The sequence below is a fragment of the Microtus oregoni genome, unplaced genomic scaffold (assembly GCF_018167655.1).
Source record: "Microtus oregoni isolate MIOR12 unplaced genomic scaffold, Mior012 000012F_ref0000307, whole genome shotgun sequence".
NCBI lineage: Eukaryota > Metazoa > Chordata > Mammalia > Rodentia > Cricetidae > Microtus > Microtus oregoni.
Genome location: NW_024543071.1, coordinates 51,718,435 through 51,833,319, shown reverse-complemented (window position 1 = coordinate 51,833,319; position 114,885 = coordinate 51,718,435). Strand labels below are relative to the sequence as shown.

The 114,885-nt window shown below is 53.6% G+C and overlaps 8 protein-coding genes across 24 annotated transcripts; 3 read left to right on the top strand and 5 right to left on the bottom strand.

Annotated features, from left to right (window-relative positions):
• The first annotated feature begins 6,330 nt into the window (after positions 1 to 6,330).
• Rela (RELA proto-oncogene, NF-kB subunit) lies at positions 6,331 to 17,215 on the top strand. Of its 3 annotated transcripts, none has more exons than XM_041662124.1 (11): positions 6,331 to 6,347; positions 7,320 to 7,346; positions 7,438 to 7,589; positions 7,742 to 7,890; positions 8,735 to 8,826; positions 9,016 to 9,147; positions 9,846 to 9,950; positions 10,061 to 10,273; positions 14,339 to 14,419; positions 14,526 to 14,597; positions 15,897 to 17,215. In XM_041662124.1, exons 3-11 carry the CDS (start codon positions 7,497 to 7,499, stop codon positions 16,508 to 16,510), a joined length of 1,551 nt encoding a protein of 516 aa, XP_041518058.1. In that variant the 5' UTR covers positions 6,331 to 6,347; positions 7,320 to 7,346; positions 7,438 to 7,496; the 3' UTR covers positions 16,511 to 17,215. The 3 variants fall into 3 exon arrangements, with proteins under 3 accessions (XP_041518058.1, XP_041518057.1, XP_041518059.1); XM_041662123.1 differs by lacking the exon at positions 6,331 to 6,347 and adding an exon at positions 6,363 to 6,720; XM_041662125.1 differs by lacking the exons at positions 6,331 to 6,347; positions 7,320 to 7,346; positions 8,735 to 8,826 and having other exon boundaries at positions 7,462 to 7,589.
• Positions 17,216 to 20,394: 3,179 nt separating this feature from the next.
• On the bottom strand, positions 20,395 to 32,364 carry Sipa1 (signal-induced proliferation-associated 1). The gene is made up of 16 exons (XM_041662023.1): positions 32,290 to 32,364; positions 29,152 to 29,955; positions 28,489 to 28,616; positions 28,228 to 28,404; positions 25,760 to 25,934; positions 25,240 to 25,343; positions 24,826 to 24,983; positions 24,124 to 24,733; positions 23,528 to 23,802; positions 21,913 to 22,131; positions 21,699 to 21,810; positions 21,501 to 21,609; positions 21,319 to 21,420; positions 21,177 to 21,231; positions 20,860 to 20,938; positions 20,395 to 20,780 (listed from the first exon to the last, which is right to left on the bottom strand). The coding sequence occupies exons 2-16, from the start codon at positions 29,828 to 29,830 to the stop codon at positions 20,634 to 20,636; spliced, it is 3,129 nt and encodes a 1,042-aa protein (XP_041517957.1). The 5' UTR covers positions 29,831 to 29,955; positions 32,290 to 32,364; the 3' UTR covers positions 20,395 to 20,633.
• Positions 32,365 to 33,544: 1,180 nt separating this feature from the next.
• Positions 33,545 to 57,283, bottom strand: Pcnx3 (pecanex 3). Of its 8 annotated transcripts, none has more exons than XM_041661218.1 (36): positions 56,570 to 57,283; positions 56,034 to 56,221; positions 55,742 to 55,841; positions 55,589 to 55,628; positions 55,393 to 55,488; positions 54,065 to 55,192; positions 53,510 to 53,633; positions 53,251 to 53,429; positions 52,997 to 53,101; positions 52,732 to 52,822; positions 52,213 to 52,348; positions 50,453 to 50,613; positions 49,058 to 49,211; positions 48,770 to 48,802; positions 48,372 to 48,543; positions 48,161 to 48,271; positions 47,731 to 47,822; positions 47,463 to 47,572; positions 47,195 to 47,300; positions 47,014 to 47,106; positions 46,751 to 46,901; positions 44,563 to 44,707; positions 43,903 to 44,080; positions 42,652 to 42,760; positions 42,403 to 42,532; positions 41,939 to 41,997; positions 41,636 to 41,851; positions 40,737 to 40,990; positions 36,712 to 36,942; positions 36,448 to 36,551; positions 36,085 to 36,232; positions 35,770 to 36,000; positions 35,412 to 35,686; positions 34,630 to 34,763; positions 34,251 to 34,549; positions 33,545 to 34,174 (listed from the first exon to the last, which is right to left on the bottom strand). In XM_041661218.1, exons 1-36 carry the CDS (start codon positions 56,720 to 56,722, stop codon positions 33,980 to 33,982), a joined length of 6,231 nt encoding a protein of 2,076 aa, XP_041517152.1. In that variant the 5' UTR covers positions 56,723 to 57,283; the 3' UTR covers positions 33,545 to 33,979. The 8 variants fall into 8 exon arrangements, with proteins under 8 accessions (XP_041517152.1, XP_041517154.1, XP_041517156.1 ...); XM_041661220.1 differs by having other exon boundaries at positions 50,453 to 50,595; XM_041661222.1 differs by having other exon boundaries at positions 50,453 to 50,574.
• Positions 57,284 to 58,380: 1,097 nt separating this feature from the next.
• Map3k11 (mitogen-activated protein kinase kinase kinase 11) lies at positions 58,381 to 74,848 on the top strand. Of its 2 annotated transcripts, none has more exons than XM_041661263.1 (10): positions 58,381 to 59,621; positions 64,040 to 64,220; positions 64,392 to 64,540; positions 64,626 to 64,801; positions 64,900 to 65,143; positions 65,644 to 65,757; positions 66,424 to 66,559; positions 66,657 to 66,745; positions 72,633 to 73,013; positions 73,993 to 74,848. In XM_041661263.1, the coding sequence occupies exons 1-10, from the start codon at positions 58,880 to 58,882 to the stop codon at positions 74,328 to 74,330; spliced, it is 2,550 nt and encodes an 849-aa protein (XP_041517197.1). In that variant the 5' UTR covers positions 58,381 to 58,879; the 3' UTR covers positions 74,331 to 74,848. The 2 variants fall into 2 exon arrangements, with proteins under 2 accessions (XP_041517197.1, XP_041517196.1); XM_041661262.1 differs by having other exon boundaries at positions 58,382 to 59,621; positions 66,654 to 66,745.
• Positions 74,849 to 76,708: 1,860 nt separating this feature from the next.
• Positions 76,709 to 79,562, top strand: Kcnk7 (potassium two pore domain channel subfamily K member 7). Its single transcript, XM_041661264.1, has 3 exons — positions 76,709 to 77,027; positions 78,613 to 79,011; positions 79,221 to 79,562. Exons 1-3 carry the CDS (start codon positions 76,709 to 76,711, stop codon positions 79,451 to 79,453), a joined length of 951 nt encoding a protein of 316 aa, XP_041517198.1. The 3' UTR covers positions 79,454 to 79,562.
• A 611-nt stretch (positions 79,563 to 80,173) lies between these two features.
• Ehbp1l1 (EH domain binding protein 1 like 1) lies at positions 80,174 to 99,462 on the bottom strand. 7 transcript variants are annotated; one of them, XM_041661256.1, is made up of 21 exons: positions 99,094 to 99,462; positions 96,107 to 96,164; positions 95,812 to 95,907; positions 94,905 to 94,958; positions 94,636 to 94,814; positions 94,415 to 94,557; positions 93,927 to 93,962; positions 93,765 to 93,830; positions 93,519 to 93,681; positions 92,394 to 93,369; positions 90,615 to 90,797; positions 89,992 to 90,149; positions 89,855 to 89,903; positions 88,400 to 89,092; positions 82,518 to 82,587; positions 82,364 to 82,419; positions 82,144 to 82,267; positions 81,900 to 81,999; positions 81,321 to 81,394; positions 81,124 to 81,238; positions 80,174 to 80,988 (listed from the first exon to the last, which is right to left on the bottom strand). In XM_041661256.1, exons 1-21 carry the CDS (start codon positions 99,195 to 99,197, stop codon positions 80,889 to 80,891), a joined length of 3,597 nt encoding a protein of 1,198 aa, XP_041517190.1. In that variant the 5' UTR covers positions 99,198 to 99,462; the 3' UTR covers positions 80,174 to 80,888. The 7 variants fall into 7 exon arrangements, with proteins under 7 accessions (XP_041517190.1, XP_041517191.1, XP_041517192.1 ...); XM_041661257.1 differs by lacking the exon at positions 90,615 to 90,797; XM_041661258.1 differs by lacking the exon at positions 90,615 to 90,797 and having other exon boundaries at positions 92,979 to 93,369.
• A 1,760-nt stretch (positions 99,463 to 101,222) lies between these two features.
• Positions 101,223 to 103,411, bottom strand: Fam89b (family with sequence similarity 89 member B). The gene is made up of 2 exons (XM_041661266.1): positions 102,407 to 103,411; positions 101,223 to 102,014 (listed from the first exon to the last, which is right to left on the bottom strand). The coding sequence occupies exons 1-2, from the start codon at positions 102,692 to 102,694 to the stop codon at positions 101,736 to 101,738; spliced, it is 567 nt and encodes a 188-aa protein (XP_041517200.1). The 5' UTR covers positions 102,695 to 103,411; the 3' UTR covers positions 101,223 to 101,735.
• Positions 103,412 to 103,467: 56 nt separating this feature from the next.
• On the bottom strand, positions 103,468 to 104,833 carry Znrd2 (zinc ribbon domain containing 2). The gene is made up of 4 exons (XM_041661265.1): positions 104,764 to 104,833; positions 104,520 to 104,671; positions 104,317 to 104,401; positions 103,468 to 103,859 (listed from the first exon to the last, which is right to left on the bottom strand). Exons 1-4 carry the CDS (start codon positions 104,780 to 104,782, stop codon positions 103,516 to 103,518), a joined length of 600 nt encoding a protein of 199 aa, XP_041517199.1. The 5' UTR covers positions 104,783 to 104,833; the 3' UTR covers positions 103,468 to 103,515.
• Positions 104,834 to 114,885: the final 10,052 nt, after the last annotated feature.

Below are 114,885 nucleotides of genomic sequence, written 5' to 3'. Positions count from 1 at the left end.
TAAACTAATTCCCCTCTTTAAGAATTTCCAATTGGGGCTGGAGAGATGGCTCAGTGGTTAAGAGCACTGCCTGCTCTTCCAAAGGTCCTGAGTTCAATTCCCAGCAACCACATGGTGGCTCACAGCCATCTGTAATGGGGTCTGGTGCCCTCTTCTGGCCTGCAGGCATACAGACAGAACATTGTATTCATAATAAATAAATAAATAAATATTAAAACAGGAGGAGACAGTGGCTGGCTGTTAAAAAAAAAAAAAGAAACCCTGTCTCGAAAATTAAAAAAAAAAAAAAGAATTTCCAATTGAGGGGGCTGGAGAGATGGCTCAGTGGTTAAGAGCATTGCCTGCTCTTCCAAAGGTCCTGAGTTCAATTCCCAGCAACCACATGGTGGCTCACAACCATCTGTAATGAGGTCTGGTGCCCTCTTCTGGCCTGCAGACATACACACAGACAGAATATTGTATACATAATAAATAAATAAATATTTAAAAAAAAAAAAGAATTTCCAATTGAAGCCGGGTGGTGGTGGCGCACACCTTTAATCCCAGCACTCGGGAGGCAGAGGCAGGCGGATCTCTGTGAGTTCGAGACCAGCCTGGTCTACAAGAGCTAGTTCCAGGACAGGCTCCAAAACCACAGAGAAACCCTGTCTCGAAAAACCAAAAAAAAAAAAGAATTCCCAATTGAGGCTGGGTGGTGGTGGTGGCGCATGCCCTTAATCCCAGCCCTTGGGAAGCAGAGGCAGGCAGATCTCTGTGAGTTCGAGACCAGTCTGGTCTACAAGAAGAGCTAGTTCTAGGACAGGTTCTAAAGCTACAGAGAAACCCTGGAAACCCTGTCTCGAGAAACAAAAACAAAAAAAAAAAAAAAGAATTCAATTGGCACATGTCTTTAATCCCAGCACTCTGAAAGTGGGGGAGGCAGATTTATTTATTTTTTTTTGGGGGGGGGGGAGGCAGATTTTTTAGTTCAAGGCCAGCCTGGTCTTGAGTGAGTTCCAGGACAGCCAGGGTTGTTACACAGAGAAACCCTGTCTTAAAAAATAAATAAATAAAATAATAATAATAATAATAATACTGCTTAGGTTTCTATTGGGTTTGTTTGTTTGTTTTAGTTTGTCAGCATCCCAAAAAGGAGGTCCAGGGAAAGCCCAGAACCCAGCTGGGCAGTAACTCCGATCATGGGTAACTCTGGCTTGTGCCAGTGGCTGCAAAGCCACAAGCAAGCAGCATTTTTCATGAATTGCTGTTCTAAAGTTGGATGCCAGATATAAATACTACATTAAAATTTTTATTACGTGTGCGTGTGTGAATGTGTGCACATGAGCTCATTTTATAGCACATGTTTGGAGACCAGACGATAACTGTAGGAGTTGGCTCTCTCCTTCCAACCTGTGGGGCCCAGGCATCAGACTCATCCAGGCTTGGCTGCAAGTTCTGACTGACGTATTGAGCCATCGCATTGGTCCACACTCACCCTCACTCACCTTAAAGGATGAAGCAGGGGCTCAGCAGTTAAGGACAGGGATTGTTCTTGCAGAGGATCCCAGGTTGGGTCCTAGCACCCACATCTGACATCTCGCAGCTCACAACTGACTGTAATTGCAGCTCTGAGGGAATCTATCATCCTCTTCTGGACTCCACAGGTGCCTGCACGCTACCCACAATTTCACACAAACATGTACTCTGTCTCAGACTGGGCAGTGGTGGTCAGGTCTTTAATCCCAGCACTCAGGAGGCAAAGGCAAGTGGATCTCTGAGTTCGAGGCCAGCCCGGTCTCTACAGAGTGAGTTCCAGGACAGCCTGGGCTACACAGAAAAACCTGTCTCAAAAACATACAGAAAACAAAACAAAACACTCTGTCTCAAAAAGAACAACTAAAATAAAATAAAATAAACAATTCTCTGACTGAAGCTCTATGATTAACCAGTAGCAAAACAAAACAAAACAAAAACAAAAAACATAGCTCTCGGGTTCTTGTCTTTTATGTTTCCCATAAAAAGAATTACGGCCGGGCGGTGGTGGCGCACGCCTTTAATCCCAGCACTCGGGAGGCAGAGGCAGGCGGATCTCTGTGAGTTCGAGGCCAGCCTGGTCTACAAGAGCTAGTTCCAGGACAGGAACCAAAAGCTACGGAGAAACCCTGTCTCGAAAAATCAAAAAAAAAAAAAAAAAAAAAAGAATTAGGACTGGGAAAGTCATTCCAGATCTGGGCAGAAATCTTCAAATGAGTCTGGGAACATTATTTCACACCAGACTTCAGGAAGCTTTCAGGCTTCCGGAGTAATGCCAGCGGGGCTGAAGAACCAACCTGAAGAGGGCTTCGCTGGCCAACAGGAACAATTTCAACTTTATTATCAACTAAAGCAGAATAAATAGTTTGAACATGTGCATTCGTTAGATTTATTTCTTATTTATTTAGTGGTGGGGGAGGATGCCTGCCCAGGCATGTGGAGGTTCCGCCATGGGGTTTCTGGGGTTGAAATTTTAGCCCAAGAGAGATGAAGGGAGGAGGATCAGAAGTCCAAGGCAGTGCTCACCATGGATTTAGTGGCCATTGTTCTGCTTCATCTGAATGAATGTGGAGTGTACCTACATCTAGGGCCCACCCAGAAACAAAGACTGACTCCTATATCCCGAGTCCCGCACCGGAGTAGTCCTCAGCCCTTTGAGGGAACACCATAATCTTTGGGCTTCTGTGTTTAGCACATGGCGGTGACTTCTCTACTGTTTTCCAAGAGAAAACTACCCGAACAGCTAATGCTTCATTTTCTATTCCACGCTTCTCTGCCTTTGGGTTTTCCTTTCCCCTCGCTCTCAAACTCCATTCCTTTGAGAACCGCACGTGTGGCCTGTGAGATGGCTCAGCGGGTGAAGGCTTGCCGCACACACCCAGCGGCCTATCGTGCATCCCCAGAATCCACACAGCTATGGGAGGAGAAGCTGGCTCCACAGAGCTGGCCTCTGACCTATACGCACACATACGGCATAGGCACTCTGTAATAATCAGGTGTAAATAGGTAGATAAGTAAGTAAGTACTGTGTGCTGCTTGTGTGTGTGCTGCTTGTGTGTGTGCTGCTTGTGTGTGTGCTGCTTGTGTGTGTGCTGCTTGTGTGTGTGCTGCTTGTGTGTGTGCTGCTTGTGTGTGTGCTGCTTGTGTGTGTGCTGCTTGTGTGTGTGCTGCTTGTGTGTGTGCTGCTTGTGTGCTGGTGTGTGCTGCTTGTGTGTGTGCTGCTTGTGTGCTGGTGTGTGCTGCTTGTGTGTGTGCTGCTTGTGTGTGTGCTGCTTGTGTGTGTGCTGCTTGTGTGTGTGCTGCTTGTGGAGGTGTGTGTCTCTAATCCTGGTACTCGGGAGGCCGAGGCAGGTGGAGGCTGGCAGATGTTTGAGCTCAAGGCCAGCCTTGTGTCCACAGCAAATTCCAGGCTAGTCAAGGCTACATAGTCGAGACCCTGTCTCCAAAAGTACCCCCTTATGAGAACAGATAGTGAGTGAACTTTAAGACAGAGGAACTTTGGCAATGTGTGATGTGAAAGAAACAAAAAACGAAATAAGCAGTCTTGGTTGCGTTGGCCACGTCTGTAATCCCAGCCTGAGGTGAGAGAAATATCAGAAGTCTCAGGTCACCTTGAACCACACGTGAGTTCCCGGCCAGCCCGAGGTTCATTGCAAGACCCCATTTCACAAAACAAAACAGACTGAGATGGCTCAGAGGATTAGAAAGCCACTGAAAGCAGAGGTGGTAAAAGCTTTTTTTTTTTTTCGAGACAGGGTTTCTCTGTGGCTTTGGAGCCTGTCCTGGAACTAGCTCTTGTAGACCAGGTTGGCCTCAAACTCACAGAGATCCGCCTGCCTCTGCCTCCCAAGTGCTGGGATTAAAGGCGTGCGCCACCACCGCCCGGCTTGGTAAAAGCCTTTAATCCCAGCACTCAGCAGGCAGAAGTAAATCAACCTCTGTGAGTTCCAGGACAGCCAAGGCTACATGGAGAAACCTTGTCTTGAAACCAACCCCTCTCCCCCCCAAAAAAAAAGAAAAAAAGAAAAGCCTTCCACTGAACCTGATGGTCTTTTTGATCCCCAGCACCCACATGATGAAAAGAAAGAATTGAACTGACTCTGTCAGAATTGTCCTGTGGCCTCCACGTGGCTGTAGTATCCTCCTACACAGACGTGGATATGTGGATGGCCTCCACGTGGCTGGAGTATCCTCCTACACAGATGTGGATATGTGGATGGCCTCCACGTGGCTGGAGTATCCTCCTACGCAGATGTGGATATGTGGATGGCCTCCACGTGGCTGGAGTATCCTCCTACACAGATGTGGATATGTGGATGGCCTCCACGTGGCTGGAGTATCCTCCTACACAGACGTGGATATGTGGATGGCCTCCACGTGACTGTAGTATCCTCCTACACAGACGTGGATATGTGGATGGCCTCCACGTGGCTGGAGTATCCTCCTACACAGACGTGGATATGTGGATGGCCTCCACGTGGCTGGAGTATCCTCCTACACAGACGTGGATATGTGGATGGCCTCCACGTGGCTGGAGTATCCTCCTACACAGACGTGGATATGTGGATGGCCTCCACGTGGCTGGAGTATCCTCCTACACAGATGTGGATATGTGGATGGCCTCCACGTGGCTGTAGTATGCGCCTACATAGACATGGATATTAAAACTGAGAAATCTGCATGGGAGGAGCTTGAACTCAAAAGATTAAAAAAAGAAATAGACAATGAAGGCATAATTGTGGAAATGAGTGTCCTATATATTCCCTTCGTTTTCTTGACTTTTTCTGGAGTGTTGGATGGAAACCAGGGTCCCCTGCAGGCTAGGCAAGCAAGGTGCTGTAGCCCTGAACTGTACTCCTGGGCCTCTTCCCCTTTCAAGACATAGTTTCACTGTGTAGCCCTGGCTGGTCCAGAACTCCCTACGTAAACAAAGCTCCTTTCCTTTTCTTTCTTTTGTCTTGAGACAGGGTCTCTGCAGTCCTTGCTAAACTAGACTACACTGACCTAGAGCTCGGAGATCCTCCTACCTCTGCCTCCAGAGTGCTGGGATTAAAGGCCTGTGCTACCAAGCCCAATTTAGATTTCTTTTTAATTATGTATATATGTGCATCTGTGTGTGGGTGTGTGTACATGTGAATACAGTTTCTCTCGAGTACAGAAAAGGGTGTGGGGTCTCCCAAAGCTGGAGTTACAGTTGCGAGTTGCTCCAGGTGGATGCTGATTACTGAACTCCGGTCCTCTGTAAGAGCAGTATGGACTCTTAACTACTGGGCCATCTCTCTTGCTTGTAGGCATCTTTTTTCAGAGTGGTCAGGATGTGATGTAGCTCTTCTGTGGCTCTACTGAGTTGCCACCCCAGCCCTTACTTTTCTGTAACTACACTGTATCCGTTTTTTTACTTAAGCTATGTGTCAGTTTTTCAGAGCGATGCATGCAAGGATCAATGGTGACTGTGTGCCACTAATCAGAAGTCAGAATTCATCCTGTCGCCTTGAAGTCCACCCCCGCAAACAGTAAACTGCCTTTTCTAATCTTCGCCAAGTGAGAAACCGAAATGAGTGGGAGGGGCGGTAACTATTTTCACTTTTGTCTTCCTGTTTTTTTCAGAGCCTGGGAAAGCATCTCAGAATTTCCAATCTTTTCCAATTCCCACATGATTTCCTAATTTAGAATGAATTCAGAGAAAATAAGTCTTTCTCCATGTGCTGAAGCCTTCTCATTCTGGCACCGGGGGAGCAACCTGAGGTGCAGAGTACTCCAGCCCGGGTCCCCACACTCACCCAGCACACTGCAAATGCCTTCATCACCTGAGCCTGGGCCCAAGAGGGAAGCCTTCGGGCCATGCGCAAGAAAGGTGTGACCCTGGCTAGTTCTGGAGATCCCTAAGGGTCCAAACCTTATCCCCCGGCACCTATCTGCAGAGACAAGCCCTGTGGTTTGACCCCGGGCGTCTTCCAGCAGTCACTGTTTAGAGAGGCACAGGTGTCTGGCCCTCAGTGTGACTCCCACCCCACGGCCTCAGTCACTCCTTGGAGAAGTAGGCTCTGCGGAGCACGGGCTCCCCGGTTCCTGCGCGCAGATGGATCTAGGTTGGGGAGCATATGGCCTACAACGCGCCGTGGTCCCCAGAAGGCCTGGCACGGTTAGGAAAGCGTGTGGGATTCAGTCACCGGCCTCGGCTGGCGCAGCAGGCCTGGGCCTCTCCCTGCGCACGGCGAACGACCGCAGCCTGCCAGCAACCCTGGCTCTGCTCCAGACCCGGCCTGGGTGACATCACCAAACTCCTGCGATCAGAGCGGGGCGGGGAACAGAACCCGAAATCCCCTAAAAACAGAGTGAGTAATCGTGTGCCCGCCCTCCAGGCGGGGCCGGGACCCCGAGAGAGCAGCGCCGCGCAGCCCCGGGAGCGGCCTTGCAGCCGGGCGGGCCTCGGGACGAACAGCCTCGGCGCCCTCCGGTCGCGCCCCCGGTGTCCCCGCCTGAGCGCCGCACACCTTCCGTGCCCTGCGAAAGCGGCACACCTGCTCCGGGCCCCCACGCGCGTCGGTGGCGGCGGCGGCACAGCGCGCAGGCGCGGCCGGATTCCGGGCAGTGACGCGACGGCGGGCGCGCGCCGCGCATTTCCGCCTCTGGCGAATGGCTTCGCTTTAGCGCGCCGCGGGCTCAGCTGCGACCCCGGCCCCGCCCCCGGGACCCCGGCCATGGACGGTGAGGCGGCCCTCTGGCCCCGCGAGGTGGCTGCCCTCGAGCCCCGGGGCCCGCGGCGGGAGCCACCCCCCCCCCCCCCGCCCGCGCCGTCTTCCTCCCCTTTCTGCGCCGCGGGGTGCTGCGCAGGGAGCCGCAGGCCGGCTGGTGGCACGGGGCGGGGCGGGCTGCGAGGGGTCTGACTCAGTTGCCCCTCTCTGTGGAGGGCGCTTTGACTCAGTGTCCTTCCTGGGTGGGAGTGCGGGTGACCTTTGACTCAGTTTCCTCGGCGGCCCCCGTCCGTGTCGCTGCGATTGGTTCTGGCTTCCTTTCCTTGTAAGGGAGAAAGTATCCGACTCAGTTTCCCCTGTAGAAGAGAGGGGGGGTGATATCCTTCCTCAGTGTTCCTTGAAAGTAGGCACTGACTCAGTTTCCCCGGGTAGAGGAACGCCTCTATGCCCCCTTTCTCTAGTGGAGAGATGCTGCTGCCTTCTTTGCCCTGCCTCTTTCAGGGCAGGTTGTGGGATCTTGGCTCGGTTTCCTTGGGAGGGAGCTTGGCTGTCATGCCTTTCCTGGTGAGGATGGGCAACAGAGTTTCCTGACAATGTGTCTTAACTTTGCAGATTTGTTCCCCCTCATCTTCCCCTCGGGTAAGTGGACCGTCGTTCCTCAGTGGGTAGGGACTGTCCTGGAGTAGGGGTCACGGGGGCAGCACCCAGTGACTGGTTGTGTCACCCACAGAGCCAACCCAGGCTTCTGGGCCCTATGTGGAGATCATCGAGCAGCCCAAGCAGCGGGGCATGCGCTTTCGCTACAAGTGCGAGGGTCGCTCAGCAGGCAGTATCCCTGGTGAGAGAAGCACAGACACCACCAAGACGCACCCCACCATCAAGGTAGGCACCAGCCCCCAGGGCCCGGAGCTGAAGACTGATGTGGGGGAAGGCGTCGTGGAGCCCCAGCAGACTTGCCTCCTTGCCACTGTGCCCGGCGTCTAGGAGCCAGGTTTGGCATTGTTGGCTTCTAGAATACTCTGTACTTTGGACAGATCAATGGCTACACGGGACCAGGAACAGTTCGCATCTCCCTGGTCACCAAGGACCCACCTCATCGGCCGCATCCGCATGAACTTGTGGGGAAGGACTGCCGGGATGGCTTCTACGAGGCCGAGCTCTGTCCAGACCGCTGCATCCACAGGTGAGACCTGTACAGGTCAGGGCTGGGGTGAAGTCAGGATAGGAGGCTGGTGGGAGCAGGCTTGGGGCCAGGCAGCTGTTACAATGTTACCCCTTTCTAGACACAGGCAGAATTCTGAGCCCTTGCTCTGCCAGCAGGACCTCCTTTTTCTTAAATCCTTTAACAGACAGGAACTCCATGGGATAAGGACGAACTTATCACCTTGGAGCCACAGACCTTTGTGGCTGGACCAGCCAGTCCCTGAGTGTCTCTCATTATAAGAAAGATACCACAACAGACTCTCCTGGAGCTTAAATACCAGCTGGCAAAACCAGGCGATAAATAATTGTACGGATAGACACTGCTAGAGAAGAATAATTTCTATGAGGAAAAGAAAACACAGTAATAAATTGGAAGGAGGAGTCTGGCCTCGTTACTTGGAGTCAGAGTCTCATAGCCCAAGCTGGCCTTGAACTCGTTAGGTTTAACCTGCCTCTTCCTCTCAACCCCAAGGATAACAGGCATGTACCACCATGTCATGACTTTGGGTTGGAAGGTTACAAAAGGCCTCTCTGCTAAAATGGTGAGAAAACCAGACAAGTCCAAAAGAACATTCCATGCACAAGAAGGAATAGGTTTAGTGTTTTTAGGAATGGGGAAAGATGCCCCCTGTGGCTGAGGTAGGACAGTGGCTTGGCTCGCATGGGCCGGGTCCCACAGAAACTTGCGAGTGGGTACGAGTGGGTTTCACTGCAGCACAGTGGTAAGGCGATAGAGGCTGTGAGGCCTAGATCTGTGACCTGGGAGTGGGAAGGGAGAATGGGGCTTTGCTACAGACAGAAAACTGATGCCTGAGACACCATAGCTTCCAGAACCTGGGGATCCAGTGTGTGAAGAAGCGAGACCTGGAGCAAGCCATCAGCCAGCGCATCCAGACCAACAATAACCCCTTTCAAGGTAGGAGCAAAGCAACTCCATCACCTTCCCTGCACCTCCCTCGTCTCCCTCCATGGCCAGGCAGACAGGATGAGTGGAATCTTGCTGCCAGTTTGGTACACATCCATTTTACCATTGAGAATCAGGCCTAGAGAGGGCTTGTCTTCCCGGTACAGCAGAGTTAGTGACTCCCACCTGTTTTTCTGACAGTTCCCATGGAGGACCAGCGTGGGGACTATGACCTGAATGCCGTGCGCCTCTGCTTCCAGGTGACAGTGCGGGACCCATCAGGCAGGCCACTCCGCCTGACTCCTGTCCTCTCTCATCCTATCTTTGATAACCGTGAGTGGCCAGCTCCAGTAAAGGGAAGGGAGGGCCTGGGAAGAGAGAGCGCGGGCTGGGGTGGGTGTGGCCTGCGAGAAGAGCTCCACTTCCTTTAGTCCAGTTGTGCTGGCAGGGGACAGGGCAGAGCAGACCCAGAGCCTCCCTCAGTTGGAGCCTGCTGGGAAGTGACTGTGCTGAGATGCTGGCCTGCCAGGACTCTGCGCAGGAGTATAGGAAGCAAACTCCCAGGAACTGAGATAATGCAACAATAGCATCTCACAGGAAGCTCTCTGATTACCTGGGCTGACATTGATGGATTGCAGTCTTAATAGGCGTTAGGGTAATTGAAAATAAAAGGGCTTTAGAGTCCCCCAAGGACCGGAAACCAGTATAAACTGGAGTGAGGAGGGAAGGACTCCTTGCCAAGGTAGAGATGAAGCAAAAGCTGACAGTGTAAGGTCAGATTGTCTCTTGACTGTGAGGTCTGGGAAGGAAAGCACAGCTCCTCATCGCTTTCTTCCTCTGTCTCAAACTGCGGACGCAGCAGGAGGCAGTTTCTGAATTGGTTGAGGTGAAGAGCGGATGGGAACCGTCTGCAGAAGGGTGGTCAGCACACTGTGGGAGACGACATAGGATGGCTGGGCATGACTGTGACATCTGTGGGGTACCATGGAGACCTCTCAGGGTTCAGGGTTTTCTCCTTGTCACACCCTCAGGCGCCCCCAACACTGCTGAGCTCAAGATCTGCAGAGTAAACCGAAACTCTGGGAGCTGCCTTGGTGGCGATGAGATCTTCCTGCTGTGTGACAAGGTGCAGAAAGGTACATGCTGGGCTCTCCGCACCAGAGGGGAGGGGTGATGATGCCAGGGACCTCAGTGGCTTCAGGGGAAGCAGGGACATCCTAACCCACGCTGCTGCTGTCTCCTGCAGAAGACATTGAGGTGTATTTCACCGGACCAGGCTGGGAGGCCCGAGGCTCCTTTTCTCAAGCTGATGTGCACCGGCAAGTGGCCATTGTGTTCCGGACTCCTCCATACGCTGACCCCAGCCTGCAGGCTCCTGTGCGCGTCTCCATGCAGCTTCGGCGGCCTTCTGATCGGGAGCTCAGTGAGCCCATGGAGTTCCAGTACTTACCAGACACAGGTGTGAAGCTAGGGAGGGTAGTACTAAGGTTTCTGCACTCCGGCTGGGAAAAAGACCAGGACATCACTTAGGATTTTTTTTTCAGAGGGGGAGAGGGGGTGGAGCTTGAGATAAGGTCTCTCTGTGTGGCTCTGGCTGTCCTGGAACTCACTCTGTAGACCGGGCTGGCTTTGAACTCACGGGGATGTGTCTACCTCTGCCTCTCGAGCGCGCCACTACTGCCCAGCTAACACTAGGATTTATATATACTGTACTCATTGCACATAATATTTCTGTTAAAGACAGACCACATGTACCATGGTGATCACATAAGACCACATTATCTAGCCAGGCAGTAGTGGCTTACACCTTTAATTCCAGCTCTTGAAATGAATCTCTGTGAGTTTGAGGTCAGCCTAGTTTGTAAAGCTAGTTCCAAGACAGCCAAGGCTACACAAAGAAACCCTGTCTCAGGGGTGGGGGTGGGGAGGACTACACTGTCTAATGACATAGATGTCTTGGTTTGTGTAAGTATACTTTAAAATGCTCATACTGAGCTGGGGCCCCAGCACGCATGTGTAACCCTTGTGCGGTGGTGTGGAGACAGACGGTGTAGAGCCAGCCTTGCTGGATCAAGGTGCTCCAGAGGCAGCAGGATGTCCTGTCTCAAAAATAAAGTGGACTGGACATGGCAGCGCACACCTTTAATTCCAGCACTTGGTGGGCAAAGACAGGCAGATCTCTGTGAGTTCAAGGCCACCTGGTCTTCATAACAAGTTCCAGGCCAGCCAGGGCTATATAGTGAGATCTTGTCTCAAATAAATAAATAAGGTAGGTGGGGCTGAAGAGGTGGCTCAGTGGTTCAGAGCACATGCTGTTCTTCCCAAGAACCCAGGCTTCATTCCCAATAGCCATGGTGACTCATAGCCATCCCTGTCTAGTTCCAGGGGACCTGACACTCTTCTTTGCACGTGGTGCACACACATACAAGCAGTCAGACAGGCAATGCACATAAGTAAGTCTTAAAAAATATGGTGAAGAGTGGTAGAGGAAGACAGCCAGTATTGAGCCTTGGCCTTGACATGCTTATGCACACATCTGCACACACATGCACACACATACATGAACATGTACATGAACATGCACCACACACACACAAGTGGTAATAATAAAATAGAAGTTCATACAATGACAAATTTGCCAAACAACATGTCTTAAGATGTATTCCCATTCTTAAGCAACATATAATTATAGTCAGAATCCATTTCATATTTAACAGTGACACCCAACTTATTTAGCTCTGTCTGTTTTGTCTGCCCTCGCTGTGAGTATTTCCTTAAATGACTTGGCTTTAATCTCCCATTGCCTTCTGGGGGGAAATATGTAACTGAACTCACTAGCAGTAGAGGCACTAGGTGCCCCTGAACCAAGGTCACTTGGCTTTGTGGATTTTGTCACTGCCATATAACCCAGCTTCATTGTGCACAATCAGGGCCCATGCCATGTACTGTACATTAAAGAGAGAGAGAGAGAGAGAGAAAGGAGCTGGAGAGATGGCTCAGTGGTTAAGAGCACTGGCTACTCTTGCAGTGAACCCAGGTTTCTAATTTTGGCACATATATGGAAGCCCACAACCATGTAATCCAATCCCAGGGCTTCCAAGGGCACCAGGCATGCACACGGTGCACAGACATACATGCTGACAAGACACCATGCACATAAATAACTAAATTTTGGGGGGAAGACTTTTTTTGGGACAGGATTTCTCTGTATGGCTCTAGCTGTCCTGAACCTCGCTCTTAGAGACCAGGCTGGCCTCCAACTCACAGAGATCCACCTGCCTCTGCCTCCCGAGTGCTGGGATCAAAGGTGCGCGTGACCACCACCTGGCCCCACCTATCTCTTAAACCAGGTGTAGTGCTACTTGTGGCATTTGCGATGGGTCCCAGCACTGGGGCGGTGGAGGCAGGAGGAACAGAAGTTCAAGGTCATCTGTAAAGACTTGGTGAGTTTGAGGCCAGCCAAAGTTATGGAGCTCTTGTCTCAAAAAGAGAGAGAGAGAGAGCGGACAAGAGGCTCTGGGTAAAAACACCTGCCACCACGCCTGATGACCTGACTTTGATCCACATGATTCGAGGAGATAATTGACTTCACTCTTGCTGTGATCGCGTGTGAGTGCACATGCTAAATGTAATAAATTGTTTGTTTGTTTCAAGACAGGGTTTCTCTGTGTAGCCCTGGCTGTCCTAGAACTCACTCTGTAGATCAGGCTGGCCTCAAACTCACAGAGATCTACCTGCCTCTGCCTCTTAAGTGCTGGGATTAAAGACATTCACTGCCACCACCCAGCTAAATTTTTTTAACTTTTTTTTAAAGATTTATTTATGTATTTTATGTATGTGAATGCTCTATTTGTATGTATGACAGAAGAGGGCATTAGATCCCATTACAGATGGTTATGAGCCACCATGTGGTTGCTGGGAATTGAACTCAGGACCTCTGGAAGAGCAGCCAGTGCTCCTAACCATTGAGCCATTTCCCCAGTCTCCATAAATTAGTTTTTAAAAATCAGAGACTGATGGGCAGTGGTGATGCATGCATTTAATCCCAGAACTTGGGAGGCAGAGGCTGGCAGATCTCTTTAGTTTGAGGTTAACCTGGTCTTCAGAGCAAATTCCAGGGCAGCCAGGGATACACAAAGAAACCCTGTCTTGGATGAGGGAAAAAAAAGCTGAGGCTGGGAGGCCATTTTGGAAGGCAGTGCACTGGTTCAGGAAAGGTGATGGAGGGTGTCTTGCAGAGGTGGAAGAGCACATCCCCGTCCCTGTCTACCCAGGTCACGCTGCAACCCCTGGCCTTTGTGCCAATGGCACTCACCACGCAGCCTCACCTCAGGGTGTGTGTTGCTCTGGCCTCTGCTTGGAGTGCTTAGCTGTTGAGCACTCATGACTCTCACCACCTGTCTCCTGTGACCACCTCTAGTCAGATCTCCCGGTGTCACTGCCCCGGCAGGTCTGTACCCTGTTCATGTGTGCAGGTGTCCTTGGCATGTCCAGCTCTTTGTCTTGTTTTGAAGACAGTGCAGTCCTGTCTGCTTGGAACTTGCTGTGTAGACAAGGCTAGCCAGCCTCTGAATACATGTGCCCCACTCCTGGCAGCACTTCCTTTCTTCTGCAGTATTTCTTTGTGTGTGTATGCACATGCGTGCAGGTAGAGCTCAGAGAACAACTTGCCAGGGTCGGTTTTCAGTTTCCTCTTTCCACCATGGCTGTTCTGGAGACGGAACTCACCTTTATCTGTTGAGCCATCTTACTAGCCCAAAGATTGGACATGGAGTCCTGGCACTTTTTAAGGTCACGTTTTTGAGGATTAAACCGCTTGTGTTTACCCATCCCAGTGGCCAGGAGGAAAGGCAGAAGAGTGGGTGCTTGGCAAGTTGTGTTGTTAGTACTGGGGAACTGAACGAAGCCGTGATGTTCAGGGTAATTCCAGTTTCCAGTCTGGGTGCCAGGACAGACAGTGGGAGAGACAGAGATAAGACGTGGTGATGTTCCTTTTGAAGAAATGAGGCCAAGGTGCTCTATCTAGTCTGAGAGCGCCAAACCTGAGCCGAATGTGGCGTGTGAGATTCGCCTGCTGTGTTCGGTGCAGTGTTGCCCACTGAGCCTAGGCACATGCTCAGGGGACGGTTGAGCTACAGGTGCTTGTCCCTCTGAGCAGGGCTCCTTTCCTTAGCATCACCCAGGGGTCAAGATTCAGCCAACAAGGCTGGTTGTGGTGATGCAGGCCTCTAATCCAGCACTTTGGAGGTAAAGGCAGGTGAATATTGGTGAGCTTGCCGTCAGCCTGGTCTACAGAGTGAGTTCCAGGACAGCCAGGGCTACATGATGAGTCTGTCTCAACAAAGCAAAGAGAAGGGGAACGAGTCATTCAGACCCTTCTCAGAAAGTCAGCATCCCTTTTTAATTGTTGGGAGACTAGGTCTTAGGAAAATACGACCCCACTGCCTTCCTGAAGGGCTGGCTCCTGGGAGAAGTGGAGCCCAGCTAAGGAGAATAAACCATACCATCCATATTGCTTTCCCAGATGATCGCCACCGGATTGAAGAGAAACGCAAAAGGACCTATGAGACCTTCAAAAGCATCATGAAGAAGAGTCCCTTCAGTGGTAAGCTGGGGAGAACCCGAGTGGAAGGGGAGAACCTCTAGGCCAAGCTCTAGACATCAGTGAGGACACCCAGAGTCTTCAAGCTGAACTAGCTTTTGTTCTGTAGGGCCTACTGAACCCCGGCCTCCACCACGGCGTATTGCTGTGCCTTCTCGAAGCTCAGCTGTCCCCAAGCCAGGTAAAGAATCCCTTTGTCCTACTTAAATGAGGGTCACATTTGTTCAATCTGAAGTTGCAGTATTGTCTGGAAGGGGACTGAGCAGACATTGGTCTCATCTGCAGAGTTCTGAAGCCTACCCTCCCTGGGGCCCATGCTTCTCAGCTGTGTGGCATGGGACTCTGTCAGGGTCATCCAGGGAGCAGTGCAGGTGGGGATTCTTGGGCTCTGCACAGACTGATAAACTTGAGGCTTTGAAAGGGTGGCTCAGTAACCAGCAATCTCCTGAGGGTGTTAATGCCATACAAGTCTGCAGCCATAATCCAGCTAAACTCTGAGCTAGGCCCAGACCTCGTGCTGGCAGCCTGCAGTGCCAGCTACTCAGGAGAGGGTAGCAGGAGGGTCAGGGTCCAGGTCCAAGGCCATCCTGGACTACAGGGTTAAGTTCAAGGCCAGCTCCGAGAATCCTGTTTCCAGTTAGAAAGGAAGAGCAGGGGTAGGTAGAGCGCTGGCCTGGCAGGTGCGAGGCCCTGGGTCAGTGCCCGGTACCAAGGGGCTGAACAAACCCTGGCTTGGATACCTTGAGACACAGACATTGGAAATGGATAGCCCATGCCCTTGGCTCTTGATTGGATTTAGAAAGAAGGAATCACCTCAAAGTAGTAAGTTATGGGGTGGGAGAGATGGCTCAGTGCTTAAGAGAACTGGCTGCCCTTGTGGAGGACTTGGGTTCTGTTCTCAGCACCCATGTGGTAGCTCACAGCTGTCTGCCACTGCAGATCTAGGGCATCCACTGCCCCTTCTGGTCTGTGAGGCGCCACATTCATGGAGTGCACATAGGTAAAAGCAGGAAAAACACTCACTCGCACAGTCCCTCAGTTGGTTTTGCAACTGTAATGTGAGGAGAACTTTAAAAGGTCAGGGGTGAGAGCTTTGCGAACTCCAGTAGCCAGAGAACTCCTCAGTGTGGCCCTTGGAAGTGGACCCCACAGGCCAGGACAGCTTTTTTTTTATTTTTTTAAAATATTTATTTATTTTGTATACAATATTCTGTCTGTATGCCTGAAGGCCAGATGAGGGCGCCAGACGTCTTTACAGATGGTTGTTAGCCACCATGTGGTTGCTGGGAATTGAACTCAGGACCTTTGGAAGAGCAGGCAATGCTCTTAACCACTGAGCCATCTCTCCAGCCCCAGGACAGCTTTTGATTCCCTAGAAAGGAACTGAGTCTAAGCATTCAGGAGAGGGGCTGAGTGGTGGAGGATGGGTATGTATGTCTTCAGTGGTTTTTCTGACTTTTCCTCTGTCTTTCTCCTCCAGCCCCCCAGCCGTACCCCTTTCCAACATCCCTCAGCACCATCAACTTTGATGAGTTTTCCCCCATGGTGTTACCATCTGGGCAGATCTCCAATCAGGCCTTGGCACCATCCTCTGCCCCAGTCCTGACCCAGACCTTGGTCTCCTCCTCTGCCATGGTACCAGCTCTGGCTCAGCCCCCAGCCCCTGTCTCAGTTCTAGCCCCAGGTCCTTCCCAAGGCCTGGCCCCACCCATTCCAAAGAGCACCCAGGCCGGGGAAGGCACACTGTCCGAAGCCCTGCTACACCTGCAGTTCGATGCTGATGAGGACTTGGGGGCCTTGCTTGGCAACAGCACAGACCCGGGTGTTTTCTCAGACCTGGCATCTGTCGACAACTCAGAATTCCAGCAGCTCCTGAACCAGGGCGTGTCCATGTCTCACCCCACAGCTGAGCCCATGCTGATGGAGTACCCTGAAGCTATAACTCGGCTAGTGACAGGTTCCCAGAGGCCCCCTGACCCAGCTCCCACACCCCTGGGGACCTCAGGGCTTCCCAATGGCCTCTCGGGGGATGAAGACTTCTCCTCTATTGCGGACGTGGACTTCTCAGCTCTTCTGAGTCAGATCAGCTCCTAAGGGGCTGGCGTTGGCCCTGCTCAGAGCACCAGGTTTCAGGGTATTGAAGCCTTCCCAAAGCACTTACAGATTCTGGGGAGCGTGCTCCAACTGCCCCCGACTTCTTTGGGTAATATCTTCTAGGGGTGGCAACTTTATTCTTTTATTGGCAGTATCTCACTCTCTCTTTATGGAGGTGCTTAAGCAGAAGCATTAACTTCTCTGGATGGAGCTGGGGGACTGAGTCTTCTCCGCTCTTGGTAGGGAGCCCTGGAACCCCTCCCATCCTCCAGTTCTAGCACTCTCCCAGAGAGGGGCATGCTGGAGCTGTGGCCTTATTATCAAGTGTCTTCCTCAACATGGATTCCTGTGCACGTTGATCCAAAGCAAAGCTCCTAATAGCAGCCCCTGTGGGGTGCTGCCTGACACCAGCACATGAGGGGCCTTTTTTCTCTCCTGGGTGCTCCTGCCCCACTAGCTCTTTCCATGCTGAGCTGTGGCTGAGGGGAACAGGTGGGATAAAGCTGGCCACCTTCAGGATCCTGAGGGAGTTTGGTCTGAGACATCCCTGCTCCCCCTTTTCTCAAGTGCCTTAATAGCAGGGCAAATTGTGTGGAGTCAGGAGGGCCGGCTAGAGCTCAGCCACAAGACAGCCTTCACTGAGAAAGCTATTGGACTCTTGCTCTTTCTAGCTCTGAACTAATAAATGTGTTACCATGCTGGCAAGAGAGTCGCTGTCTTTCAGCAAACACTGAGCGCACTCTGCTGATCATTTCAGGGTGGGTGATGGGGAAATGATCAAGTGACTTTGGACTGTTATTTTGAGGCCTGGGACCTGAGGATGCCCCCTGAAAACCTTGGATCCCATCTGGTAGATGTAAGGGCAACTAGGGCAGGGCTCCCACTGCAAAAAGTCCCAGCAGGAGCCAGGAGCTGTGGATGGAGTTCCAGTGATGGAGATCCCTCGCATTCCAGGTCAGCAGAGATACAGCCTGGCAAAGGAGGTGTCCTGAGACTATCCTGGGAATGATGACGAACCCAGCACAAGGCCAGCCTGGTCTACGAGAGCTAGTTCCAGGACAGGTTCCAAAGCTACAGAGAAGCCCTGTCTCGAAAAACAAAAACACACACACAAAAAAGGACCCAGCACTTGGGAGGTTGAGGCAAGAGCTCTGCCTGAAACAAAACAGACACTTTGCACCCCGGTGAACCGTTCAAGGTTTTCGTGAGGACTTTGAGTTACCCGCCCGCGGGTAACTTGCTCGCTCCGCCCCTAACCCTCCCCATTCTCCACCCCCGCAGAAAGCCCGGCTTGTTTGTGGTGCGCGCCTTTGATCACATCTTGCCAGAGGCAAAGGCAGGAATGTATGTGAGTTCAAAACCAGCAATGGCTACACAGAGAGACCCTATTTCAAAATAACAAAAACCCAAAGCCTATACCAGTACTTTTGATACCGTGTCCCAGGAGGATCTCTAGAACCTTAGCCCACAGCCTTAGAAACCTAAACAAAGGCCAGGGGAAGGCTCACGTGCTAAAGCGGGATATACTTCCGGTTTCGTTTTGCGCACGCGTAGCAGCTATTGAATGGTACAGGCTTGAGGGCCAGTCTTTTGGACGCGCACGCGCTGTGGAAGCACTCAGCGCCGGGTGGTGTGGCAACGTACTCGTGGGGGAAATCCCGTCTTAGAGGTTTTTTTTTTTTTTAAGTGTGTGATGGGCGAGCTGCAAAAGTTAGACCCCCTGGGAACAACAGGCTGTTGTGAAGAGTCCATATATGGTCCCTGCGGGGGGGGGGGGGAGGAGGCAGCAAATGTTGGGGAGCAGGTCTGTGGTCTCCTAACATAAACGCTATGTGCACACCCTTAGGGGGCGGGCCTGAAGTAAGGGTGTACCACCCAAGGACCCGGCTTAGCACAGTGTCATCTGAGGCAGAGCCGATCTGGCGTTTGTCTAGGGATCAGAATCCAGTGAACTTTTTGCCCTGGAGAAGCCGAGAGGCGGGACTGGCATTAGCCACCGCGCTTGGGACAGCACCCTGCGAGTGAGAAGACTTGAAACCCAAGGGCATCCTGCTGCGGTGCTTAGTAAGGGTTCTCAGGCTGAGTTTGGGCAGTGCCTTGTTCTTGGCTTTCCCGGTGTCCTGAAATAGCCTCGGGTGACCCCCGGAAGCCCTCTTTTAGTCCTTCCCACACTCCCTGAATGACCTCACCATACTAATGGCTCATCCGCCCCAAATCTTTGTCTCTAGCCCCGACTCCTGTCCCCCTGGCGCTAGCCACTGAACAGTTCTACCCTAAGGTCTCTCAAACTTGCCTTGCTCCAAGTGGCCACAGTCATCTCCGGGTGTCAACTTCCTTCTTCCTCTGTCTCAAGTATCACCCTCCCATCCACTAGGGGCTCCAGCCAGAAACCACCTCTTCTCCCTTACCAACGGGCATCCAGTCTTTCACAAGGTCCAGGGAAATCTGTCCATTCTTCCCCATTGTCACTCCTGTTTTCCCTCCAGCTGCTCCAGCTTCCTTCCTTCCTAGCCAAATAGCTCACCCCCAGACCTTCCTTACCACCTTCCCTTTAAAGATCAACCACAAGGTCAGATCCCAGATCTCTGCAGACACACCCCCAGAGTGACCAGAGCCTTGCCGTTCCTTCCACGCTGCCCTGGAAGGCTGTCCCTGTGATGGCTAGTCTTCATTGTCACCCTGACTGAATTTCAGATCACTTAGAAGACACATCAGGCGTGTTTGTGTGGGAATTCCAAAGATTTTAGCTAATGGAAGATTACGAGTGGCACCATTCCATGGAGTCCCAGAGAATAAAAGGGAAAGGAAAAAGTAGCTAAGCAATCACGTTTGGTTTTTCTCTGCTTCCTGACTGGATACAATGTATCTACTCCCATCCCAACTTCTCCAACCATCAAGGACTGAATCCCCTCGCAGTAGAGCCAAAATAAACCCTCAGTAATTTTCCTCCCATATTTTATCATAGTAATTAGAAAATTGGTCGTCAATCAGGAAAGGCTAAGCCCTGTGCAGGAACTACTGATCCTGGATCCCTAGTGCGCCTTCTCATGGCCTTTCCTGACCCAGATCCAGTCTCTAACTCGCAATTCCTTCATATACCCTAATTCCAGTGGGCCCTGGACTGCTCCTACTGGAATACCTCTGACATCTGCAGGTGACCTCAATTTTCAAAAACACAATCCTCAAGTCATCTCCTCCAAGAGGCCTTTCTTATGCTCCTGTCCCCCACTTTGTTACTCATCCTAGCTTATCCTACCACAGTGTGAGTAGGCCAGCTCAGGGCCTGGGTTTCAGAGAACTCCCTGGGTAGGGGCTGATGAGTCATGTGCCTTGTCTGGCCCTCAGTAGAAGCAGGGTGTCAAGACCAAGTCCAAGTCTGGAAAGATGATGCTTCTAAGGAAAAGACCCAGCCTGGTGAGGAACAGTGGGTGTCATGGCCAACTGAGAGAGAAGGGGGTTGAGAGCCACTGTCCTTTGGGATACAGAGAGGAGCTACCACCTCTGGACCGCCTGCAAGAGGTGGTCAGGTGGCAGAATCAATGATGCTCTTTAGGCTCAATGGCTGAAGCAGCAGGGCCTGTCTGGGAGATGGGATTCCATAGGCATAGCACCTGCCAACCCTTCCCTGCCCTGTCCTGTAGGCTTGCTCTGTTCCCCTTCCTGCTCTAGATAAGACAGGTGTGGGGTGTGGCCACCTGCTTCCCAAGAGAACCCAATAAATGAAGAGGAGAAGGGGTGTCCTACCCTTGAAACCCCCACCCTTTGCTTGTTGCCAGGCAACCCTTAAGTCACTATTCCTGGGACCTGTCTTTCTTACTGGTCTTAGAAGCTTGGTGTGGCCTTGGAGGCAACTCCCTACCCACGTATCTTGAACATACAAACACAAATAGCTTTTATTTTGGTGTAAACTCGCTGATGTTCCTTTTTCTTTACAGAATATTTACAAACAGGGACAGGTAGGGGCAGCTTAGCCACCAAATGGGCTGGGAAGTGGGGGCAGTGCTAAGACGCGCCTCAGCGCAGGGAAGACGTCCTGAGGAAGGTCACTGGTCTGGCCCTGGTGCCCTGAAGGGCCAGGCAGTTCCAAGCAGGTCCAGAATCAGACTAGGACGTGAAGTGAGCTTCAGGCCAGGTCAGTAGTGGGCGAGCCCAGCTGCCTGGAGGCCAGGAGCAGGCGGGTGGCGGCACTCTCGGACTCTGCCAGCAGGCGCTGGTTGTTGTGCCTGAGGCTCCGCACCTCCTCCTCCAGGGCTGCCCTGTCTGCCTTCTCCTAGGGTGACAAACAGCAGTGAGAACCCCCTGCTGGGGCAGCCCTGTGTTTCAATGTCCAGCCCAGACCCTCTCCTCACCTTCTGTAGGTCCTCCTGGAGCTTCTTGAGCATGGACTCCAGGTGAGAGACCTTTTCAGACAGGCTCCCGGGTTCTGGCCTGAGGACATGGGGTCAGAGTTCAGCAGAAGCAGCTTGGAGCCAGCACCACAGGCTGCTTCCTAGACAACCCTGATGGACAACAAACCCAGCTATGCCTTCCGAGACTTAGGTATAACAATGGACTCCAGTGGACAGGCAGGGAAGGGGGACTCTCCCCGCCTCCACAGACACACACACACACACACACACACACACACACACACACACGGGTGCCGACGTGAGGGTAGAAGCCTTACTCAGAGTCACACTTTGGAACTCCTTTGGGGTCTCCGCTCTCTGGGACGGGTTGTCCTATGGGAGAGAGAGACTGCCTGTGGGCAGGTCTGAAAGGGAGAAAGAGCCCCCCTTGGGACCTCTCCCTGTGTCCTAGCGGCTCACCCTCGCGGGACAGTGACTCCAGAATTGTGTTGCAAGTGGAAGCGATCTCCGAGATGGACTGCCACTCATCCTCCAGGGTCTCACTGCCAGCTTCCGACATAACTGCCAGTCAAAGGAGCAAGTTCAGAGGGAGGCCTAGAACTGGCACCTTCTCCTGTCCTGTTCCCTGGCTCCAGACTCACTTTTGCTGATGGAGTTTCGCAGAGACAAGGTTCTTGGCAGGATGGAGGCCCTCAGTTCCGGGGTTGAGTCCCTGGGGTCCTCATGGCTACTGGGGCTGCCTGACTGATCCTGGGGTTAAAAGTGAATGGCAAGGCTCTAACACCCTACATCATCTCTACATCACTACAGTTAATCTTCAGAGCCTCGTTTCTGCTTACCTGGGAGAGGGGTGTCTCTCTGCCAGTACCAGGTGCTGAAGGGTTGGCAGTGGTGACAAGGAGGAGGTCTGGGGTGGTGTTGGGCAGGACTGGAGCCTCATCTGACAGGGAGCTAAGGAGGGAAAGGGTGGCTCAGAACTGAGAACCCCTTTCCTAGAGCTGTGACTCCAGGTGCTAAAAGGCTGGCCAGAGAGGGGGAGCCCAGAGGGTGTACCTGCGGGGTGACAGGGAGTTGTGGCTGTGTAGGAACTCCGTTCTCTCTTCAGTCAGGTCCCCAGGCCCCGGAGGGCCACTGCTGTCTTGCAGGCAAAAATGCAGCAGCTGCTTTGTGGGGGGCAGCAGGACCACCTTCACGGTCTCTTCCTGTACTGGCTCTGGGGCCCCACGGCGGCTGGGTTCCTTCAGGGACAGCGTGTACAGCTCCGAAAAGCTCCTGGAGGATGAATGGGAGCACCATGAGGGAGCAGCCCCACCCCAGCTACTGCCAGCGGCTTCCAAAAGGAAGAGAGCCCCATTGCATCCCTACCAGCGTTTGTCTGCAGTGGAGCACTGTCCAGACCTAGGTGAACATCACTGCTCTGCCCCATGTACCCTGGGCAGGTCACCCTACCAATTTACTGTCAAATGCACATAACAGTACTAATTTTTTTATAGGCTAAGAGTTTAGACAATGTAAGAGAAGCTGATTAGTATCCACAGTGCACTGTGGTGTTCCTCACATCCTCTTTGGGACATGAGCACACACACACATACACACACACACACACACACACACACAAAGCAGGTCTCCAACAGCACTGTCTGGAACCAAAACAAGTCCGTGTTTTTCTCTTCTCTCTCCTTTCTTTTATTAGCACGCACACCAGTTTTTGAAGCTCTTATCAGTTAAGAATAGTTTTTAGATGTCTTAATTTGCATTTGTGTGTATATATATGGGGGCAGGCACATGTGAACAGAGATTGGAAAGGGTATGGGACTCCTGAAGCTGGAGTTACAGGCTGTTGTGAACCACCATGCCACCAACTCGGGTCCCCTGCAAGAGCAGCCAGTGTTCTCATCAGCTGAGCCACCTCTCTAGACTTAGTGTTTCAGATGTTTAACTGAACAACATGACAATTTTGTGACCTGTAAAAATTACAGTCTGAAGCTGGGTGGGGGTTGGGGTATAGTGCACACCTTTAACCCCAGCACCTGGAGACAGAGGCAGGTGGATCTCTGTGAGTTTGAGGCCAGCCTGGTCTACATAGTGAGTTCAAGGACAGCCAGGACACAGAGAAACTGTTTCAAAAAAGCCAAAACCAAACCAAATGAATGTAAACAAAAAATTAGTTTGGACTTAATGTATTTCCACTTGGAATTTTTTAACCTTATCTTGGGTTTACCAGCAGTAAACTTTTTACAAGAAAAAGAGCATCTATACAAAGTCCCGAAATTTCAGTTTCCATGGCTTCAGTGAAGCTCAGCCACACATTCATTTTGCACAAGAGTTAGTAACTGTGGCAGAGACCAGGTAGCTCCAAAAGCCTAAAAATATTATCTGGGGCTTTATGGGAAAAGTTTGCCTATACTGGGTTTAGAATAGTAAGGGACAAATTAGTGTGCACATGCGGCGGGGGAGCTAATGTCTTGAAATGACAGAAGAAGCTATTTGATCTGCAGAGCAGGGAAAGCATGGGCTTAATCTGTTGCAGTCTAGATGAGTAAAGTATGATTCAGAGAGACCAAGAGTCGTGGAATCTTGAGAGCATGACCGATGATGCTGACACCGGAGACACAGAAGGGGTCAGCTGCCGAGTCCTCCCACCTCCCCACATCCCGGGTGCCCTGACCTTCGCGGCCGGCCGCTCTCGTCTGGGGGCAGGACGGTGACGCAGACCTTGGGCGCAGAGCGCAGCATCTGGGCAGCAGCTTCTGGACCCAGCTTGGGCAGCGTCTGGCCACACACTCGGAGCAGGCGTGCGCCAGGCCGAAGCCCCGTGGTCTCCGCGAACGTGAAGCGTTCCACGTGTGTGATAAAGCCCTCTGCATCCACTTCAAAGCCCAGGCGACCTTGGCCGTCTCTGGGGAGGGCCAGTTCTCTGGTCTCACAGCCGCGGCTCACCACCTGAGGGGAGGGGCTGGGTGAGAGCGACCCTTGGGGGCGTGGTTTCCCAGATCCTGTCCCCTTGGCCCCGCCCCTGGGTCATTTTATTTCTCACGGTGAGCCTGTGGCGCCTTAGCGACCCACGTGATAGCTGTTTCCCGGGCTCGGCGATTAGAAGACGCCTCTAGAATTCTCCCCTCCCCGCGCCCGTCTCAGACTGGGCGAACGCGGTTTTCAGTAAGCTACACCCCCGACGCGAATCCAGACCCCGGGGGGCTCGTGCCCTATTCCTGAAGTTTATGGACCCGGACCCAGCGGCCTCAGTTTCCCCCTAGAGCTCACCTGCAGACGTGCCACAACTTCGCCCACCGCTTGCCCCGGGGCCCCGTCGAGCCGCAGCGTGATCGCCTCCCCTCGCCCGTGGTACAGATCAAGTTGGTGCTCCGAGAAAGTCCAAGCCAACACGTCGCGACAGGCACAGTTGAAGACAACGCGACCGTCGCGAGGTGTCACCAGCACCAGCGTCTCTGCTGAGATGCCCAACAAGCAAGGCACCTCGGCGCCTTCTGGGCTGCCCGTTTCAGCTCCCGCCGAGACCCGCGCCCCAGGAGCAGCTCGCACGCCCCACATTAGGGCGCCCGCCGCCTGCAGTTCAGCGCCGGGGCCCCGAGGGGTTGCCCGGCGCCTGACGCCCAGAGAGGGCAGGCCGAACCGCGAAGCCGAGTCCAGCGATGTAGTGGTCACTTCATTGGTGGCCAGGTCCTGCAGGTACTGTTGGCGTGTGCGTGTAGCCATGGCATGGAACTGGCGTGCATGGCCGGCCGCTTGCTCACCATTGAGTGCCTTGGCCAACAGAAAGGCTCGGAAATCGGCGTTGGCTGCGAAGGGGCCTCCCCCGCGTGGCAGTGCTGGCCCAAAAGCAGGAGTGTCCTGGGTACGGCTCACAGCCACCCTGTATGGAGGAAAGCTGTCGTGAGGAAACGAGAGGCAAGGACACACAAGAATTGGTGCCCATGGGAGACCTGAGACCACCCTGGCACCCACCTGTACGAAGTGTGCGGGGTGCAGGGTGCATGCGCACGCACCACTAAGAAGATGTGCTGGAAGTGCGAGCGAATAGTTGTGGGACAGAAGGGTTTGCTACCCGGCTCCTGGAACACGATGGTCACAATGTCATTGCCGATATGACGCTTCCTCAGGAGCTGGAGGTTAAAGATAGGGAATGTGAGATGGGCTTTGTGTCCCCCAAACCCCTCATTTAGGCACGACAAAGCCTGGGCACCAGTAGTTCCTCACCTGCCCTTGGTAAAGGCCTGAGAAAGGTATTTGGGAAGGTGGTACAGCCAGAGGGGAGGGTTGTTGGGGGTCAGCAGAGCTCATGCCAAGGTTCTGATATTGCCAATCAAGTAGCACCCTCCATGGCTTCCAAAGGTTTGGGCCTGTCCCAACCCCTCACACCTGTTGCTGGTTATTAGGCGTGTAAGGCAGCATCGTGGACACATGGAACATGATCTCATGGTCTTGGTAGGTGGTGTAGAGCGAGTGTGTGCCCGTGGAATCCGCTGCAGCCAGACAATCGGGGACACAAAGAGAACATGGGGAGTGTGGGTGACTTCAACGGGTCAGGTCTTCCTTGCCTGAACTTATTTCTCTTTATGCGCCAGCAGCGTATGCCCAGGCAATGCGGTCCAAGGGCCTCATCCTTGGTGAATTCCCTCCCCTCTCCCATAGGCTACAGCTCCACACCAGGACACGGAGGGGGGGGGGTGTCAGGCTAGGGATGCTGAGACAGAACGAACCCAGAAGTGAGAAGTGGTCTTAGAGTGAGGGAAACCAAGCTAGTGTCCTGGGATTAACTCAGACAGCGGGGTTCCCAGCCCAATTCCCACCCTCAGCCCCAGTCCCTGGCAACACAGACTGAAGGATGCGGATAAAGCTCCGCCCCAGAATCTGCAGTCCCCTCCCCGGGGGGCCTCACTTTTGGTATCCAGCTGGGCCCGGTAGCTCTCAAATCCTTTGAGGCGCACCACGTCCCCCAGCAGGGTGAGGAACTGCGTGAAGGCGGGTCCTGCCTCCTCGTTGTTGTACATCTCTTCCTCAGAGCCCTGGCCGGCCCGGCAGTACAGGATGCCCACCTTGCGCTGGAAGCTCAGCTGGGGGGGGGGGGGCGGGGGACATGGACAACAGAAGACAAAGGCTTCAATATTCTGCCAGCCCCGCCCCTGCTATGCTGGAGAGAACAGTTCACAGCTGGACTGGGGGCTGGGCTGCCTTGGTCAGAACGCTGAGCCATTTGTGCGTCGTTGCCTATCAAACCTGTGCCTCTTCTTATGCCCAGGAGGGCAGGGGAGGTCACAGTTAGGGGAGGGAAAGGAGGATTACTTTTCCAGTGATAAAAGAGATGGCTCCCAGAAAGGACACATTGTCCTCCTCAACTAAAGGCTAACTCCAACACAGCCTTACCTCAGCCCTTTGAGGTTTTGAGTCATTTCTGTCCCCTTCCTGTATCTACTTATTTTTTCTTATCTTTTTGATATAGTATTGTACATAGCCCAGGCTGTACTTGAACTCATGATATAGCTAAGGTTGGCCTTGAACTCCTGAAACTCCTGTGTGCACCTCCTAAATTCTAGAATTATAGTCATGTGCCTGGGTTTTTTTGTTTGTTTGAAACAATCTTGCTATGTAGCCAGGCTGGCTTTGAATTCACTGCAATCCTCCTGCCTCAGCTGCCTAACACTGGGATTACAGGCACATACCACCACGACTGGTCTTTCTGCACCCTGTCTTCTCCCAGTGTCTTCCAGTTGTACACAGCTATGCCCTACCGACCCCACTGATGTAATCTCACCTCCCACTCCCTAGCTCTCGCCTCCCTCCTTCATAGCTACCCTCTCTGGTTGAGGGTTTCCCTAGCATGCCTGAGGTCAAGGCTTCTGTCCCCTAACAGAGGTGGGGGAGCAAACAGTAAAAGCCACCACACCCAAACTCCTCCTATAGGCCACAGACATGGCCTCATCCTGGCCCCCTCCTGGCACCGCTGGCCCTGGTGTTTTGAGGGGATGACAAGAACCTCACCTTGCTTGAAACTCTCCCCCTATGTTTCTCTTCATATTTTGTCCCCCCTCCCTGCTTCCAGCTCAGATCCTTGTCCCAAACCCCACACTGGCTCACTAGCTGCCAGGTGCCTTTCCAATATCTTTTTCTTTTTGAGACAGAGTTTCTCTACACAGCCCTGAGTGTCCTGGAACTCATTATGGAGACCAGGCTGTCCTTGTGCCTCGGCTACCTGAGTGCTAGGACTAAGGGCATGCACCACTATGCCTTGTGCTTTCCAGCATCTTAACCCCTCAACTGTGGCTCCTCTGTCCTCTGCCCTTTCATACTCCTCCAGGGTCCCTGGGCCCACAAACACAACTCCCAGGGCCCAAGAAGCGGGGGCTCTCAACCTTCCCCACTCTAGACTGTCACCTCCTTATCACCTGTACCACCATGACTATGTCTACCCTGAACAACTGGAGCTTTGGGCCTGTTCGCTCTCCAACTAGATCCTATGTTGCAGCCAGAGAGCCACTGAGCCACTGAGATCAGTTCTGAATCCCTCCGTGGCTCCCAATATCTACACGACCCAAAAGGAAAATAAATAAATAAAGCCTCCCCCACGCTGGTTCTGCAAGCCCTCCACCCACACGCGATATCCTGTGACACGCATCAGCCCTCTAAGACATCACCCTTAGACCCCTCTGCTCAGAAAGCTTTGCCAATCCTGCCTGCCCAGCAAACACAGGCTCATGCTGGCCTGAGAGCTTGTTTTTACAGTGTGAAACTCTGGCTACTGTCAGCCCCATCTGTGTGTCCCTGCCCTCTTGCCCATACTCAGGGACAGCACCCCATCTGGCCCTGTGTCTGCATCCGGTCTAGAGCCTGACACTGTCAAGGTGTGAAATGCATTTGTTCAGCGACCACTGGAAGAAACAGCAGAGAAGAGTCAGGGCCCCCGGGCAGCTTTCAGCACAGGGTAGAGGCTTTCCGAGCAGCCTCAGTGTCCTGAAGTGGAACAGGAAGTTCTGGGAAGGTGTGAGCCTCCCATATGGGGAGACCAAGCAGGGGCTACAAACTGGCCAGGAATGATGGGGGAACTGCAGAGTGGCGGGCTCAGTCCGCTGGGGGCCTTCTAGTACCTGAAAATCACCTTAGGTCTTAATGTAGAGGCTGAGTTAGGAGGCCAGGGTTGCAGCCCCAGGTTCTGCATTTCGAACAAGCTCTGGCTGCTTGACAAGCCCTTCTAGATCAAGTAAAGCTCAGATGACCTCTGACCCTTCTCTCTGAAATGCCGGAGGTGGATCACCCCTCATGAGGTCAGTGCCCAGGTCAGGGTTAGGGAGCAGGGAGCTTGTCAGGCTCAGACCCTGGGATGCTGAGCCCTTCTTCCTCCCCGGAACTCACCACTTGTTCATCTAGAGTAAGCAGCGTCCGGGGCACCTTGGGAGAAGCTGAGCTCAGTCGCAGGCAGGTAGGGCTCAGCCGGGGAGCCACATGTTCCAGAAGCTTCTTCGGGGATAGACCCCTCGGGGGACCGGGTGGCAGTGCGTCCTCTGAGATGGTGCCACGGAGGGTCCGGAGCTGAGGATGGGTTGTAGAGACATTCAGTTTCTGTGCAGGCTGTAGAGGAGGGACCCACCTCCTGAGCCTGTAACCCCAGCCCACCTGCGTGGTCCGCACGATGACCCGGTAGCTGTATAGGGTGCCCCCTCCGCTGCTCTCTTTCTCCTCCCGTCGCAGGCTCACTGCTACAGGACCCAGCGCCTCATCCAGCCCAAAGAAGTTCTGGTGTTCTAGGGTGGGGGTGATGGGTCAAATCCACAGCCCTCTCCCTTCTTGGCCACGCCCACCACAGAAGTACCACCCTGGGCGTCCTCTCACCAAGTGCAGAACCTGAGAGAACCCGCCCCCTTTTGCTGCGGCACCTTGTCCCAGGCCCTGGGAAGAAAGGCCTAAGTGCTCCCGGGTTTAAAGGCTGCACTAGCTCCACCATTGCTCAAATTCTTTCAGGACACTGATGCTTCTTTTCCCCATAATGGCGAGAACAAGGTTTCGTCTAATAGGTATGGGGTAGGAAATCGCTCGCTGGCCTGGAGGTTATGAAGATGAACTAGATGGAAGGGACACTACCTGACTTCAGGGGTGACACCAGAGCTCGGCCTTAAAGAGGTTGAGCCTTAAGAGCTCACTTCAGCGCCTGCTCCTTTGTACAGTCGGGGACTTTTCAGGGAAAGGACAGCCCGTGAGCCTCCTGCTGTATGCTCTGGAGACCACAGGGACCTCTGCCCCAGACCCTCTCCTGCTTCTCCCAGGCTCGCCTGCCCTTACCTTTGCCATAGAAGTACTTGCGGTAGTAGCCAGCACCCAGATCTGCATGCTCCAGGCTGTAAGCTGTGGTTCGGGTCTGTGGTTCCTCCAGGACCGACACAGCCGCATTAGGTAGAGCAGGGGGCACAGGTGGTGACACTGGTCCACCCAGTCCTAGCTCACCCTCACCGCCAAGCTCGCTCACAAAGCCAGGTGCCTCAAGCAGTAGATCTGAGGTGGCAGTCTGGTCTTCAGCTGAGGCCAGGGTCCCAGACCGGGCCTCTGTATGGCTTCCTGTCCCCCGAGGTCGTGGCGCCCAGTCAAAGAGCAAGCTCTGCACATCGTAGTGAGCAAACCACCGGGGCTCCAGCACAGGTGGGAAGGTGGGCTCTGGCTCCTCAGCTGGCAACCCCAGAAGTGCTAATGGGTCAGTGAAGAGCCGAGTAGGGGTTGCAGCAGGGCGGCTGGCATCCTCGTGGCTGTGGGCACGGGCACGGGGGCTAGTTGGTGTAGACGGCCGGACTTTGCCGGCATCACTGCCGCTGCGCAGGAGTGGGCCCCTAGTCGGCCTTGGCTCAAAGGTGTGTGGCGTCAGTGGAGGCCGGGAGGGTTGGCGCAGCTTACGGGCAAAGAGGTCATCTGTAGGTGCAGGGGCCATGCCCCGCCGAGGACTCCCCACTCCGCTGGCCCACATGGGCATGCTCTGTGGGCCTGACTCTCTGAGGGCCGGGCCACATTGGTGGGCACAGGTCCTTGGTGCCCAGCCAGAAGGCTGAGATTTCAGTGGTTCCTGCCCTGACGGAGGAGAGGGCTGCTCAGATGGGCCTGGGGAGAAAACAGGAACTCAGGCCCCCGGCCCAGTCGTCCACCACCCCAGTTGGCTTCCGGCCTCCTCCGGGACCATCAAAGCTGCTTCCGCTTTCCTGGCCACTTCCTTGTCTGCCTGAGGCGGAGGTTTCCAGCCCCCTCCCAGGCTTAGCAGTGGACAGGGTTTAGAACTGAGCTTTGCCGCTGTTGGTCTCAATGCCTGGGCAGCAGAGGGGGTGCCAGGGCCTCCCAGTTTCCACCTGTACACCTTAGGCCTAGGTCCACAGTCAAAGCCACCAAATTCTGGACAGTTTCCACAGGGACGGAAATCAGCACAGCCACTGGTGTCTGGGTCTTGCCCGCTTGACAAAGGGAGGACGTCCTGTCCCCAGAGACCTTCCTCCCTGGTGCCTCCCACTTCCTCCAGGGTCCCCAATGAGCGGAGCACCCAAAGGCTGGTCTCAATGCCCTGGTTCCCGTAGCCTCAATACCTCAAGGACATAGGGGCTCCTGGGGCAGCTGCATGTCAGAGGCAGTGGCAAGCTTCCTTCAACACAGGAAGTGGCCCCAACTCAGCCCAGCCCCCTGCTTGGCCCCTATATCCTGAGGAAGGTGCTATGGTCACAACAGTTCAGTCATGGGACCTAAGACACCCAGGTCTAAAGACAGGACTAGTACTAATCTCTTGCAGGTTCCTACGCCCATGCTGGGGCAAGAGAGGGACTAATGCCGGCAGAACCCCGTGGATGTCTGTCTACCTGGCCTCACAGGGACAGGGAGGTCTGAACCCAGTGGGGCAGAAGGTCAAAATGAGGCCTGGTTACGAAGAAGAGCTTGCCTTAATTAGTTCCTCGTTCAGAGTAGAATTTGAACCTGGTCTGCAAATCCCTAGCAGTGTTCTCAACCTTCCCAACACTGGGGCCCTTTAATATAGTCCCTCATGTTGTGGTGACCTCAACTATAAAATTTTCATTGCTACTTTGTAACTATAATTTTGCTACTGTTATGAATCATAAATATGATACGCAACCCCTGTTGAAAGAATCATTTGACCCTTGAAGGGATCGTGACCCACAGGTTGAGAACTACTACTCTCCGGCAGACTGGCACCTGCCTAGTCTCCCTGTAGGCGTAGGCGGAAGGCAGGTTTGTGAGGGGTGTTGAGGTCTCAGGTTCAAGGTCTCACAGGATGTACGGCTGGTGGCTGAGACACACAAGGCCCCAGAGACCTGTTAAGTGCGGAAATGTGGTGGAGGCAGACTAGGCAGGTGCAAAAGGTGTGAGAACAGAGAGGTGCTCTCCGGGTGACTAGGGATGGAGTCGACAGCTGGGGCAGGGGCATGAGAACTCTCACTGCGGGTGTGGGCAGTGTTGGTGAGTTTTCATACGTCATCCAGTGACATCAAGTGGGGTGAGTCCCAAGGGGATGGGGAGCCCCTCTAGGGTGGACCACTCAGCTGGGTCTCTAGACCTTCTCCTCCTCCTCAGGGGCTTCCTGACTTGGTTTCCCCTAGGACAAGCACTGCTGCTGTTTTCTGTGAAGACTGCTGGGGCACTGAGGGGGTGAAGTCAGGCAGCTACATCTGTGTGTCTATGCAGCCCCAGCTCCACTGGCCAAGCTGTGGGCACGTGCAGGCTTGGACTTGGGCTACAGCAGAGAGAGGGAACTCCAGGGAGGGTCTGTGAAGGCTCATCTCCATAAGGGCTGAGCTCTGAGACTGTGCAGCCCAGCCCATGAGCAGCCTCTTGTTCTGGCCCTGCCTTAAGGGGTGTACTTGGGCTCTGCCCCCCATCCCACATCTTCACACAAGGTCCATTGAGGCCAGGACATTCCTTGCAGCCTGTGTCACTGAGGGGGGAAAGGGGGCGCCCCGCCCCCACAGATCCGGAAGGCCTGGCTGCCCCAGGAGGCGGCGCTGGATGTTTCCCAGCACATCTGGAGGTCATGACCCCCTTTCTGTTGCCAGGGAGCGTTACAGATGTTTCCTCACAGGACAGACCCAGTATTGCAAGGCTGGGAAAGAGGTCACACTGGGAAAAGGGGAGCTCCAGAAGAGGGGGAGTCCCAGAATAGGGGGAACCCCAAACATACACAGCAGCAGGAGCAGTTGCCAGAGCTGTTGGGAGCCGTCCTGAGCCAATGAATCCACTCAGCAGCTCGGGAGTGGGAGCTGCCAGCAGGAGAGAACACAGACACTGAGCGTGCTGACTGGAGCAGGAGGTTGGGGGTGTCCGCAGTGAAAGCAAAAAGCAGTCCCGTCCCTCCCCACACTCCACGGGTCCACGTCCAAGTCACTTTGTTGGGTATCCAGTTCTAACCTGGTGCCTCCCGTTCCCTGATCCCGCCAGTACCTCTTTGGCTCCCGCTGGCTGCTGCAGCCTTCCGCACCAGGGTCCCACCGCCTGCTCTCTCACCGCTCCCTGCCGGCCGCGCCGCCGCTCCGCCTGGGGGCGGGGCCTGAATGGGGCGGTGCGTGGCGGGGGTTGGGGAGGAGGGCGGGACTACCCGGGAGATGTCCAAGGCGGGAAGCACAGCGGGTGGGGACCTCTGGCAGAGATCTAAGCGGCCCTGGAGGGTCTGCCGCCCAGAGCGTTGTCCCAGCCTCCCCAGATAACCTTCTAACTCTCCAGTCTGAGCCCAGTCCACATCCTCACCAAGAAACGAGAACAAATGTACCCTCTTTCCAGACCAATCAGAGAGCGAGAGGCCACCTAGTGTCCAGCTGTGGCCCAGCAGACAGCAGGTGTTCAGGCCCAGAAACTATTTCACTCTCTAAGGGCTGGGCCTAAGTAACTGTTCTACAAAGGCTGTTACTTGTTCTTAAAACTTCTCCTGGCCGGGCGATGGTGGCGCACGCCTTTAATCCAAGCACTCGGGAGGCAGAGGTAGGCGGATCTCTGTGAGTTGGAGACCAGCCTGGTCTACAGACCTAGTTCCAGGACAGGCTCCAAAGCCACAGAGAAACCCTGTCTCGAAAAAAAAAAAAAAAAACAAAAAACTTCTCCTGGCCGGGCGGTGGTGGCGCACGCCTTTAATCCCAGCACTCGGGAGGCAGAGGCAGGCGGATCTCTGGGAGTTCCAGGCCAGCCTGGTCTACAAGAGCTAGATCCGGGACAGGCACCAAAGCTACAGAGAAACCCTGTCTCGAAAAACCAAAAAAAAAAAACAAAAAAAAAAAAAACAAAAAAAACAAACTTCTCCTGTACGCCAGGTGTAGTGGGGGGCGCCGTTAACCCCAGAGCCCTGGAGGCAGAGGCAGGAGGATCTGAGTCCTGAGTCCAAGGCCAGCCTGATCCACATAGGGAGTACACAGTGAGACCCCTCTGTCAACAAACAAAAGACTTTCTGTGTAAGTGTAATCCTCCTTAAGCTTGGAAGAGCTGGGGTTCAGAGTAAGGCTTTGGTCAAGATCAAGCTGATGAATATGTGGGACACTAGGCCTGGAGTCTGTCCACATACAGGAGTGTCTGAAAAGCAGACAGGCTGGTGAGGAGGGCAACCCTCGGTACTTGATCCCCACTTTAGGCTAACCCCATATCCTTCACCCTTCCTACCTTAGTTACCTCTAGCAACCTCACCTAGTCCCACATAAAAGAAACTGCCAACCAAAATCAAAAATAGTGTTATTAATTTGGTGTCTCTGAAGCACAGAGAAAAAGAAAAATGACAAAAAGAAGGAACGAAACCACCCTTGCCACACGTCAGGTCCCAGGTCCACCCTTGCCAAATGTCAGGTTCCAGGTCCGGGCTAAAGAGACCAGCCTTGGAGGCAGTGCAGGCCCAGGGGCAAAGTCAGTCCTGGCCATGGGCTCAAAGAGGGACCAGCCCATGGGTTTGGTTCTTAGGACCTGGCTAGGAGGCTCCTGCCTCACTTTGGGGCTTCCAGGCCATGGATCAGGAAGAGAGTCTGTTCAACTCAGTTTTGACTCCGCCTGAATTAGCCAGAGATCTGGGTGCAGACGCCAGTCCGTCTATTTCTGTGGTCCAGCAGAGTCCGAGTTACTGAGTCCTGGGATGATACCCAGTAGAGGTCAGGGCTGCTCAGTACTGATGCTCCAGCAAGGGCTGGGCAGCTGGGCTCTCTCGTTCCTCAACAGTGACAGGCCAGTCACCTGGGGCGCCAGTGGGTGTGACACTTTCAGGGGCGCTGCTGTCCAAGCAAGGAATGTCCTGGGTTGTTCTGGCAGGTGAGGCTTCAGAGCTGACATCGGGGCTGAGGCTGAGGTCTAGGGGCGCCTGTGGAAAGGAGGGCAGATGAGCAGACAAGCAGACCCGAGCCTCCTGGGATCTCATCCTTCCACAGGTCCCTTACCTGAGATTTGGGGGTGCCTCCTTTGGGGCTCCCTGAGGCTGGCTCCCCATCAGATCCTCCCAGTCCCTTCCGACCCCCCAGACTCCACTTCCCACTGGGCCCCTCAGAATTGAGGAGACCAGGGCCAGGAGGTCTTGAGGGCCGGGGACCCTCAGTGGGAGCAGGTGAAGCAGGGGGTGGTCCAGAGAGCCGAGGGGGAGGCCACTGCAGCAGAGGAGGGGGCCGCCCATCACCAGAGCCACTGAGGGAAGGCCGAGGCCCCCAGCTAGGACCTGGTGGGAGGGGCTGCTCACTGCTGCCTGGAGGAGAGAGATAAGAGCCAAGATATCAACTGGGCTACAGCCTCACGCACAGGTCCAGCCCAGCTTTGCTTGCTTACCTGCTGTGTTTTCAGGTGTGGGGTGTGCCAAGGGGGGGTTATTGCTGAGGGAGGTCAGGCCGCCACCCCCAGCACAGTCCGAGTCATCCACATTCCCACCGCTATTGCAGCCAGCGCCACAGCCCTTATGCAGTCTGGGTGGAAAAGCGGGACAAGTGTGAAAGGGAGGCCAGGGCTGAGGAGAGTCTCCTGAGCCCTAGGGAGTCACCTCACATCTGAGCCTCAGGATTCTCAGGGTTTTTTGTTGTTGCTTTTTTAGTTGAGTTCTACGTTTTTCTCTGCTCCCCTCTCTCCCTCCCTCTCCCCTCCCTTTAACCCTCTCCCAAGGTCCCCATACTCCCAATTTACTCAGGAGATCTTGTCTTTTTCTACTTCCCAGGGATCCTCATTTCTTTTTTTGTTTTTGTTTTTTTCAAGACAAGGTTTCTCTGTGGCTTTGGAGCCTGTCCTGGAACTAGCTCTGTAGACCAGGCTGGTCTCGAACTCACAGAGATCCGCCTGCCTCTGCCTCCCGAGTGCTGGGATTAAAGGCGTGCGCCACCACCGCCCGGCTCCTCATCTCTTAAGAGATTTTGCTGCCTCGTTTTTAAAGTCTTTTGCTTAGGGAAAAGGGGACCTCTCTGGGTAAAGGGACATCTCTCAGGGTCTAAGTTCGTTGACTCCAGGACTTCCTTTCTGTGGCCTTGGAGGGCCACTCATCTCTCTGTGCCCCTGCTACCCTGGGATCTCAGAGCACCAGGCCCCCAATGAGCTTCAGAGCTGGGGTGGCAGCCAGGACTCACCTCTCCCAGCTGCGCAGGAGCCATCGGGCAATGGCACCCAGACTGACAGGGCCACCCCACAGCGCTCGCAGTTGGGGGTGGCTGCCGGCCAGAGATGTGGTAAGAGGTGATACGTAGATGGGGTAGCCCAGTGGCTGGTCACAGGAAGAGTTGATCATGTTGCGGAGTGCCTGCTTGGCATTCTGGATGCTGCCACGCTCAGGGTTGCGGTTGCGCAGGAACACCAGCTCCTGCTGCTGCCCAGCCCACAGCCCACGCACACACTCTCGGTTTACCTGCGGAGGACCACACCAAAGGTCAGGGCAGTGACATCAAGGAGGGCCTGAGCAGCAAGGAGGGTTAAGACCACCTGCCCCACCTTAATGACGCGGAAGCTGAGATGGCGCCGGTTGAGCATGATGATCTTGTACTCATCAGAAGCATCGTCCATGACATGGCGCAGTGCCAGCAGGGAGGGTGTGTTGCTGAGGATGGCACTGCGCCAGGCAGGGTCGCCCTCATGTGAGATGACCAGTCGTTCCTCATTGGCTGCAATGGCGTCATACAGGGCTGCTGGTTCCTCATACTCATCAGGAGATGTGAAGTGGTCCTGGTAGAGGAGAGGACAAGTCAGAGCTGCTGGCCTGGGAAATGGCTTCACCTGTCCACTCTGCCCAGGCACACTCCTCCCTACCTGGTGAAGCTTGAGGGCCATGCGAACCCCAGGTGCCACCACTCGGTGAAGCAGGTCCATATCAGCAAAGACCCACTCATCACGCGGGGAGGTGATGCGGAAGTCCCCCTTGAACAGGGCATGCAGACCATAGAGGAAGGGCTCCAGGCTGGATGGGGAGAAAACATTAGCAACAGGGAGAGAGCCAGAAGGGACTGTTCCCCATCTTGCCAAGGAAGTCAGTCTCTCTCTCAGAGCAGTGAAGAGTGGGCAAGACCAGGACTGGTAAGAGTCTTGTCCGTGTGAGACAAGAGTGCACCAAGAGGCACAGACGACAGGAATGTGGAGCTCTTCAGAGAAGGACAGAGGACTGTGGGCACTCACCTGGCAGACATGCTGTGTGAAGCTGTCCCCAGGGCCCGGCGACCCAGCACACACAGGCCAAAGCATAGTGTGACCAATGGTGAATTCCAATCCTGGTCCACGGGCTATGGCACAAAGACCCCAGTCTGAGCACAGTTCTGTGTGGGACTGAGAACTTGGGGTTGGGGCTTGAGTCTAGACTGTCACCAGGTGTGAAGGGAGTGACCAGGAAACCCAGGTCCTTAGTCTGGGGGAGGGGCAGATCTGAGCAAATGGTAGCCTGACCTGGCTGCGCCGAGAAGCACAGTACTGGATCCACTCAAGGTGAACAGCGCAGAAGGATGGCAGCGAGAGGCCAGACAGGCGAAGGTCATAGTCTTCATCAACACTCAGTGAGAAGGTAGGGTCTGAGTCAGCGTAGCCAAGGGCTCTCACAGGCCGTAGGGCAGCTGTGATGCCCTCATGGTTCAGCCAGGTCTCCAGCTTTGGAGAACGGCTCACATAGTAGATGATGCTCTGGGAGAGGGGGACAGGTGTCAGGGGTGCAACTCTATCCCAAACCCCTGCAATGGCGAGAAAGCACTCCAGCCTGAGCTACAATGCTTCCTACGATACGGTTTCCACAGCTCAGCCCAGCTCTCTGGAGCTAAGCAAGCAAGTGACTCCTCTCCTGGGCCAAAGTCAGAGCTAGCAGTGGGCACCACTTACAGAGGCTCCCACACTTGGTAGCAGATCTGCTTGCTGTCCTCTTCCTGCCATCCCTAGAAACCAGCCCATCTGGAAGAGGATGGAGGCTCATACAGGTGAGTCTCGCCCAATGCCACCTAAAAGGGCAAACGGAGCTGGGGTGTGAAGACACTGTGTAACATCTAGGTCTCAGGACCAGAAAGGTCAGAGGCTGAGACAGTATGCTGCCTACAGCCCAGGGAACCTACATGACCTGGGTCACGGGTCCTTTTAGGCAAATTACTATGACATAAGACCTTCTCTGAAAAAGCCAGAGGCATGCACTTCGTATCAAAGTTCAGAGTATCTGGCTATTCTTAAGACACCTTGCTGGCTAGGCAAGCGGGGAGCAGTTCTGGGGAAGAAGGCACTGGTAAAGCTGGGACAGCTAGCAAGCAGCAAGGTTATGGGACTCCATGTGCTGCCCTGAGCTGAAGCTGATGGAGCTGGCCATCTGCCTGGTGAGTGAGGCAGAACCTTTCCCAAGGTTCACTGAAGCCCAGGCTGAGGAGGGTGGTACAGCTGGCCAGGGACAGGTGTGCTCAGGAAGTAGGGAGCTCAGCAGGGTAACTGTGGTAGGACATTGGGAGGCTATCTTGGGCAAAATGGCCAGAGTATATGCTAGGAAGAACTACAGCTCAAGCAGCTCCCCAGGTAGAGCACACGGGGTGTGGGTATGTCCATTAGATCCCTACACAGATGTGGCCTTGGCACAAGTCGATGAGAAGAAAATCTGGTGCAGGCCCGCTGCTGACTTACACCTCACTAAAAGGAAGGAACAGGGTTGAATGAATAAGCTTTGGTCTCCAGACTGACCTTCCTGCCTACAGAGCATTGCTAAAGTCTAGGTACCACCGTAGCCCCTGAGAGAACCCCAAAAGCATTGCTTCTGGGTCAGAGAGGAGCTGGTCTGGGCATGTGTTAATGCAGTTAATTTTTAACACTGTCATTGTGTTCTATGACATGCCTTCGGAGTGATTCTCAAGATGACACTAAAGTCCAAGACTTTTTAGTAAGAGCACCTCTGTAATTGGTGGTACTCAAAATGCTGCACAGACCATGCATGGGCCTCAGGACCATGGTGCCTTCCTGCACTTGGCTGACTGCCTATATGAGGTCTGAAAGCTGATTCACATCACACAGGTTCCATCCTCCCAAGGTCCATTAAAGAATGCAACACAGTATGCAAAAACTAAGACCTTGAGTATGAGGCTTGGCGACGGTGGCTGGAAGCAGTGGCTCTGTGCCCAGAGACTGTATTTTATTTGTTACCCACTATTAAGCGATGCCCACAGGAAGAGCAAAATGTGAGCAGAAGCACCTTAGCATGGCCAAAGCTGCACAGGAAGGGCAGGGTGTGGTCTGGCCCTTCTAGAAGGTCCAAACACTGCTATGGCCTGGGCTCCTAGCACAGCTGCCACCTGAGCCCTGCCTTGTCCTTACAAGCTTTACTCCTACGCCTTCATCATGTCTCCAAGCTGCTGCTACCCAGCTTCTCAGGTACCCAGGCTAAGGCAAACTGGCAACTTCAGGGGACAGTAAAGCTGACAAGGCCAAGCACATTTCAGTGGCCAGCCTATGCCTGACCAGGACCTGGTGCACAGCAGTCCAGGGTACATTAGGTCTGATGTGACTCATGGGAAGCAGTGGGTACCATGACTAAAGCACTCCTCTTCACAGGTGCCAGGAAGGTAGACAGGACCTTGACAACTGAGTGATCTGGACTATTTCTGGTTTGTTTCTTAGTACAAGTGGATAGTGAGCATAACCTTACAAATTCTTCCCTAGGAGTGGTTGGGAGAACAAGAAGGAACAACAGGAAGTACAGTTTCTCGGTTTTTCCAACACATGACACTGGAAGATGCCCACAGGGAGGCCTGGGGCAAAGGGACAGTCTGCCTTAAAGGACACCTCAGTGAGGAAAGCTCACCTAACCCCAGCAGGTGAGCAGTTTCAGGGCAGGTCTTAAGAGCATGTAGGGTCTGGCCTGTGACCACCAAGCCATCACTCTCTGGTGGTCTGAACGAGAATGGCCTGAAGAGGCGCACAACTGTCTGGGAAAGATTAGAAGGTGTGACCTTACTGGAGATAGGTTACAGGGGGTAGACTTTGAGGTCTCTAAAGTCCTGACCATGTGGCTAAGACATAAGCTCTCAGCTGCTGCCCACTCCCTTGTTCCTGCAATAATGACGCTTGCCCTCTGAAACTCTATGCTGGCCCTGATTAAAGCTTTCCTAAGTTGCCTTGGTCATGGTGTCTCTTCACAGCAACACAACAGTGACTAAAAGATTTCCACAGTGCCCCTCTTATGAGTGCCACAAAACTTATTGTTCCTTTTATCCTGCAAGCCTGCAAGTCCCTGCTTCTCAAGGGTTAAACTGAGCTAGGACAGAGGAGGCAATGTTCTAGGTTACTTGAAAATCCTCTAAGTCCCTGCCCAGAGCTCCTATACCTCACTGTCCCAGCACTCTCAACAGGTCTCAAGACTGACTCAGAGCCTCCAGTCCAAGGGAAGCAAACCTAGCGACTGAGAAGCCAGGTCTGAGCCTAGAACCTGGCTGTCACATTCTAATGCCAAAGCCCCAATCAAGCATTTCACCTCTGCAAACCATTTATGTCTATGCATGCATGTGGAGAATCTGTGTCTATGTGTGCACGTGGAGACCAGAAACTGGCATCAATTGTCTTCCTCAATTGCTCCTACCTTATTTTTGAGTCAGGGTCTCTCACTGAACCTGGAGCTTACTAAACTAATTGGCCAGCAAGCCCCAGAGATCCTTCCATATCCACCTCCTTAGTGCTGGGATTACAGGTCATGTCATTACGTCCAGTTTTCACAGGATTTGAAATAAGGTCTTCATACTTGCATGGCAAACATCTAACTGGCTGTGTTTTTTCTTTGTTTTTGGAGAGCCTTTCATATAGTCCAGGCTGGCCTTGAATTCATAGTCTTCTAGCCGCCCTACCAAATGCTTGAATTACAGCAGAAGCCAATTTCTATGAAGGGATGCAGGAGGCTTCTCCAGGTTTGTGTAGAGTCTACGCAGCTCAGGTGGTGCCTAGCACAGAGCCCACCTTTAATACGCAGCATTGCTCGGCTCCTATGCATACCCCATGGCCACTGTCAGCAAGTACCATCATTGTTAACCTGGGTAAGGATGCTGGTTTTATTTTATTTTGGTTTTGGTACTATGAGTTGAATCTAGGGTCTCAGGCATGCTAGGCATGTATTCTACCACACTCCTAGCCCTGAGCTGGTGATACTGAAGACATACCCTAGCCAACTGCTACAGCTAGATCCACCAGCCTGGGAGGGGATCCAGACTGTGCTGCCCTCCATACTCAGGGCCTAAAGCAAGCCTTCTGGAAGGCGCACTGGGGAGCTCTTGCTCTGGACACTTGTTCACAAGGCCTCTGTGACCTGCTGTCTGATGGCAGCACTGTGAAGAATCTTAAACTGAGTCCTCTGTTTCTCTTGACCAAAACAGGCTCCCACCACACCAGATGACAGACAGCACTCAGCACACTCACAGCAGGTGAACATTCACTGTGGTCACCACCCAGCCTGCACCCACCCACCATACCTTGACATAGTAGGTGATGAGGATCTTGCGGAGATCGAACACCTGCAGCATGGAGGCCGCGTTGTTGTCACTGATACTATAGCCTTCCAGCACGTACTTGCTGGCTGTCACCTCCCAGGCCAGCCAGCGCTGTCCAAAGGCAGCATTGAAGGACAGGACCCGGGGCAGGTGGCCAGGCTCACAGCAGCAGCAGCCCTCATCCTCCTCCACACCTTCGGTGATGGCCTCCACCTCGCGCTGCTGGCAGTACGTGCCTGCAGACAGGACCACCAAGTCAGAGCCACGAGGATAATCCCCACTTGCCCAACGTGGCACTAGACCCACTGCTGCTGTCCCTCAGCTTCTACCCTAAGACACTGAGTAAAGGTTACTAACTGAGCCGATTAACCAAGACCCTTTCTCCTCATAATTTCAACTGTCGAGAGAAATGAGTTCAGTTGCTCCATTTCATGAGGCAAAGAACAAAATTTGTAATGTGACTTTCTCAAGGTCATGGTGCTCACATGCTGTGCTTGGAGTCTCTCTCATTGCCCTGAAGGGACCTGTCTCAAGTTGGCACAAAACACGTATGAGCTCCTGAGAGCAAGGAACCAGCTACCCACAATGCTGGCATGGTGCTTGTCAGGGACTCAGTTAAGACCCAGAGCAGGCCTAAAGCCGGCGTAGGGCTGAGGGCCTCAGCTTTCAGCAGTAATCCTTGGACTCCCTATGAGGTCAAAGGTGGTATGTGCAGGTGGTGGGGTGTCACTGGAAAGCAAGTGGCCAGGCTAGAAAAGCCAGGCTTAGGAAGAAAGGGAACCTTGCCTGAGATCACCCAGCAGCCTGAGAGCTTGCAATGGGTCCCAGCCCAGGCCCTGCTTACTCTGCTCCTCACCCACCAGCTCAGCTGTACGGCTCACCCCTGAACTCAAGGCCACGCAGCTGGAAGGTGACGAGGCCATTTCCAACCTCGATAAGGTGCACCAGCGCGTTGAGGTAGTCGGAGGCCAGGACAAAGCAGTCACCAGGGCCATAGTTGCCCCAGCGGCCCAGCACCAGGTCCCCACATAGGGTATGCTGCAGCGAGCGTGTCAAGTGCTCATAGAAGATGGAGTTGAGGTTGTTGTCATCAGCGCCTGGGACCCGAAACAAGCATAAATGGGCAAAGGTATCAAGTTAAAGAGGGCACCCTCCAAGGGACACCCTGCCAGTAAGCTACTGACCTGGGTTCCGATCCAGCTGTGTCACTAGGCGGGTGTTTGAATGGTCCACACGTTTAGTGCTGTTCAGAGAACAACAATGTATCAGGCAGGGCCAGGCAGCCCATCAGCTTGTCCTCTGCCCAGGGTCCCACCCTGGTCCTCTCTGAACCCACACACTGAGCTATGAGCAGATGCCACCTGTTACAGATCACTGCCATTGTCAGGTAAGGAGGTTAAGTCTCAAACAAATAAAGGGACTCACAAAGGACCTGGAGGGGAGTGGGTTCTAAGGCAGAGAGCCTCCACTGAGGCTTTGGCCTGGTATGTGTTTAGCCTTTACCAGACTCACCTCACGTGTCCCCACTGAGGTCCAGCACTCACACCCTTGCTGTGGGTTTCAGAGTCCCTTTCTGGGTGGTGCCTGGCCAGGACTCCAAGGCCTCACCTCCTTGTTAGCCACAAATCCTATCTCCCATGAGACTTACTTGTAGTCCCTCTCCCAGAACTTGAGGGGCCTCGCGTAGGACATGATGAAGACAGCACTGCCCAGCAGGGGGTTGAGTGGTGTAGAGAAGAGCCCTGAAAGCAGGGCCTGGAGGAACAGCATGGCCGAGTCTGGGCACAAGTCAAGGAGGTGACAGGCACCTTCTGCCTCCCTTTCCTCCCTCTGCAACCCAAGGCTGCTTCTCTCCACATACATCCCACCCACAAAGAAATAGCAAGAAGCTGGATACGTGGTACAGCGAACGGCTGGGCAAAGGCATGAAAGGCTGAGCCCCAGGTGATCTGCCAGGGTGCAATGTAGGTCAGCACAAAACGCAGCTTGTACAGCAGGTCCCACAGCTGTAGGTCATCAAGACAGAGGTGATAAAACACACAAAGTCACACAAAGTGGCAATATCTGCCAAGCCTCCAGACACCAGCCCAATGGGATGAACTTCAAGATAGTCCCAGCCCTTTCTTTCTGGACTTGGTTTGGAACACCTGAAGCCATGGGAATTTTTAACTGGTTCTAAAGAACATGCACTAGTTAATTCCCACAATGGCAGTGTGAGCGTCGTATTCCTTTCCCTGGTTCACAGATGGGGACGATCCAGTTCAGATAAAGGGAGAGAAGGTAAACGACTTTCTCAGGTCATGTCACTCAGTCACTAATGAGAATTTCAGGAGAAATTTCAAGAGAGCTGACCCTAGACCCTACCCTCACAGGGGTCTGAATCAAGCCTGGTGGTCCAGGTTTCTAATAATTCCACATATTTAAAAGGATCACAAGTTTGAAGGCAGCCTGGGCTATAGAGTGAGTTCAGGTAAGCCTATGTAACTCAGTAAGATTCTATCTCAAGAAGTCAAGAGGGCTGATGGAACAGCTCAGTAGTAGAACGCCTACCTAGCACAATCAAAGCTCTGAATTCAAATTTAAGCAAATAAATAAAAGCAGGAGGAGACCTAGTACGGAAGCTTGCCAGCAAACAAAAATCAAATATGAGAAAACTATCAGGAGCCAATTGTGAGTCCCAGTACCATGGTAGATGGTTGGCACTCGGGATGATGTGCAGAGTGATCCTTTGATCAATGTGACCCCCAAGCCTGAGTAGGGAACACATGGCCCAAGAGAATAACTATACACCCAGTCCCTAGAATATATACTCTCAGCTCTGAACTGGGCTCTGGTGGGGGCTGGTAGAGGGCAGACCTCAGAGGCTTTACAACATCCTGGTGACAAGGTCAGGTCTTGACATGCTGATCCTGAGGAAGCTTGCTGTAAACTCAACACTAGCCACCAATTCTCATGAGGGCCTAATGCAAGTTCCCCTCAAACCTCAACCTGCTTTCTGTAGGGAGAGGTGGAGGAATCCCTTCCTCAGGCCACTGCAAAGGCACACAACTGAAGTAATGCGTGACAGCAGACCAGGGCACACTCCCTCTCTCAACAGCTCTGCTCTGTATGTGTCAACCTGGAGTCCGAGTCAAAGCCATCAGCTTACCTTGCTGCAGAGCAGGGACATGAGGAAGTAGTCGAGCAGAAAGCCCTGCGAGAGCCGAGGGTAGTCAAAGTGGAAGAGCAGGACGGTGAAGGCCAAGGTCAGGTACTGCTGGGGTGGGCAACAGAAGGCTGAGCGGAGCAGCTTCAGCCCAGCCACAGTCATCAGCAATGCCCGGCAGCTGTGGGTGGGGCAGGCATTCAGACATGGCAGGGCCTTAGGGAGGAGTGGGCACAGACACATGTCTCTCACCAGTAGGTCTGAATACAACCCTAGGCACCTGCTGTTGACTAGAACAGCACCCCCCTTTTCTGTGCCAATGATTCTTAGGTTCAGTATCTTGGAATGATACGATAGGAGACACATTTGCTCCAAATGATAGCTCATTATCACCTAGGATCCTGCCAGGCGGTGGTGGTGCACATCTTTAATCCCAACACTCGGGAGGCAGAGGCAGGGGGATCTCTGTGAGTTCAAGGCTAGCCTGGTCTACAGAGCTAGTTCCAGGACAAGTTCCAAAGCTACAGAGAAACCCTGTCTCGAAAAACAAAAAAACAAGAGAGCTGGGATCCTACTTTGCCTTGCTTAGTTGTTACCCATTCCTCAGTGGGAATCGATGAAGAAGGAGACAGAGAATGAGAGAGGGGAGTGAGTGGTCCTCACTAGAGGCAGAATTTGTCTGGATGGCTGACAACCGTGTGAGCATCCACTGTGAGCGCGTTGAGAACCACAGCAGGGTAGATGAGGTACTTCTCAACACACTGCAGGCCAGCATAGAGCTTCTCAAACCACATCACCTGGGCAGCACCTGCAACAGGAAGGCAGGGATGTCTGCTAGCACTTGGTCCTCCACATGGCCCATACTCTGGAGCCCAGAGGATGATCCACCACAGGGCCATAAGCACCCCGAAAGGTAGGCAGACCAGCTGTGCTGTCCTGGGCTCCTAGAGAGTCTGCCTAGTGGGGATTGGAATACTGTTGACAGCCCTGAATGAGGATGAAGAGCCCAGCAGGGCAGGGCAGGACACGCCACTTAGCATGTCACAGGCTGGGGGCTGGGGGGATTTGCTGTTTTTGCAGTCTGTGAAAACAAACCAGACAAAAACAACAACAACAACTAACTAACAAACAAACAAATACCTCTTAGAGACCCACCAGAGATATGCAAAGGTTATATAGAATAGGCTGAGGGCTGAGGGGGTCATGATAACCCCAAGCTGCATGACCTTCTGAGGGGCAAGCTTTCTTGGTTTAAGCTAATGAGAGGAAGACAAATGGGGATGTTGTTCCAGTAGCAAAATTTCCCATTGTTTGAGATAAAACGAGCGCTACATATAAATAACATTATATGAACTGAGCAGGCTGTATGTGTAACAATTAAAGAAAATAGACCATGAAGCCGGGCAGTGGTGGCACACGCCTTTATTCCCAGCACTCGGGAGGCAGAGGCAGGTGGATCTCTGTGAGTTTGAGGCCAGCCTGCTCTACAAGAGCTAGTTCCAGGACAGGCTCCAAAGCTACGGAGAAACCCTGTCTTGAAAAACCAAAAAAAAAAAAAAAAAGACCATGAATTAGCAGGAAGAAGGGCACAAGGGAGGAAGTTGAAAAGAGGAGGGGTAACCTGATGAGTTCAAGTCCCAGGAGCACACGGTAAGAGGGAACCAACCCTGAAGACTGTTTGCTGACCGCCACATGTGCACAGTGTGTTCATACATACACAAAATCCTGTTCATAAAGCAAGAAGTAGTGTGACCTTTGTATAGCCAATCAAGAGTCTTTTTTTTTTTTTTTCGAGACAGGGTTTCTCCGTGGTTTTGGAGCCTGTCCTGGAACTAGCTCTCTAGACCAGGTTGGTCTCGAACTCACAGAGATCCGCCTGCCTCTGCCTCCCGAGTGCTGGGATTAAAGGCGTGCGCCACCACCGCCCGGCTCAAGAGTCTTTTTAAAAAATGTATATGTATGGATATTTTGCCTACATGAATGTCTGTGCACCATGTGTGTGCAGTGCCTTTGGAAGCCAGGAGGTCATCAGACCTCCTGGAAGTGGAGTAACAACAGATTGTGAGCCAACACCTGGGTGCTGGCAATTGAACCCAGGTCCTTGGAAAGAGCAGCCAGTGCTCTAACTGCTGAACCACCTCTCCAGCCCCACCAACCAAGATGTTTAAGTAGAGGCTAGAGGAGCTTTTTGTTCTGAGACGGGGACTTACTATGGACCCTAGCTGGCCTGGAGCTGTCTCTGTAGATCAGGCTGGCCTCAAACTCACAGAGATCCACCTGCCTCTGCCTCCCGAGTGCTGGGATTGAAGTTGTGGGTCATATAAAACATTTTAAAATACAGCCTGAAAGACTTTTGAAAAAATACTGCCAGCAACAAGTACTAGATGGCTCTGAGCCACAGGTGGCAAGTCAGGCTATGAAAACCCTTTTTAAAAGCTGGGATTCCTTTTCCATTAGAATGGAAGCAGAAAGGCAGGACAAAGGCAGTGTACAGGCTAAGAGTATAGAAGAGGCAGGCGGTGGTGGCGCACGCCTTTAATCCCAGCACTCAGGAGACAGAGGCAGGCAGATCTCTGTGAGTTCGAGGCCAGCCTGGTCTACAAGAGTGAGTTCCAGGACTGGCTCCATAGTTACAGAGAAACCCTGTCTAGAAAAAACAAAAAAAGTATAGAAGAAACTGTACCAGACAGTGAAAGGCACAGATAGACACAGAGAGTCAGAAAGCAGTATGGGTACTAGGTGCCCTCTGCTGACACCCTCAGCCAAGAGGACCATACTTCTCATTAGGACGTCTCCAACCTGACTCTGCCCAGCCCAGGCAATGGGGATGAAGAGGGCAGGAGGCACTCACCTCGCACTTCGTACTGGCTGTATTCCAGTGGCTTCAGCACAGGCTGGGAGAGGCAGAACCAGGGCAGCTGTTTGCGGAGCTGTGGCAGCAGGTAGTGTGTGAAGAAGCCCACAGCTCCTGCCAGTGCATACAACACGAAGCCCAGCACTGACTGTAGGAGAGAGGCCAGAGGCTCAATTCAGTCTGAGGTGGGCTCCAGAGGGCCCTTAGGTCCAGCAGACTCTTATCAGAACCTAGAGGGGGATGACTTTTACCACACAAACCTTCAGGGCAATGAAGACGGTGCTGGCACTGATGGCAAAGGTGAGCACAGCGATCACCACACACATCACCAGGTCGGAGTGCAGGACCTCACGCTGCAGAGCCAGGAAAAACAGCTTGACTGCCTGCCCTATAGGCACGCCCTTCCCAGGGCCAGAGCAGCCAGAATCCCACATCCCTCACCACAGACTGGCGCATCTTCTCTGGCAGTGGGTCTGGGGGCTCCACCCGGGCTGTCTCAAGGCTCCGCTCCTCTAGCTCAGGGAAGAGCTTACTCCGGACTAGAGACCTGGAGGGAAGACGAGTCAGAGACCAAGGCAGGCGTAGTCCCTTCCTTACACAGATTCTGTCAGTCCCGGGCACATGCACTGACCGCCTAAGTTCCAGGCATGCACATACACACACTCAGAGGACACATGTATGCACATAAATAGGCACATGCAGCACCCACCAGAGCACAGTGGGGTCACTGCTCTGCCGGCTCAGATGGTAGGACAGTGCCACCAGGAGGCCACAGAAGACTGAAAAGAGGACAGGGACGTGCTGCTCCGGCCAAGGTGTCTAAAGGAGAGAACCCATGCTGGTCAGGGGTGGTGAAGGTAAGTGTGGGAGAGACAGTGGGTGTCCCACGTGAGAAGCCACTACTGAACCCAATTCACAGCCCTGTCCCAACAACCCCATAGGGCTCAGCAAGCCCAGATCATATAGGCCACCACTACCTTAATGGCCCCGAGGCAGAAGCCATAAAGCAGGGCAGCAGCCAGCAGGCTTCGGGTGAGGCTGAAGACCGCAGTGAGCGGGCTGGTAGCAGCTGTGAGCAGGGAGAAGTAGGTAAAAACCCAGCTCTGCACTACGGGCATCTTCAACTCAACCATGTCCCACTGATCCTCAACTGCCACAAGAAGATCTCCCTCCCCAAAGCACCCCTCAGAGTTTCTAGTGTTCTGGGCTGAAACCACTTGCCCGGGGAAAGGAGAGGAAAGAGGAGAGGGGAAAAAAAAGAAAGAGAGGAATGGAGGACAGGGCCCTTGAAGCCAGAATAGAGAACGCAGGGGAGGCTCTGTAAGAGCTAGAGCTGTAGGCCCAATCTATGGACCCTCCTGGCCTCACACTGTCCCCTGCCACCTAAGCCACCCGTGAGCACAATACCTGTGCCTCCAAAGCCATGCATATCTATCTGCTCCAGGAGGTACATGAGGCAGGTGTTGACCTGGGGCAGGAGGCCCAGGAGGAAGACGAACGGGAAGCACAAGGTGAACACTATTCAGAGGGTGAGTGAAGTCTAGTCAGTCTGCCAGCCTCCCCGGGCCCACCCTCCAGACTCATTCCCTTGGGCCAACCCCGCCCTGCCCCGCCTCACCAGTGGCCACGTCTCGGGCACAGAAGAAGAAGGAGGCAGAGAAGAGCGTGAGGCCATAGAGGGAGACTGGTGGGAAGGGCTGAGCTGTGCCCAGGGCATCCAACAGCCAGATGAGGAGACAGCAGATGCAGAAGTAGACAGGCCGGCTGTATGCAATCACCCAGTTGTGGCCCTAGGGAATGGGCCAGTGAGGAACTGGGCATCCCCGCTGACCACCCTGCTGGTATGTGCACACAGTCAACACACCCCAGACTTGGCTACATCCAAGCTAGAAAACTGGGGAAGCTGGGAGCAAAGCGGTGATCAGGGAACTCTGCCCCTCTCCCGCCATGGCCTTGCATCTGGTCTCAGACCCTCCGAGGGCCTCCTGGCCAGAGCACTGCCCCACAGGTACTCACATGCATGGGAGATGCTGCGTCAGGCTGCACACTCTGGAAGAGACACGGTTATGTTGGCAACAAGAACTGGTGCCCACTGAAGAACGAAAGCACTAAGACTGACCAGCTCTACCACTGGGCAGTAGTAAGTGGCCAAGGCAAGACCCTGTACTGTGCTAAGTCTTAGTGTCTGTACTTGTCAGACGGGTAGCTGGCTACTGGGACCTTAACCAGATTATCTATACCTCCCCTCAGACCTGGAAAAGGGTTGGCCCAGGAAAGCTGCGGATTCAGGGAGCCAGGCCTGACCTTGAGCAGGGAGTACTGACAGGAGGCGATGACCAGGCAGAACTGGAAGACCCAGATGTCAGTGAAGAAGCCCTTGAGCAGCAACAGGTATCCCAGGAAGGCCACCAGGCTGCTCAGTCCAACGCCAAAAATGTTCTCCATGATTCCCCTTGTCCTACAAAGACATGTGAGTCAGGGCACAGATTCCCACCCCAGTTTCTAAGAAGTAGGAGAGACAGGACTCTGTCCTAAAGATCCACCTCTGGGCATCTGAAAAGCCAAACTTCTGACCTCACAGGGAAGAGATCAGGTTGCATTTGCTCTGAAAACCATCTTGCTGGGTCACTGGCTATGTCCATTTCCTGCTCATGCTGACATGAGCTACAGTGTGTGCACAGCACGATGCCATGATGTGGACATGGGCAGCACCCTACCTGTCCCCAATGACAGGAGGGGAACAAGGGTGACAGACAGGAAGCCAGGCTGTGGGATCTAGGCCCAACTCCTTGATGGCAAACAAAAGTCATCTGACTTCTTTATCTGACTTTCTGGCCTTTGTTTCTCCTCTAAAAACAGGAAACTTTTTTTAAAAAAATAATTTTAAAAGTTTATTTATTTATACTATATATGAGCGTCCTGCAATGTAAACCTGCAGGCCAGAAGAGAGCATCAAATCCTATTACAGATGTTTATGAGCCACCAGGTGGTTGCTGGGAATTGAACTCAGGACCTCTGGAAGAACAGCCAGTACTCTAAACCACAAAGCCATCTCTCCAACCCCCAGGAAAGGTTTTGAGATAACCAAGTTTATGAACCTATTTAGGTTACAGCACTCAGGCAAACAGAACAGAAGGAAGGAAAAACTGATCCTGGAAAGCGAACTCAGTAAGGAACCATTCGTGTTGAGAAAGGCTTGAAGAGAAGGGTAACCCTGTATGGACCCAACCCCTTTGCACTCCAGAGGAGCCCAAAGAAAGCCATTGCAGCCAGGCAGTGATTCAGGGCTCTGGTTCTACAAGTTTCAAAGCTGAGGCAGAAGGATCACTGGAGGTCTAGACCAGCCTGGATTACAGAGAGAATTTTGGGCCAGTCTAGGTTACAAACAAGACCTTGTCTCAAAAACAAATCAAGCCAGGTACAGTACAGCACACCTGTAACCTCAGCACAGGAGAGGTGGAAACAAGATGACCATAAGTTCAAGGCTAGCCTCAGCTACATAGCAAATTTGAACTTAGCCTGGTTTATGAGACCCTTTCTCAAAAACCAAAAACAACAACAACAAAAATCCAATGCAGCCTCCAGCAACTGAGCCATTCAGGACCTCTGACAGCATGACCATCTCCATAGGTCAGAGTTTGGAAGACCAGAGTCCCAGAGCTTTCTGGGGAGTAGTAAATAATAATTGCAGGTACTCACCGGTCCAACAGAGCCAGCAGGGCCAGACGCTCATAGCGCACAGAGGTCCAACGGCCAGGAAGAAACCAGTACTTATAGCTGTGCTGGGCCCGGGGCGGCGCCTCCTCCATCAGTGTCTGCTCCTGGGATTCGTGCAGGGAGTCCTGGTCCAGCAGGTCAAACTGCAGTCCCCACAGCCGCGGCCATCAGCCCCGCCACCCCCATGATCTATCATCATCCCTCTCCCAACACACTGGTAAGATGACTGAGCATGTACTTCAACACACCAAGGTCACACTGTCTAGTGTCAGAAGGGCTTGCTCCTAGTTCTAGGTTCCTAGGTTCCTAGGACACAGCTGATGCCAGGTGCCAGAGTCACCAAGTCTTATTATGTCCATGTTCCCCACTCAGGCAAAATCTCTACTTTGACCCTCAGGACCTAGCATACGCAATATCTCCTTCAACATGGGGCCACCACTGTTACTGTCACAACCGCATTCAGGAGCATACAACACCTGGTTCTGAAGACAAGCTAGAGCTGAGTGTCCCAGAGAAAAGCACTTAGCTTCTTTAGGCTGGGTTCATTCAACAAGTGTTTATGGCTTGTTGAGATGGTTCAGAGGGTAGCTGCCACACAAGCCTGATAGCCTGGAGTTCAATCCCTGAACCCCATGTAGATAGAGAAAACTGACTCTCCCACACATACACTGTAATATACCTGTATGTGTGTACATGCATACAAACACACACACCCAGAGAGAGACAGAGAGACGGACAGAGAGAGAGGGGCATGCACATGCAACATCTGCAGGACACAACAGAGAGCCCAAAGCTACACAGCTCTGTCCCATAAATGACAGCTACACAGACAGCAAGGATGATGCTGTAGACTCTACAGAAATGGTTACATAAAATAACTGAGTCAAGAAAAGGTAGCCTAGTCTGGCAGCAATGACCTATAATCCTAGGTACTTGGGAAGCTGTGGCAGGAGAATTCCAAATTCAAGGCCTACCTGTGCTACAAAGTGAGGTTAATAATAAAAAAATAAGAGGATGCTGGGAGAATAGCCTGGTGATAGATGTTTGCCCAGCATTCAATCCCCATTGTCTCACACATAAACACACACACAAACTAGCGCATGGTGGACTCTGGCAGTAGTCAAGGTCCATCTGTGATTTTAGGTGTTAGATATTTTGAGTTAATCCTTTTAGGACTATTCACTGAACTCTGAGAACATATTTGGGTGATGTTGTGAGGATCCCACTATGTTGTCAGGGCTCGTGTAGAAGCCTCTGGAGAAGCTGAGACAATAGGTGAGGTCATGTTTTATGCATTCTTATTTCTGTTACTACCGGAATAATTGTGTAAGTGATAATCTATTAGAAGTAAAAAAAGGACACTATCAATAACCATGCCGTGATAAAGCACATTAACAGGTGACTTCAGGCAATCACACCTGTAAACTGCCAGGCACAGGACAAACTGAACTGCCATTTCTACAAGTATCTTTGTAAACATCCATTATCCTCCTAGCTGCTCCTGCTCCGGGACCAGAGAGGTACACACCAGACACATTCAGAGAGTAAACAGAGGACTTCAGGAGCCATTCAGCTCCAAGCCTGTGTAACCTCTGCCAGCCATTAAAGATGGGGACACAAGCTCTTCCTGAGGGTGATCTATCCCTCCTGGGGTGCCTAGGCAATCTACCCAGGCCACCCTTAGTCTTCTGCTTACATGCATCTTGTCCATTCCCTCCACACCTCTCAAAGCTGCTGCTCACCTCTGGGATCTCCAGGGGCACCCTGCGCACCTGCATACCCTGAAGAACCACCGGCCTGGGTTGCAGCAGGTTCAGGCCTCCTGTGGCTTCAGGCACATCAGCTGAGTGGAAGCTGGAGGAATGTGAGTGGCGGTCCCTGTGGGTACAGCAGCAATGAGGCTCAAGGCTATGGACAAACCCTGGGACTTGGTGAGATGAAAACCAAGTCCAGGCAGAGGGGCTGTTTGCCCCATGACTGGAATGTCCACAGGTCAAGAACACTGGGGTCACAAGGGAGAGAGCAGAAGCATCTCTTTTGCAGGCCCTGTCCTACATATGAAAGCTGTGATTCCTCTGCCCTCCTCCCCGGGAAGCCAGTAGTATGCTTCCTAGACTTGGAAGCCTGGCATCATGCCCCAGAGTCCTTATCACCTTCCCCTCCTAGCCTGTGCTGTCCCATCACAGCCAAGAACACCGGGTTCAGGTGCTCCCCAGAAATGCAGCCTACCAGGCCCACGGAAGGCCAGCCTGGACACTCACCAGGCTCCATTGGCTGCCTGATCCCCTGGCTGCCCCACAGGGTTCTCATAGCCACCTCCAGCTAGGCCAAAGGTATATGACCGCCGCACACCTGAGACAGAAGAACAACAACACTGTCGAGGACTGATCTAACTGGGCATCAGGGACAACAAACAAGGAGGAGCCCTGTGATATGTCCCCTGCCATGACAGCCCAGCCCTGGGGACCAAGTGTTAGACAGGAAGGGGCCTAAAGATCAAAAGCCTGGGCCCTGTGGTCAGCCTGCCTTGGATACGGCTCTGTTCTACCACTAGCTCAGTCTGTAGCTTCAGGTGTGCCTTGGTTTCCTCATCAGCAGAGCAGGGATGATGACACCCACACCTCAGAGATGCTGCAAGGATGACATCAGGCAGCACAGGTAAAGCACTTGCCACAGAGCCAGGTGAGACATCATCGGCCAACAGTGCTGTTGGCGAGGGGCAGCCACAGACGCCGTGGGAGGCACAGAGGACATACGAGGCTGTCTGGGGAAGGGCTCACCGCTCTCGTCGTAGAAGTAGTGCACAGCACCCTCAGAGGTGTCATCAAAATTGCTGGCTTCGTGGACATTAGGGCCAGCTCGGGTGAGCAGCAGAGAAGAAGCGAAGTGCAGAGCAGAAGGCAGAGTCAGTGCCCGGGAGTGGGAAGCAGCCCGGCCCCGCTGAGCCTCCTGCAGGCTGCTGGACAGCAGAAGCCCTAAGTTAGCACCAGGAGGAGTCAGATGGCCCCTCTGCCCTGCAGCCAGGGGGCAGATGCTCACCTGGGTGGAGAGCCCATGACAGAGGCTGGAGGGGTAGGGTTACTGCCTGCATTGTGTCGTCTCCGGATAGCCTGAGCCCGCCTCACGTTGCTTGTGCATTCCCGCTGACCTGTGTCCTCAGGTGCTGCCCAGAAAGAAGCCCCCAACATTAAGTGACAGGTGCTCCAGCACTGAGCTAAAGGTTAGCCCTAGTACACTTGGTCTCAGGAACCCTGTCAGGGCATCTTAGTCAGCCACGCCTCAGTTTTCTCATCTGGAAATAAGGATGACAATGATCTTCCCTGTCCCACTGGTGGGCAGACGGATGAGTGTGGAAGATGATGTCCTTAGGAAACAGACGCTCAGATGCTCACCACTGGAGCCAGGCAATTGGGCTCTGCTGACCCAAGAGGTGTGGCCCACCATTCTTATTCTTAACCACTAAATCCACATCCATCTGCCTCCCGACATGGAGGCTAAGCTGATACTGCCTAGGTATGCTATAGCCTGCCCTTTACCCAAACTCAACCCTCCCAGGTCTCCTCCCTCACCCTCACCCCTGGGGCCATCACTCACCTCCCCCCACAGCACCTTCCTCCTGCAGCTCCCCCCGCCAGCCAGGCTGGTTGGCAGCAGGTCCCCTGCGGGCTTCAGCAGGCAGCACAGCAGGCTCACCAGCAGCCAGCTCCACTCCTGGCTGGGCCTCCAGCTCAGCCTTGGAGCCAGCCAGGGGAGCCCTTAAGACATCAGTCCCTGCCCCATCCATGCTTAGCACACGTGCGTGAGTTTTGGCACTGGCAGTACTGGGAGTCCGCTGGGTCCCATATGGTCTCTTAGGGGGCACAGCAGTTCCCTCTTCAGCCCCAGGAGGAGCCCGCCGCTTCCGAGGACCCCCTGCTGCACCCCGGGAGCTCTCAGGGGAGTAGCAAGAAGTAGATGATGAGCTGTCAGTACTGTAGCGGCGCTGAGACCGGAGACTGGATGCTGGACTCAGCTCACTACCTTCGCTGGTGTCTTCATCTTCAAAAAACCCTGAGCCCTCCAGCAATGGCCGTCTCGGGGCACGGCCAGGTGGGGAGTGTCCTCGCATGGGGGGGCGCCGTTTGTTAGGTCGAAGTAGGGCCAAGTCCTTAGGCCGCACAACCAGGAGCGGCTCAGCTTGGCCTGGTGGTGTCCCTGCTCCAATGACTGTGTCAAAGGAACGAAGTGTATCATCTGAGGGGACCCCAGCATCTGGGGAGGCAGGCAGCTCAGCCTCTGAGGGAGGGTCTGTGTCGCTGCCCTCAGGGGCATGCCCACCAGGGGGACTGTCCAAGTGCGTAGAGTTAGTTTTCTCGCTCTTAAAGCTGCTCAGAGTCTCCCTGTCAGTGCCGCTGAAACAGGAATCTGAAGAGCCAGCTTTCTGGGGCGTGGGGTCACCTGAGCCCCTCCGGTCCAGGGGCTGGTAGCCTCCAGTTCCTCGACATTGCTCCCGTCGACTGCTGGTCCTCACTAGGGCCCGGTCAGGCCGCGTCAGGGTCAGGAAGCTCTTGCTTAGCTCCTGGCTGAGGCTCCCCTTCAGTAAGGGGCTCATGGGCGTGTCAGCCACACTGCTCCCACCCCAGGGAACACCATCTCCAGCCAGGGGAGAACGCTCAGAGGAGTCCGTACTGGGGAGAGAGGGGTCTGGGACAACCCCTGGGGGTGTCTGGGGAAGGTCTCCAACTGCCAGAAGAAAGGAAGATGGAATGAGAGAAGGGGGCGTGGCAAAGGCAACTAGAGGTTAAGGGAATCTCATGCCCTGTTTTTCTGAGGGGAAGACCAGGAGAGGGACACCAAGGGGATGCCATTCAGGAGTACAAAGCAGGTACAAGCGCAAGCTATCTGGTACTCCTGCCATACCCCTCCCTACCATGCCCACTCACTCAGTTTCTCCTGAGAGCTGAGCTTCAGCATCTCTCGATCGGCCGAGGTTACAATCACGTTGTTGCTGCCCTGCTCCCGGACCAGTTCCTTGATGTCTATAACCACAGCACCATAGATGTCACCAGGACCCTGGGGTCCTCTTAGGTCCTCCTGTCCCATGCCACCACGATCCAGCCCAGAACAATAGCCACCTACCTCTGAGGGGCCCAGAATCCTCCATCCGGGGCAGCAGTTCCTGGTAAGAGAGAGCATGGATGAAAAACAGAGTAAGCAGGCTTGGAACCAGACCACGACAGGGACTGGCTCCCCGGAGAGCAGGGACAGAAGCCCAAGGCTGGGCCTACGCACCGAAACCTGGTTGAAGCCAAACACAGAATGCTGGGAACTGCAGCGCACAGGGGGTGTGGAGCTCACTTTCCGGAACACTGTCATCTCCACACCAGGGTCCCTGCAACAGAGGGAAGAGTGGAGCCTAAGTTCTCACCATCCTTTACGCTCCTTCCTCCTCAAGGCCCCCTTTGACAGCTCTAAGACTGACAGCAACAAGTGTTCGGAGCCAGTATTCCCTCTGCCCTCTCTAACTTCCAAAACACAGACACAGAGAAACAGCAATCACTGGGGTAGCCGATACCCTACCCACCTGGGAAGACTGTTGTCCCCCTGGGCAGCCTCTTCTTCCTGCTCCCCCATGGTAGAATTGCGTTTTTCCACAATCTCGCCCTGGTCGAACATGGCATGCAGGCGATAGTTCACAGTCTTGATGGTAGCAAAGATGACAGCTACCACCAGGCAGTATACTCCAGCCACCATCAAGCTGGGGGGCAGGACCTGGAGGTGACAGGTAAGTTCGGTCCCTTCTCACAGAAGCCCTGCTCCCTTGAGGGGGCACCTGCAACCACTGTCATGACTAAGATTCCTCGGATCACAAAACTTCTCACCCTTACACGCAACAGTACAAAGACCCCGTAAAGAAGCAGTTTTCTGATTAACCGGAGAAACAGATTAAATGTGGCGCTCAAGGTAACCCCACGCAGGAAAGACTTGATCTTCCCCCAACACACGCCCAAACTCTCCAGTGACAGTCTTACTCTAAGACCCCAGGGCTCGAGACGTCGTGCCCGCCCTGCCCAGCTGCCCTCCCTCCCCCAGTAGTTACAGGTGGTGGCCAGCTCTCACCATGTACAGCAGGAAGGGAAAGATGAGCAAGAAGATCCAGACATAGAGATGGAAGCAGTTGGAGAAGGTGCTCTGATGCGGATCGAAAAACCAACCGCCGGTGAGCGAGGCCCACACCCCCTGGCGCAGGATCTGCAACACCTGAGACCCCATGGCCCAGCCGCTGCTGCGCACGCCCTTCTCCCGGGACCCTCATGAGGGCGGCCCCCGGCCCATGCCCCGCCTGACGCCCGAGGGTCCCGGGGTATGACCGAGAGCTCACGCCATGGCCTCCCCCAGCGGGGGAGGGGACTGGTGGGGCGAGGGCACGGGCAGGGGGCGGGGCCGGCCCGGGCAGTCAGCCGGCTCAGGCCGGGATCCAGGGGTGGGGCTGCATCAGAGGCGGGGCCTGGGCCCCCTCCAGAGGCCCAGAACTGTGGTGAGGGGCCGAGCTGGAAGGCAGACGCAAGGCACGGGCTGGGCACCCGTCGGCGGCATCCAGAGGTGGGCGTGGAGTGGGTGCTCTCGGAGTGCTGGTGATAGCTCCCTTGGCTCCGAACCCGGGAATGCCTTGGGACCCTGAGGTCCACTTCCGGGGTCGCAGGTCACTCTCTTGGGGTTCTGCGTTCGCCCCGCTTCTACCGGTGCTGGCGCAAAGGGGAGACCGGAAGAAGGAGCCGCGAACTGCCAGCCTGCATTGGCGCATGCGCCCGTTAGAACCAGTCGGGACCCGGAAAAGGAAAAACCTGGCGGCAAAAGTGCGCAAGCGCAGAGAAGGAACGCACTGAGTGGACGCAGAGGTGTTTCAGGCGTCGGCGCAGTCTGAATCCAGAGCCCAAAACTGGGAAGCGGATCGGCGCATGCGCGCACCCGAGCGGCTCGTCATTGGGTAACGGCGGTATGATTGGCGCAAAGCTTTTCTAATGCGTGACAGGAGGCGGAGCAGAGCTGGAGCTGGGACTCCGCACGGCTACTTCCAGTTTACGTTACCGGGTCACGCCCCCAACCTGTGCCGCTCCACTTAGTGCTAGACCGTAAATCGTGGTCGTCGCTGGGCTTGCGCCCCTCTACTTCCGGGTCAGAGCTCAGAGGGAGCCGAGAGGAATCCTGAACAGGCCTGAGTAGTCGAACAGGATGGCATAGTTTTTCTTAAAGTGACAGATACAAGGCAAGTGAGTTGAACCAACGAAGAGGTTGTTGAAGGCTCTTCTACTCTGAATTCAATCCCGGGCAGAGTGCTGAACAACAGCTTCAGGTTTCTGCCTGTTTGGGGAAGAACACGAAAAAGCGAATTGTCTCTCGGGTGAAAGGAAGGGAATTTTAAATGGTTCCACGAGTTTGACGTGTAGCTAATTCTGAAGGTCCAATCCTCTATGTCTATCCCTTCTAGCGCTGCAAAGCAGGGTATCTTGTTATTTCATATATGAAAAGAACGAAGCTTAAAGAGCCCTGCAACTTCATAGCCAAGGCCAGACTCAGATTTGGGGCAATCGCAAGCATGATTTTGCTAATGAGAACTCAGACCCAAGGACTGTTGTCTGACTTCGCAGAGATCCCTCTCGACCCTGAGCAGCGGAGCACCTAACCTAAGGCTTTTCCTTAGAGTTGTGATGGTGTGTGGGTGTGGGAGGGGGGCGCTCGGGAATACCTTGCCCGCCTTCTACCTCTCTTGGCCAATCTCTCCGGGAACTCCCGGTCCCAGCCGCCGGGAGCCTCCGGGAGGGGAGCGGTGCAACCCGCCCGCGTCATCTGATGCTGTTTCCTGCAGGAGGGAGAAGAGCGGAAAAAAGTGAAACTCCACCCTCCACCTCTGCCTCCCGCCCCCGGGGCCAAAGTACAAAGGGAGGAGGAAGAAGGGAACGGGGTCCGAGCTGTTGGGGCCAAAGGCACTAGCCCGAGAAGAGGTAGCTTCAGCTCAATTGGGGGCTTTTCTCTTCACCTCTTGTGCCTGAAGACTGCAACCGGAGTCCAGGCGCTGACCCTGGCAGGCCCCACCTTACAGTAGGCGGGCGCTGGAGCCAGGTTCCCAGGACTACTTCGGGACTGAAGGACTCTTCTGCCGCTCCAATTCAGTCATGGTGAGGCGCCGGAGGCCAGGGGGCCCCACCCCTCCAGCCTGACCACACTGCCCTCGGTGCCCTCCTTCAGAAGCCCGAGATGCGGGGGGCCGGGAGGCGACACTCCTGGCTCCCCAGAGAGGCGTGGGTCTGGGGCTGAGGGCCAGGGCCCGTATGCCCAAGTTCCGACACTAGGGCCTCTGAAGCCAGCGGGGGTGGAGACCACGGGCACCCGAAGAAAGTCCCCCATACATTCCAACGCTGGCTCCCAGCCATGGAGCCCTTGAAGAACCTCTTCCTCAAGAGCCCGCTGGGGTCATGGAATGGCAATGGCAGTGGGGGCGGCGGGGGTAATGGTGGAGTCCGGCCGGAGGGGTCCCCGAAGGCAGCAGCAGCTTATGCCAACCCTATTTGGACAGCCCTGTTCGACTATGAGCCCAATGGGCAGGACGAGCTGGCCCTGAGGAAGGGCGACCGTGTGGAGGTGCTGTCCCGGGATGCAGCCATCTCGGGAGATGAGGGCTGGTGGGCGGGCCAGGTGGGTGGCCAGGTGGGCATCTTTCCATCCAACTATGTGTCTCGGGGTGGAGGCCCACCCCCTTGTGAGGTGGCCAGCTTCCAGGAGCTGCGACTGGAAGAGGTGATCGGCATCGGTGGCTTTGGCAAGGTCTACCGTGGCAGCTGGCGAGGGGAGCTGGTGGCTGTGAAAGCTGCTCGCCAGGATCCCGATGAGGACATCAGTGTAACCGCTGAGAGTGTTCGACAGGAGGCCCGGCTCTTTGCCATGCTGGCACATCCCAACATCATTGCCCTGAAAGCTGTGTGCCTGGAGGAGCCCAACCTCTGCCTAGTGATGGAGTACGCAGCTGGTGGGCCTCTCAGCCGTGCCCTGGCTGGTCGGCGAGTTCCCCCCCACGTGCTGGTCAACTGGGCTGTGCAGATTGCCCGTGGGATGCACTACCTGCACTGTGAGGCTCTGGTGCCCGTGATCCACCGAGACCTGAAGTCCAACAACAGTGAGTTTCAAGGGGCATGAAATGGGAATGGGGAGGCCAGGGGCATTGCCCAGCCAAGGCCCAGGTGCACACACTTCCTCCTAACTCTTAGCTAAGCCTAGCTGGGGAGATGTGGGAGTCAAGAGCTCCTTCTGAAAAGGAGTATTAGATATAAAGGGATACCCAGAACCTATCAGTGACCCCCAAACGGGAATCCCAGGCACCTGGCAGTTCTGCCTCTGTCCTAGAAGTCTGTGATCCCAGCCTGCAGCTGCAGTTTGGCCAATCTAAAAACAAACAAACAAACAAACAAACAGCTCTCACAGGTGGGCCATCAGCATCCTGCCTAACCGTGGTTGCCACCTCAGGGAAGTCCCCTGGAGGCTGCTACTCCCAGCCTTCCCCTTTCCTGAAATTCATAAACACAGTGTTACTGCTCTCCCCTCCCCTTGGGCAGCTCCTTCAGGCTAGAGATCTCAGAAGGGAAGACCCTCCTCCCTGCTTGGTGATCAAGGCTGGTCCATCCCACTCTTCCTGACTGCAGGGTCACAATCTGATGACTTCGAGCCTTGGTTTCAGCCTCCCTAACAAGCGTGATGAGGCCAGAGCAGCTTGATGGCCTTCGAAAGCCCTGACACAGGATGCCCAACAGGTCCTCAGTCAGTGATGGAGAGTAGATATTTCTGACAGGATGGCTGAGAGGGTATCAGGCAGTAGGCCTGGGAATGCCTAGCAAAGGGAGACTCCATCTCTCGCCATCTGAAACTCCCATTCATAGGTAGGCCAAAGACAAGTTAGTGACAGGTTCAGACGGCTTCCTGAAGTGAGCAGGTTTCAAGCCAGTCCAAAACAGGCAGCATTTAGTGAGGTACTTGGTTGGGTGTCTGGGCAGGGCCTGACCACAGTACAGGCTCAGAGGCCGAATCCAGCAACGTGGGAGCACCAGGACCTGGGTCTCTTGGAGCAGAGGGCACAAGTTGGGGAGCGGTGCTCAGTGAGGTGATGGAGAGGAAAAGCATGGAGATCTTAGAGGGGATCAGCACCGACATGCTGAGCCTCTTGGTCTTGGTGTATTGTAAAGCAGGGGCTGGAGGAAAACAGCAGCAGAACCAGTGATAGTCAAGTTCTTGCCAGAGTTGAGCGCCTCCCAGTCATCCCCAGAGCAGCACGGGTCCCAGCCACTACCTAGGGACCCCACTCCCTGCACTAGCCTGAGGGGGATTCCCCAAAGGCCCAGGGGGTGGGGGCTCCTGTCTTCTGTTTTTCCTCCGTTCTCTTTCCAGAAAAAAATGGAACAATAGTCCAGGCCCCTGCTCCCCGCCCTTCACACCGCTTCCTGTGTTTCCTGCTGCCCCTGGGCTGGCTTCCTGCCCCAGCTCCAGCCCCTGTTCCCTCCCTGGCCCAGCTGCCTGCAGGGGAGGAAAAGCTGGGGGTGGAGGGGTTTCAGGAGAGGAAGGAGCCAGGGATTGCCCCCCCCAGCCCTGGCCCTAGTTCCCCTGCTTCCCTCCCAGAGTCTGGGTGGTGGTGAAGGGCAGGCAAGATGCCCTCAGCCTTTGGCATCCAACTTCACAGACCCGGGCCTAGGCCCGAGTTGCTGTCTGTGGGATTGGGGTGGGGGGAGTCCCTGGGCTTGGGGGGGGCTCAGGCAATAAACAATGGCATGATTTTCCTGGACAATGGGGGCCTTGTGAGAAAGCCTGGCTGGGAGAGAAGGGGGAATTCTCTAAGCCCACGAGTCACAGGACTGACCAGCCAGCCCGGCCTGGACCTGACCTCCCCCAATTCGCCCCCAAAGAACACCCCCCCCAAGTTAGTGCAAGCCTCCTAGAAAGGAGAAGTAGGGACCATGAGAGGGAAGAGGAAGAGGTGTGAGCTGGGCAGGCTACTCCCTAGCCTGACAGAGGCTAGGAGGGGGTGGGGGACAGTAAGGAGTGACCGTGAAGATTGCCCCAGCCAGGGCTCTCTAGCCCGCACTGGGTGGCCGCTGACCTCCCATGCCCAAGGTCTCATTCAGACATCAGAACAGTAACTTAGGTTGTGAGAAATTCAGGACCCTCCAGGGTGCAAAACAACCTGGAGGGAAAGCTGGGGATGCAGAAAGAGATGCTTGGCAAATACCAGAGTAGAGAGTTGGGAGGTCGCAGCGTGGCCACAGATCCTGAGACTGGGTGAGCTACTGCCTCTTTCTGAAATTCAGATTCCCTAGCAAAAGGAGGGAGCTTGGCTCCCCTGCCTGAGAAGATAAATGGCACCCAAAGTGCTTTACCCGTCTGTGGGCCCCCACAGGTGGCCAGAGAGCAGGTTAAAGGCAGTGGGAGCGCCTCAGTGGAGGGCTGGGTCCTGGCTCCAGAGAGAGCTGTGCTCTGCATCCTGCCCAGTCTGTTACAGTTTCTCCTGAGGGGAGGCCCAGCAACGGTCCCCACGGCTTCTGCAGCCTGGCCGGGGCTGGAGGCTGGAAGTTAGGATTAAGGGTGGAGAGGAGGGAGGGGACTCTGACAGAAGTGAGCACTGAATCTCTAAGGCAAATGACAGCGCAAGCAGCCTGCCTCTGTCTGTCTCCAGGTTAAAGAAGGCTTTTAAGTGTCTAAACTGGCCTAAGACTCCTTGACAACCTTGTGAGATAGGTTAGTGTCATTCTGTGCTTTATCTGTGCCAGACTCGATCTCAGAGCAGAAGAGGAGCAGGTGGATTTCAAGACTATCCTCTGAATTAGGAGAAATTGAGAGAAAGTCTGCCGGGCGTGGGGGCCGAATAAACACAGTACTAGGTAGAGCATGTCACTGCCGTCTCACCTAGCGTTCCAAGTTTAAAAGATGCAATCCAGGAGTGGGGCTGGCACCTGGAAGAGATGGAGGCAGCCTGCGGGTGGTAAGGAGAGTCTGAGCTCTGAAGAGCACCAGCATCAAGCAGCTGAGAATGGGAGAGAGGCTGCAGGGAAACAGTCGAGCAGCAAAGGCCCTGGGAATGGAGGATTTGGGAGGGGCTTAGCAGTACCAAATCACCCATGAAGCTGCAGGGCTTGGCCAGCGGTGGAAACAGGGGTTCTGGATTCAGGCTTTCAAAGAATACCTGGTCTGACACCTCTCTGAGAAGCCCGCTCTGACTCACCTGGCCAATAGGTGCCCTTCCCCTCGCCCTCACACTCAGTACCTGTCATACCGCCATTGTAGCCCTGACATCTTGTGCAGGAGAGCTGGAGGCTGTGCCCGACACTTGTTTAAAGCAGATGACACTGCTCACTATGACGGGCCCTTCAGGCCCTGGAGAGTGTGACTCTGTCCTGCTGCTCTGAAACCGCTCACTTGAGCTCGCTTTTTTCATTGTTGTTGTGTGTGGGTTTTCTGGCTTGGTTTGGTTTGGTTTGGTTTGGTTTTTGAGACAGGGATTCTCTGGGTAGCTCTGGCTGTCCTGGAACCCACTTTGTAGACCAGGCTGGCCACGAACTCACAGAGATCCACCTACCTCTGCCTCCCTGAGTACTGGGATTAAAGGTGTGCGACGCCACTGCTGCTTGAGCTGTTTTTATCCTGGCAAAAGATTTCTAAGTTGCTGACTCTCCTCCTCACTCTGAGAGTGGTGGTCACACTCGGATTAAAACCAAACAGCCCTGCTAAGTCTGACCAAGAACCATCACTGTCCATCCATCCCCGCCTTCCCTTCATACCCAGCTCCCTCTGTAGGTACCCTTTGCGGTCTTCTGCTGTGAGGGGCTGTGATTGTCACAGTGCTGTGGGCTCCAGGACCTGCAGGCCTTCGCTTACTGAGCGCTTCCCTCCTGTTCCCCAGCCTAGCTTCCAGTTCACACTCCTGCTTTAGCAAAGTGGCAAGACACAGGTTTCTTTCTGTTTTTGTTTTTCTGACACAGGGTTTCTCTGTGTAACAGCCTTGGCTGGCTGTCCTGGAGTGCATATATCCGCCTGCCTCTGCTTCCTGAGTGCTGGGATTAAAGGCTTGTGCCATGTTGCCTGGCTCGATTTTTGTTGAAAGAAGAGCCACCAACACTGAGAACCGACCACATTAGTTTTTATTCCATTCGGTGCTGGAAAAAGCTAGAGCATTAGCTTTGGAGCCATAGGCTGAATGGAATCTCAATTTGCTATGACCTTGATCAAGACATTTCCCTACCTGTAAAATGGGAATAATTCCTACCTGATTGTTTAATTTGGTTTAGTTTGGCTTGTTTATTTTAGTTAGAACTAAGTATAAAAATTTGGCCTCTAGCATTCTGAGGAGAAGATGCAGCTTAGAAACCCCTTGCCAGCAAATGTGTTGTTACGCTTCAGTCTCACCCAGCTGTGAGCTTCTCAAGGCAAGATCCTCATGAGCCCCCCTGTGCACTCTGTACCTAGCCAGCACGCCTCTCAGATGTGTGCCACGCTCTTCCCAGCCCCATTACCCCTCTCTCATATATCCACAACCCTGCTCTGCTTCTTCCCCAGTTCTGCTGCTGCAGCCCATCGAGGGTGACGACATGGAGCAAAAGACCCTAAAGATCACTGACTTTGGCCTCGCCAGAGAGTGGCACAAAACCACACAAATGAGTGCCGCAGGGACCTATGCTTGGATGGCCCCCGAGGTTATCAAGGCCTCCACCTTCTCAAAGGGCAGCGATGTCTGGAGGTACAGCCGGAGGGTTGGGACTGGACGGTCTGGGGTCAGAGGGCAGAGGGTGAGAAGGGGTGCTTAAGACTAGGGGTGGCCAGACAAGCTGAAGTCGGAAGAACCCCAAACCATTTAATTACTCCCTGCTTTGGAGTGAAGAGAACACACAAATCCCTTGTCTCCCCACAGCTTTGGGGTGCTGCTGTGGGAACTGCTGACTGGGGAAGTGCCCTACCGTGGTATAGACTGTCTCGCTGTAGCCTATGGTGTGGCTGTCAACAAGTTAACACTGCCCATCCCATCGACCTGCCCCGAGCCCTTCGCACAACTCATGGCCGGTAAGAGGACGGGCTGGGCAGGTGAGGGGAAACTCCCTAGCCCCAGACACATATACACGCAGACTCTCTTATTCTGCCCCATTAGACTGCTGGGCACAGGACCCCCACCGCAGGCCGGACTTCGCCTCCATCCTGCAGCAGCTGGAGGCACTAGAGGCGCAGGTCCTACGGGAGATGCCGCGGGACTCCTTCCATTCCATGCAGGAGGGCTGGAAACGCGAGATCCAAGGCCTCTTTGACGAACTGCGGGCCAAGGAAAAGGTGGGAAGACTCGGGGACACAAGGTGGGGCAGAGGATGAGGTGGGAAGTCTGGGTCTATGATTGACTGACCCCGCCCCCTTCACTGTCCGGAGCACAGGAACTACTGAGCCGCGAGGAGGAGCTGACGCGTGCCGCGCGCGAGCAACGGTCCCAGGCGGAGCAGCTGCGGCGGCGCGAGCACCTGCTGGCCCAGTGGGAGTTGGAGGTGTTTGAGCGCGAGCTGACGCTGCTGCTGCAGCAGGTGGACCGAGAGCGGCCGCACGTGCGCCGCCGCCGCGGCACCTTCAAGCGGAGCAAGCTGCGGGCGCGCGACGGCGGGGAGCGCATCAGCATGCCCCTGGGTAAGGGGCGGGGCTCCGGCACACCTCGCTGCCATTGGCTGTGCATGGCAGGGGGTGCGGTCAGGCTTGTCGCTGGCCGCTTTGGGATTGGTTTGGGGTATTACTGTCCTGACCAGCTGAAGGCTAGACTAGGGAGGGGTTTATTTTTGGGTTTGGTTGGTTTTTTTCTCCTGCGGGCGGGTACTGACGGGAATATTTGCATGTCCAGCTGCTAGTGGCTGCGAGGGGTGCTCCGGAAAGTTGTAAGAGAGACTAGAGACTAGAGGGTGGGGCTGGCCTACCTGCCCCGTAAACTTTTACTTATCTATTACCTGTTAGTCCTGGTGATGGGGGTCAACCACTCAACTCTCTTTATTGAAGGCCTCGAGGCAGGAATGCAGTCAAGCACACAGCCACTGTTGCCACTGCCAGAGAGGCCCGGAGCTTCCCAAGGGCCCCTGAGATTTTGAGCGCTTCCTCTTCACAAACCTGCACCTGCCCTCTCTTTTTCCAAATCCCAGATTTCAAACACCGCATCACTGTGCAGGCCTCTCCAGGCCTTGACCGGAGGAGAAATGTCTTCGAGGTTGGGGCTGGGGACTCGCCCACTTTCCCTCGGTTCCGAGCCATCCAGTGTAAGAAACTTGTTCCGCCCTGCCTTCCCTACACCCCATAAAACTCCCGGTCTGGAGGTGAATCTGCCTTTCCTCACCATACCCTGTTCCTCTGCTTCCAGGCTTCCCTCCTCTTGTCTAGACTTTTACTTAAGTTCTCTGCACACCCCTCCCCAATACTTCTCTTCCCCCGCCAAGTAATTATATAATATTATAATTTGGGGGTTTGGTTTTGTTTTTGAGACAGAGCCTTGACTTTGATTCACCCGAGTACCAAGAAAAGGGTTATGCTAACACACTCGATTTTTTTTGAGACAGGGTTTCTTTGTGTAACTAACAGCCTTGGCTGTCCCAGAATTTGCTATGTAGACCAAGCTGGCCTTGAACGCTTACTTAGAGATCTTCCTGCCTCTGTCTTCCACTGCTGCCCTGCGCTTCATATAGTCTTTATTTTCCTGAATGCTTTGCAAATATTAACTCAGTAATTCTAGTGTGATTGCTAAGTGTAAATGAGAAAATTGAAATGAGTAATTTGCCACATGGCCAATAAGTGGCAGAGCAAATATTCAAACTCGAGCAGTTGAAGGGGATTGGCTCACTGCTGACCCAGGGCCTAGTCCCACCTACCCCACCAAAGCCCAGAGGACATGGATGGACTCAGACCCCATGGTGTTTGTTCCCTTACAGTGGAGCCTGCAGAGTCAGGCCAAACTTGGGGTCGCCAGTCCCCTAGACGTTTAGAAGATTCAAGCAATGGAGAGAGGCGTGCTTGCTGGGCCTGGGGTCCCAGTTCCCCCAAGCCTGGGGAGGCCCAGAATGGGAGGTGAGTGTCTGAGTGTCCCCCAGCCCTGCTGGCTGTTAGACTCTTCTTCAGTCCCGAGACTCACAAAGCATGCCTTCATTGCCTCTCCCTCCAGAAGAAGGTCCCGCATGGATGAAGCCACGTGGTACCCTGACTCCGAGGACTCATCCCCACTAGGATCTCCTTCTGCTCCCCCAACACTCAACGGTGAGCAACTTTGTTTCCCCTAGTGGATCTTTTGTTTTGTTTTGTTTTTCAAGACAGAGTTTCTCTGTAGCTTTGGAGCTTATACTGGAACTAGCTCTTGTAGACCAGGGTGGCCTCGAACTCACAGAGATTCACCTGCCTCTGCCTCCTGAGTGCTAGGATTAAAGGCGTGTGCCACCACCACCCGGCTCCCCAACAGATCTTGCTTAATCTTTCTGTGGGCCTTGGGTAGACTTTGAGAAGCCAGCAGGCAGAAATGGAATCCTGCCTTGAAAGCTCTCACTCAAGACTAGGAAGCTAAAGCTGAAGCTGCACAGAGCCAGACCTAGAGCCCAGGTCACCTGTTCTGGTCTCCAGACCCACAAGAGTAGACTTAGCCGAGGCCTTGGGGCTTCTAGAGACTAGCCCTCCTGCTTAGGACTTTAGCAGCCCTGCACAGCACTGGAACCTCAACAGCTTCCAGGAAGGATAAGAAACAGGGAATGGTTTCTTCCATTTGGTACCCAGAAGAGGTGGAGCCACGCTAATGGCTTCCACAGTGCTTTTCAGAGTGGAGAGCCCATGGATGAAGAGGAGGATAGTAAGACAAGGCAAGGAGAGATCTGGGACCCCATCTACATCTAGGGAAGTTCAGGACTTCTGTTGTCTGTGACGATGATGGCCTCACTGTGAGGGGAATGACATGTCTAACCCTGTGGGTGAGGAGAACATTATTCTCCCCATTTTAAATACAAGGAAGTTGAGGCTCCAAGAGGGACGTAAGCCACCTCAAATCCCCAGCTGAGGATGCTAACCGTGGGAAGCTGTGGCTTCCAAATTCTCAGCTGGCTTCCTGGGACACTTTCCTTCTATACATACTGCTTAGGAAGCTAACTGGGGCTTCAACACCAGAGGGAAGAGGGCTCAGCTCAAAACTGCCCAGACTCCACAGAGCCAAGAAAGTTGTGGTTGTCTGTGGGACCCTATGCCAACCTAGGGACCATCACAGGGATCCCAGCCATACCTGCTGCATGCAGCAGAATATAGACCTTAGACCTTATTTTAATGGCTCTGAGACTAGAGCCCTGTTCACCAAATTGTGCCCGTTAGCTGTGCCCTTCCCATTTAACACCCACACACATAGCCATCACCTCCTTCTACTGTGTCTGTAAAATAACAGCAAATATTCATCAGCTTTCTCCTCTCTGCTAAGTAGATGCTGGCTCCCTTTTACAGAGGAGAAAACTGAGGCACAGAAATTGGTTTGTCGTGCAGCCCTGGCAGAAGAGGGATTTGAACGCGGGTTGATCAGGCTCTGGAGTCTGGCTTTTGAGCTCCCCTCTGCTAGTTTTTTGGGGGGTTTTTGTTGTTGTTGTTGTTTGTTTTTTGTGATTTTCCGAGGTTTCTCTGTGTAGCCTTGGCTGTCTTGCAACTCTCTTCGTAGACCAGGCTGGCTTTGAACTCAGAGATCTGCCTTCCTCTGCTTCCTTAGTGCTGAGATTAAAGGTGTGTGCTACTTTGCCTGGTTGTACACTGTATGTATGCATTGCCTGTGAACACCAGAAGAGGAAAAAGGGCATCGAATCCCCTGAAACTAAAGTTATAGATAGCTGTGAGCCCCATATGGGTGCTAGGAACTGAACCCAGGTTCTCTGGAAGAGCAGCTGGTCGTCCTGAGCCCTGAGCCATCTCTCCAGCCCCTCATTTCGCTCTAGGAACTGAACCCAGGTTCTCTGGAAGAGCAGCTGGTCGTCCTGGGCCCTGAGCCGTCTCTCCAGCCCCTCATTTCGCTCTAGGAACTGAACCCAGGTTCTCTGGAAGAGCAGCTGGTCGTCCTGAGCCCTGAGCCGTCTCTCCAGCCCCTCATTTCGCTCTAGGAACTGAACCCAGGTTCTCTGGAAGAGCAGCTGGTCGTCCTGGGCCCTGAGCTGTCTCTCCAGCCCCTCATTTCGCTCTAGGAACTGAACCCAGGTTCTCTGGAAGAGCAGCTGGTCGTCCTGAGCCCTGAGCCATCTCTCCAGCCCCTCATTTCGCTCTAGGAACTGAACCCAGGTTCTCTGGAAGAGCAGCTGGTCGTCCTGAGCCCTGAGCCGTCTCTCCAGCCCCTCATTTCGCTCTAGGAACTGAACCCAGGTTCTCTGGAAGAGCAGCTGGTCATCCTGGGCCCTGAGCCGTCTCTCCAGCCCCTCATTTCGCTCTAGGAACTGAACCCAGGTTCTCTGGAAGAGCAGCTGGTCGTCCTGAGCCCTGAGCCATCTCTCCAGCCCCTCATTTCGCTCTAGGAACTGAACCCAGGTTCTCTGGAAGAGCAGCTGGTCGTCCTGAGCCCTGAGCCATCTCTCCAGCCCCTCATTTCGCTCTAGGAACTGAACCCAGGTTCTCTGGAAGAGCAGCTGGTCGTCCTGAGCCCTGAGCCGTCTCTCCAGCCCCTCATTTCGCTCTAGGAACTGAACCCAGGTTCTCTGGAAGAGCAGCTGGTCGTCCTGGGCCCTGAGCCGTCTCTCCAGCCCCTCATTTCGCTCTAGGAAATGAACCCAGGTTCTCTGGAAGAGCAGCTGTTCGTCCTGAGCCCTGAGCCGTCTCTCCAGCCCCTCATTTCGCTCTAGGAACTGAACCCAGGTTCTCTGGAAGAGCAGCTGGTCGTCCTGAGCCCTGAGCCGTCTCTCCAGCCCCTCATTTCGCTCTAGGAACTGAACCCAGGTTCTCTGGAAGAGCAGCTGGTCGTCCTGAGCCCTGAGCCGTCTCTCCAGCCCCTCATTTCGCTCTAGGAACTGAACCCAGGTTCTCTGGAAGAGCAGCTGGTCGTCCTGAGCCCTGAGCCGTCTCTCCAGCCCCTCATTTCGCTCTAGGAACTGAACCCAGGTTCTCTGGAAGAGCAGCTGGTCGTCCTGGGCCCTGAGCCGTCTCTCCAGCCCCTCATTTCGCTCTAGGAACTGAACCCAGGTTCTCTGGAAGAGCAGCTGGTCGTCCTGAGCCCTGAGCCGTCTCTCCAGCCCCTCATTTCGCTCTAGGAACTGAACCCAGGTTCTCTGGAAGAGCAGCTGGTCGTCCTGGGCCCTGAGCCGTCTCTCCAGCCCCTCATTTCGCTCTAGGAACTGAACCCAGGTTCTCTGGAAGAGCAGCTGGTCGTCCTGGGCCCTGAGCCGTCTCTCCAGCCCCTCATTTCGCTCTAGGAACTGAACCCAGGTTCTCTGGAAGAGCAGCTGGTCGTCCTGGGCCCTGAGCCGTCTCTCCAGCCCCTCATTTCGCTCTAGGAACTGAACCCAGGTTCTCTGGAAGAGCAGCTGGTCGTCCTGGGCCCTGAGCCGTCTCTCCAGCCCCTCATTTCGCTCTAGGAACTGAACCCAGGTTCTCTGGAAGAGCAGCTGGTCGTCCTGGGCCCTGAGCCGTCTCTCCAGCCCCTCATTTCGCTCTAGGAACTGAACCCAGGTTCTCTGGAAGAGCAGCTGGTCGTCCTGGGCCCTGAGCCGTCTCTCCAGCCCCTCATTTCGCTCTAGGAACTGAACCCAGGTTCTCTGGAAGAGCAGCTGGTCGTCCTGAGCCCTGAGCCGTCTCTCCAGCCCCTCATTTCGCTCTAGGAACTGAACCCAGGTTCTCTGGAAGAGCAGCTGGTCGTCCTGGGCCCTGAGCCGTCTCTCCAGCCCCTCATTTCGCTCTAGGAACTGAACCCAGGTTCTCTGGAAGAGCAGCTGGTCGTCCTGGGCCCTGAGCCGTCTCTCCAGCCCCTCATTTCGCTCTAGGAACTGAACCCAGGTTCTCTGGAAGAGCAGCTGGTCGTCCTGGGCCCTGAGCCGTCTCTCCAGCCCCTCATTTCGCTCTAGGAACTGAACCCAGGTTCTCTGGAAGAGCAGCTGGTCGTCCTGGGCCCTGAGCCGTCTCTCCAGCCCCTCATTTCGCTCTAGGAACTGAACCCAGGTTCTCTGGAAGAGCAGCTGGTCGTCCTGGGCCCTGAGCCGTCTCTCCAGCCCCTCTTTTCGCTCTAGCTGTGGCAGCCTACAGTTAGCTGTTGTTTGAGGGTTGAACTGAAAACAGGAAAACTAGAGGGATTAAATTTGTTTATTCTAGAATGTACCAGGCCAGAGGACCAAAGGAGAATTCGAAGGCCTCTGAACCCAGGTGTAGGTCAGGTCAGTCCTTATCCATGCTGCCAGGCCCTTTGGCCATGGCTTCCCTGAGTTCCCAGAGGAAAAGACACAAGACTTAGATCCCACACCTCTCCCGCTGGTCGCTCTTTGTGAGAGGACTCTACCACCCCAGCCTAATGGCTGACAGCCCAAGCCTGGACTCCTGCGTCCATCTGGGTGTATGAGAAAAGTATATGCTACAAGAGCTAGTTCCGGGACAGGCACCAAAGCTACAGAGAAACCCTGTCTTGAAAAACCAAAAAAGAAAAGTATATGACCTTGACCTTCCAAACACTCACATCGAGAAGCTCGCTGAGAATTAAGGAATGGGGTCTCATAGAGAGTCCACACTCAGGACATCTCATGCATAGACCACTAGCAGGGCTCCCTACATGGAGGTCCTGGCCCTTAGGAACCAGATCACAATGATAGCTCTTTGATAGCCAGCAGGCAGCCTACAGTGACAGAAAACTGCCTAAAAGGTATTGCCAGGAGCCACTCACCAGCCCAAAACCCCTTGGAAGCAACTTTGCCATCGTCTCCAGGTCAAGTGTATCATGCTGTCTTCTCCTAAATAGCAGAGTTACTAACTCTGACATTCAGGAGCTTAGAGGCAAATTTAAATCCTATGCAAGTTACTTTGGATTAGTTGCTTAACTCTGGGGACCTGTGTTTCTCAGAGCCGACGTCAGGAACTTCCACTCACCCTGCTGGGTCCCAGTCTCTACTCTCACTTCTCTTTTTTCATTTTTCTCTTGCTTATTTTAATACTTTTAGATTCTTTTTTTAAAAAATATTTATTTATTATGTATACAATATTCTGTCTGTGTGTATGCCTACAGGCCAGAAGAGGGCACCAGACCCCATTACAGATGGTTGTGAGCCACCATGTGGTTGCTGGGAATTGAACTCAGGACCTTTGGAAGAGCAGGCAATGCTCTTAACCTCTGAGCCATCTCTCCAGCCCTTAGATTCTTTTTTACCTTTTTGTTTTGCTTTTTTGTTTTGGTTTTCAAGACAGGATTGAAAATCCTGTAGCTTTGGAGCCTGTCCTGGAACTAGCTCTTGTAGACCAGGCTGGCCTCAAACTCACAGAGATCCGCCTGTCTCTGCCTCGCAAATGCTAGGATTAAAGGCGTGCGCCAGCACTGCCGCTGCCACCACCCAACTCTTTTTTACATTTCTTTTACTGTTTTCTTCCCAGGGATCCATTGCCCTCTACTGGCCTCTGCAAGCACCAGGCAGGTGCAGTAGTGCACAGACGTACGTGCAGCCAAAATACTCATACAAATAAAGTATTTTTTAAAAAGAAGTTCCCTGGGCCAAGAGAACTCCAAGCTAAATCCTGTTCACAGCAGAAGTTCTCATTTCCTAGCCTATATTTCTTTCTCTAGCCAACCCATATCTCTAGTCTGTTCAGCTGCTGGTCTGGCACAAAGAGGGAAGGACAAGGGATTAGAGCAGGGAGGGCTTTGATGATGTCTTTGAGGACAGCTGGCTAGGAGAGAGAGCGCCTAAGATCAGGAGGGGTCCCTTGCAGGAAGTCACAGCTACTCTGAGGAATGGGCTGTTCTGCTTGGAAGACAGCTTCTGTATCAGCTGCTTCCAGTTTTTGCCCCAGACCCTTTCCCTTTGGCAGAGTGTAATGTGTGTGATGGGGAGGTTCCAGGTTCTGCTCTACACACAAAACTTGGTTCTTGTTCCAAGGCCACTGAGGGATCCCCAGGATGCTCACCCAGCAGATGTACTCCCCTCGATCTGACCTGTGTCACTGCTGCCCACAGGTAACCCTCCACGGCCTAGCCCAGAGCCAGAGGAAGCGCGGCGGCCTGGACCCACAGAGCGGGGCAATAGCTCCGGGACTCCCAAGCTGATCCAACGCGCACTGCTGCGGGGCACTGCTCTGCTGGCCTCTCTGGGTCTCGGCCGCGACCTGCAGCCTCCAGGAGGCCTGAGCCGTGAACGTGGGGAGCCCCCACCAGCACCGCCCCCTGCACAGATACCCTCACCCTGCCCAGCCGAGCCGCCCTCCACCCCGCTCATCCGTCTGTCACCCACAACACCTGATGCCCGTGGCCCACCCACCCCTGTACCCTTATTGCTGGACCTAGGTGTTCCCTCTGGCCAGCCATCAGCCAAGAGCCCTCGGCGGGAAGAGACACGTGGTGAGTGTCCCTAAGACTGAACCATCTGAGAAGCGGGGAGTGACTAGGGAACCCAAAACCAGACCCTTAGGCCCTGGGCCTACTGACAGAGTTCTAGGTTCAGCTGTGAAGAAACGGGACCCTCCTAATGGTGACAGACTCCTGTTGATTAGTTGGGCCAAGTACTATAACCGTTCTGTAGAGAGGTTATTACATTAAATTAGAATCAAGCATTTTTTTCAATTAATTTACTTTTATTTTATGTGCATTGATTGGCTGGTGTCATGTCTGTGTGAGGGTTCTTGATCCCCTGGAACTGGAGTCAGACAGTTGTCAGCTGCCATGTGGGTGCTGGGAATTGAACCTAAATGCTGGAAGAACAGCCAGTGCTCCTAACCTCTAAGCCATCTCTCCAGCCTCATATCAAACATTCTTACCCAGTTTTTAGATGAATTATTTTTGTTCGATTGTTTGAAGCAGGGTCTACCTATGTAGCCCAGGCTGGCCTCAACTCCCAGCCCTCCTGTCTCAGCATCCCAAGTTCTGCGGGGACAGATGTACACCACATGCTAGGCTGGCTGAGGAAACCCATTGATTTTTACATTTATTCATTGTGGGATACACATGCCAAAGTGCAAATATGGATGGCAGCTTTCAGGAACCGGTTCTCCTTCCTCCACCTGGGTTCCAGAGTTTGAACCCAGGTCGTTAGTCTTGGAGGCAGGCACCGTTAACCAAGCTGTCTGACCAGCTTAGATGAGGAAATGTTCGGGAATACAGAGATGTAGCTGTAAAAGCTCAGGGCTCCCACAGCTAGTAAGTCGCCCAGCCCAGAGGGGTCTAGGACAGCCTGGTTCTGAAACACTGTACTGAACAGACACATCATGGAACATGAAGAGCCTTATAGCTCTAGAAGCTCAGGCCAGAGCAGGGCAGTGCCTTCAGGGGAAACCTAGGAATTAGTAGATGTCTAACCACGTACGCCTTCAAAACTCCACAGGAAGAACTGTCTCACCCCCACCAGGAATATCACGCTCGGCTCCTGGTACCCCTGGAACCCCTCGATCACCACCCTTGGGCCTCATCAGCCGACCTCGGCCCTCACCACTCCGTAGCCGTATTGACCCATGGAGCTTTGTATCAGCTGGGCCACGGCCTTCACCCCTGCCCTCTCCACAGCCTGTGCCCCGACGGGCACCTTGGACCTTATTCCCAGACTCAGATCCCTTCTGGGACTCCCCACCTGCCAACCCCTTCCGGGGAGGCTCCCAGGACTGCAGGACGCAGACCAAAGACATAGGTGCTCAGGCCCCATGGGCACCAGAAGCAGGACCTTGAGTGGGCCAGGCCACACCCCCATGCTCCAGCTGCCTTAAAGGAGGCATAGCATACACTGGAAGAGGAGCAGGGCAGGTCTCTGTGGCTGCCTTGGTTTCTCCCAGGGACCCTGACCCCTTGTGGGGGTCAGGAACACTACACTGCACAGAAAGCCTTCACACTGGATGGGGGGCTACACCCCACATGCCTACAACCTGACTTACCTGCCCCACTGGGGCCTGACACTGTACCTAACTGGTTGGGAGGACCAGAGCCTGTCTCAGGGAATTGCCCCCAGGAGTGGTGCAGGGAGGAGAGGGAGGTACAGGGGAGAGGGGCCGACCTCAGGTGTCACCAGCACTTTTGACCAAGTCCTGTTACTGTGGCCCCTGTCCCCAAGGCCTAGTTCCTGGACCCCCTACCCTGGAGGTTGTAAGAGCCGGGGCTCTCTGGGTGCCTCTCTGCTGCCCCAGCCAAGGTTGGGACCTTGGTCTGGGGAGCCAATGAAGCCAAATAAACTCGTAAGCTGTATCCCCAAATGCAGTCTGTCACCCTTCTTGAAGGTAATCCAGCATCCTTTCCTTCATGCCCCTAAAGCAATGGGCAGATAAACTGCCTGAGACCAATCTAGAATGCCTTGTACCGCACGCCTCTCCTAGGGCCAAGCCCACCATCCTGGTAACCAGTAAGGGTTCATCTCAGCTCCCTAACTTTACACATGCTGATCTCATCTCTTCTCCCACCATGGCCAGGCTTCATCCAGCCACAGTTCTACCTGAGCCATTTCTACCATTCAGGTGAGGGTTTGTCCTGCTCCCTGCTGCTGGCTGGTCCCTGCCTGTCTCCTGGGCCCAACTACAATATCATCACCTCTAGGACAATGCCCAGGTCACACTTTCCCCAGCCAAGGTAGATTCATGCCCGTAGCCCTCTGGGAAACATTTTGATGGTATGTCCTAGGTTTGCCTCTAGTCCATGGCCTGGATGCAGACAGAATAAATGTGCCCACGGAGTATCATGGTGACCTGCCTTGGCATTTTTGACACTACTTTGAGGTTCTGTCTCACCCACTTCCACCAGGGTCCCTCTATGGTCTATGAATGAACCTCCCATTCCCTAGGCCAGGGCCCCTCTATGGTTTATGAGTGAACCTCCCCATTACACATGGCAGCCATTCCTGGTCTGCAGTCTGGCCAGGCAAGGAGATCCTCGCAAGAGCTGGGACAGGAAGTTTGGCAGCATCACCTGTCCAGAGGGCTCCTACCTCGTTTTCTCCCCAACTATTTCCATCTAAATCTCACAACTCTTTTCTGCCCTCTGCCTAGGCCACCTCTGTTCCACCCAGAATGCCATAGAATCGTCTTTCCCCATCCACTGTCCTCAAAGACCTCTATCCTCAAATCTTTCCTTGTGGTTAGTCTCTTGATTGCTATGACTGACTTTTTTGTTACTTTATTTTTTTTATTTAATTTTATTAATTTTGAGACAGGCTTACGCTGTAGCCCTGTCTTGGAACTCACTATGTAGATCAGGTTGGCCTCAAACTCAAAGAGATCTGCCCTTCTGCCTCCCAAATGCAGGGTTTGAAGGTGTGTGCCACACTCGGCCCTGTATGCTTATATATATGGTTGTTTTGCCTGCATGTATGTCTTCACTACAAGTGTGCCTGGTACTGGAGGAGGCCAGAAGAAGGGTCAGATCCCCTGGAACTAGAGTTATAGGCAATTGGAAGCTGCCATGTAGGTGCCAGGAATCAAACCCAGGTGCTCTGGAAGAGCAGCAAGTGCTCCTTACAGCCGAACCATCTTCCCAGTGCCGGAGCTGGCTTCGCTTTGTTTTTCTATAAAGACAGGGGCTCTCTGTGTAGCTCTGGCTGCTCTGGAGCTCGCTCTGTAGACTACTCTGACCTCAAACTCAGGCCTGCCTCTGCCTCCTGAAGGCTGTGGTAAGGCATGCACCACCATGGCCCAGCTCATAACTGTCTTCTTCTCTGGTTGAAATAGTACTTCCTTCAAAGAGTTTTGCTGAGAAGCTTGCCCTCCCTGGTGGTTTCTCAGCAGATTCTTGTGTGAGCAGCAGGAGGGGAGAAACCTGTGTCTGCCATCTTCCCTGGTGTTTGAGTGAGTGAAATGAAGCAGACACTGAGGAACTGTGACTTTGAGTCGCTGTGAGGCCCTCTCCAGGCTAAGATCGATCTTCTTACCTTCCTCCACCCATCCCCAGTGCCAGGCTGCCATGTCTTGCGCCAGAAACTGGGAGTGCTCAGACTCACCTCCCTCCATTCACACCCTGCTCAGCCACCTACCCACGCAGCACCTCCTCCCAGCCACGCCCTTTGCAACCCCTCCCCGGTGGTGACTTAGGCAGCTCCCTTACAGCCCCAGACTCAGTGCCATGCTATGGGGAGACTGAAGCCCTGGGCCCGCTACCTGCTCCTGATTGTAGCCCACCTGCTGGCCATGGGCCTCGGGGCTGTGGTGCTTCAGGCCCTGGAGGGTCCTCCAGCACTGCAACTCCAGGCCCAGCTCCAAGCTGAGCTGTCTACCTTCCAGGCAGAGCACAGGGCCTGCTTGCCACCTGAGGCGCTGGAGGAGCTGCTAGGTGCGGTCCTGAGGGCACAGGCCCATGGAGTTTCCAGCCTGGGAAACAGCTCAGAGGAAAGCAACTGGGACCTGCCCTCAGCTCTGCTGTTCACCGCCAGCATCCTCACCACCACCGGTAGGCCACCACCACTGGTCAACCACCACCAGGGAATCTAGAAGACCTGAAAGCCCTAGCGTGCAGCCCTTCCCCCATCCCAAGGCTCCAGACAAAGCCAAGGCTCTATCAGGCCTGACATCATAACTGGGGCTCCCCACACAACACACCCCAACTGGTGCCTCCACTTAAGCTGCCAGGAGGGGTGTGGCCTTCCTAGCCCCACCCCTATGCACTCTGAGTCCAGAAGAGAAGCCCAGATCACATAGGCCTGAAGCCAGGACAAAAACACGACAGGGTGGGAGAGGTTCTTGGATGGAGGGGTGCTGTGGGAAACACAGTCACCCTCTGAGGAGGCTGAGGAGAGGAAGTAGTGAGCTGCAGCCAGTCACCAGGGTGCAGAAATAAGTAGGGTTGATGAGATTCCTGGCCAGGAGAACAGCATGTGCCTAGACACTGGGAAATAAAGTCCTATAGTTTTGCTTTGTTGTCCTGTAAATAGTCTAAATACTTTTTTTTTTTTTTTGGTTTTTCGAGACAGGGTTTCTCTGTAGCTTTGGAGCCTGTCCTGGAACTCCCTTTGTAGACCAGGCTGGCCTCGAACTCACAGAGATCTGCCTGCCTCTGCCTCCCGAGTGCTGGGATTAAAGGCGTGCGCCACCAACGCCTGGCTAGTCTAAATACTTTTTAAAGTGAAATATGTATTTCCAAGTTCATTTCCAATTGGCCGTGCAGAATGGGGCCTGCCTCTGGCACACCCGGTCCTCACGACATCTGATTCCTATGGGCTTTGGAGTTTACAACCTGTGAACCCCATTGATCCTGTTCTCCCAGCATGCTCCACTCTCCCACCTTTTCCTATTCTGCCCCTGTTTCTCTGGCTCTAGATGCTGTCTCTCATGCATACCAAAAAGTTCATTTTCAGAACCTCTTGTTTCCGTACTTGCTTTCCCCACCATAAACCAGGGCCTGGGCAGGTTTAGATCCAAAGTAGCACAAGATACGGCACATAGAAAGAAAGGATACATACATGGGGGTGAAAGCAGATGGCACCCCACTGGTTGAAGATACGGAAATACTGATTAAGATAACTGATAGCCGGGTGGTGGTGGCGCACACCTTTAATCCCAGCACTCGGGAGGCAGAAGCAGGTGAATCTCTGTGAGTTCGAGGGCAGCCTAGTCTACAAAGCGAGTTCCAGGACAGCTAGGACTGTTACATAGAGAAACCCTAATAAACCTCAGGAAGCCGGTATCAGGCTGGGGTGTATCAGCTGAGCACTTGCCTGGAATGCACGAGGCTCTCTAGGTTCCATCGGAAGGACAGGGAAAGGGAGAGAGGGAGGACTTGTCAAAGACAGAACATCAGTTCTGTTCCAGCACAAAAGGTCTCAATGAGTGTCTTCAGGGTTAATTTTCCAGAAGAGACAACAGTAACCCAGTGAGGGTAAGGGACCTGCCCACCATCCAGGCAAAGAAGACCCTAGCCTGGTGTTCATGTCATTTTGGGTACCAAAAGGCAGCCTTCTGTGGGAGGAGATGAAGAAAATGTGACTCCAATAGGCATCCACTCAAAAGCTCACAGCCCCTGCTCTCTCTTTTTCCAGGTTATGGCCATATGGCCCCACTGTCTGCGGGCGGAAAGGCCTTCTGTGTGGTCTATGCGGCCCTCGGGCTGCCAGCCTCCCTAGCTCTTGTGGCTGCCCTGCGCCACTGCCTATTGCCTGTGTTCAATTCTCCGGCTGCTTGGGTAGCTGTTCGGTGGCAGCTGGCAGCAGCCCAGGCTGCCCTGCTCCAAGCAGCAGGACTGGGGCTCCTGGTGGCCTGTGTCTTTGTACTGTTGCCAGCCCTGGTGCTGTGGGCTATGCAGGGTGACTGCAGCCTGCTGGAGGCCATCTACTTCTGCTTCGGCTCCCTCAGCACTATTGGCCTAGGGGACTTGTTGCCCGGCCGTGGGCGTGGCCTGCATCCAGCCATTTACTACCTTGGACAGTTCGCACTTCTTGGTGAGTCCTGGAAGGAGGAGGGTAGAGGAGCGTGGACTACAACTCCGAGAGGGACCCTATCCTAGAGTACGAAATGAGTGTTGGAGTCCAAAGAGCACGGGGGCCATGTTGGGTGCTGCATGTAGAGCCGGGGCGGCCATCACACTGGGAATTGGGTGGGGAGCACAGGGAGCACCCTAAGAGCCACCCTAACTAGCTCTTCTCCCCAGGTTACTTGCTCCTGGGGCTCCTGGCCATGCTGTTAGCGGTAGAGACCTTCTCAGAGCTGCCACAGGTTCGTGCCATGATAAAATTCTTTGGCCCCAGTGGCTCTAGAACAGATGAAGACCAAGATGGCATCCTAGGTCAAGATGAGCTGGCTCTGAGCACCATGCCTCCTGACCCCCCGGCACTGGAACAAACCATTCCAGCACCAACACCAGAACAGACCCCAGCCTGCTGATACAAATCAGGTGGTGGATCTTCAACTCACATACCTCACGTACACTGGAGGCCTTTGAACAGGAGGCCCTGAGGAGAGCTTGGGGAGCAGAGCAGGAAGTGGTTGTGGGTACAGGATGTCAGGGGATAATGTTAATTTAAAACATTAAACGGGATGCTTAGTTAGCACGCACCAAGAGGCTCTGGGCTCAGTCTGTGTGGGAACACAGTTGAAAGTGTGAGTACATGTACATCAACCAAAAAAAAAAAAAATCTAGTGTGGGTGTGTGCACTCACACGTGGAGGCACAGGGCATGTTTGGAGGTCAAAGGACCACTTTGTGGATTTTATTCACGCCTATCCACCTTCAGGTGGTTCCAGGGATTGAACTCAGATCCTCAAGCTTTTATCCACTGGGCTATCTGAATGACCCATTTCATTTTTTTCCCCCTTTAGAATGATGTAAATCAGGCTGGCCTTGAATCCACAGAGATCTGCCTCCCCGGTGCTGGGATTAAAAATATGTGCCATGAGGGGCTGGAGAGATGGCTCAGTGGTTAAGAGAACTGGCTGCTCTTCCAGAGGACCTGGGTTCAATTCCCAGCACCCTCATGGCAGTTCACACAGTAACTCCAAGATCTGACACTCTGACACCCTCACACAGACATACGTGCAGGCAAAAACACCAATGAACATAAAAACAAACAAATCTTAAAAAGAAAGAAAAAAATATGAGCCGGGAGGTGGCGCACACCTTTAATCCCAGCAGTTGGGAGGCAGGGGCAGGCAGGTATCTGTGAGTTCGAGGCCAACCTGGTCTACAGAGCTAGTGTCAGGACAGGCTCCAAAGCTACACAGAGAAACTGGGGGGTGGAGAGGGCCAGGGAAGTGCCACCACCAACATAGTTAAGGCTGGCCTTGAATTCCTGCTCGTTCTACCTACACCATCACCCCAAATACTGGATTTATTATAGCTGTTTATCATCACCACGCCTGTGATTTCAGATTTTCTTTCTAAATGAGTTTTCCCTCTGGCCCTCATCATCTGTGAACCTCCAAGCTCGGCTGACCCGGGCTGGAATCACATTGACAGCATTATTAGCCTAAGCCCCACCCTCTTCCTTCTCTTGAAGTCCTCCTGAGAAAGGGCAGGCGCTCCAACTTTATTGCTCCAGACACAAAGGGAAGGATGTAGGTGGCCGGCAGGCTCCGCTCTGTAGACGGGGGAAGAGTTCTCTGCAGCACCCTGGAATCCTGGCCACCACCAAAACATTCACACACACTCGATAAATAAATACTGCCGGGCGGGCTCGACTGCTCCAGTTCGCGGGTCCAATCCGCCCTGCTTCTGTCCGCTGAAGGAGTATGAGGGCTCTGTCCTCCGCTGTGCAGGCTTGGGGACTGGCGAGGAAGGGTCCATGACCAGAGAAAAGAAGAGCGAGAACCAGACAGGAGGTTCAGCTCAGCATGCAGCGTTCCCGCCTGCTCAGCTGCCGGCTCACCTTGCGACGTCGCTGCTCCAGGCCGCGTTCCAGGCGCTCATCTTCCTCTAGAGCACTGGGAACAGGGGGTTCAAGTCAGCCTCAAAGTTGGCCGTAATTGCAAGCCCCTCCCCGAGACTCCAGACATGCCATTTCAGGAGGCGCCCTGAGGTCCTCCAATTCCCAGAACCATCCAGGTCCCACGGCTCACATTCGCTCCTTCTGGTCCAGGTCCCGGACCAGCTCATCCCTCTGATTGACCAGCGACACTAGCTCCTCCAACAGGAGCTGCTCTCGGTGCTGCTGCGCCACGGTTTTCTGCCACTCTAAGAAACCAGGAGCCTGAGTCAGGAGGGGTGCCCACCCTGGCCCTGTTCTATCTCCGGCCTCTGCTGTTCCATTTCCTACCTTCAATGGCCAACATGGCCCGCAGCTCCCGGCTCAGCAGTTCAAACCTCCGCTCCAAGTCCTGTTCCTCGATGCTGATGGGGAAAGGTGCCAAGTCAGACAAAGTGGGATGGGAGAGTCAAAGGCTGTGACCACTTCATCTCTACCTATCAGTTTCCACGGAGGGCTGGGAGAACCCCAGTGCTGCTCCGGTGCCCATGCAGAGTTCTCTCTAGATATGCATGTTGCTCCTTTTCCACATCCCACTTTTATACAAAAAAAAAAAAAAACCCTAAAAGGATTATTTGATTGAAAAAGAAAGCTAACATTGTCTGGGGAAACGATTCCAAACGCAAAAGGGAAGCAAAGCTGCCTCTGGCACGCAGGATGGTAAAGGCAATGATGGGGAGAGTGGCTTGTCACCCCACTTAGCCTGCTCAAATTTCTCTGAGCCCATTTTCCTTACTGTAAAGCTAGAATCAAATCGAAGGGCCTGCTGGTGGGCGGGCCAGCAGAGGAGGAGGGCCTAAAGAGGAAGACTCAGCAGCGGGTGGGCGGGGCCATCAGAGGAGGAGGGCCTAAGGAGGAAGACTCACTCACAGCAGCTGCAGCTGGTCCTGCCTCCGGATGAGTGCGTTCTTCTTGTTGACCAGGGTGAACCACTCCTCGATCAGCACCTCCTCCTGCAGCCTGTTGGCACCTGAATCAGGTCAGGACAGTCACCAGAGCTGCCTTCTGTCGGGGCTCGGGGAAGGGGTTTCTCTTTCCCTAGTGGCATCTCAGAAACCTTCTTCCAGCCACCAAAGGGATTCGAGCTGTGCCGCCTCCCAAATGCCTGTCCCACCTGATTCCATAAGGCTCCTCAGCTGTTTCTCCACCTCAGCGGCCCGCCCATCTATCTGCCTCTGCTCCTGCTCCAGGGCCTGGAGCTCCGCACACACGTACTGACTTGTGTCCTGGAACCGTTGCTGGGAGAGGAGGGGGTAAGGCGGAGGACAGGTGAGCTCATCACAGGCCTTGCTCAGAAAATACCATGACAGTTCCACCCACCTGGTCCTCCTTACCAGGCCAGCCTCGTCCCCTGGACTAGGGGGTGACTCCTCTGAAGGAGGGCTCCCACCTGCAGAGAGACACCAGGCTGGGTTCTTCCAGCTAGCAGAAGCCCCCAGGAAGTCCCCCAGAAGGATCTGTGATCAGCTAAGCCGGCTCACCACTCACCAGAAGGTTGCTGCGGGGCTGCGGCTGTGCGTGGGCCTGAGTCAAGGCTGGAGTCAGGGCTTGGGCCTTCCTGTGGAAAGAGTCCGCTGAGGGCTGGGCTGGGTTTCCAACAGTCCCCCAGTCAGTGCAGATAACCACAGTCTCTCACACACAGGGAGAGAGAATCCTTCCTCTCAGACACAGCTACCCAGCTACTCCTCCAGTCTCACAAGCACCTCCTTCAGGGTAAAGGCTTCCTCAAGGAAAAAGCATGCCTTCACCAACATCTGTGGGCCTGGGCCCACCCACCTCTCTGCCTCCAAACGCTCCTTCGGGGGCGCTGAGTTGATCGTTCTTTTAGGGTCAGAGGCAAAAGGTTTGGAAAGACATAGCCGGGGCCCTATCTTCTACCTCTTTCCCATCCCTTCAAAGAGCCCCTCAGGTCATCTGGCTCCTGTTGCTTAGCGCTGGCACTTCCATCACTGCTAGTGCCCCTGAGTGACAGAGAAGTCTCATCAGGAGCTAGGCTATCCCGAGTCGGCATCTAGCCTCTGGCCAGAAGGGGGCACCCTCCTACCTGACAGAATCCTAGACCTAGAGCCAGCAATGCTCTTCACAGAGCTTGAAGAATTTTTTTTTTTTTTTTTTTTTTTTGGTTTTTTCGAGACAGGGTTTCTCTGTGGTTTTGGAGCCTGCCCTGGAACTAGCTCTTGTAGACCAGGCTGGTCTCGAACTCACAGAGATCCGCCTGCCTCTGCCTCCCGAGTGCTGGGATTAAAGGCGTGCGCCACCACCGCCCGGCAAGCTTGAAGAATTTTATCCTGGAAGGGTCAAGTCTGGCTCCACCTTGCCCCATTCTATGTCTCTAGAGCCCGGTTATTTTTGCAAATATTTTAGATTTCTTTTATGTTATTTGAGTGCTTTTCCTGCATGTCTGTATGAGCAGTGTGTGGGCGCTCAGTATTTGCAGAGGTCGGAAGAGGGTGTCAGTTGGCCTGAAGATCCCTTGGAACTGAAGTTATGAACTGTGATGGTGCTGGGAACCGAACCCAGGTCCTCTGCAAGACCCCTAAGCCTACCATCCAGCCCTCGGGGCCTAACTTTTAACTCATTTGACAATACTGCTAGCCCCTCTTCCGGGTCACCCCAGTGTGTACTCTCAGACCAGCCTCCCTGGCTCAGGGGCTAGCCTGTCTGGATTGGATTAGCTGTGGGGGCAGCACACCACGCCCTGCCATTCACTTCTCCCTCAAGCTGAGAGGTCTTGACCTCAGAACATTCGCTCCCGGGAGTAACCTCTCCACACCCATCTCAGCCCCCAGTCTCCTGCTCAGGTCAGTCGGGAGCTTCAACCTCAATTCCCTTGCCATCAGAGCCCCACCAGGTCACCACCCTCTGGTCACAGCAATGGACTTTCAGTTCCCTAAAAAGCTTTCTTGGTCTGAAACCACCCTCCATCTTGAACTGCTCCAATCCAGCTAGACCTCCTGGCTCAGCTTGAACCCGTCCTGCAAGGGCCTCCTCAGACTTCCTTCAACACATTCTGCCTCCCTTCCTGGCCCTCAATGTCTGGAAGTTTGTCCTGATCCCCCACTGAGGCAGAGAGCACCCCAAGGCTTACTCACATTAGCATCAACCCCACACACCTCTTCATGCTGCTGGTTACTGCAGCCTCTCTAACTCCCGAGAGGCGGCCCATTTATTTATCTGAGACAGGAACTCACTATGTATCATCTCTGGCTGACCTGAAACTTGCTTTGTAGACCAAGCTGACCTCATACTCACAGAGATCCACCTGCCTCTGCCTCCCGAGTACTGCAATTAAAGGCCTGTACCACTATACCTGACTATTTTTAAAGATTTTTAAAATTTATCTTGATTATTAAGTGTGTGTGGTTGTGTTGTGTGTGCATGAGTACAGGTGCCTACATAGGCCAGAGGTATTAGATCCTCTAGGGCAGGAGCAGACGGCTGTGGGTCACCTGGTGTGGGGCTGGGACCTGAACTTGGGTCCTCTGGATTAGCACAGACGGCTGTGGGTCACCTGATGTGGGGCTGGTGACCTGAACTTGGGTCCTCTGGATTAGCACAGATGGCTGTGGGTCACCTGATGTGGGGCTGGGACCTGAACTTGGGTCCTCTGGATTAGCACTATGTGTTCTCATCCATTAAGACCTTTCTCCAGCCCTGTTAACAATTTTTTAAAGGTTTAATTTTGATCGTGCGTATATGTGTGTGTTTGTGTCTGTGGGCGCTCTCAGAGACCAGAGGCATTGGATAACCTGGAGCTGGACTCACAGGCTGTTGTGAACTGCCTGTCTTGTGTGCTTGGCACTGAACTTGGGTCCTCTGGAAGACTAAGGCTCACTCCGAACCACTGAGCCATCTCTCCAGCCCTAGTTTGTTTTTAGAATCATGTGTGTGGAAATGTCCATACAAGAGCAGGTGCCCCTGGCAGCCAGAAGAGGGCATCAGATCCTCTGGAGCTGGAGTTATGGCAGCTGTGAGCTGCTGGATGTGGATACAGGGACCAAACTCAGGTCCTTTGTAAGAACAATTTGTGCTCTTAACCCCTGAGCCATCTCTCCCAGAGACTGACCCTTTAGATAGACCCAGGGCCATCTCTCCCAGAGACTGACCCTTTGGATAGACCCAGGGCCATCTCTCCTAGAGACTGATCCTTTGGATAGACCCAGGGCCATCTCTCCTAGAGACTGATCCTTTAGATAGACCCAGGGCCATCTCTCCTAGAGACTGATCCTTTAGATAGACCCAGGGCCATCTCTCCTAGAGACTGACCCTTTGGATAGACCCAGGGCCATCTCTCCTAGAGACTGACCCTTTGGATAGACCCAGGGCCATCTCTCCCAGAGACTGATCCTTTAGATAGACCCAGGGTCCAGCATACAAGGCCCACAATTAAAGGCAATACTGCTAAGCACAGATGTCGTCTCAAGGACCTCGTGAGGCAGAGGCTAGTATCGCTCTGCAGACAAGGGAACAGGGGCCAGAGATGAAGTCTGCCCCAGAACTTGATCTACAGCCCAGAGCTGTCTAACTCAAAACTTGTTCCCAAGCCTGGAGGCCCTGCCACACTGGGTTTGGCTGTATCTTTGCATGTAAAATGGCCGGACTCCAGACCGGCATCTGGGGAAACTTTAGCTCCCAGTTTGACACCATGCAGGTGGCTTCATGTCACTCTGCAAAGGGATTTCACACTTTTGATCCTTATCCTCAGGGCAAAAGCCCAGAAGTGGCTTGACCAGGATGGAGTGGGGGGGGAGGGAAGGAATCAACTGTGTGGAGCCCAGCAGAGGGCGCCAATGAGTACTGCAAGCTCAGAACCCTAGTTCACAGCTGCAGCTTCTTCATCTCCCTCAACTTCACTATTCCCACCCATAAAAGGCAGGAATCGTGGCTTCCTGGAAGGGGCACTGTGGGAAGCCAAGGAATCATGGGGATGGCCCACCTGGCAAAGCAGGCAGAATCGGGGGAGGGGGTGAAGAAAGCAAATGTCAGCGGCTTTTATGCTTACTCACACCAGCCCTGTGGGAATCCCAAAGCTTCTTCCTCATGTCTGACCCAAATTCCTCTTTCTGTGCTTTCTCTGATGGGCTGCCCTAGAAGCACCCATGTTTCTCATCAGGCTGCTTCTGGCCCACCTCAGCCTCAAGGTTCCTGACCTCAACCCACTCCAGGCCTTGGGGAGCTTCCAAGGGTGGAGCGAGGATGAACACCCTCCCAAAACAGTAGGGGCAAAGCCAGCCAATGAGACGGCCTTCTCTCGTCTTATGGGTCAAATATCTCCTGTGGGACAAGGGCAGGAGGAGGCCTGGTTTGGAAAGATCAGATGCTGGGACTCAGCCCCAGAAGGGTGACGGCTGAATCCTTCCCTTTGTGACTTTAAAGAGCTACTGACCTACATTAGCCAACTGGGCTAGAAGTCCTCCAGCAACCTCCTCCTCCAGGAAATGCCTCTCTAGTCTCATCCCCAGGCTCACATGTCTCTGGAACTTCCCTCAGGGCTCCTACTCTCAGACTGGCCTCACTGCCATCTGGGGACTTCATGGAGACGACTGTCAGTTCCCTAAATGTGGTCGGAATGTCCTTGATGCCATTGCCTTTGCTTGTGTGGGCCTCCTCATTTGAGAACCAGACCGTCCCATTTTCTTTTCTCCTCTGTCAATTCCTGTAATGTGTGTGTTGCATGCTTGTGTGTGTGCGCGTGTGTGTGTAGGTGTGATTTGTGTGTGCGCGCGTGAGGGTGTGTGTGCGTGTGTGTGTGTGTGTGATGTGTGGCAGCCAGATAACTCCTGCTCGCGTGTGCGCATGTGTGTGTGTGATGTGTGTTGCATGCTTGTGTGCACGCACGTGTGAGGGTGTGTGCGCGCGTGTGTGAGCGTGTATGTGTGTAGGTGTGATGTGTGGCAGCCAGACAACTCCTGCTCGCGTGTGCGCGTGTGATGTGTGTTGCATGCTTGTGTGCACGCACGCGTGAGGGTGTGTGTGTGTGTGTGTAGGTGTGATGTGTGGCAGGCAGCCAGATAACTCCTGCTTTCCTCTATTGCACACCACCGTGTTTTCTTCCTCTCTTCCTTTCTTTTTTATATTTGTGTATTGGGGGAGCACACGTGTGGAGGGTGGAGGACACGTGTGTGAACTGGTTCTCTCCGTCCATCATATATGGACCCCCGGGATAGAGCTCAGGCCCTCATGCTCCGTGACTGGAACCTCTGCCTGATAAGCCATCACTCCCCCACCTTATTTTTGAGATAGCGTCTCTCACTGGAGCTAGGGCTCACGAATTAGCTACACTGGGTGGTCAGCAAGCCCTAGGGAACCTCCTGTCTCCACCTCCCAGGCACATGGCATCACACCCAGATTTCTACAGGCTTTTTACAGGTCCTCATGCGTATGTGGTAAGCTCTTTACCTACTTAAGCCTCCACCCCCTAGCCCTGACATGTTCTGTTTTGAAAGGGCTTGAACTCTGTTTTTTCTGCTTCTACCTCCCAAGTGCTAGGATTACAGGCATCTGCCACCCTGCCTCGCATTTTGTGACACTGGGGTTTGAACCCAGAATTTCTTAGGCAAATGCTCTACCACTGAGTTATTTCTTTGGTCCTCTATTTCCACCAGGGAAAACTGTCCATCGACCCATACTGGCCCCTCTGGCCCCTTCTGCTGTCACCCTCAGACTAAAGGCCTGTGGCCAGAGTTCATCTGGAGTCCCTGAGCTTTCTGTAGCACCATCTCTCCTTTAGCACAAGGACGAGTGTGTGTGTGTGTGTGTGTGTGTGTGTGTGTGAGAGAGAGAGAGAGAGAGAGAGAGAGAGAGAGAGAGAGATGACCTGAGACCTATGGGGCACGGTGTGGAGGCAAGAAGCCCCACCTACTAATTCCTATTAAGCCTCAGGGGTTAAAAATTCAAGTCAGATAATCTGGAGACTGGGAGGAGCTACAGGGGCCACCCACCAGAGGACAGTATTCCTTCCTCTAGCTATTGGGCTAGGTGGTTGCTAGGTGACATCCAAGGCCACCCACGGAGAAAGAATAGGCCCTAAGAGCTGGTGCAGAACTTGGAGCCTTTTGGGAACTTCCTGCTACAGCCCCTGTTTCTACAAACTGGGCAGATGTTTCTAACAAATGTTCGGAACCCCTCACATGTACAAAACTGGAAGCCTAGGTGTTCTGTGGGCTTTGTCCCCGAACAGGAAGCCTAGTGCCGTACCCGGGGACCCTTCCACAGCACCAGGCTCCATCTGATTGAAGTGCATCCCAGCATCCAGCGAAGCCACTTCTCTGAAGCTGCCACCCCTGCACCAGCCCTGACATCGGGACCACTCAGGGCCCTCTCTGAAAATTCCCCTCTATCCTAAGCTGCAGCGGGGTAGGGGTGCTCACCACAGCCCCAACTCCTGCATGTCCCGCGCCGACTGCAGCTCCAGAGTCCGGGTCATCCACAGAGAAGGAGTTGCTATTCCGTAGCCTGGATCGCCTCTTCTTTAGCAAATCAGCGTCACGCACGTGGGAGAAAGAGCCATGTGCTCGGGGTGGGGGTACCGGCCCGGTCTCCCCATTGACCGAGGACCGTCTCAGTCTCACACCACTTGTAACACCCGGTGCCCCAACTCCGTTTACCAGCGCCTCTGTGGGGGCCACGGGGGACGTGGATGACCGGGCTCTGGGGCCATCGGAGGGTGCCTCTGGGGAGCTTGCTTCCTGGTCAGTCTCCCCATCCTTGGAGGTGCAGCCCAGGTCCGTGTCCCTAGAGGCCACCTTGGGTACCGCCCCAGTCCCGCGGTTCACAGCCTCCTTGGGCTCTGTGGGCGCTTCAGCCCCATGTTCCCGTAGCCGCTGTGCCAGGTCGCCTGCGTCCAGGCCGTCGGGCAGGCTCGGCTGGGCGTTGCCCACACGGTAAGTGCCAGAGCCACCACCGCCCTCCAGTTGCACCAGCTGCAGCTCTTGCCCAGTACAGAAAGCTCGGATCTGGCACAGGTACGTCATGACGATGAGCTTGTCAGGTACGGACAGAAGCACCATGTCCGCTGGCTCCAGCAAACGAGACACGCCCAACGCAGCGAAGCCATCAAAAGCCTAGAAAGGGTGCACTCTGGTCAGAAGTAGCAGCGATCTAGCAACACTCCGGATCCAAGCCAGCCTAGGGGTCCCTGAGACTCTAGAGCCAGGATTTGCTTAGCAACGCCTTCACCCTCCTGCAGAGGGAAATCTAACAACAAGGCCCGCCCTCACTGTTACCTAGCAACTGTACATCGCCCACCCAGTTATCAAAGAATGATTTTTGGCAAATAAATAAACAACTATCTAAGGAAATCTAGGGAAATATGCTTTTTTTGTTTGTTTGTTTTTCAAGACGGGGTTCCTCTGTGGCTTTGGAGCCTGTCCTGGAACTAGCTCTGTAGACCAGGCTGGTCTTGAACTCACAGAGATCCGCCTGCCTCTGCCTCCCGAGTGCTGGGATTAAAGGCGTGCGCCACCATCGCCCGGCGGGAAATATGCTTTTAAAATTAAAAACATCAAAACAAAATTAGGGCAAACAATTTAATAACCAAAAAGATTTTATGCTGGGCGATGGTGGCGCACGCCTTTAATCCCAGCACTCAGGAGGCAGAGGCAGGCGGATCTCTGTGAGTTCGAGACCAGCCTGGTCTACGGAGCTAGTTCCAGGACAGGCTCCAAAGCCAGAGAAACCCTGTCTCAAAAAACCAAAAAAAAAAAAAAAGATTTTAAAGTTTCCAAAAGTAGACCAGGGTCCTGAGCCTCAGAGTCTCCAACTCTGGGGCCAGCAGCCTGACTCTCTGGCTAGACCCTTTCTTCAGCCATGGCCCCTCATCTCACCTGTTTGTTGTTCTGTTTGATGTCGTGGGGGTCAAGAGAGAAATAGTCGCTGCAGAGAGAATGTGCTGGTCAGAAATGGTTGGCACTAATATCCCTGCAGGCTCCCTCCCAGCCACCCTCATGTCCCTGTCACTCACATCTTGTCTGGGTAGAATCGATGTAAAATAGCACAGAAGGCCAGGCCGTTGCGCCAGGATGTGGTGAAATTGGTGATGCAGACACCACGATAGCCATTGGTGACCTGTTGGCACCACTCCAGCAGGGACTGGCTGGAGCTGACCAGGGCAGGTGGTGCCTGGGGACACAAGGGTACAATCAGAGGATGTATTCTAATGACATGTCCTCCACCCTTTGAGGAAGTTCAGGCCTGGCATAAAACCACCCCAGTTCGGAGTTTACAAAGATCACCAGAAACACTGGCCAGAGCTTTGGGTTGCCAGCTTGGGGTAAGGAAGTTATCTGCCAAGGTCACCTAAAAGGTCAGTGGTGCCCAGGCAAGGTCAGAGGCCACCAGCAGCCACACTTCAAAGTCAGCCCAGAAAATCAGCTTAAGGGTATCCAGCTCCATGCAGCCTAGCAGGGTGAAAGAGCCAGGCATCCTGAGGGAGGAGGGAGGAGGAACCTTCTTTGAAGCTGAATCCCCTCCCCATCAAAACTGCATCTTTCTTGGTCCACCAGGTGGGTACATGCAGAGTCACGGTTCACTCAGCCCCAGGTTAGCGGAAGAAGCAGACTGGCCATCAGTGGCCTCCATCCCTACCTGGCTGCCCGGCAGCCTCCTGTCCTCTTCAGGCTCCTCTGGGGAAGAGGCCCCCGAGGGCCTGGGTCCCCCAGCCCCTGCCCCACTGGCCACCCGTGCCTTAGTCAGGCTGGCCTCTTGAAGACTTTCACCAGCTTCTTTCCCCTTCATGGTTTCCAAGACCCCACATTCTGCTTCCTGGGCCTCAAAAATATCAGATTTATTCTCTGGAGACTCAAACCCCTCCCTCTCTGCTTCCTGGGGCCCCAAAGTCCAATACTTGGCCTCTACTAGCCCCAAAAATTTGCTTTCTGTCTCCTGTACCCTGGAGGCTTCTGGTGCTATGTCTTCGGCCCCAGAAGCTCTTGGCTTACTCACTGCAATGCCTAAAGCCTCACACTTGAGGGCTCCCCAAGCTCCAGGCTCCTGGACCTCCAAAGTATCAGTCTTTACTTCCTCAGATCCCCAAACTATAGTTTCTGCTCTCTGGGCCCTCAGTACCTCAGCCTCTGTTGTTCCAGCCTCTGGCCTGGAGATCCCAGAATCCCTTGCTTCTGTCTTCCCAGTTTCCAGCATCCCAACTTCTGCTACCTCATTCTCTGTTCCCTCCTGGGATTTCCTCACTTCTGTCTCTGGGGACTCCAGAATCTCAGATTTTACTGTCTCAGCTTTTAACTCTGGGGTCTCCAAACCTTCTATTTCTGCCTTCTGGGTCCCAAATAACTCAGTATCCACTGCTTCTGTCTCTACCTCTGGGATCTCCCAAATCTTTTCTGTCTCCTGGGCCACCAAGGTCTCAGACTCGTCCATCTTAGCTTCTGTCCCTGGAACTCCTAAACCACTAGATTCTATTTTCTGGGTCCCCAGTATTTCAGCCTCTGCCCCTCCAACCTCTATCTGTGAAATGCCAGGGCCCCCCACTTCTGTCTTCTGGGCCTCTAACATCTTAGATTCTGTTGTCCCAGCCACTATTCTCAGTGCCACAGAACCCCCAGATAGCTCTTTGGCTTCTGTCTCTTGGACTTCTGAAAAGTCAGCCTCCATTTCTAAGACCCTGGCTCCCTCGATTCCTATTCCCAGAACCCCCAAAACCCCAGCTGCTATCTTTGGAGCCTCTAAGATCTTGGCTTCCGCTGGCCCAGTGTCTACCTCCAGAACCCCTGAGCCTTCCTCCTCTGCCTCCAGGGACCCTTCCATCTCAGTTTCTGGTTTCTCAGCTTCGACCCAAAGTACTTCATGACCTGTGGATATCTCCTGGGCCTCCAATATGCCATCTTCTGCTGCCCCTATCACTGAAACACCCAAACCTCCCACCTCTATCTCCTGGGTCTCTTTTCTTCTAGATATTATTTGTGGGGGCTCTGAATCCTCAAATGTTATCTTATGGGTCCCCAATATCTCAGTTACTGCTGTTTCAGTCTCTATCCTTGGAATACTCCAAGCCCCCACCTTTGTCTCCTGCATTCCCAATATATCAGCCTTTGCCATCTCTGCCTCCACCTTTGGAACCTCTGAACCTCTGGCTGCTACCTTCTGAGTCTCCAATATTCTAGCTTCTGCCTCCCCAGCCTCTGTCTTTGGGGTTCCCAGTATCTTAGCCTCTATCTTCAGCACACCAGCTCCCCCATCTGCTACCTCCTGGGCTTCCAATATCTTCGTTTCTGCTGTCACTGTCTTGATACCTGGAACTGTAGAACCCCCAACTGTTTTCTGGATCCCAAATTCCTTAGACTCCCTTTTCTCAGTCCCTGTCCTCAGCATCCCCAAAACCCCAATCTCTTTATCCTGGATCCTCAGTACCTCAGACTGTGCTGTTCGGGTAGCCTCTGGCTCCAGGACCTCTGATCTTGCTGCTTCTGACTCTTGGGCCTCCAGTGTTTCAGATTCTGTTGTACCAGTCTCTATTTCTGGGGACTCAGGTCTCCCAGCATCTGTAATTGGTGTCCCTATAACCTTCCAAGGTACCCCTTCAGCCTCTGTTTCCAGAACCCTTGGCTCCCCAGCTTCTGCCTCCTGGGCCCTCATATCTCCAGATCCTACCTTCTGGTCCACTGGCAGGACTTCCTGAGAGCTGCTGCCCTGGGGCCCAGCGCTTGCTGCTCCAGCAAAGGGACCCTGCTCCAGGCCTGTCTTCCCAATAACAGGGGCTCCACTCCTAACCCCTTGGCTTTCTCTCTCCTGGTCTGCAGGCCTGGCACCACTGAGGAGCCCTAGATGTCTTTCAGGCTCAGCTGGAGCTTGGTTCGGGTCACTGGAAGCCTCTTCCTGGGTCCTTACACCCATCCTCCTCTGAGCAATCCTAGGAGGAGCCTCAGGAATTTCCCTGAGTCTTGTCTTGAGCCCCAGTACTGCATCCTCTGGTCCCTCCATGGCTATATGCTGTACCTTTGCCGTCTGCTCAGCATCTACTTGATGGAGTTTTGAACTCTCTTCAGCCTCTCCAGGTGTGATGCATGGCTCCTTAGTGTTCTTCTCTGTGTTTCCTGCCCCACTAGCCTCTGCCCTGTCCCCAGTGTCCCCCTCTTCAACTTTGGATCTTTCTCCTCTTGAAGCATCTCTAAAATCTCTGCCCTCAATGTCTGGCTCTGGCTCGGTTCCATGGACCTCTGTCCCTTCCTGAGAGCTTATCTGGGCCTGGGTCTCCCCAGAAGAACCCATTCCTGTTGGAGGACCCTCATCCCCCGTGTAGGGTACTGGGGATCGGGATACATCAGAGCCTTTCCGGAGCCGAGGGGCTGGGGTGGGGACCATGTCCTGGCCTGGCTGCCTGGTGGACCTGAGGAAAGAGCAGACAAGTGTTGTGGTCTCCCATTGAGCCCTACACGCACTTCTAGAACACACTTGACAGTGTGGCAGCACTGGAGGGGAGGGCAGGGGCTGGGTGGGATGCATCTGTTTCTAACAGCAACAGAGCTGGCTCCTTACCTTGTCTCTGGTGGGGACTGTGGGGGCCTTGGGGTTTCAGGCCCCACCTGGCCCCCAGCTGTAGCAGCTGGTTCTGACCCCTGGCCCCGGGAGGCCCTGGCCGGGGGCGCAGGGGCACTCACAGGGGCAGGGTTGGTATCTTCAGCACTAGAGGATCTGGCAGCTAGGGGGAGAGGGAGGGGAATGCTGAGGACTGCATTGTGACAAAGGTCCAGTCCCCAGCCCTAGTCTCAGGCTAAGTCTCACCTGCCTGCTGGGGCCGCGTGTGACTTTCCTCATCTTCACAGAGCGTCTTCAGCTCTCGCGAGAGATCTGAAGGGGGAATCCATTGGAAGGGTAGAGTCAGGCCGAGGCAGCGTTCTATAGTTTGAGCCCCACCCTGACCCCCGACTAGAGTTCAGGGCCTACCTGGGAGACGCCCCGGTCTCAGGGCACAGCCCCGGCCTTGGAGAAGAGGCAGGCCCCCAGATGCAGAAAGAGAAAGAGTGAGAAAGAACCGCAAATATGAAGGATGAAAGGCTTTAAGGAGGGATGGGGAGAAAGCAGAAGGGAGGAAGGCAGACTGGCTGAGGGTAGGAGACTGGACAGAGCCCACACTTCATGTGACCCAGATTCTCAGACTTCATAGGGACCAAATGGACATCCACTCCAGGTGAGAAGGCCGGGAACATGGGGAGATACTGGGGACCCATTCTAGAGAACTCTGCTCGAGACTGATATACCTCTAGGACCAGGACCAAGCTTGGCCAATCAGAGCTGCTGGCCAGGCTGGAGCTGCTGTAATAAGGACCTCTCTCTGGGTGTGCACAAGCTGGTTCTGCCCCAGAACAACCAACACTTGTTGTGATCCATCTTAGGTCTTGGCAGTCTCAACCCACAGACGACTATGAGCCCACCTGACTGGGGGCCTCGTGCCCGGACCTCAGGAGCCCCAGGGCCACGGGCTTCCTCCTCATCGCTCTCAGCAAAGTCGTCCAAGTTGCCCACGTCACTAGGCTTCACACTCATGAGACTGGCCAGGCTCTGCATGTCATCATCCCTGTGGGTTTGAAGTCAGAGGTGAGGGCGGGGCTCAGAGTTCACAGGCTAGGGCCTGGGAGGACAGGCGGAGACTTACGTGGCACGGCCCTCACGCAGGAGCACCCCAGAAAGGGTGAGGCTCAGCTCAGCGTGCACTACCTTCACAGATTTAGGCTTGAGACGCAGTCGAAGCGGAACCTGCGCAGGCACAGGCCCAGCATGGCGAGCCAGATCCACATCAACTGTGGCCAGTACCTTTCTCTGTCCCTTGGACTCCTGCGGGTGTGGGAAGTGGGGAAGCAGCAGAAGCATCAGTGCTGCCCTGAGGTCCCTGAGATTCCAGATCCGACCTACCCAGACACTCACGTTTTCAATAATAAATGTCCACTCTTTGGCTTCATACTGGTCCACGTGAGGTTCCTGGAGAGGGGAACACGGGTGAGCACAGGGTTTCAAGGAGGGCAATGCCAGGAGAGCACTCTGCACTGCCAGGGAGGGGGTATCACACCTGCTGGGCCCGCCTGGGATGCACTTTGGCTTCTCTGAGTGTGTATATGCGGTACTGGATTGCACCCCAAACCTCAGTGCTCTACAGCTGAGTTATACCTCCAGCCGTCCCTGCACTCTGACCCCTTTTTTTTCCTTTTTAAAATATTTATTTTGGTTTTATGTGTATGGAGTTTTGCCAGGATGTATGTCTGTGTACCATGTGTATGCAGTGCCCCTATCAGAGAGAAGAAGGTGTTGGATCCCCTGGAACTGGAGTTACAGATGGTTGTGAGATGCTGTGTGTGGGCTGGGAATGGAACCAGGTTCTTTGGAAGAACAGCCGTGGGGCTGGAGAGATGGCTCAGTGGTTAAGAGCATTGCCTGTTCTTCCAAAGGTCCTGAGTTCAATTCCCAGCGACCACATGGTGGCTCACAACCATCTGTAATGAGGTCTGGTGCCCTTTTCTGGCCTGCAGGCATATACACAGACAGAATATTGTATACATAATAAATAAATAAATATTAAAAAGAAGAAGAAGAATAGTCATGCTCTTAACTGAGCCAGCTCTTTAGTCCTTGTGTCCTGGCTTCTGATCCCAGACTGGATACTACAGGTTAGGTAAATGCTACCCCCCCCCCCCCAAGATCTCTTCAGTCACTTGCAACAAACCCACGCAATTTTTGGTTCCAGCACTTGGTTCCTCCTGTGGGTGAGCATCCCACTAATAGAGCCACACACCCAGCGTTGCTATTCTCTGCCTATACCTGAGCTCCAGAGACTCACCCTGTACAAGGTCACAGAGATGTCCACGTTCTCTGGGACCATCCACACCACAGTGCCACGGTATGGGTTCTGGATGCCGGGCTGCCAGCTGTGGGCCTGTAAGAGGCAGCAGGGAGTCCTCCTGGGTCTTCACCCTTCCCCATCACCATCAGGCCCTATCCTCTTCTCCCATCCTCCTTTCTCCCGGTGGACACCGATATGACCTGCACCTGATTGCGCTTTCCCATCAGCTCACATCTACCTCCCCCTTGGCCCTGCTTCCCAATCTGGACCCCCAGCTGCCAGTCTTTCTCACCTTGGAGCAGACGCGTCGGTTCCGCCGAGTCCATACCACTACCAGCTTGTCTGGCTGCCTGGAAGAAAGGGAAGAACTCTTAGCAGGCCCAATCTAGCTTCCCCGTCTTCTCTTCCTCCTTTTTCTAGCTCCCTGGGGGTCTCCTCTGGTCCCCTTCCCAAGGAGGAGGGCATGGGCAGCTTCTTATCTAGGGTCACCGGGTGTAGGGTGGGGCTGCTCAGGCAGGGTGGGGCTGACTGAAGGGCAAAGGCCTGGACAGTGAAGATTGAGACATTATGGCCCAACAGGGCCTTTGAAAAAGAGTGACGCGGGGGCTGGAGAGATGGCTCAGTGGCTAAGAGCACAGACTGTTTGTTCTACCAGAGGACCTGGGTTCAATTCCCAGCACCCACATGGAAGTTTATAACTGTCTGTAACTCCAGTTCCAGGGGAACTGACACCTTGGCACCAATGCACATAAAATAAATTTAAAAAGAAGAAGAAAAAAGAGAAAAAAAAGAAAAAGTGACAGACAGGAACAGCAGCAGGCACACATGTGTGCACACACAGAAACACGGGAAGACAAAGACTTGGTGGTGAAGAAGTCCATTTGTTCACAATATTTGTGGAGTTCCTCTGGAGCTCAACTTGTTCTGAGGGCAGAGGAGAGGAGAAGAAAAGGGGCTGAGGCCAGACCTTTGAGGTCAAGGAAGGTGGAAGAAAAGTAAAGACAAGGAGGGAAAAGCCTGGCTTGGTGGTGCAGGTCTTCAATGCCAGTGCCTGAGGCAGATGGAGGCAGGTCTGTGAGTTCAAGGGCAGCCTGGTCTATATAGCAAGTTTCAGGCCAACAAGGGCTAGATGTAAGACCCTGTCTCAATAAAAATAATAAATAAATAAATGAATAGATAAATAGAAGACAGAAAGAGAAGAAAAAAGTGTGTGTGTGTGTGTGTGTGTGTGTGTGTGTGTGTGTGAAGAAAATAAACTAGTCACGACTTTGTGGGTGCCGTGAAGGAGCCTGCCTGATGTCCCTTTGGCTGGGTATCTGAGCAGAGCAGGAGTGGAGGAAGCTGTTATGTGCTGATCTTCAGAGAAGGCTCCAGGGGAGGAACTCTTCAAATGCAAGGATCTGAGGCTCAGGGAGCAGTAGAGGCAGAGCAAGGGCAAATGGAAGGAGTGAGGCCAGAGAAGCACAGGGTTAGGGACACTAGACAACCCCCACGCACTGAGGGGGTCAGACAGGACTCCTACCTCCTTAAATCCAGACCCACTGATGCTGACAATGGAGTCCCAGGGAAGCCTGAGGAGACTTCCAAGTTAGGACGGCTAAGATGGACAGCAAGCATGTGTTGCAGGAAAGGCAGACATGCAAAGGTGGAGACAGCAGGGAGAGAGCTGCGCAGGCCTGGTCCTTGACAATGGACTAACACTTGGCTGGGCCCTGGGGACAGGGCCTTTTTGAGTTAGTCTCTAACCACTGCCCAGGAGGGTGGGGTCGGTCCAGGAGAGAATCAGGGGAAGGCAACGTGAGAGCCTTCCCCGCTTGTTTCCAGCCCTGTGCCTGGATGCTAGGTCTGCCCAGCTCACTGCCTCCCTGGAGGCTGAGGCAGGACAAGCGGCTTGCTCTTAACCTTTGAGGCTTCTGAACACAGAGAAGTAGGCCAGATAATGTCACACAGCTGAGTCTGGAGTCCTCTGACCTAGAAGTAAGCAGCCATTCCCAGCCCCAAACCACAGGCAATGGCCCAGCAAGGCCTTCCCAGAAAAGGGAAACAGCAGGGGTGCCTAGAGAGGGTGTGGCCTGGTTGGTCAGCCTGACTCAGGACGGCAGGCACGCCTTCCTGGGAAGCTATGACCTAGGCAGGGGCAGCTTCCTGTCCTGGGCTCCTGGCTAAGAAACCCAGCAGGCCTTACCCATTGCTGCTTGTGACTCAATCCACTGACACTGTCTGTACCTTCTGTCTATTCCCCAGAACCATGCCCGGCGTCCCTTTGGCCTCACCCAGAATGTTGGGGCAGGAACCAGAGGCCAGAGTTCAAGTGCCAGCTCTGCTGTGTTACCCCAACGAGCTACCATTCTCCCTCTGCCTTTACTGCATAAAGGGCCTCCCAGTGGACCCAGCATGTTCAAGGCCAAAGATTAATGGTGGCTGACCTAAGGACCCCAGCCTCTGCTCGTTCCCCTCCCTTCAGACCCCATGGTTCCGGCCTACTCCTGCTCTTCCCCCTTGGGACTCTATATTTAGCCCCACTGGGCTGCGAGGCCCCCACAGCTGTGCCCTAATCCAGCCGAGGGAAGCTGACACCAGTGTGCACATATATTTAGGGTGTGACGCAGGGGCCTGGGCAGCTGCCCTGTGGGGGCATGTGAGCCAGACAGCCCTAGGGCCCTTTGACAGCCCAGGACAAGGCCTGCACCCTCTCATGTGTTGGCCCCTCACCTGCCTACCTTTCCCTCCACAGATCCGCCCCTTCCTACCACCTACCACCCCTAGGACCTCAGGCCCCTTTAAGCCTCTCCCCGCCTCCCTCTTCATCCCTCCAAGCTCAGTTTCCCCTTTTAAGGACATTGTGGAGACATCCCCAGCCTCTGGGGCCCACTCTAGCTGAAGGGGGAGGGGCAGAAAAGAAGGCCACATCTTCACTCTGAACTGAACTAAGATCCATGAAGTCTGTCCCAGCCTTGGCCACCTGGAGATCTCAAAACTTGTTCCGTTTTCCACTGCCACCCAGTCCAGCTGCTCTTGGCTTGAGGAACGAAGCCTCCTCCCTCAGGTCGGAGCACAGCTGATTTAAATGTGAGCAACGATCCTCCTGCCTGTGAGCCTTGCCCCACACAAGGCTCTCCACACCTCTCAATTCCTGGAGTCCCCCGAGCTGCAAGACACACCTAGGATGGGAACCCCGTTAGTCGTTAGACTTGGGGCGAGTTTCTCAGACTCAAAAAGGTCAAGCTAAACCGAGTCCCACATCACTCTGGGGTTCCCTCAGGCCTCCCTTCTACTCACCATTTCTTGGTGCACTCCAACACCAGTTCATGGTAACAAGCCACAAACTGAAACTTGGCGGCCCGCTTGCCCACCCGCTGCAGGCGCTTCCACACCGAAGTCATGGCCCTAGGAGCTCTTGCCGCCCACTTCTCAGGCTCGGAGATCCCGCTTGCTCGCCACTGCTGGCCCTGTCAGGGTCCCCATGGTCTCTGGGGCCCCTTTCTGCTATGCCCGTCCTGTCCACCCCGTCCGTATAGAGGTGTCTGAGGTTCGGATCTAGGCCGCGCTTGTTGGGACGGCCGCTGGGGTCCTCCGGGTGGGCTGGTTGAGTCTGCGGGGCGGTCCCGGCGCGTCGAGCTGGTCGGAGCTCGGAGCTGCAAGAGCGCGGTTTCCTGGAGCCGCACCCCCGTCCGAAGGCGGGCGGGGCTGCAGCGCGGGGCGGGGCGACCCCGCTTCCGGGACGCGACCGGGCACCGGCACCCGGCTTGGGGGTGGAGGGAACGAGCCCCGACCACAAAGTCGACTTGGTGGGCGCCCGGGGGCCGGATGGGGTATAGGGTTGAACATGTGCGCTCCGCGCTCCAAGAGATGACAACCTCAACTTGGTGCTGTCCTCCCAAGAGCTGCCACAGCCGCCTCCCTTCCTGCCTGCAACCTTTGTGGTTCTGTTCGGTACCCCACTTCTCAAGCTTGTAAAGCAGAGACCTAGGAAGAAGATGGGTCTTGCTCATAGTCCTCAGCGTCTACTGGGCCAGAGCCAGCGGTTCTTAGCTCTGGAGTGGGAGACCCTTGCTAACACCCACGTCTTAATGAGATAAGAAAAGTTCCGAGTAGGGAGCCAGCTTTGGCGGGATGCACCTAGTGTCACAAAACCGGACTTCTCAGCTGGCACGAGGAAAAATAGTCCTCACATCTCACAAGCAATGAAAGGTTCAAATATTGGTTTCTAATCAAGAGTGCCACCTTGGACAAAGCACTAACACTCTGTGCCTCGGTTTTGAAGTCTGTTAAATGGGGCCAATTATAGTTCTATCTTTAACGGTCATAGAAGGTTGAAACGTGGGAAAGCATGTAGCACAGGACCGGGCTGATTTTGCCAGGTCTTATTAAATGCAATCCGTTATCAGGGCTAGAGAAAATAGTCTGTGGGTGTTTTCTCTCCTCCCCTGGGAAGTCCCTGGGGCGTTAGCTGTGGTGTTAACGCCTAGATTAAGACTCCTTATCACTCAGCCATCCAACTCAATGGTAATGAGCCTCTGTAAGGTGGCTCATACCCAGTTAGAGAAGTGCCCTAGAGCAACGCATCTCTATGTTCTCTCCCGGCCCAGTGCCTGGTAAACCCTCACGGTGGAAAGGACTTCTTGTCTTCCAGGAGTGGCAGTTGGGTGGATCTCCAGCAAGTGACCGTGGTAGGGAGTGGGGAAGAGCTGCCCCGGTGTAATCTTGAGAGTGCGCAGGCATCTCCTGAGGGCTGGACACCCGGGTTTGTCTCTCCACTCCATTGGTGTGACCCTCTGCTTCCTTGAGGAAGCCCTCTGTGTACTACCCTACAGGTACTTAGTGCGGAGGTCCGGGGGAGGCTGGGCAGTCTGAGGCTGCAACAGAGGTGCCCGAGGCCTCAATTTTTGCCGCCCCGCTGCTGTCTCCCTTCCAGGACTTGTCTACAGACTGAAACCTCACTCCCTCCGGCCTCCACACCTCTCCCTCCTATCACGGCCCCCTCCAACCTATGGGGCACCAACTCTCTTGGAGCTTTCCCCCAATCACTCCGATGGGCCCCCGGGTCAGTCAGCTCTGGCCCACCCATTTCCTGTGCTGCAGCAACTCCGCCCAGCACTGGAGGTGGAAAGTTTCTCTCCTCAAGATGGGCGGCTCCTTCCTTCCCGGAAGGCTCAAAGCAAGGGAAAAGGGGAAGCTGGGTTCCAAAGCCTAGAGCCCAGGGGACGAGACTCTGTCAAATGTTGCAGAGCCAGGCTTCAGTAGCCTGGAAAGCTTCCAACCTTGCCGGGAGAGGGACGTTTCATACCCTGCGCCCTCTAAGACTTTCACTAGGGGGTCTTGGGCGCCACCTGCCGGCAGAACTCTGACCACACTTGCTAGAAACCACTTAATTCCCAACCCAGTACCCATCAACCAGGCAATCAGAATACAATGTTGAAAGTATTTATTTATTTTTCCATTCACGTACTGGCTCCTAAACGTAAATATCCAGCATAGAGACCTTAGCCTTTCTGGCTAGTGGATGGCTGCGGGGATGGGTCCTGGAGCCCTTGTCCCAGGCAGTGAAACCCTAGGGCCACAGATAGGGATGCCCCTGAGCCAGCAGCTGCACGTGGCAGCAAAAGATGAAAGAGATGGAAGCCAGGCAATCTTCCCAGTCCTAGCGATGCCAACGCGAGTGCAAGACACTTTGGACCCCACGGTCAGACTAAGGGCTGGCCAAGCTAGGGGTGCACACACGTGGGAGAAGTGGGGAGCCCAGTGCACTGGGCATTGGCTGCAATCTTGACCGCTTTGCCTGATGGGTATATGCCTTGCCCTCCTGAAGTGAAATGAAGTGAGGTGGTACCGGTAAAAGAGCAGGCACTGTCGACTAAGGACTTGCTGAAGGGCAAGTTCTGAGCCTTTTGTCTAGGTGCTTAGCTATCCACCTCAGCTTTTCAGAGGCTGATTTGGAAGGCATCCTGCAACCACTGGTCACGGGCATTGTGTGTTTGGGGCACAGTGAGGGGTGGAGGGTCTGGGGGCAGGCTTGCATCAGGAGGTTCATCATCATCGGACAGGCCGGCATCAGGTGGGTAGGAGCTGTCCGAGTGGAGGGAGGATGACAGGTCCTGGCACAAGCTCAGGTCTTGGCACAGATGCTTGTAGTCCTGGATCGACTCATACAGGCCCCACAGCTGGCACAGCAGCGACATATCCAGCTGCCGCAGCCCCACCTGCGGACAACTGACAGTGGGCTGGAGTTGGGGGTCCAGGCCTCCCCAAGCCCCCAAACCAAAGTCCCCACCATGAGCCACAACCCTGTCCAATCTTCCTGCACCTTCTTACGTGAAAGTTCTGGGGGCAACAGATGGCACTTGCCAACTGTGAAACCTTTAAGCCACTCACTGACCCTCATTTATACAATGGGGTAACACTGTCCAGCAGGATGCAATCAGGCAAGTTTTAAAAACGCAACAATCGCTACACATTGTTACCATCATAGCTATCCTAAGCCACTGTGACCCGACGCATCCTGCTGGGCATGAGAGCCAGGACACCGGTCCCAGACTTATCTCCGCCCTCTCCACAAAGCACGTTACCCCTGGCGGGGCGCCCACCTACTCACCATCTCCTTGCGCAGCGCGGCCAGTGCCGAGTCCAGGTTAACTGGGCGACGCGCGCCTGCTGAACCCGAGTTGGCAGCGCCCGCAGCGTGACGGGGACCGTCCGGGGCGCGGGCGGCACGGCTCAGCTCATCGTGGATGCGGCTCCGCTGGCTATAGACACGTTCCAGCTCCCTCCACGAGCCCCCACTAGCGTTAAGGAGGCCGCTGAGGCCCCGTGGTAGCGGCGGGAGCCCAGCCAGAGTGCAACCCCCGCCGCCCGGCGCCTCGGCTGAGGTTAGACCGTTCATGGCCGGGCCGGCACGGACCGCGATGCCACTCGGAGCCCTCCAATGTTTTACGCGGGTTGCGGCTCACAGGACCTGCTCCCGGTGGCCCAGCCTCCGGAGGGAGTCCAGCCGCCGCCCGCAGGCCGCGCTTTGTTCCTTCCCAGACTCCTCGGACTCCGCCTATGCTCCACCCCTCTGCATGGGCGGGGCTTCTCTTAACATGGAGATGGCTGTAGGGCCCAGCAATTCATCAGAGAACCGGGAGGGATGAGACCGAAAGGGTCAGGAAAGCCTTCCGCTGTTCTTTTTGCTGCCTCATTTCTACACAATTTCTTTCCCAAGGGAACGATTCTAAAAGTGTAGGGATGAAGGGGCCGGAGAATGGAGTAAGATTGTGCCTAGCTCTTAAAAAGTGCTTCGCTGGCGACCCCCCCTCCCCAACATTCCAGTGAGCATTAAGATGGACTCATAGAACCGAGATACCCAGAGGAGGCCAGGAAGCACCAAGGGGGCCGAAAAAGCACACGGCAGTCGGGTCTAGAAGGTGGAGGGAGGGGTATTGCATCAGGGACAGTACTAGTGGTCCAGCCTTTGTGGAGGCTGAGGTTACTTCCTTGGAAAAAGGGGTCACTTGTCCCTCTACCATTTACCCCTTGTCCTGAGTTAAAAAAAAACTCATTCAGGTAGAAAAGGCCACGAAAAGGTGAGTTGCCAAAAGAAAAAGCGTGACTAGAGTTGGGGCTTGCGTGCACACTCAGAACCAAGAAAGGAACAAACCACACAGGAACGGCTGCTTTTCTAGAGGGTTTTTCTCAGGGACACAAGGGGTTGGAGGAGAGGTTTCAGTGCTGCAGCTGCTTCAGGCTGGCTAGGGCCTCAGCACAAGCCCGGATAAGCCCACACAGCTGGATGCTGGTCTCCAAGGACGCACTGGAGCCCAGCTCAGCCGAGGCCCAGGTTAGCTTCTGCAGGAGGGCTGTCTGTGTGGAGGCCACCACATCTGCATTTGGAGATGCAGCAGAAAGGGGAGGCCCCTGGGCCGCCTTGAGCCCTGCGGCAGCTCCCTCGCAATGCTCTGGGCGGGGTACTGGGGGCAGGGGTGTGGGCCAAGAGCCCGTGGCAGGCTCTGTAGCAGAGGCGAGCTGGTGTTCCCGAACTTGAGAGAGGGCGGCCTGTGCGTTCAGAGCTAAAAGAAGGAAACAGGAGGACCAGTCAGGATGCCTGGCGCGCCTCTGCCCTAAGCCACTTGCTCTTACTGCCCCTCCTGCGTTTCTAGTGTTTTCTGCATAAGACAATCTGGTCCCTACTCTTTCTCCTTACACGTGCCAGGCAAGCAATGCACCACTGAATTCGAAACTCGGGTACCAGTTGCCTGACAGTTGCCCTGGCCTCCTTTATCCATCAAGTCTGTGTCTCAAGGCTGGGGTGTGTATTTCAGCGGGAAAGCGCTTGCCGGGCATGTGCAAAGCCCACAGCATCGGAAGCAAAGGGGTATTGTTTCCTCCTCTCCAGGACTTAAATGAGAAGGCACCTTAATGGCACCGCACGAAGACACTTCCAGTGTCCCCTCCCAGGCCTCCTGTTCCTGAATAACTATCACATGATCCACATTCCTTCCCCAAAGTGCACACTCGGCCCCTCACCCGGATTATCTTTATCCACGTCTGAGTCGAGCTCCTGACAAGCCACGCAGTAGATTTTCCGCTGCTTATCTTGGAGGAGGATCGTCTGGGAACCAGAAAGCACACGGACACTGGTGAGCCTGAGCGACAGGGTCCACAGAAGAGAGAGCTGAGGAAAGGACGTGCGGCCTGGCCCGAGGCCTCGTCCTTGTCGCTCGCCTCACCCCGCAGTCCGCGCACGTGTCGCCCAGCATGCGGTAACCGCGGAGCAGGTAGTCGCCCATGAGACGAGAGATGCGATCCTGCCGCTCCCGTCGCGCCTGGAGCACCTTCGTCTCAGCTTCAGTCGGAGGCTCCCAGGCGAAATCGTCCACTTCTGCGGGAAAGAGGAACAAGGAGAAGGAGTCAGGGCGGAGAAAACTGCTTCCCGCACCCAACGGCCACAGTCGGAGCAAGTCGAGCCCTCACCAGTGCCGTTCAAGGCCATGTTGCTGTGGTCACTGGTCGGCTCACCGGAAGTGACACAAACAAAATGAGCCCCCTCTGTGGTCCCGCCTCTCACGTGTGGACCGGTGAGAGCGGAAGTGACGAACACGCGAGGCTCCCGGGCTTCGCTTTACTCCAAGGGGGCGTTCCCGCTGCAATTTGACCCTGACCGGGAGGCACAACTCTCAGCCGGAGCTGCCGAGAAGTACCGCCGACTCCCTGGTCTCACTTCAGTATCTGGACGTAGCTTTTCATAGTCTCCTTTAATGCCTGGTGCGGATAGAGTGACCCTTTGGTCTGAGAAAAACCAGTTCCCTCGGGGTTGTCCTTTTACACAGTTGGACCAGGAGGCAGGCAGGACAGTGGCGTCTACACAAGAATCGCCGCACTAAAAGGTCCTTTGCAAGTGCGCAGAACCTCTTTAGGACTCTTGGACCCTGGTTGGCTACGCGGGGGACTGCCTATTTCAACACCCCTAGCCGTAGGTCTGTCGGGATCCGCTTGTCTGCCCATCTTCTACCAACGTCTAGAACTGATATAAAGCTGCTCTCTTAGGGTTACTATAGCTGGGAACACCGTGGCCAAACACAACGTGGGGAGGAAAGGATTTATTTCACTCAAATACTCAAATTCCGTTTAAGAGTTTATCATCACGGTGGTGGCGCACGCCTTTAATCCCAGCACTTGGGAGGCAGAGGCAGGCGGATCTCTGTGAGTTCGAGACCAGCCTGGTCTACAAGAGCTAGTTCCAGGACAGGCTCCAAAACCACAGAGAAACCCTGTCTCGAAAAACAAAAAAAAAAAAAAAAAAAAAAGAGAGAGAGTTTATCATCAAAAGCAGTGAGGGTGCCAGGCGGTGGTGGTGGTGCACGCCTTTAATCCCAGCACTCAGGAGCCAGAGGCAGGCGGATCTCTGAGTTTGAGGCCAGTCTGTTCCACAGAGTGAGTTCCACAACAGCCAAGACTAAGACTACACAGAAAAACCCTGTCTCAACTTCCCAGCCCCCCCAAAAAAGGCAGTGAGAGCAAGAAGCTGGAGGCAGGAACTGAGGCCATGGAGGAGGGTTGCTTACTGGCTTGCTCAACCTGCTTTCTTATAAAACCCAGGACCACTAGTCCAGAGGTGGTACCGCCCACAATGGGCTGGGCCCTCCTCCATCAGTCATTATTTAAGAAAATGTTTATAGGCTGGCCCACAGATCTAACGGAAGCATTTTCTCAGTCGAGGCTCCCTCCTCTCAAATGACTGTAGTTTGTGTCAAGGTGACGCAAATCTAGCCAGCATCCCTGCAGGAGTATTTTGTCTTAGTGAAAAGCGCCTGTGCCTAGAGCTGGAGACATAGCTCAGAGGTTAAAAGCACTGACTGCTCTTCCAGAGGACCCGGGTTCAATTATTTAATTCCAGTTCCAGGGCATCTGATTCCTGCATACAAACATACTTGCGGGCAAAACACCAATGTATATAAAATTTTTTAAAAAATCAGAAAAGTGTGGTGCCTGAGATATACGGTTCCGATTCCAGCCTCGGCTGTGGTTTGTGCTCGTTTCTGGCGAGCGGGGTTTGCAGATAAAGTGCCAGTACTCGTCACAATTCCAGCCTCTTTGCAAGAGCAACAGGTGGTTTCCAAGAAGAAGAAGAAGAAAAGGTTAGAGAAATGGCTCAGTGCTTAAGAGCAAGAATTGCTCTTGCAGAGGACACAGTTTCTGTTCCCAGAACCCAAATGATGTCTCACAACCACCCGTAACTGCAGTTCCAAGGGATCACACGCCCTCTTTTCATCTCTGAGGGCATCAAACACACACATGGTGCATGTATTTGCATGCATAAAACATAAAATAAAGCTAGGCATGGAGGCGCACGTCTTTAATCCCATTACTTAGGAGGCAGAGGCAGGTGGATTTCTGTGAGAAGCAAAGGTGGCAGGGATAGTAGCTGAGCTTCCCACATGTGAAATTCAGAATGTCAATAAAGAAAACCTTTCAGACAACTTATGGCTATGGGCAGCAATGTTTTAAGTCACCCAGGAACAGTGTATCACTGAAGTTGATGCCCATTTTCTGAAGAGGCTGTCTTGAATCAGACTTCTGATCTCAATTCACTGCTGGTTGCTCTTCTGGGATTGTTTCCCTTTCTGCCTGATCTAGCACTGTAGCAAACAGGGCAACATATCCACTATCATAGTGTGGACAAAGTACACTAAGCTCATGGCTCACAGGCTACCACCCCTCCAGACTTGTGGCATTTTCCAGAAGTTGACCTTGTGATGAGGGAGCCATAATATATGCTACGTTGCCTTTGCCCACTCCAAAGAGATTAAATGAATGGTTCCTTCAACTCATCGGGTTGACAATTTGCCATCTTGAGATGAATTTGTGTCATGGAACATGCCATTTACAGCTAACAGTGCTGGGGTTTTTATCCCAGAAGCCTCTGGAACTATTCTTTTTCTATCCAGCCACTATCTCCCAAATAACAACATGGAGACTTCTTATTAATTGTGAAAGCTCGGCCTTAGCTTAGGCTTGTCCCACTAGCTCTTGTAACTTAAATTAACCTGCTTCTATTTATCTACATTTTACCTGTGACTTTTTACCTTTCTTTCATTTTGTATGACCGACTCCCTCCGTGTCTTTTTGGTGTCTCATTGGCATCTGGTGTCTAGATTCCTCCTCCTGTTCCTCTCTCTCCCTGGAAATCCCACGTATCCTCCCTGCCTAGCTATTGGCTGTTCAGTTTTTATTACACCAGTCACAGCGATACATCTTCACAGTGTACAGATATCCCACAAGTCAGTCAACAGTAGCTGATAACTAGGTGTTCAGCCTGTCCTTGTGCTATGATACTGTGTTGCTGAGTGCTGAAATGACTTCCTCAAATCAACTCAAAGCGATTTACGATTTTTCTCCCAGTCCATGTACCTAGGTGATGCAGCCTCATCACTGTGTTCAGTCGTTCCAAGGAAGGGACAATCTCCTCACCCACATCCTTTGTAATGATTGTAAAAAGAGATCTATAGATTTAAAATATATATATATATATATATATATATATATATATATATATATATATTTAGCATGCATGCCTGCACACCAGAAGAGGGCACCAGATCTCATTACAGATGGCTGTGAGCCACCATGTGAGTTCAGATGGCTGGGAACTGAACTCAGGACCTCTGGAAGAGCAGGCAGTGCTCTTAACCTCTGAGCCATCTCTCCAACCCGAGACCTGTAGATTTATCTGGAACAATTTAGGAAATTCCAGGCTTCACGTTCGCCATTATCTGGTATCCTGCTTCTTTTGCCTCACAGTAACCCCTGGCCAGTCAATTTGGCCCAATTTCAGATTTCAGTGGGATTCAAAGAGTGCCCAAGAGATTGGAGCTAAATGATCCAGGTCACCAGAACTCTCTTGTTGGACCAACATAGGATCTAGACCAGGGCCATAGCTGCTGTCCTGAGTTTTGTTCACTTCTCTTTGAGTCCCACATGCAGAGTGGGGCATCTAATAAAAATGCCCTTATTTCTCTCCCACCTGACTTTCCTGGTTGAAATGTTGGGGATGGGGGTGCTTAGGTCAAAGGTGAAGTTCTAAGACTAGGAATGCATGAGCCAGGGAAGTTGGATGGCTATGAGTTTGAAGCTAGTCTAATTCACAGTGAGTTCCAGGTTAGCCAGGGCAACGTAGTAAGATGCTGTTTCGAGGGGAAAAGAAAGGAATTTGAGCATTTTGTGAGAGAGCAGGGAAAGCAACCATCTTGTTCCCAAGAGAGGGACGCCTCAAGAGTGTACGGCAGGAGGGACATTAATGACCTTTGTCGCCATAACCTTTTCCCCTTCATACTTCCTTACCAAGGAAAGCACTTTATTCTACAGCTCCTAAAATTGTCAGAAATTCATTAGATGTAACCACTTTGTGGTCTGTTGTTCCTCGCTAGGTAGTTGATTGGCTGCCATTCTAAGCAGCCGTCCAGGGAGGTGGGAAACAGCAGGAGCTTTCCACAGAAGATTCATAACTGTCAGCTCAGTAACAGACCACGGCTGTGATGATCCACAGACTCTCTAGGCCCTCTCTGTGGATCAGGACAGTCTTGCAATTGTTTTTATTTGTTTACTTTCACTTTCTGTATATGTGTGTCATTTTATGTATATGTGTGTTTCTCATGTGTGTATGTCTGTGCCCTATGTGAGTGCTTGGTGCCCATGGAGGCTAGAAGACAACATCAGATTCTCTGGCACTGGAGTTACAGATGGTTGAGAGCCACCATATGGGTGCTGGGAAGAGAATGAAGGTCCTCCGGCAAAGCAGCAAGTGCCTTTAACTGATGAGCCATCTCTTTGCTTTTTGTGACAGGTCTTATTACATAACCCTGGCTGGTCTAGAACTTGCTATGTAGACCAGGTTGGCCTTAAACTTAGATATCTCCTGCCTCTACTCCTAAGTGCTAAAATTATAATCAACTTTTTTTTTTTTCTCGAGACAGGGTTTTCCTGTAGCTTTGGAGCCTTTTCTGGAACTAGCTCTTATAGACCAGGCTGTCCTCAAACTCACAGAGATACGCCTGCCTCTGCCTCCTGATAGCTGGAATTAAAGGCCTGTGCCACCACCACCCGGCCTAAGTGCTGAAATTAAAGGCGTAGGTCACCACACCTGAACCCATTTTTCCTTGTTCCCTGCAACATGAATTCACCTGACATTTCTGCTAAACAGGACAGGACTGCATGGGCCTCAAATACAGAGCCATATTCAGGTTCTGGAGTGTGTGTGTTTGTTTGGCTGTACTTTGACTGAAACCATGTTGTTGGTTGTTGTTGATGTTTGTTTGTTTTTTCTCTTCGGCTCTTTTGCTCTTTACTCTTTGGTGGGGGGGCACCACCCAGCTCCCAAATACATCACAAGGAGTCTTTTTCCTTCTTATGAATGCCTGGCTTTAGCTCGGCTTGATTCTAGCCAGCTTTCCTAAACTTAATTTATCCCAACTACCTTTTGCCTCTGGACTTTTATCTTTCTCTATACCTTTTTTCTTTCCTACTCATACCTGACTGGGTAGCTGGCCCCTAGCATCCTCCTCTCCTTGTTCTCTTGCTCCTTTTTTTCTCCTTCTATTTATTCTCTCTGCCTGCCAGCCCCACCTATCCTTTCCCTGCCTCACTATTGGCTGTTGAGCCCAACCAGGTGTTTTAGACAGGCACAGTCACACAGCTTCAGAGTTAAACAAATGCAACATGAAGAAATGCATCACATCTTCGCATCCTTAGACAAAAGTTCCAGAGCACAGACTATGTAGCACATCTTCGCATCCTTAGACAAAAGTTCCAGAGCACAGACTATGTAACACATCTTCGCATCATTAGACATAAGTTCCAGAGCACAGACTATGTAACACATCTTCGCATCATTAGACAAAAGTTCCAGAGCACAGACTATGTAACACATCTTCGCATCCTTAGACAAAAGTTCTAGAGCACAGACTGTGTAACACATCTTCGCATCATTAGACAAAAGTTCCAGAACACAGACTATGTAACACATCTTCGCATCCTTAGACAAAAGTTCCAGAACACAGACTATGTAACACATCTTCGCATCCTTAGACAAAAGTTCCAGAGCACAGACTATGTAACACATCTTCGCATCATTAGACAAAAGTTCCAGAGCACAGACTATGTAACACATCTGTAACTAATATTCCACCAGAACCCAGAACCCTGGATGTGCTAGGAGAGGACCCGACCACTAAGCTACATCCCAACCACTTGGTGGTGTTCTCTCTAGAGCAGGAATTGAGCCAAGAGCTTCTCGGGAAAGCATCTCAGTTAATTTTCTGAGAGGGTCTTATATTTCCCAGGCTCAGCCGGAACTCATTATGGAATGGAGGGTGACTGAGCTCTGGGCCCTCCTGCCTCTACCTCTCAAAGTCTGGTGCGACAGGTGTGCTCACCACGCCTGGTTTACCCTGGTTAATTCTCTAGAGGTCGCTAAGGTCATATCAGTGTCACCAGTCCAACTTACAAATAAGGAAAGTGTGTCTTGGAGAAGATAAGAGGTTTCCACGGCCACCCAGCTAGGATGGCCCACCACTCCATCCTGATAATCCCAGCTCCTCTGGCTCTGAGTTCTCACCAGACCTTTCCTGCGTGTGAAGGGTGTGAGGAATGGCCAATACTCCTCAGCGCATCTGGTGTGATGAGCCTGGGGTTATGGCTGGACTGTAGAGAACTTGCCACGGCGGGCTGGGGTTCTGTGCGCAGTCCACAGGAAGGGTGGGGAGTGTGAAGTTGAGTTCACTTCATTTCACCATCGAGTCTTGGCAGGGCTCATTATCTTAGTAGCCACAGTAAGTGATGAATCTGAGCTAGCCACAGTAGCATGCATCTGTAATCCCAGCCCTCAGGAGGCTAAGGCAGGAGAACTGCTTTGAGTTCAAAGCCAGTAAGCTACATTATGAAACTCTAGCTCAGCATATAAACATAGGTTGGGAATGTGGCTCAATGGTAGCCTGTTTTTCTGTTATGTTCAAAGCCTTAGACCCCTAGTACTACCAAAGCCTTCAGCAACAGAGAGTGGCAGGCACATGTAGCGGGCATCTTTGCAGAGAGCTCCTCAGGACATGGCTTCTCCCCGCAGGCTCCCGTAGTGCCAGCCTTTCTCTTTAGACTTGATGAGCAGCCAGATCTGGTGGCACACGCCTTTACTCCCAACACCCAGAAGTCAGAGGCAGGGGTATCTCTGTGAACACGAGGCCAGCCTGGTGAACACAGTGAATTCAGGATAGCCAGGGCTATGTAAAGAGACCCCGACTCAAGAAGAAAATGACATCCACACATCCGAGGAGTAGTCCCCATCTCTGTCACCCCACACCATCCCCAGAACCATGTCTTTCCTCGGCGTCTAGAAGCTTCCCAGAGACAGATGCAGGCATATGTCAATCCTATTGAATTGTCCAAGTACCACTCAGCTCACTGTAGCTCTTAGACCCAGAGAAAAAAGCAAAGACATAACACACCCAGCTCACTGTAGCTCTTAGACCCAGAGAAAAAAGCAAAGACATAACACACCCAGCTCTAGCTAGCATGAATATTAACGGAGATTAACTGATTCCCGTTGAAAACGGAGGAAAGTGGGTGGAACTCACAGGTTCAGCCCAGCACTCAGGTGGCAGAGGCAGGCAGATCTCTGAGTTTGAGGCCAGCCTGGTCTACAGAGTGAAATACCAGACAGTCAGAGCTGTACAGAGAAACCCTGTCTCAAAAAATTAAAAAATAAAACAAAACAAAACCGGGGCAGCAGAGGCACAGAGAACTGAAGGGCCCTCTCATTTACAGACCTGGCTCATGGTACAGCCAGGATGACCAAGGCTGTAACCTCAGTGTTTTGCTTTCTCCTTGACTTTCTTGGCCTCATCTCTCTCCAGTCAGTTCCTTACATGGAACCAGGAGCCTACACACCAAGGACTCCAGCCATGTCTCCACCTCTGGTGGGCTGTGTAGCCTTAGTCAAGTCCGTGTCTTCTCTGAGACTCAGGAAGTTAAGAAATCCACACATCCTCTGAACCTGGGTCCTGCGCCTCTTTGTCTTGTTGATCCATGAATTCTACCCACCTATCTTCAGAATGTCTGTGGGCTTCCCACCTCATTCCTCATTCTAAAATCATGGGTAACCTTAACATCAGGGAGGCTCTGTTCATTCCCTACAGCTGACTCACTGGGTAACCTGAGTCGAATTGTTTCACCTTTCAAAGGTTGGGTTTCCCCTGTACATTGTCAGGAGTGGATGAAACAACCTAACTGTGTATATTGTAAACAACAGATGTTCTTGTCACTCTTCATGTAGTCAGTCAACAAACCACAGCACCATGGGTGTCTCTCGTTGCTCTGGGATCTGGAGGCGAAACGGTGCCTTCTGTAGAGGGTGGGGAGATGGACAATACACAGTGAACAGTTGCTCCTTAAAGAAGAGTTCGGGGTTGGGGATGGAACTCATGTAGCATGCATGATGCGCAGGATCCCAGCGCTACACAAGCTAAGCCTGGTGTGCTGTTCCATGGGTTCAAGTCCAGCACTGGGGAGACAGAGACAGGATCAGGGTCATCCCCAGCTCCACCTGGAGTTTGAGGCCAGAGATTCTGTCTAAAACACAGGAGGTAGCAGCCGGATGGTGGTGGAGCACACCTTTAATCCCAGCACTCGGGAGGCAGAGACAGGTGGATCTCCATGAGTTCGAGGCCAGCCTGATCTACAAAGTGAGTTCCAGGACAGTCTCCAAAGCTAGAGAGACCCTGTCTCGAAAAAAAAAATGTTATGTGTATTAGTGTTTTATTTGTAAGTATGTCTGTGTACCACACGCATGCAGTATACACAGAATCCAGAAGAGGGCATCAGGTCCCCTGAGGCTGAGTTACAGACTTGTGAGCTGCTGTTTGGGTTGCTGGGAACTGAACCTGGGATCTCTGGGAGAGCAGCCGTTGAACCATCTTAATCACTGAGCCATCTCTCCAGCCCCTTTAAAAATTTTTAAATATTTTTTATGTGTATGAATGTTTCACCTGCACACATATTTGTGTGCCACATTCTTGCCTGGTACCTGAGACAGCCAAAAGAGAGCATCTGATTCCCTGGAACTGGAGTTACCGATGGTTGGGGCTGCCATGTGGGTGCTAAGGATCAAACCCAGTTCCTCAAAAGAGTAGCAAATGCTCTAAACTTCTGAGTCATGTCTCCAGCTCCTGATTGCTTTTGTTGTTGTGTTGTTTTGTTTTGATTTTGGGTTTTTTTTTGGTTGGTTTTTTTTTTTCCTTTAAGACAAGGTTTCTCTGTTTATCCCTAACTGTCCTGGAACTCATTCTGTAGACCAGGCTGGCCGATCCACCTGCCTCTGCCTCCCAAGTGCTGGGATTAAAGGTGTGCACCACCACTGCCTGGTGAAAGAAGAATTTCTTAAACAAAAAATGAAGTAAGATAGACAGGCATCCTGAGGAATGACACCTGAACTTGACCTCTGGTCTCCACTGGCAAGTGATAACACATACACCCACTCATCCCCACAAGCGCCCCTCCCATGTACAGAAGTACACAGATACATACACACAAAATAAATACAATAAAAGGTGGCTCTAATTCTAAGTAGAGGACAAACCAGGGGAGGGACAGTAGTTTTGGGAGGATCTCCTAGCAGCCTTAATAGTCTGGAATGACCTTGGGCAACTCTGACTTCTAGGAAGATGGGGGACCATGGATGGTGAGGGGGCTAGAAAAGGCAGGTGGAGTGAGATGCCACTTTGAACCATCTCAGTTTACCCTGCACATCTGCTTCATCCCCTACAGCATGCTGCACTGGTGGTCACACAGGGGTATCGAACCCCAGGACCAGCTAGAATTGGACAGGAGGAGGCTGGAGACAGGGTTTATTTCTCAGACTCCTTTCTGCCTACAGGGACTCAGGGGCCTTGGGTGTCTGTTGATGACCCACTGTGTCTGAACGTTGCCTTCCACACCAGCTCCAGGGTTCTCTCCAGTTAGCCTGAGGATGTAGAGGCTCTCTTCTTATGGTCTCCTCAATGGCTGTCGCTGGTCTGCAGGGGAAAGGGCTCTTTCCTAGCTGGTTCCTCCACCCTGCTCCACTCACCCACTTGAAGGGTGCCCATCATTCTTGCTGAGGCCCTGAGAGCCTAAAGAGTCTGGCAGTGGTCGTATGTGTAGACCATCACAGCTGCTGCTGTGCTCTGGCGGGGGCTCTCACTGCTCCTTCTCATCCCCGAGTCCCTGCAGCAGCCCAGGACAAGGGCTGTCTCTATTCGCAGCAACACTGTGCACAGCGGGTCACACACTGCTCCCAAAACATTCCCTTGGCTTTTCCACATCCAGCTCCTTTGGAGCCACTCTGCTGCCCCTTCTGGGTCTTCTGGACGACTCTCTCCTCCCTGGAGCACAGGAATGGCGACTTACCTGGTTTCTCTGGGCCCTGAGAAAAGGGAGAACACAGCACCTGAGTCTCCCTTTCCCACAGTGTGACTGTTCCCTATGGGCTGACCACTCAGCCTCTGTCCCCAGTCTGCCTTGGGCTCTGGTGCCTCTGCTTCAAAGACTTCAAGTGGATCCTGCTTCTCT

Coding starts and splice junctions, on each gene's coding strand:
- Rela (XM_041662123.1), top strand. Junction 7,590..7,741: donor AGACGCACCCCACCATCAAG/GTAGGCACCAGC, acceptor TACTTTGGACAG/ATCAATGGCTACACGGGACC. Junction 14,420..14,525: donor GAAGAAGAGTCCCTTCAGTG/GTAAGCTGGGGA, acceptor TTTGTTCTGTAG/GGCCTACTGAACCCCGGCCT.
- Sipa1 (XM_041662023.1), bottom strand. CDS start 29,830: ATGCCCATGTGGGCCAGCGGAGTGGGGAGTCCTCGGCGGGGCATGGCC. Junction 24,734..24,825: donor ACCCCGCACACTTCGTACAG/GTGGGTGCCAGG, acceptor TCCTCCATACAG/GGTGGCTGTGAGCCGTACCC. Junction 21,610..21,698: donor GAGAGACACCCCTCTCCCAG/GTAAGCAGAAAC, acceptor TTTTAACCCCAG/GATCAGTCAGGCAGCCCCAG.
- Pcnx3 (XM_041661218.1), bottom strand. CDS start 56,722: ATGGGGTCTCAGGTGTTGCAGATCCTGCGCCAGGGGGTGTGGGCCTCG. Junction 53,102..53,250: donor CTACTTCTACGACGAGAGCG/GTGAGCCCTTCC, acceptor TCATCCTTGCAG/CATCTCTGAGGTGTGGGTGT. Junction 44,708..46,750: donor CAGCCAGTACGAAGTGCGAG/GTGAGTGCCTCC, acceptor TTCCTGTTGCAG/GTGCTGCCCAGGTGATGTGG.
- Map3k11 (XM_041661262.1), top strand. CDS start 58,880: ATGGAGCCCTTGAAGAACCTCTTCCTCAAGAGCCCGCTGGGGTCATGG. Junction 64,802..64,899: donor AACTGCGGGCCAAGGAAAAG/GTGGGAAGACTC, acceptor TCCGGAGCACAG/GAACTACTGAGCCGCGAGGA. Junction 65,758..66,423: donor TCGGTTCCGAGCCATCCAGT/GTAAGAAACTTG, acceptor GTTCCCTTACAG/TGGAGCCTGCAGAGTCAGGC.
- Kcnk7 (XM_041661264.1), top strand. CDS start 76,709: ATGGGGAGACTGAAGCCCTGGGCCCGCTACCTGCTCCTGATTGTAGCC. Junction 77,028..78,612: donor CAGCATCCTCACCACCACCG/GTAGGCCACCAC, acceptor CTCTTTTTCCAG/GTTATGGCCATATGGCCCCA. Junction 79,012..79,220: donor TGGACAGTTCGCACTTCTTG/GTGAGTCCTGGA, acceptor TCTTCTCCCCAG/GTTACTTGCTCCTGGGGCTC.
- Ehbp1l1 (XM_041661255.1), bottom strand. CDS start 99,197: ATGACTTCGGTGTGGAAGCGCCTGCAGCGGGTGGGCAAGCGGGCCGCC. Junction 96,165..99,093: donor TTGGAGTGCACCAAGAAATG/GTGAGTAGAAGG, acceptor CCTTTCTTCCAG/GCAGCCAGACAAGCTGGTAG. Junction 95,908..96,106: donor ACCGACGCGTCTGCTCCAAG/GTGAGAAAGACT, acceptor TGCCTCTTACAG/GCCCACAGCTGGCAGCCCGG.
- Fam89b (XM_041661266.1), bottom strand. CDS start 102,694: ATGAACGGTCTAACCTCAGCCGAGGCGCCGGGCGGCGGGGGTTGCACT. Junction 102,015..102,406: donor CCGCGCTGCGCAAGGAGATG/GTGAGTAGGTGG, acceptor AGTTGTCCGCAG/GTGGGGCTGCGGCAGCTGGA.
- Znrd2 (XM_041661265.1), bottom strand. Junction 104,402..104,519: donor ACACGTGCGCGGACTGCGGG/GTGAGGCGAGCG, acceptor TCTGGTTCCCAG/ACGATCCTCCTCCAAGATAA. Junction 103,860..104,316: donor CGTGGATAAAGATAATCCGG/GTGAGGGGCCGA, acceptor TCCTTCTTTTAG/CTCTGAACGCACAGGCCGCC.